At 35.9% G+C, this 133,119-nt stretch overlaps 26 protein-coding genes, 2 long non-coding RNA genes, 2 other non-coding genes and 3 pseudogenes across 63 annotated transcripts; 16 read left to right on the top strand and 17 right to left on the bottom strand.

Annotated features, from left to right (window-relative positions):
• Positions 1-1,656: 1,656 nt before the first annotated feature.
• Positions 1,657-3,266, bottom strand: LOC110415980 (uncharacterized). Its single transcript, XM_021427794.2, has 2 exons — positions 3,055-3,266; positions 1,657-2,614 (listed from the first exon to the last, which is right to left on the bottom strand). The coding sequence occupies exons 1-2, from the start codon at positions 3,122-3,124 to the stop codon at positions 1,923-1,925; spliced, it is 762 nt and encodes a 253-aa protein (XP_021283469.1). The 5' UTR covers positions 3,125-3,266; the 3' UTR covers positions 1,657-1,922.
• Positions 3,267-3,499: 233 nt separating this feature from the next.
• LOC110415967 (uncharacterized) lies at positions 3,500-6,566 on the bottom strand (annotated as a pseudogene). The gene is made up of 3 exons (XR_016351125.1): positions 6,009-6,566; positions 4,100-5,912; positions 3,500-3,987 (listed from the first exon to the last, which is right to left on the bottom strand). The product of XR_016351125.1 is annotated as an uncharacterized LOC110415967 (transcript).
• A 676-nt stretch (positions 6,567-7,242) lies between these two features.
• LON1 (lon protease 1) lies at positions 7,243-15,853 on the top strand. Its single transcript, XM_021427759.2, has 20 exons — positions 7,243-7,709; positions 8,136-8,201; positions 8,641-8,826; positions 8,962-9,027; positions 9,168-9,209; positions 9,335-9,457; positions 9,765-9,863; positions 10,096-10,161; positions 10,261-10,347; positions 10,537-10,576; positions 10,835-11,006; positions 11,218-11,342; positions 12,254-12,384; positions 12,477-12,581; positions 12,765-12,878; positions 13,004-13,171; positions 13,714-13,815; positions 14,013-14,246; positions 14,583-15,101; positions 15,340-15,853. The coding sequence occupies exons 1-20, from the start codon at positions 7,389-7,391 to the stop codon at positions 15,526-15,528; spliced, it is 2,955 nt and encodes a 984-aa protein (XP_021283434.1). The 5' UTR covers positions 7,243-7,388; the 3' UTR covers positions 15,529-15,853.
• Positions 15,854-24,015: 8,162 nt separating this feature from the next.
• On the top strand, positions 24,016-27,584 carry LOC110415970 (uncharacterized). 6 transcript variants are annotated; one of them, XM_021427779.1, is made up of 7 exons: positions 24,016-24,449; positions 25,171-25,218; positions 25,401-25,643; positions 25,747-25,920; positions 26,023-26,129; positions 26,290-26,603; positions 26,716-27,584. In XM_021427779.1, exons 1-7 carry the CDS (start codon positions 24,336-24,338, stop codon positions 27,375-27,377), a joined length of 1,662 nt encoding a protein of 553 aa, XP_021283454.1. In that variant the 5' UTR covers positions 24,016-24,335; the 3' UTR covers positions 27,378-27,584. The 6 variants fall into 6 exon arrangements, with proteins under 6 accessions (XP_021283454.1, XP_021283455.1, XP_021283453.1 ...); XM_021427780.1 differs by having other exon boundaries at positions 25,389-25,643; positions 26,737-27,584; XM_021427778.1 differs by having other exon boundaries at positions 25,389-25,643.
• A 774-nt stretch (positions 27,585-28,358) lies between these two features.
• Positions 28,359-30,396, bottom strand: LOC110415984 (antigenic heat-stable protein). Its single transcript, XM_021427799.1, has 3 exons — positions 30,079-30,396; positions 29,309-29,424; positions 28,359-29,078 (listed from the first exon to the last, which is right to left on the bottom strand). The coding sequence occupies exons 1-3, from the start codon at positions 30,184-30,186 to the stop codon at positions 28,739-28,741; spliced, it is 564 nt and encodes a 187-aa protein (XP_021283474.1). The 5' UTR covers positions 30,187-30,396; the 3' UTR covers positions 28,359-28,738.
• A 664-nt stretch (positions 30,397-31,060) lies between these two features.
• On the bottom strand, positions 31,061-34,546 carry LOC110415974 (Peptide chain release factor 2). Its single transcript, XM_021427789.2, has 7 exons — positions 33,959-34,546; positions 33,387-33,599; positions 32,850-32,951; positions 32,505-32,642; positions 31,885-32,189; positions 31,608-31,761; positions 31,061-31,514 (listed from the first exon to the last, which is right to left on the bottom strand). Exons 1-7 carry the CDS (start codon positions 34,400-34,402, stop codon positions 31,380-31,382), a joined length of 1,491 nt encoding a protein of 496 aa, XP_021283464.1. The 5' UTR covers positions 34,403-34,546; the 3' UTR covers positions 31,061-31,379.
• LOC110415979 (Pseudouridine synthase family protein) lies at positions 34,511-36,911 on the top strand. 3 transcript variants are annotated; one of them, XR_002445131.2, is made up of 3 exons: positions 34,511-34,966; positions 35,634-36,374; positions 36,500-36,911. XR_002445131.2 is itself a non-coding variant. In XM_021427793.2 (2 exons), the coding sequence occupies exons 1-2, from the start codon at positions 34,606-34,608 to the stop codon at positions 36,308-36,310; spliced, it is 1,038 nt and encodes a 345-aa protein (XP_021283468.1). In that variant the 5' UTR covers positions 34,511-34,605; the 3' UTR covers positions 36,311-36,911. The 3 variants fall into 3 exon arrangements, 1 of the variants encoding a protein (XP_021283468.1); XR_002445130.2 differs by having other exon boundaries at positions 35,634-36,411; XM_021427793.2 differs by having other exon boundaries at positions 35,634-36,911.
• Positions 36,912-39,461: 2,550 nt separating this feature from the next.
• On the top strand, positions 39,462-43,877 carry LOC110415966 (pyrophosphate-energized vacuolar membrane proton pump-like; annotated as a pseudogene). The gene is made up of 8 exons (XR_016351118.1): positions 39,462-39,964; positions 40,820-41,394; positions 41,736-42,115; positions 42,203-42,289; positions 42,395-42,725; positions 42,802-43,213; positions 43,384-43,443; positions 43,520-43,877. The product of XR_016351118.1 is annotated as a pyrophosphate-energized vacuolar membrane proton pump-like (transcript).
• A 1,369-nt stretch (positions 43,878-45,246) lies between these two features.
• CRT1A (calreticulin 1a) lies at positions 45,247-48,778 on the top strand. The gene is made up of 14 exons (XM_021427791.2): positions 45,247-45,405; positions 46,183-46,290; positions 46,392-46,584; positions 46,679-46,937; positions 47,020-47,076; positions 47,185-47,232; positions 47,324-47,410; positions 47,493-47,550; positions 47,649-47,716; positions 47,814-47,909; positions 47,995-48,042; positions 48,141-48,170; positions 48,256-48,372; positions 48,460-48,778. The coding sequence occupies exons 1-14, from the start codon at positions 45,306-45,308 to the stop codon at positions 48,469-48,471; spliced, it is 1,281 nt and encodes a 426-aa protein (XP_021283466.1). The 5' UTR covers positions 45,247-45,305; the 3' UTR covers positions 48,472-48,778.
• Positions 48,779-48,895: 117 nt separating this feature from the next.
• On the bottom strand, positions 48,896-54,294 carry LOC110415962 (histidine kinase CKI1-like). Of its 2 annotated transcripts, XM_021427758.2 has the most exons (7): positions 53,146-54,294; positions 52,814-53,035; positions 52,075-52,734; positions 51,593-51,968; positions 50,757-51,346; positions 49,451-50,572; positions 48,896-49,369 (listed from the first exon to the last, which is right to left on the bottom strand). In XM_021427758.2, exons 1-7 carry the CDS (start codon positions 53,218-53,220, stop codon positions 49,160-49,162), a joined length of 3,255 nt encoding a protein of 1,084 aa, XP_021283433.1. In that variant the 5' UTR covers positions 53,221-54,294; the 3' UTR covers positions 48,896-49,159. The 2 variants fall into 2 exon arrangements, with proteins under 2 accessions (XP_021283433.1, XP_021283432.1); XM_021427757.2 differs by having other exon boundaries at positions 48,896-50,572.
• LOC110415990 (uncharacterized) lies at positions 49,949-52,203 on the top strand. The gene is made up of 5 exons (XR_002445132.1): positions 49,949-50,064; positions 50,176-50,269; positions 50,359-50,628; positions 51,541-51,735; positions 51,830-52,203. It is a non-coding gene; the product is annotated as an uncharacterized LOC110415990 (long non-coding RNA).
• Positions 54,295-54,459: 165 nt separating the features above from the next.
• Positions 54,460-55,873, bottom strand: LOC110415985 (universal stress protein A-like protein). Of its 2 annotated transcripts, none has more exons than XM_021427800.2 (4): positions 55,323-55,873; positions 55,124-55,233; positions 54,903-55,021; positions 54,460-54,773 (listed from the first exon to the last, which is right to left on the bottom strand). In XM_021427800.2, the coding sequence occupies exons 1-4, from the start codon at positions 55,519-55,521 to the stop codon at positions 54,674-54,676; spliced, it is 528 nt and encodes a 175-aa protein (XP_021283475.1). In that variant the 5' UTR covers positions 55,522-55,873; the 3' UTR covers positions 54,460-54,673. The 2 variants fall into 2 exon arrangements, with proteins under 2 accessions (XP_021283475.1, XP_021283476.1); XM_021427801.2 differs by having other exon boundaries at positions 55,344-55,859.
• A 1,030-nt stretch (positions 55,874-56,903) lies between these two features.
• Positions 56,904-59,093, top strand: LOC110415983 (small COPII coat GTPase SAR1B). The gene is made up of 3 exons (XM_021427798.2): positions 56,904-57,195; positions 57,581-57,712; positions 58,487-59,093. The coding sequence occupies exons 1-3, from the start codon at positions 57,067-57,069 to the stop codon at positions 58,805-58,807; spliced, it is 582 nt and encodes a 193-aa protein (XP_021283473.1). The 5' UTR covers positions 56,904-57,066; the 3' UTR covers positions 58,808-59,093.
• LOC149527322 (small nucleolar RNA snoR83) lies at positions 58,075-58,195 on the top strand. Its single transcript, XR_016351191.1, has one exon. It is a non-coding gene; the product is annotated as a small nucleolar RNA snoR83 (small nucleolar RNA).
• Positions 59,094-59,811: 718 nt separating the features above from the next.
• On the top strand, positions 59,812-59,884 carry TRNAA-AGC (transfer RNA alanine (anticodon AGC)). Its single transcript has one exon. It is a non-coding gene; the product is annotated as a tRNA-Ala (tRNA).
• Positions 59,885-59,983: 99 nt separating this feature from the next.
• On the top strand, positions 59,984-61,451 carry LOC110415981 (uncharacterized). The gene is made up of 5 exons (XM_021427796.1): positions 59,984-60,267; positions 60,352-60,465; positions 60,561-60,628; positions 60,718-60,943; positions 61,167-61,451. The coding sequence occupies exons 1-5, from the start codon at positions 60,138-60,140 to the stop codon at positions 61,286-61,288; spliced, it is 660 nt and encodes a 219-aa protein (XP_021283471.1). The 5' UTR covers positions 59,984-60,137; the 3' UTR covers positions 61,289-61,451.
• Positions 61,452-61,936: 485 nt separating this feature from the next.
• LOC110415988 (uncharacterized) lies at positions 61,937-62,343 on the bottom strand. The gene is made up of 3 exons (XR_016351174.1): positions 62,234-62,343; positions 62,075-62,150; positions 61,937-61,996 (listed from the first exon to the last, which is right to left on the bottom strand). It is a non-coding gene; the product is annotated as an uncharacterized LOC110415988 (long non-coding RNA).
• Positions 62,344-62,589: 246 nt separating this feature from the next.
• On the bottom strand, positions 62,590-65,270 carry LOC110415975 (Tetratricopeptide repeat (TPR)-like superfamily protein). The gene is made up of 2 exons (XM_021427790.1): positions 63,263-65,270; positions 62,590-63,074 (listed from the first exon to the last, which is right to left on the bottom strand). Exon 1 carries the CDS (start codon positions 64,913-64,915, stop codon positions 63,461-63,463), a length of 1,455 nt encoding a protein of 484 aa, XP_021283465.1. The 5' UTR covers positions 64,916-65,270; the 3' UTR covers positions 62,590-63,074; positions 63,263-63,460.
• Positions 65,271-65,425: 155 nt separating this feature from the next.
• LOC110415982 (C2H2 and C2HC zinc fingers superfamily protein) lies at positions 65,426-68,052 on the bottom strand. Its single transcript, XM_021427797.2, has 10 exons — positions 67,876-68,052; positions 67,688-67,768; positions 67,589-67,616; positions 67,417-67,499; positions 67,301-67,333; positions 66,677-66,755; positions 66,512-66,564; positions 66,055-66,115; positions 65,881-65,963; positions 65,426-65,683 (listed from the first exon to the last, which is right to left on the bottom strand). The coding sequence occupies exons 1-10, from the start codon at positions 67,891-67,893 to the stop codon at positions 65,594-65,596; spliced, it is 609 nt and encodes a 202-aa protein (XP_021283472.1). The 5' UTR covers positions 67,894-68,052; the 3' UTR covers positions 65,426-65,593.
• Positions 68,053-70,890: 2,838 nt separating this feature from the next.
• LOC110415978 (stress response NST1-like protein (DUF1645)) lies at positions 70,891-72,381 on the bottom strand. Its single transcript, XM_021427792.2, has one exon. It carries the CDS (start codon positions 72,281-72,283, stop codon positions 71,114-71,116), a length of 1,170 nt encoding a protein of 389 aa, XP_021283467.1. The 5' UTR covers positions 72,284-72,381; the 3' UTR covers positions 70,891-71,113.
• Positions 72,382-74,503: 2,122 nt separating this feature from the next.
• On the bottom strand, positions 74,504-79,540 carry LOC110415964 (uncharacterized). Of its 10 annotated transcripts, none has more exons than XM_021427763.2 (7): positions 78,975-79,540; positions 78,728-78,864; positions 78,435-78,561; positions 78,267-78,322; positions 76,407-78,167; positions 75,612-75,762; positions 74,504-75,283 (listed from the first exon to the last, which is right to left on the bottom strand). In XM_021427763.2, the coding sequence occupies exons 3-7, from the start codon at positions 78,535-78,537 to the stop codon at positions 74,619-74,621; spliced, it is 2,736 nt and encodes a 911-aa protein (XP_021283438.1). In that variant the 5' UTR covers positions 78,538-78,561; positions 78,728-78,864; positions 78,975-79,540; the 3' UTR covers positions 74,504-74,618. The 10 variants fall into 10 exon arrangements, with proteins under 10 accessions (XP_021283438.1, XP_021283436.1, XP_021283440.1 ...); XM_021427761.2 differs by having other exon boundaries at positions 78,435-78,545; XM_021427765.2 differs by having other exon boundaries at positions 78,435-78,545; positions 78,742-78,864.
• A 1,360-nt stretch (positions 79,541-80,900) lies between these two features.
• RECQI1 (RECQ helicase l1) lies at positions 80,901-86,134 on the bottom strand. Its single transcript, XM_021427805.2, is given in 12 exon segments — positions 80,901-81,508; positions 81,592-81,816; positions 82,187-82,540; positions 82,627-82,741; positions 83,250-83,293; positions 83,382-83,437; positions 83,440-83,477; positions 83,595-83,754; positions 84,161-84,446; positions 84,582-84,943; positions 85,160-85,452; positions 86,001-86,134. Coding segments are annotated over 11 exon segments (1,863 nt in total). The 5' UTR covers positions 85,275-85,452; positions 86,001-86,134; the 3' UTR covers positions 80,901-81,400.
• A 16-nt stretch (positions 86,135-86,150) lies between these two features.
• On the top strand, positions 86,151-86,510 carry LOC110415987 (uncharacterized). Its single transcript, XM_021427804.2, has one exon. It carries the CDS (start codon positions 86,151-86,153, stop codon positions 86,508-86,510), a length of 360 nt encoding a protein of 119 aa, XP_021283479.1.
• Positions 86,511-87,222: 712 nt separating this feature from the next.
• Positions 87,223-92,476, bottom strand: LOC110415968 (Polynucleotidyl transferase, ribonuclease H-like superfamily protein). Of its 6 annotated transcripts, none has more exons than XM_021427773.2 (11): positions 92,376-92,476; positions 91,162-91,333; positions 90,324-91,005; positions 90,117-90,201; positions 89,826-89,913; positions 89,280-89,464; positions 88,879-89,011; positions 88,462-88,598; positions 88,279-88,353; positions 88,022-88,152; positions 87,223-87,954 (listed from the first exon to the last, which is right to left on the bottom strand). In XM_021427773.2, exons 2-11 carry the CDS (start codon positions 91,307-91,309, stop codon positions 87,819-87,821), a joined length of 1,800 nt encoding a protein of 599 aa, XP_021283448.1. In that variant the 5' UTR covers positions 91,310-91,333; positions 92,376-92,476; the 3' UTR covers positions 87,223-87,818. The 6 variants fall into 6 exon arrangements, with proteins under 6 accessions (XP_021283448.1, XP_021283451.1, XP_021283446.1 ...); XM_021427776.2 differs by having other exon boundaries at positions 90,324-91,018; positions 92,372-92,471; XM_021427771.2 differs by having other exon boundaries at positions 92,372-92,471.
• A 1,187-nt stretch (positions 92,477-93,663) lies between these two features.
• Positions 93,664-98,006, bottom strand: LOC110415972 (Ppx-GppA phosphatase). 3 transcript variants are annotated; one of them, XM_089783488.1, is made up of 7 exons: positions 96,852-98,006; positions 96,190-96,363; positions 95,906-95,947; positions 95,734-95,814; positions 95,523-95,642; positions 94,484-94,563; positions 93,664-94,345 (listed from the first exon to the last, which is right to left on the bottom strand). In XM_089783488.1, exons 1-7 carry the CDS (start codon positions 97,926-97,928, stop codon positions 94,255-94,257), a joined length of 1,665 nt encoding a protein of 554 aa, XP_089639614.1. In that variant the 5' UTR covers positions 97,929-98,006; the 3' UTR covers positions 93,664-94,254. The 3 variants fall into 3 exon arrangements, with proteins under 3 accessions (XP_089639614.1, XP_021283461.1, XP_021283459.1); XM_021427786.2 differs by having other exon boundaries at positions 93,665-94,345; positions 94,459-94,563; positions 95,523-95,582; XM_021427784.2 differs by having other exon boundaries at positions 93,667-94,345; positions 94,459-94,563.
• Positions 98,007-102,697: 4,691 nt separating this feature from the next.
• On the top strand, positions 102,698-106,454 carry LOC110415969 (calmodulin-binding protein 60 B). The gene is given in 9 exon segments (XM_021427777.2): positions 102,698-103,184; positions 103,281-103,362; positions 103,766-103,818; positions 104,041-104,534; positions 104,641-104,801; positions 104,924-105,136; positions 105,235-105,406; positions 105,556-106,003; positions 106,005-106,454. Coding segments are annotated over 9 exon segments (1,761 nt in total). The 5' UTR covers positions 102,698-103,080; the 3' UTR covers positions 106,039-106,454.
• Positions 106,455-107,871: 1,417 nt separating this feature from the next.
• LOC110415986 (Chaperone DnaJ-domain superfamily protein) lies at positions 107,872-109,359 on the top strand. Its single transcript, XM_021427802.2, has 5 exons — positions 107,872-108,269; positions 108,401-108,488; positions 108,593-108,663; positions 108,862-108,918; positions 109,026-109,359. Exons 1-5 carry the CDS (start codon positions 108,159-108,161, stop codon positions 109,173-109,175), a joined length of 477 nt encoding a protein of 158 aa, XP_021283477.1. The 5' UTR covers positions 107,872-108,158; the 3' UTR covers positions 109,176-109,359.
• A 3,959-nt stretch (positions 109,360-113,318) lies between these two features.
• Positions 113,319-117,789, top strand: LOC110415973 (importin subunit alpha-2-like). Its single transcript, XM_021427788.2, has 11 exons — positions 113,319-113,695; positions 114,453-114,549; positions 114,639-114,730; positions 114,810-114,941; positions 115,078-115,263; positions 115,620-115,783; positions 115,886-115,964; positions 116,211-116,339; positions 116,472-116,599; positions 116,695-117,069; positions 117,233-117,789. Exons 1-10 carry the CDS (start codon positions 113,486-113,488, stop codon positions 117,065-117,067), a joined length of 1,590 nt encoding a protein of 529 aa, XP_021283463.1. The 5' UTR covers positions 113,319-113,485; the 3' UTR covers positions 117,068-117,069; positions 117,233-117,789.
• A 147-nt stretch (positions 117,790-117,936) lies between these two features.
• LOC110415668 (uncharacterized) lies at positions 117,937-119,883 on the bottom strand. Its single transcript, XM_021427362.2, is given in 5 exon segments — positions 117,937-119,004; positions 119,006-119,356; positions 119,358-119,391; positions 119,393-119,516; positions 119,519-119,883. Coding segments are annotated over 5 exon segments (1,164 nt in total). The 5' UTR covers positions 119,793-119,883; the 3' UTR covers positions 117,937-118,623.
• Positions 119,884-120,509: 626 nt separating this feature from the next.
• On the bottom strand, positions 120,510-122,738 carry LOC149527321 (uncharacterized). 5 transcript variants are annotated; one of them, XM_089783375.1, is made up of 3 exons: positions 122,545-122,685; positions 122,128-122,230; positions 120,510-122,022 (listed from the first exon to the last, which is right to left on the bottom strand). In XM_089783375.1, the coding sequence occupies exons 2-3, from the start codon at positions 122,195-122,197 to the stop codon at positions 120,797-120,799; spliced, it is 1,296 nt and encodes a 431-aa protein (XP_089639501.1). In that variant the 5' UTR covers positions 122,198-122,230; positions 122,545-122,685; the 3' UTR covers positions 120,510-120,796. The 5 variants fall into 5 exon arrangements, with proteins under 5 accessions (XP_089639501.1, XP_089639497.1, XP_089639498.1 ...); XM_089783371.1 differs by having other exon boundaries at positions 120,510-122,025; positions 122,128-122,738; XM_089783372.1 differs by having other exon boundaries at positions 122,128-122,738.
• Positions 122,739-123,499: 761 nt separating this feature from the next.
• On the bottom strand, positions 123,500-124,346 carry LOC110415667 (uncharacterized; annotated as a pseudogene).
• A 1,674-nt stretch (positions 124,347-126,020) lies between these two features.
• On the top strand, positions 126,021-127,383 carry LOC110415114 (GATA transcription factor 15-like). The gene is made up of 3 exons (XM_021426616.2): positions 126,021-126,408; positions 126,489-126,596; positions 126,838-127,383. The coding sequence occupies exons 1-3, from the start codon at positions 126,382-126,384 to the stop codon at positions 127,216-127,218; spliced, it is 516 nt and encodes a 171-aa protein (XP_021282291.1). The 5' UTR covers positions 126,021-126,381; the 3' UTR covers positions 127,219-127,383.
• A 2,384-nt stretch (positions 127,384-129,767) lies between these two features.
• On the top strand, positions 129,768-132,703 carry DPD1 (Polynucleotidyl transferase, ribonuclease H-like superfamily protein). Of its 3 annotated transcripts, XM_089783402.1 has the most exons (5): positions 129,768-129,993; positions 130,841-130,909; positions 131,038-131,701; positions 131,959-132,164; positions 132,245-132,702. In XM_089783402.1, the coding sequence occupies exons 3-5, from the start codon at positions 131,112-131,114 to the stop codon at positions 132,457-132,459; spliced, it is 1,011 nt and encodes a 336-aa protein (XP_089639528.1). In that variant the 5' UTR covers positions 129,768-129,993; positions 130,841-130,909; positions 131,038-131,111; the 3' UTR covers positions 132,460-132,702. The 3 variants fall into 3 exon arrangements, with proteins under 3 accessions (XP_089639528.1, XP_021282398.1, XP_089639529.1); XM_021426723.2 differs by lacking the exon at positions 130,841-130,909 and having other exon boundaries at positions 129,769-129,993; positions 132,245-132,701; XM_089783403.1 differs by lacking the exons at positions 129,768-129,993; positions 130,841-130,909 and having other exon boundaries at positions 131,096-131,701; positions 132,245-132,703.
• Positions 132,704-133,119: the final 416 nt, after the last annotated feature.

The following is a 133,119-nucleotide window of genomic DNA, read 5'->3' as shown; positions in this document are numbered from 1 at the left end:
CCTCCAGGCCTAGTGAAGGTGCCATGGCAAAGGCTTTTTCCATTGTTGTATGAACTTTACAAGCTACTGATTCAAACAAGAGATACATGGAAGTTTTCTGTATTAGATACATAAGAGATAGTCTTCATTCTTTTCTATTTATATGATAGTTAGAACCTACAAATGGTCAACTTTCACTGTCATTTATGACCAATAAAACTTGAGATTGTTTAGGAATGAAACAAAGGTTGGGAAGAGAGTTTCATTCCAAATTGAAAAGTGAAAGCACTGAGGCAAGTCATCATCATATATGCTTGAATGTGTAGACATTCATAGCACATCATTGTCATGAGAATGAGAGAATAAAAGAAACCAAATCCAAATGACTGAATTAAGGGCTGCTTTTGAGCAATGTGTTTGATTCTTCTTTAGGCCAATTTGGCCACTTTCAGCCCCAGCAATAGGTCTTCTAGCAGGCTACCGAGACTACTCGACGTCGAAGTTGCTGCACTTTTTCCATAGGGCCTAAGCAACCTTTTTCAGAGGCTGGTAGGGTTGGTTTGTTGACACTCCAACTTCCAGAAATAAGTCTCACCACTTTTTGTTTATTTCATTTTATTTTAAAAGCAAGCTTTCTTGCATAAAAGCTCTCACAACACTCACTGCAATTAATGCGTTTGCTTGGATGTTTTACAAGATAGAAATGGGAACAGAAAGGAAAATATGTGGTGGAGCCAAGCCAATGAAATGTTAGTTGTTGGACCATCAAAGAAGTCAAATAAATTGTGGCCACTTGGGGCCTTGGGTATGAGGAGTCGCCTCATGTTTGTATGGGCCTTTGTGTTTTTTTTTATTTGATTAGACCTCCTCTCCACTCTGCTCCATGCAAACGTTACCCCTTCAGCTGTCATCTAACTGCCATTTGGAATTGGACTGCTGCTTGCCTTCTGCTCCACCCTACATCAATTAGCGTTCTTAGGATTTTGCTTTGATTTTCCATTTTTATTCTTTTGATGATTTATATCTAGTATTTTCTGTAAGAACTTTCACAAAATCCTTAAAGTTTTGGGCCTAAAATATTTGTGTTTCTTCATCCTAATCCAATCACCCTACAAAGCACACGGGAGTCTCTACATGCAATGCTTAGAGAGCTTTCAAGTCCATGACCGATCCAAGCCCAAAGCTAAGAGGTTTTTCTTAGGTCACAGTGAATTGTGCTCAGCATGAACCCCATAAAGCAACATTCTTAATCTTAAATTGACATTATGATTGCGATTAGCAATGAAAAGATTCTGGGAGAAACAATAAGAAAGGGAGAGGGGAGCCTAACCTAGTTCTTGCTGCCTCAATTTAAGTTTATCTCCAGTAATGGAATGAACAGGCTATAACCATGAAATGTTATAGAACGCTTTGGATTTGCAGGAATGGATTGGCATGATCAATCAGAAAACACCCTTTGAGCCTTTGTCATTGTTAGCCAGTATCTGACAGGAGGGAGGGTGGAACTGCAGGCCAAAAGTCGAGGTTTGCGCCAAAATCTCATGGGGAAGGAGCCAAAAGTCAAGTTCAGTGCATGAAATGAAATGAAATCTATCAGGCAGGCATGGTTCTGTCGTTGAATAGCAACACTTTTTCATGTATGCACTACTCATTCATGTAACCAGTACAGCATGGATCTCTAAAAAGAAACTTCATTGATTTCTTGGGGCCAGAAGAAGATCAAATAACCGTGTAACTGAGAGTAAAAGAATCAAACAAGAGTTTCAAAATGATTTAAGAATTACTAACTAATGATAACTTCTCTGTCGAAACAATATAACATGACTTTGTGACAACACTATTGATACATCTATACATGTAATTTGGGCGACTAAACTTCAGTTTATATTGAATCTGCATTCATCTTAATTAAAAAATAACAACAAAATGAACTCAGTATATATTCACCAGAAGCTAGAGCTTTCTTGTGATTCAGAGCTCTCATCAGGTGGAGATTCATAGATATCTGAATTTTCGTAAGCATAGGAATCCTCAGAAACTTCCGATTTTTCATAAATCGGAGCCTCATGATTTTCGCTTTCTTCCATTTGAACAAATTGAAGCAAGTAATGTACTCCATTAACCACATCATAAACCATCAAACCAATCCTACCTCCAACCCAACTCCCCAAATGACTTCCCACAAGATAACCAACCCTCCCGAGCCTTTGCTCACCGAGAAAACCCCCACCATAGGCACCAAATAATGTTCCAGTACCCCTCAGAAATCCCTCGGCAATAGTACCACCATAGTATATAGCTTCAAAAAAATCCCATCCAGAGGAAATAATAGGACCTATAATGCGCTTGGCTTGTCGTGTTGCCAACTTCGCCGCCTTTTTCCCTTCTATTTGGGCTAGTTTAGCCGCATCTTTAGCAGACATTCCTTGTGAGACCGCATCCTCTATTGCCATCTCAATTGCAACATTCCTTGCTCTCTCAACATGAGCGGATCTAATGTTGTAGAAATAAAGCTTCACACCCTCCTTCACTGCACAAGCCACGGAACCAGAGCCCATATCAAAGCAATTTAATATAGTAAATTTCCCACTTTGGGATGATGCCTCCTCCCCAACCAGTTGCCTGCATTTTTCAGCTATAAAATGAAAAAAAGAATCAAATTAAAGAGTCATAAAGTTATACAACTGAGCAAGAAAAATGCATATAAGAGTATTGGAAAAGGCAGATATTGACATACTTTTAGTATAATTCTGAAAAATACATGAAACCCAGAAATGTAAAGAGGGTCATTACCCAGTTTAAAGAACTAACAAATTAGTTCATAGAAGTTAACAAACAAGAGAAAAATTAACATAACTTGAATCAAAGACTCTAAAATTTACTTTCCACAAAGTCAAAAAAAATTATTGCAATAAAGGTCAAATTTTTAACATCAACAAACAAATGCAATCAATTAAATCATTCAAAATATCATTTCTATATCTATTCAAGGCAAAATTTCACCAATATGGAAAGAAATTAAAGCCCAATGAAACATTAATTGCAAATTGGAGGACATTTTTGGGGGGGTTTTACCTGTGATACTGAGGATGATGACTCCAGCGACGAAGAACAAAAGCTGAGATCTTTTCTTTTGGAAATCCATCGGCAACTGTTTCAAAAGAGAGAAATTGGCCAAATTCTTGAAACATATGTCCCTAATTTCCTAATTTCGTTAGCCCTAATTCTGGGTTTAAACAGAGGAGACCATGAGATCAGAGTCAAGACGCAGAGAATCTGTTGCCCGCGTGCAGTGAAAGCTCATAGTTTATCGTGGGCCAGAGGTGGTCCAAGATCTGTTTCAAGCCCACTACAGTAAGCAATTTGAAGGTCAAAATCTCAACTTTTCTTTTATTTTTTTACTTAATTCTACAGATTCTCATTGTTGTCACTATTTAAATTTATATTCTTTATAAAAATTTAGAAATTGAAGATTTGCATTATTATTATTTTTTGTAATAGGGTGAAGAGTATACCAAGCTTTGCTCAGGTGTAATGCCCTTTTCGAATGATCTTAAAGATGCAATCTTTACATGTACTTGATTCATTCAAGATTTCGCCCCTTGAATGCTCTTTACAAAGATCGAAACTTGATTGACAAGGAAAGAAGATATTCATCATGACTACATATTTATAGTTTCTTTTATATCATCCAAACTAGAGTGTCCTATGATTACTTGATCTTTGGGGTCCTTGATCTTTAAGGTGTGGTTACTGATCACAATTGCTTTCAAGTACATGATATCCCCTTCTTTAGTTCTGGACTTGATTGATTTCGATGCCGAAAACAATCATTTGAAGTAACCTGAATATTCCCTCACTACCATTTCCTTTGGCTCATCTCAATGCCTGAATGAGCATGGCGTAGCAGAGTTGAACTGCTGCAATAATGAAAGACTTTGTGCGTGTGGGGCTGTCGGGTTTAAGAACACTTCATTTGCTTAGTAGTTTCACGGATAGGCAGATTTTCTATGAGAAACATGAAAAAATGAAAGTTAAACTAAAGTATCTTTAAACTTAAAGAAGATAGTATGCTTTGACAATTAAATAAACGTTTCAACCAGAAAGTTAGAAACAGTACCTGAATCAGAAACATGTGAGTTCCAAAGACTTGATGAGCGTGTTGCAGTATCCTTTGCAAGATAAGCATATAAATGCATGCTGTAGGGACAGAACCAAGATCATATATGCTGCCAAGGTTGTACAAAACGATTGGAACTATCTTTTATAAACTTTAACATGATGAACTACTTGACATTTTCTCAAATCAAGTGATCAACAAGCCAATAAAATAATTGGCCATGGTGATACCAAATAAGTCTTTCTTTTAAAAGGGTTATCAGCTGGCTGAGATGCTATACAGATGCCCTTCTATGTCTGGAACAAAGCCTTTCTCCACCATTTCCTCTTTAACTATCTCATAAGTTGTTCGATTTGGGATCAAACCCTTCTCTAACATCTCATTGAGAAGTCCATTTGCATCTTCTAGTTTGCCCTTCTTACAAAAACCCTTTATCAGCACATTGTATGTTACAACATTAGCCCGCCTCCCGTCTTTCTCCATTTGTGTTCTAACATTCAAAGCTGCCCTGAGGTTTCCCTCCCTACAATGGCCAAGCATCAAAGTATTATAAGTCACATGATTTGGTCTCAAACCTATCTTAACCATCTCATCCAAGACTCTTGCTGCCTTTCTTGACTCTCCTTCCTTGCAAAATGCATCTATCAGTATATTATATGTTACAACATCAGCTTTCAAACCATTCTTTCTCATTTCATTAATGAGCTTACTAACAACTGGAATGTTTCCCTCTCTACATAAACCAGCAATTAAGCAGTTATAGGTTGCAATATCAGGGAAAATACCTCTATCTACCATAGATTTATGCAGAGCAAATGCATCCTCCATCCTCCCATCCTTACAATACGCATCTATCAGGGTATTATAAGTTATAACAGTGGGGGCAATCCCTTTTTTCACAATATCATCAAACAAGTCAGTAGCTTCCTTCATCTACCCTTCTTACCAAACCCATTTATAAGTACTTATAAATAACAACATTTGGCTTCAAACCTAATCCTACCATTTCATCCTGCAGACCAATAGCTTCATCAAGCCTCCCCTCCAAACACAATCCATTAATCAAATTATTATACGTAACCACAGTAGGTTTCAAACCCAGTGTTCGCATTTCTTCAAACACCCTCATAGCAGCCAATACATTCTCATCCTTACAAAACCCATCAATCAATATATTGAAAGTAATCTCATTAGGTCTAACTTCACTCGCAATCATTTCCTTCAAAATAGCATCTGCTTTGTACATTTTCCCAATCCCACCTTTCTTGCAATAACCATATAAGAGTATTATAGGTAAATACATCTGGCAAAAACCCCACGCCTTCATGTCCTGAATAGCATCTCTTGCTTATTCAATTTCCCAACTTTACACATCCATTAATATATATATAAAACTAATTACATTAACCTCAACCCTCCTTAATCATCTCTATTTATACACATACTCGACATCCCAATCTCATTCTCCTTCACAAAAGCACTCAACAGAGGATACAGGATGTCACTGATAACTTAAAACCCATAGTCACCAGCTCTCTTAAAAGCCTCAAATCCTAAACGGGTTTTCATATTCTCCACATAAGCCAATACCACCATATCAGCAATTATTGACTTAACACAAAAACTATCACCACATATCGAAATAGCATGAAAAACAGAAGGAACTGAAATGGAGTTCTCATTCTTCACAAAACCATGCAAAAAAGATCTAACTTTCGGATACCTTTTAGTATTAGCAAGTGAATGTAACAGCTTACAACTGAGTTCTAATGAGTGGGAGAGATTGAACTCTTTCTCTGACCATCTAAAGTACCTACAATATAGCAACAACAAAACAAATTAGCACCCAAAGAAAAACAAAAAATAAAAAAAAAATCGGGTACCCTTCAAGCTGGGTTCCATAAAGTACCTTAGAGTCAGTTCTGGGTCAGTCTTAGAATCAAGCAGTTGTTGAAGAAGTGTGCTGGGGCTTACGTTTTGCAGATGGGATTTGAGCTTATTCCAGTGTTGTTTTGATAATAGTTCTGTAATGCTTGGTGATGGGATGTTGTCTGAGGAGAATAGCTTAAAGGCATGCTTGTTTCCGGGGAAAATGTTCCCGAGTCTCAACTTGCTATCAAAAAGGATGGATCTTCGATGCATCAAAGAGAGACGCGGCTGAAAGCAGGGTTCTTTTGAGAAGAAACGAAACGAGGAGCATATGTACATCCCAACTCTATTGGTATCAAAGCCCCTTAAGACCTTTATAAGTGAGACCTAAAGAGCCGGGCTTAGCGGACTGTGGGGCCGGGATCCTCTCTCCATACTTCGTGGTGAACCGCACGCGCCTCGTTGCCATCCAACGGGGCTGTCTATGTTGGGGTCTTTCTCCGGTGTTCCCCGTGTGGTAAAAAAACAAACCCCAATGCTCTGCGAGCTAAAGATCCCGAGTGGACTTCTTGGGCCCTCAAGAGGTTTGCCGGCGGGAGCTCGTTACACAGCTGGACGCGTGTACGCCAGAGCTATCCTGTTTCCTCGCCTCTTGGCCACCCCCAACCCTCTTTTTCTTTTTCTTTTGAATTGCTTGACTAAGGGTGACATGCTTGCAAAATGAATATATCCCATAGTTTTATATTCATTTTCATCAGGATATTTTACAAGTTTTGTCCTGATAAAATTAAATTTTGTTAGAAGTGCAACTTTCTTGCTGAATAATAAAAAACATGTTTTTCTGAGATATGTGTTGTCTTTGGTTGGAACGCAAAGGGTAAGGATTTAATGCTTTGGGATTTGTCTTCATGGTTCTACAATCTAGATTGTAAGTTGGTTCTAATAGAAATTGCTAGAAATCTCTAAGAGGCAAGAAGCAAACCAAGTTGGCAAGTAACAATTTGTCTGCCTTACAACACTTCCTAGCAAAAGTTATCCTTGCAAATGACTCTTCCTCCTTGAAATAATGTAAACGAAGCAAGATGCATCAGTGTTGTGTCCTGGTTTCATATCCCAGATGCTAAATGTTTCTTATTTTTAGGAACAAGTCGCCTGTAGTTTTTTACTGAAACAGGGAGTGTAGGACTTCTTTATCAGGACATATTCGTACTTACGATATTCCAAGATAAGGGCAAAACGGTCAACACATCCCATAATCCAAGGGTTTATGAGGGGCTTTAGTAGCTCCAACCTCCAACCTCCAACCTCCCCAAAACCCAAATTTCCCTCTTCAAAACTTACTCCAATGGCGCTTCTGCCGCTGCCAGTTTAACCAAACGCCGCCATATAAGATTCAAGTTCTGTTCCTCTATCCCCACCAATGCTGAAACTGCTATCCTCCTCCTCTTCTCGCGTCCACTGCCTCACCACAGCAACTCCGAGCCTCCGAGTCCAGCCCGATTCCAATTCGGTCTTCCATGCATTGGGTCGACTTACCGGGTTGACTCGGAGGAGCCCCACGAATTCGCTCTTCAGGGCTTTCTTCTGTTCCGATTCCAGCGATGGGTCCGGGTCGAATTCCGGGTCCGAACCAGCGGTTGAGGTCGAGGTAAAGGGAGTCGAGTCTGAGTCCAGTGGGCCTGACTCGAAAGCATCGTCGGCGATCGTGCCCACTTACCCCAGGCCAGAGGATTATTTAACGGTTTGTTTTGGAAATTATGAATCTTTCTGCGGTGGGAGTTTGTTTAGTTGCTGAGAAAATGAAGGAAGATGCTTTTTTGTTATGAATGAAAAAAATCTAGTTTTTATGATCTTTGTTCCTCTTTAAAATTGTTATAATTTGGTCAATGCGTTAATGGTTCTTACTGTTGCAGGCTACTGGTTATGTAAAGTTAGTTTTTTATCATTTCATTTCATTGTTTGAGTTAATGAAATGAGAGTAAATTAGTGAATTTGCAAATCCTTATATTTTTTTGTACTTTGTTACCCTCTAAAACATACAACTTGTGAAGGTGTTTTTTTTCTTGATGGTACTTGTTGAAACTATGAACTGCATTTTCAAATAATGCTCTGTATTTGTTCTGTCCCGCATATGTTTAACGAATTCTTTATCGTATTTTGTTTGCAGGTTTTGGCATTACCTTTGCCACATAGACCTCTTTTCCCAGGTTTCTACATGCCCATTTATGTTAAGGTAAGGCATGCTTTCCACTTAAATGGAGTATGAAATTCTCCCCATGTTCCCTTAGGGTAGTGCATCCTACATTGTTGGACTTTAAGGTGTCTTACGGTTTATAGCTTGGCATGATACAACTTAAGTTGGTTATGCGTGTAGTGTTTAATGATATTAATCCAATGTAAATTTAAAATCTTGTTGCAGTGATTTTTATCAATTTGATTGTAGATCTTATCTGGCCAACTTGTATGTGTGGCATCTTGAAGTAGCACCATATCATAGAGAACCTTTTCTAAAGCAAAACCATGGTTTTATAACTCAATAAAAATGTTCTCACTGTGTGCTGGTATTCTACTACTTAAACGGTGGTGATAATATCTTGTTCAGTTTGTAGCTGGCACTATTATCTAAGACTTCAGGTAAATGTATTCTCTTACCAAGATGCTTTCTTATGCAGGATCCTAAGGTGTTAGCAGCTTTGCAAGAAAGCCGGAAAAGGCAAGCTCCATATGCTGGTGCCTTCCTTCTTAAAGATGAACCAGGGACAGAGTCCAGCCCTAGTTCTGAAACAGAGAAAAGTGTATATGATATTAAAGGAAAGGAGTTATTTAATCGTCTTCATGAAGTTGGCACCCTTGCCCAGGTATCGTCTTTTGTCGCTATTCTTTTAGTAAAATAAAAGCTCCTTCTGTATCTTGATTAGTGTTAAATGCAATAATTTAAACAGCAGTTAAAGATGTATGCAACAATATAACATGTCCATTTTTTAATATTTCAGATTTCAAGTATCCAAGGAGATCAGGTTATCCTTATTGGTCACAGGCGGCTTCGAATAACGGAGATGGTGGGTAGAATGACCCCGAAATATCTGTTTTTAGCCTTTGAAAATTTTCTGTTCGTGTAAAGTTATCTCTGTCCTACCATACTTGGAATCTTTTTTAGATGCAAAACCTTCTGAACTTATATAACATGGTTTCTTTACAGGTCAGTGAAGATCCCCTTACGGTCAAAGTTGATCATCTGAAGGTGTGTTGCCTATATGTTATCATTTCCACAATTTGTTCAAATTTCAAACATATAATTGACAGTTCCAAGTATGCAATCTATAGTTTATTAATATATTGGTTCACTGAGTTGTCTTTGTCCTGCAGGAAAAACCTTATGACAAGGATGATGATGTCATAAAGGCAACATCATTTGAGGTTATATCAACCCTAAGAGATGTTTTGAAGACTAGTTCCCTTTGGAGGGATCATGTTCAAACTTATAGTCAGGTGTGTTCTTTCTTCCAAAAGTTTGATTTGTTTTCGACCCTCAAAGTAGGTGGAGTCTCTGTTGAGTTTCACATTATATGGGTCATCATTTATTTGTCAAGATGCTTCAGCAAATATTCTATGATGAAATTTAATAGTAGAATGAGTTAATATTTATTTTCATGGAAATTGCGTGTCATAGAAATTGTTATATGTGCATCTTATTTCTATATTTTAAAAATGATGAACTAAGTTGTTTTGATCAATCAGCTTCCATGAGTTAATTGTAATATCTTTTTATTTGTGCCTTCTTTATCAATATGTGCAGCATATAGGTGATTTCAATTTTCCAAGGTTAGCAGATTTTGGAGCTGCAATATCTGGTGCAAACAAATTGCAATGCCAACAAGTTCTTGAAGAGTTGGATGTAAGTGGATTGGATATATCTTACTGTTTATTGCTAATCTTTGAGAGCCAGTCTTTGTTTGTTTGCATTTGGGGAATTACAAGTCACACACTTCTACTATTTGAATTATGTGATGCTGCTTCCTACACCTTATGGAATTGCATCGAAACCAATTTGGTTATTTTTATATATTTGGAGACTGGAGTGGTTATTTTCTTCCTTTCTTTAACCCGTGCTATATTGTTCATTTTAGGTGCATAAGCGTTTACAACTTACATTGGAATTAGTGAAAAAGGAAATGGAAATCAGCAAGATTCAGGTACTTCATGCCATTGAATTTCACTGCACATTTATATTTAAATTTTTTCATTGCTGTTTGATTTAGAGCAGGTCTAAATCATTTTGGGGGTTATTTTAGGAATCAATTGCAAAAGCCATAGAGGAAAAGATAAGTGGTGAACAACGGCGATACTTGTTGAATGAGCAGCTTAAGGCTATAAAGAAGGTATTTGGTTACACTGGATTATCATTTACATATTTCTTAGGTGGTACTGCTATTCCCATTTATATTTATAGAGTATAGTCAATGCACCCGCATATAATCTTTCTATTTGCTGCAATTCAAGTCTCTATTCTTTATTCCAACTTTTCTCTTATGTAGAAATTAGAATGAATTTCATTTGTTCTGGTGCAGGAACTTGGGTTGGAAACGGATGACAAAACTGCACTTTCTGGTTAGTTCTTATTTTCATATCCTCCCCTCCCTCCCTCCCTTATTGGGTGCTTTATTCTCCTATGTTTTGCCTTGCCAGTGCTTCAGTTTTTGCTGCATTGCTATATTGATGGGTCCCCTACTATGTCTAATAGGGTTACCACTTCAGTCTTCAGATGGATCAAAGAAGTAGTCGAATTGTTTATTTTTATTATTATTATTATTATTATTTTGAACCATCTGTATGACATTTGCTGTACTCTCTGTTCCTTCATTGCAGCAAAGTTTAGGGAAAGACTCGAACCAAATAAAGAGAAATGCCCACCTCATGTCTTGCAAGTTATAGAAGAGGAGTTAACAAAACTACAACTATTAGAGGCCAGTTCGAGTGAATTTAATGTAACTCGTAACTATCTGGATTGGTTGACAGTACTTCCTTGGGGAAATTACAGGTTTGTTGGCTTCTGCAAGGGAATACATGTTAAGACTTACATTAGGCAATGTCTGAATATGATTTGGGCATTGATATCATTTTTAAATACATTCGTTAAATAAATCCTGATTCTCACTTACAAGTTGTGATGAGAACTAAGGAACAACTCAGCAAGATTTAAGAGTTCCATGTGTATACTTATTTCCAATGTTCTTCATTTCTCTATGCAGTGATGAGAACTTTGATGTCCTTCGGGCGCAAACAATTCTTGATGAAGACCATTATGGATTAACTGATGTTAAGGAAAGAATATTGGAATTTATAGCTGTTGGAAAACTCAGAGGAACTTCACAAGGTTGGTATAGTTTCTTTTCTTTAATAGATCTGTTACACTGATACTTCTCAGTCAGGCATCTGCAACGCCGTATTATTTGAACCATTAGTTTATTCCTCTTTGATTACAATCATAATAACTTCAAAAATGCTTGAGGAAGTGCAAACTTGTTCATGTGAAGTACCCAACTCGGAGAGACGAATTCAAACAAAAAAGGGCCAAGAAATAAATAAAGACAGCTAGTAGACCTTGAGGATGAACCATATATGTGAAAAGTTTGTCCTAAAAGAAATTAGCCATGGTTGACCTTTTCCATTAGTATTCCATGATAGTGAAGTAGCATTTGATCAACCTCCACTTTATACCTGAATATTCTAAACAACAGACTCCAGTGAGAGGAAATCTCAAACTAAGTGGAGCAATATATATATATATATATATATATATATATATATATACATATATATATATGTGGCTGCTCGAAGTATAAAATGTTGCATGGGATAGCTAACCTATTCTTTATAGAGGGTTGCTCAAACCTTTCATATTTCACAGTTAAGAAACTTTTGTCTATTCATACCTCAATAAGAACTGACATGGTTATAGGCCTCTGTATCTTAGCTGATAACTGAATCCAAATCTCAAGAAACTAACTCTTTTATCTTCCTTTCTTCTTTAAGAATACCCTCATGTATGTACTAGTAAGGAAAAGGGTTGATGTACTGGATTCCTACTAGCTTTAGTTTGGTGATTGTCTACTCTATAATGTGGTTTCTTAACGTGGTTTAGTTAAATTAATAAATCTTGTCGAGCCCAATCATCATTAGGCTTCAACATTAATACATGAAGTTGAAGCATATAAACTGGCTATCTGTCTTAAGTTCAAACTAACAGCAAAGGCTGATTCATGATCTTTTGGTAATGTGTCACAGGTAAAATTATCTGTCTCTCAGGCCCACCTGGAGTGGGCAAAACTAGTATCGGTCGTTCCATTGCCCGTGCTTTGAACCGCAAATTCTTTCGGTTCTCTGTTGGAGGACTGTCTGATGTTGCAGAAATCAAGGTAGTTACACACCTTGTGCTCTGATTAACATCAGTGAACATCTTACAGCATCATTTTGTTAATCCTTTTGTTATATCCTAATTTGCATCCAGGGGCATCGTCGAACCTATATTGGTGCTATGCCAGGAAAGATGGTGCAGTGCCTGAAAAATGTGGGCACAGCAAATCCTCTTGTTCTAATTGATGAGATAGACAAGGTAACTTACAAGCTAATGTTTGCAAACTTTGAATTGATTTTGGGTTTCTAGAGTCACTCTTCACTTTCTTCCTTGGGTAGGGGCATTATAGATTAATGTCTTATATAGTAATTAGTTAGTCCTACCATTTACTCTTCTTTAATTTCATAATGGTTGATCAGTTGAATTCTAACATAATGGCAGTTGGGAAGGGGACATGCTGGTGATCCAGCAAGTGCTTTGCTGGAGCTCCTTGATCCTGAGCAAAATGCTAACTTTTTGGACCACTATCTTGATGTTCCAATTGACCTATCAAAGGTATGTTGGTTTATGATTTGGAGGATCTATGTTAGCTTAATTTGCCTTTTGATCATTTTCAAGCATTTGTGTAAGATTTATGAGGGAAACTTGATGCCTCACATGCCTTGAGCATTTGGTTGCAGGTTCTGTTTGTTTGCACAGCAAATGTTGTGGACAACATACCAAATCCCCTCTTGGACAGAATGGAGGTAATTGCTATTGCTGGGTACATCACTGATGAGAAAATGCACATTGCCAGAGACTATCTGGAGAAAACTGCACGAGAAGCATGTGGTATCAAACCTGAACAGGTCTTTTCCCTTCAATGCCTGCTCTCCCTCTTTCCTCTTTTCCCTCAACACACACAAATGCATGCTCGAGCAGTCACAGGATCTTGTAAACATGCAAGCATAAAGATTCAAAATGGAGAATAACTATTTGAAAGTTGTCACTTCCAATCACTAAGGTGGAACAAATATTGAATTTGACTTGAGCCTTTTGTAAAAAACATCCACTTCTCTCATGCATGTAACAGAAGTATGATTGGTAGCTTTGACTCCCTTGTAACCGGTGGATTGTGAACAAGTTATTATAGTTTGTGCTAGTAATATAAGCTAAAATAGCACATTACCTCGTAAGTATATGTGATGTATGGAGAGTTTCCTCTCCTTTTCCCTTTCTTTCCAACCCTTCTTGGGTAAAGAGTACATTAATTGCATATGTTTTCTTTGTTGGCATATTCCTATACGGTTCTTCTTGTTATCAAGTTTATCATGATGATATTTCTGTTTTTATGGAGATATTTAAGAGAAATGGAGAGTATTTTGACTTATTTTCAAACTGTTTCTTCCAGGTTGAGATAACTGATGCAGCTCTTCTTGCCCTAATAGAAAACTACTGCCGAGAAGCAGGGGTTCGAAACCTTCAAAAGCACATAGAAAAGATCTATCGTAAGGTTTGCTCAATTACCTATCTTAAGATGATGAAGAAAAACTTAAATGTTGCAATAAAAGGGGGTTTCAATCATATAGCATTACAGTTAACAGTCACTTGGGTTCACTTGCACATACACTCTCTTTCTCTCCCGTCAGATATCTCTCGAAATTGTGTGGAATCTAGGACATGAATTAAAACTATGTTGATGTATGGCAGATTGCTCTTCGACTTGTGCGAGAAGGATCATCAAATGAATCTGCTATTGGTGGAGAGGTGGTCCAACCTGCTGAAGCCACAGCAGAAGTTGTTGATGAATCTGATCAGCATGCAGCTGCAAATAAGACTGGTGTTGAAGTTGAATCAGTAGGGGACAACAGTCATGAACATACCTCTGAAACCTTTGTTCAGGTTGACACAGTTCAGACAAGTGATCTGCCTAAGGATTCAAAGGTAATTAAAACTTATACACTTGAAGAACTTATTGAATGTTTTTCCTGAAAGAGATTATCAAGTTAACCATGCCCGATGCTAATCTTTGATCTTTTGCAATTTTTGTCCTTCTAAAGTAGAGTACAGGAACATATGACTTTTAACATTTGTAGCAATGATAACAAAGTTGATGCACCTTCAGCAGGTTGTGCTAATTGTTAGGAATATTATGCCAATCTTGCTTCAGTCCCGCTTTACCCTTCCTTTTAGTCGCCCGTATGGGTTAGTTCTGTTCAAGACATGTAGTCAAATTGCTTATTCTTATAATTTCTCATTCAAGGTGTTTTTTTCCTGCAGGATGCAACGGATGCAGAGAAACTTCAGGAAGCTGAAGTAACTAAGGCAGTTGAGAAAGTGTTGGTGGATAATTCAAACCTAGCCGATTTTGTTGGGAAACCAGTTTTCCATGCAGAGCGCATCTATGATCAGACTCCAGTTGGAGTTGTGATGGGCCTAGCTTGGACTGCCATGGGTGGTTCCACCTTGTACATTGAAACAACTCAGGTTGAGCAAGGAGAGGGGAAAGGGGCCCTTCATAGCACTGGTCAACTTGGAGATGTTATGAAAGAAAGTGCACAAATTGCTCACACACTTGCTAGATCCATTTTACAGGAGAAAGAACCAGATAACCCCTTCTTTGCCAATTCCAAACTTCATCTCCATGTTCCTGCTGGGGCCACCCCAAAGGATGGGCCCAGTGCTGGTTGCACCATGATCACTTCCATGCTATCTCTTGCCATGAAGAAGCCTGTTAGGAAGGATCTAGCAATGACTGGGGAAGTGACTCTAACAGGGAGGATTCTTCCAATTGGAGGGGTAAGCTAAGCAGACCTTTCAGGTTACATGTAATATCTTCATTGTTATTATTACTATGTCAGATTCCTTTCTCCAATTCCTCTTAGGTCTCTGCTTGACATAGAGTTTTATGATTATCTATCTTTTCAATTGATAGTGAATCGTGAGAAACTATGCTGTCCTCTTCCTGTCCCACTTTTTATCGTATACTTGTTCTCCTTCATTCATCTTTAAACTTAAGAAATTTTGTAATCATCAGGTGAAGGAGAAAACAATAGCAGCAAGGAGGAGCGAAGTGAAGACCATCATATTCCCGTCTGCTAACAGACGGGATTATGATGAGCTTGCACCCAACGTTAAAGAAGGTCTTGATGTTCACTTTGTAGATGACTACAGTCAGATATTCAAATTGGCACTCGAATATGATAATAGTGATACAGGAAATTAGGTTCTTATTGCCAGCCAATGGTTTCGATATACCATTTTCCTGGGTTTCTTCCTGATTATTCTTTGTAATTCATCCCGGAAACCAAAACCCAGTTTTGTATTTGTCTTAAATTAAAAATTTTCAATCAGGAAAATATCAAAGTAGAGCACAAATTTGTGATCATTGTTCCTCAACAAAGTCTGGGTTTCCGACAAACACAGGAAACAACAAAAGACAAAAATTTGTTGTTAATCAGAATATATGTGACAAGCATTTTCTTATTATAGATATGTCAATAAAGCTGATGAATCTAATAAATCTGGAAATGAATTTCATGGTGGATTCGTGGCATTTCAATAGTGAAGAGGGATATTTGGATTTATTTTCTGTTCTTTTTTAATCTTAACTTTAGTTTCAAGTTGGCATAATGACCTGGGAGACTGATCAAGACTCATCAATCCTCACTAAGGTGAGCTTGACGTAGGACTTGGAAGGAAGGAAGGAAAACTCATGCTTTGGCTCCTTAGGCTTGGGAAGGAAGCAATGACAATGCCTTCCATCTTCGGTTCTGAAGCTTTCAGACAAGATTCTGGTAATGCGATTTTCTACAGTAAAATACAAAGGTACAGACAGCAGAATGTAACACCGTCAATGCAATGACAACTTGGCCAGCCAGTATGGATAATGACTTGGCATAGAGCAGAAACCCAGATCACTTGCAACAGTTTTAAAACTCCCACAACGATGCACGAACGACAAGCAGTCTGGCATTGTAGAACCATGAAGACATATCCCAAGCATTAAACTTTTACCCCTTCCGTTCCTACCAATGACAACACGTATCTCAGAAAAAGAAAAAGAGGCGTTGGGTGGCCAAGAGGCGAGGAAACAGGATAGCTCGGGCTTACACGCGTCCAACTGTGAACCGAGCTCCCACCTACAAACCTCTCGAGGGATCTACATGTCCACTGGGGACCCAGCTCATAGGGCATCGGGGTATCCTTTTTTGACCACACGGGGGAAACACCCGGACAAAGACCCCCAACAAGGACAGCCCCGTTCAATGGCAATGAGACAGAATGGGTTCAGTAGTAGGTACCGAGACCAGAACCCCGGCCCCACACCCCGTAGAAGGTTTGGTTTCTTAGGCCCCACTTGTAAAGGTCTTAAGGAGACTTGCTGCTTACCGGCGTGGGAGTACGTTACCAATGCAGTTGCGATGTACATATACTCCACGTTTCGTTTCTTCTCAAAAGAACCCTGCTTTCAGCCGCGTCTCTCTCTCTCTGACGCGCCCAAGATCCATCCGTTTTGATGGCAAGTTTAGACTTGGGAACATTTTCCCTGGAAACAAGCATGCCTGTAGGCTATTCTCCTCAGACAACATCCCAGCATCAAGCATTACAGAACTCTTATCAAAACAACGCTGGAATAATCACAAATCCCATCTGCAAACGTAAGCCATAGCACACTTCTTCAACAACTGCTTGATTCTAAGACTGACCCAGACCTCACTCCTAGGTGCTTAAGTACCACCTGTTAGTGTGATTTATAATTAAAAAATGAAAGTAGAAATGCATATGCAACCTTTTTTTTCATAATTAAAAAATGAAAAAAATGAAAAGGTAAATTATATTTGTGTTAGAATTCCAAATCATGGTGAATAATATTTAACAGATTTTTTTTATAATTATATATATATATTTCAAATTAGCTTTATGAAATTACAGATTTGTTTTCGATATGGGGTATTTTGTAACTTCTAAGGTTTTAATTTGAAAAGTTATCAAATTAGGATTTTTTATTTTATGTTAGACTCGACGAGAATCAAGAAAGGAAACTGCTAAGGACCTAATGTTACATCACCGCTGCTATTGTTTCATTATTGTGGAGAGGAGGAAGCATTCAATATTGTGTTCCTGACTAGACCTTCCGGAGATAGTAAATTCTTGTACATATTAACACAACAAATTGATAACAACAAAAAAAAATACCAAATTTTTATTGCAATTAACCAACTAATCTTGATTAATTAAAACAAATTTTTGTTAGAATGCTAACCTTTATGCGTCGAATGCTTCCTCTTCTCCACAATAAAGAAACAGTGGCGGTACTGATATAACATTAGATCCTAAGCAGTTCTCTTTCCCAATACTTTTCAAGTCTCTAGGATAGAACAAAAAGTCCAAGTCTAGATGCTTTTCAAGTAAAACCTTAAGAGTCCGTTTGGTATCAGGGATGTAAAGCACATTACCTGTAATGTGACTTATTAAATTACATTACAGTGTTTGTTTTGTAACAGATCACTGCAATGTAAGATTGCAATGCAATCACATTACAGCCAATGGATGTAATGTGATTACAGTCCAAAACCAATGCAATCACATTATATTGCACTCTGCAATGTTCTTAAAGATAATTTTACCCTTCAATTTTATTACCTTACTAAAAATATTTTATAATATTATAATTAAAATAAAAATATTAAAATAAAATATATAATATAAGAATAAAAATTAAAATAAAATCAAATATAAAAATTAACATTTATATAATATAGGTAAAACAAATTAAAATAAAATATATAATATAAAAATATATTAAAAATGAAAATAAAATATATAAAATTATAATAATAAATAAAAATAAATATGACATTAAAATATATTTAAAATATGATATTATATAAAAATTAATAATATAAATATAAATATATTAAAAATAAATATAAAATATTATTATAATAAATAAAAATAAAATATATGACATTAAAAATATATTTAAGAAATGATATTATATAAAAATTAATAATAAAAATATAAATATATTAAAAATAAAATATAAAATATTATAATAATAAATAAAAATAAAATATATGACATTAAAAATATATTTAAGAAATGATATTATATAAAAATTAATAATATAAATATAAATATATTAAAAATAAAATATAAAATATTATAATAATAAATAAAAATAAAATATATGATATTAAAAATATGATATTATATAAAAATTAATAATAAAAAATATAAATATATAAAACTTATATTTTAATAATTAGGGGTAATTTTGACCATTAACATTACATTCCCACTAAAGTACTTGTAAACCAAATACTGCAATATTATCTTCTCTGCATTTTAATTATTATTTTGCTTACATACCAAACACTGTAATGTTATTTTCCCTATAATCATATTGCTTGCAATCACATTACTTGCAATCACATTACCTGTAATCACATTGCATTGTAATGTACCAAACGCCACCTAAAAGTTACAAAATGCCCCATATCATGAATAAATCTCTAGTTTCATAAAGCTCGCTTTGCTTCTCCATATAAACCTCACCCTTTGACAATCACTAGTCGAAGTTCTATACTCGGTTTTCCTTTTTCAATTATGTCTTTTGTAATACTTAAACTCTTCCAATATTGTAAATCATGGTGAATTTGGATAAATTTCGATCGACGATTCATCAAGCTTAAAAGTTGATGGGTAATTATTTGGGCATTTTTGCCACAAACTTGAATCAGAGCTATTTAGAAGATATTCAATTCTTGGATGGTGCTTTTTAGTACTAATTCATTATAATCTGATATCACTTGATCATGAGTTCATATTTCTAATCAAAAAACATATTTATTAAATAGAGGAAGATTTTACTTAAGGCTCATCACGTCTCTTACTGAGATCTGTGATACTAAATCTTAATAAAATATGTATCCAACACTCAACATAATAGATATTTTTCCTTTTAAAATTTTGAAACTGAGACAAAGCTAAATGCCCCAACTAGAAAAAAAAAAGGGAGGGAAACTACACTCATTTTGGTATTATTTATTTATTTATTTATAAAAAGAAAGTCATACTTTCTAATTGTAGATTAATATTAACTCTTAGAGGATCTAGAGACGTATCTAATTGCAAATATAAATATCAAAAAAATTTCGATAAACAAATTTATTTTTCATTCTATATTCATCTCTTGATTTTTATTTTAAAATTTTTCCAATGAACAATTTTTATCTTAATATATAAAGATTAATTAGCACTAGGCATCATATATTGAATTAAATCTAGGTTAAAGAAAGACAAATAATTGCAAAGGCTTTGTATTTGTCCTACTGGTATAAGTAAAAAGAGTCTTGTTACAATTATCAGGCACATAATGAAATGTTCTCCAAATGCTATAGAAAAGGATGTGCAAAGACACTGAAAAGGTGATCGCCATTGTTGCAGTTAAGCACAGGAGGTTCAATTGCTCTCGAATCTCATCGAAATGAGAATAACAATGTACATATGATCATATGTGAGAGAAGGACAAGTTTATCATGACTTGGATGCTTTTCCTTCTCACACCCCAATCAATTCTCTGCAACACATACCCAGAATCCAGATTAAGGCATGATCTTATACTATTATCTTGCTTTCTTTCCATTTTGTGTTTCGCTTCACTAATTATATTCAAAAATATACAATAGTAAACTAAATAAATTTCATATTTTGTTTAATACAAAAGATTGGCTTGACTTCATAAAGAAATTAGTAGCATGAAATAGTTGGCATGCTTATGACTGATCTTTAATGATTAATCTGATTTTACTATCACATCAGCAACATGCCTATCTACTCTTCACTTTTCTTGTTTGGTGGCTTCTATCAAGGAATGATTTTGTTAAATGTTGAAAATTAAGAAACCAAAAGCATGGTCATCCCCTTGGGCCAGATCATTGGATGCAAAGAGATAGCTAGGTGAATCTCCAAAGATACAATGCATGCACCTTGAACCAAGGATTGTAACAACCCACCCAAGACTTCACAGCTTGCTTTTACCTTTTCAATATTTAATTTCTTTCTCACTTGGAAATGAAAATCCCCATGTGATTAAATTTCCATGTAAATCACCCAAATACCAAGAACTATAGCAACATGACACTATGGTAATCCAAAAGGGATGATCAGTAAAGCACCATGCATCAGCATTGTTGGAGGTAATCAATAAGAAAGAAGAGAGAGGCCTTGGGGACCATGTTTGGTCATACTTCCACCAAAGAGGAGTTGCTTTCCAAGCCATCAAGACTACTCCTTGGAGATGACCACCACTTCACTATCAAACTTGTGCTTCTCAATTCTCATAAAAAGGTATGTACTACCATGTAAAAGCGGTCCCTTTTCTCTTTTCCTTTCTTTTGGTTTTCCTCCCTTTTTCTACCCCATAGAATCATAGCAATGTGTGAAGTGAGCAAAGCAGTGTGTAATAAGCTCCTTTTTCAGCTTATCAGGCTACCTAACTAACATTATCCACTGCTTCTAGATAGGGAATTTTTGCAGCCGACTCCCCATGCACTTGATAGTGCCACAAGGGTCACAAAGAGAGAAAAGACCTTTTGACAAGCATATAATCTTCTTTGGCTTCTAGCCTTTCAAGTTTGGGCAAGGACTCAATCCAGGATTACAGGGTACTTTCCATTCTAAGAAAATACATGCTTCACTATATAGTGATAATAATAATAATAATATATGGAAGAATGATGGAACATATCTAAGCTCTTTAGAACTTTTTTTTTTCAATTAATTTTGCATAATGCTTTGTACACTTTTCATAGAAACTTAGTGAAGCTTTTAATTTTTTCCAAATGGAAAATTCTAGCATCATATATATATTTTTTTCTCATATAAAGAATTAATTTAATTTCCCATATCTAATCCATTTAAATACTAAATTTCACCTCTAAACTGATAAATAATAGTACACATTTCCCTACTAAACGACCCAAAATTGGTATCTGATTATTAAAAATTACATAAAAAGGTAAAAGCAATAATTATGGTAGAGATAAATGAATGCCCAAATAGTAAAAGCAGAATATATAATCAATGATAAATGACCTTAAATTAGTGGCTTCTCTCTTTATTCTATTTTATTTTATTATTTTTGTGAATGATGAATTTCATGATGGTACTGATTAGACAGTTTGTTTACAAGTGAGATTAACCCCTTGTTTTGGTCAAAAGATTAGCCTAGTTATTGCTTGAATTACTGTGTAAATGGTGAAATTAATTACTTAAGTGTAAAATATTATATTGCTTAACTTTTTTTTTTAAAGCTTTTATTGTACTAGTCTGTCTTCAAAAATTATATTCTATCAAAATTAATATATTAATTATGTAATTGTTAAAAATGACTAATCGTTTGACACGTGAATTGATTTTAATCACATGAAATATGTATATCAATTGACTTCGATCACATTGACATGAATACATCAAGTGACCGAAATCAATTGACATGTTAGATAGTGTTAACTTTAAGCATTAATTTCAATAAACATTTGACGATAGAAAACCTAATTTTTCAAAAGTAAATGACAAAAACAAAAGTTAAGTAGCCAAAATTTCAATCAAATTGACAATTTTGGCTGCTATATATATTCTAACAAAACATATTTGCCCTCCACTCAAATATGCAATCATTTTGGTTAAATATCAACAAGAGTCAACTCAAGTCTTTGCCCTTCAATTTGTTCATGTCATTATATTTGCAGTTGCATATACAGATATGATGAAGACCTACCCAATAATCATTCCACCTCTTACTCCACTTTGGCAAAATCTTATGTAATCATTCTTCTTTCAAAAAAAAAGTTTTAAGTCATACAATCTGATATGAACTTCCTAGTTTGTCCTTTTGTATATATAAACCAGTTGAGATCACCATATTCATCCCTTGATGTCACCAAACCCACTCAAAGGCTATACTGGTGACATGACATTGCCTTAGCATGCAATGAACTTTTGGTAGCAAATAAAGAAAAAGGAAATCAACTCACTTGGAATTTCAAAAGCCCAAATTCTCATCATTAGATGGTAACAACTAAGATAAAAGAATATGATTGGTGTGATATCATATCTCTTTTATACAAATGAATCTTGCTCATTAGCTAGTGCTTGGGATTGTGCTAATAATTAATCAACTTTGACAATCGTGTGGAATACATGTCATTTCTTTTGGATTAGATCCTCATCACCAAATTATCTTCAACTGTTTGAAGAATTAACTTAGAAATTATCCCAACTCTATTGTGGAAAACAACAAGTTTTTAATTATGTATTCATGATTAAAGTACGAGGATTACTATTAAAAGGTAGTTAAATTTATTGTGCACGAGTAAATACGCGTCCGTACTCTTGTTTACTAAAAATATTTGTCGGAATGTTTAAAGATTCTTATCTTATTAATATCTATGATTACAATAAATATTTATCGAAATTTTTATAGATTTTCGTTCACATGAAACACGATTTTGTTAGAGAATTTTGAAACATTTCAATCTATTCAAACGCATTCGTTCATACCAAAAATAATGAACACGTGTATATATATATATGGAAAAAAAGGTCTAATTCGTGTATTAAAACGTCATAAAATCGAAATTTTTTTTCTTAAAAATCATATATACTTATTGTATTTCATTTTTAGATTAAAAAGAGATAAAGCAAGAGGAAAAGGATTGAATAGTTGAAATGTGATGATTAGGCCTTAAGCATTATCCAAATTCTTAATTTTTTTTTAATTTTCTAATTCTTAATTACTACCTTTCTAAGGCTAGAAAGTGTCTCTGGCGTCCGCAAGCGACGGCTGTGTATGGAATACTACAATACCACTGCTTGCTTTCTTCTAAAGAATGCCTGCAAACCCCCAATTTTTTTTTATTTTTTTGTTTAATTAATTAAACTAGAAGCATTGAGCCATTTTGCTCTTTGTGTTTTATTTAATTAGTGAAAATGGGGAGTAAACACTCAGAATCTGAATTAAAAAGGTCAGCAAATCTGGGGTTTACTCATTTATGGGTCTTACATATTTAATGCCCTCAGTAAATAATTGTTGGACATATCCTCTTCTCAGATTCTATACCTCTTTTTTTTTTTTTTCAATTACTTTGAATTTTTCCATGTAAAAATTTGTTATTAATTACTAAGTGTAAAGGTATCTCTTCGGAGTTATTACTGATGCAAATTTGCATTAATGGCTTGTTGTCTCTAGCTTATTCTCAGATAACCCTAAAAAAGCTGAATGAGAAAATGGAAAAAAAAAATTGGGTTCATTGAATAAAACCCAAAAAATACGTATTAAAATTTTTATTTGATTAATGTCCTCTTTTATATATAAAAAAATAAAAAACGAATATAATATTAACCAGATTAATACTTTTTGAGACATAACTAATAACAAATTATTAACTAACTTAAGAAGTTGATTTAGACCCAATCTTTCTTCTTCTTTTTTTTTTAAATTTTTTTTACCATGAATTGAATATAATAAAAAAAATCCCTTTAGTAGTGAAAAATATATATTATGAAAAGAAAGAAAAAAAATAAAAAAGGGAAGTCCACGTGTAATGAACTATGAAGTCATCTAGTTTTACGTCGAGGAGGAATCCTTTCTACATATAAAACCGGCTTCCGCTTCTCAACGAAATCCTCTCAACAGCCGTCTCCTTCTCCTTCTCCTTCTATCTCTCTCTCTCTCTTTCTTCTCTGTTTCTGTTTCCTCTCATTTCGGTACCCTGTTTTGTTCTTTCTGCTTTCTTCAGTCCTTTCTCAAACAGGGTCAAACTTAATTTATTCACCTTCTTCTGCTTCTGCTGCTGCTGCTGCTGCTGCTGTACATATAGAAGGATATAAATTTTTGACAAGATCATTAAACCAATCCGTTTCTTTGATGCATACATATATCTGTTCATATAAAATCTGGGTTTTTGTTAAAGATTTTGTTTGTTTTTCTTAGAACAGAAAAGAGCAAGAGTTTGTTTGAGGATTATGGCGCATGGGATTCTGGTTTTTGATGAAGACATGGAGGATCAAAGGTCTTTGATGAGTTTTTCTCACAGCTTTGATTATCTTTCTGGGAGCTGGACACAGTCAACTCCACAGGTTTCTTTTCCTCTCTTATCTTTATTTTTCTAAGAATTTATCAGCCTGTTTCTTTTCTCTTTTTTTTTTTTTTAATTTCTTTCATTTTTGAGAGGCTGCTACATTGAGTGCTGTTTTTTTTTTGTTCTCTCTTTTGGCTTACTGGGATTTCTGTTGTTCATATGCGTGAGGCTAATCTTGTGTCTCAAAAGATTTAAGATGAGGTTTTGGTCCTTTTGGAGATGCTGCATGTAGTGCTTTTCAATGGCAAACATATGGTTTTTATCATGCATGTTATTTTCAAGGTTTATAAAAATTATTAATGATATTTTTTCTGACAGAAAATGATTAGAAAAACTGTCTTTTGATCCTTCTAATAAATTATTTTCCTTGGGAATGTAGTTTTTCTTTAAATCTATATATATATATATATATATGTATATATATGTTGTTCATTGATGAGTTTATTTTTTGCATGGGACTTCCATGTCTATCTTTGTTTGCTTTCCCTTTCTCTTCTTTTACTTTGGGGTTCATTTAAGATCATCTCTTTCTATGCTTTTTTTTTTTTTCTTTTCTTTTCCGAAAGAACTTTAAAAACAAGCATGGGTTTAAATATTTCACCATTTATCCAAAAATTATTTCTTTCACAATTTTTGTTTGATAATACTTTTTTTTTTTTTGAAAAGCATTGTTTGATGATCCTGATGTGCTACTGCATGTTTTGGCCAAGTTTTGACAGTCATGCATTGGCTTTTTGGATTATCCTTCAAATCTGTCAATGGAAGAGGTCAGATATATTGGTTTTCACTTGTTTTTTTTTTTGCACTAACTTTGATCCATTTCCTCCTCTTCCTTTTTATATGTAAATGCAGTTAGTTTCTCTACTGTTATGATTCTACAAGCAATAAATACTTAATATATTTAAAATGCAGGCATGGTAAAATTAATTATCTTCAGTCTTCGTTGCAGGTTAACTTGATTCAGGCTTTTCAGACACTACCTGCTCTTGGCTTGAAACTTTCTAGAACATCCTCTTTCCTAGACAGGCTAGACCAGATGGTCCAAGAACAGAACTCCAATGGTGAAAATCAAGCAAACTCTAATTCTGTTTATGCTGCAGCTAAAGTAAAGGCAAAAGAAGCTTTACAGCAAGCAAATAAGTTGAAGGCTGAAAACTTCCCAATTGCTTTGCTTAGAGTCGGCTCATGGCAGGTGAAACCAATTATCTGCTTACTTTATGCAAACTGCGCGTATATACAGAAACATGAAGAACATTTCCACATTCTAATAAATGGTTGATTAATGTCTCTTGCAGAGGGTATCCAGAAATGAAGGTGACTTGGTAGCAAAGTGCTATTTTGCTAAGAGAAAGTTGGTTTGGGAGTTTTTGGAACATGGTTTGAAAAGTAAGATCGAAATCCAGTGGTCTGATATCTTGTCCTTGAAGGCTGTCATTCAGGAAGATAAGCCTGGAATTCTTGAAATTGAGGTAAAAATATTTTTCAAGCTGTTCCACAGTTAAGATTCAATGGGGTCTGTTGCTTGTTTTGATTTGGATTTCTTCTGTAATAATGTGGTGAGATTTGTGCAGTTAAACCAGCCTCCTTCCTTCCACCATGAGATTGATCCACAACCAAGGAAGCACACTCAATGGAGAATGGTGTCAGACTTCACTGGAGGACAAGCTCCTACGTTCAGGTTTGCATCACTTCTGTTTTGAATTTTTTTTTATATTTAATTGTTTCTTTTCCTAGCAATTGATCACCATCTCATCATCTGGTATCAACCTTGTCTTCTTCTTACTTAATTTCTTCATTTTCCAACATACAATTTTGTGGTTATTGTGTCGTATTCTTAGGAGGCACTACCTAGAATTTCCTCCCGGAGCCCTTGACAGGCCCATCGAGAAGCTCTTTAGATGCGACAACCGGTTGTTTCAGTTGAGCCGGCAAGGTTACCCAACTCTAGAGTCTCCATACTTTCAGAAATATACATATGGGATTGATTTGTCTTTTGACTTTGGTGGCCAAGGGGCTCATGTCAATCCTGATCACCAGCAGCAGTTTTCATTTTCAAATGCCCCTTCACATTTTCTTTCTCAACGCTTTCAAACATATGAGCAGACAGCACAAAAATCTGTCAGTACCAAGGATTCAGATTCACCCATATCAGGTATTTCACTGCTTTCAATCCCAACTTTTCGGTTTAGGCTCTAGTTAAAGTTGCAAACTAACACTTGTCTTCTTTTTCTTCCCTTCCCTTCCATTGTGTTACTATAATATAGTTATGGATTTTTCACATATAGATGAGCATATCAGCAACCACATGCCAGTCTGGGGTCAAGGGACGAACAATGTGAGAGATAGTTTGAACGCAAACCAAGTGGGAGGAATGGCTTTCACTGCTGCTCCGGGCACCCAGGTGAATCCAACTATCTGTCTTCAAAACAACCATATGCCAGCTTATGTCCAAGAAGCTCAGAGATATCAACTTGGAGGACTAGTACCTGCACCTTCAACCGCCCAGGTGCATAATCCAACGCTAGTATCTCTTCAAGAAGCTGAAAGGCACCAACCAAGGTTTCAAAGGCTAAATGACCTCCAAAACATGCTGTTGAGCAACTCGCCAACCGGCTTCTCCGATGTGGTAGCAGAGGGCAATCTATTCAGAGAAGGAAATCCTGCAAACTACACTAGTAATGTGACTGCATTCTATGGACAGGATATGGTCGATAATCCTGCAGTTATTATGAGCAACAATCTGTCAAACAGTAACGGCAGGCTAATCTCTCCCCATGCTGCTTGCAGGCCGCAGCCTCTGGTTCCTAATTCGAATATGAATCTGCAGCCTGGGAACAACTCATTTTATTCACCTGTTGTTCCTGATCTAGCTGTGCAATACTTTTCCAATCCTCATGCCTCCAATGAGTTCAATGACTGGGCCTAGAAGTCTGGACAGTACGTGGAGAATTTTGTTAGGATAATCATGAGATTTTGTTACAAATCTCATCTTTTTCACATTTTCATTCTTTTAGGCCCAGAAGATAGGAAGTAGATAAACCTTAAGTAGCTACAGAAACAGTTGCCAGAACTTATCATTTCTTTTTTCTTACAGCGTGCAACTTATAATGTAAGTAGTTTAGTTATTTAGAAAGTTTTCTTACTGCATACGAGGATTCTTTGAATCCATTTTGCTTCTTCGACCATTTCTTTATTTATTAATTTCTTCACTCTAAAAATCCTTCAGAAAAAGAAAAACCTCCACTCAAGTTAGAAGTTTCTGTACCAAAATCCCCGTACGCTTAAGCAACCCCAGATTCCAATCAGGGAGTCCAACAAAAGCAAGGCAAAAAACTAGGGAGTTTAGCAAGAAATAGCTAAGCAAGATTACTTGTTTTGCCATCAAGAATTAAAAAAATGACTCCGGAATGTAAGGGTCAATGAAAAGCCCTGAAACTATGATGATAACAGGACAGCAGGTTTGTTGAGATAAACAAGAAACCGTGTAAATCAGAAGTCCTTCCTGGCTGCTTTTCATGAGAAACTGCAAATATATATATATATATATATATTTCTCTTCAAATCAGATAAAGACTTTGGTACACACTTCATTTTATCTTGAAGGCGTCATCATCCCTGTCAAAGATGAATGCCTAACCGATCAATAAGCATGGAGAACACATGCTTTCTCGCAACAAAGTTGGCATGGACTGAAAATCAAACTTTCGGATAAAATACACTACCTGCTGTACAGTTTCACAATTGAAATTATCTCCATAGCAGCAAAGGCAAACTGGTCCCTCCAGATTCATTCTTGGGGGTTCAAGAAATTATTAAAAAAGACAATTTAAGAAGTCAAGGGTTAGAAGGCACATGAAAAGAACAAACATGTTTCTACAACATTCTCAAAGAATCAACTCGTACTGTGTAAAAACATCTAAAAGGGACTTCTATTGTGCAAGAGTCAGCAACCGGGAGATAAAATATGCTCAAAAACAAGCATGCTTTCATCTACTTTGAATATAGGCAAAGCCAGAAGAAACAGCCCTCAAACTATTCACAGAATTAACTATAGTAAATAAACTTCATGATGAGGATACAGCTTGTGGTCATATGAGAACTCCATGGTTCATACTACAATAAACACATTCACTTCTGCTCTGTTCTAGGCAAACCTAAACAATATTGTGTTGTTGTAACAAATGGAATGAATTGAAGGGAGTTTTCTCTTCCAGTCAAAAGATCACCAGATTTGCAACAATAGTTTCTGTTGACACAGCAACACATCTTCACACTAGGGATGGGAGATTAAGTTGCATCATCAGGTGCAGCTGGAGTATCGCTAGATTTGCCAGCAACTTCAGTGGCACTTCCCTCAGCATTCATTTCACTGAAATTTCGTTTCTTTGATTTAGAGTTTGAATTCTCCTTTTCATTTTCATTCTCCTTTTCTTTCCCTTTTCCTTTCTCATCCTCAGCTTCTTTTTCAGGCTGGCTTTCATCATTTGGATGAGGAAATAGTGGAGGTTCCCTGCCACTTAATTTACAAAAGACTCTTTCCACAGTTTCACTTATTTCCTTCCCTAGCCCATTTGTGTCCAAAATCAAATCCCAAACTGATTTTGACGCCCTCTCAAGGACTGGGGTTCTGCCCAATAATAAGAACAATCATTAGTTCCACCCTACATTTAATGCCCTTTCAATTTTAAATCAGGAGCACATAGCATATCATGCACAATGGCATTGAAAGTTTTACAAATTATGACAAAGATCAGGTAGGCTGGGAGTGTAAAAACATGAAAGAAGTACATGAAACCATCTAGGCATTATTGAACTTTAGCTGTTAAGGAAACAATGAACAACAGCAATAACACTCACTCAAGTTCCTGCCTAAGTGCATCAAACAATTCTCTTTTGGTCTGTTTCTCTGCCCCAGGGGTGTTAAGGACCTTACTCTGCTCTGCCATTCTGATTGTTGTATTCTTCAGCTCCTCCTATAACAAAGGCAAAGTACGGATATCATACCACATCCAAAGCAATGTAGGTTTTTTAACCCATGTTATGTCAGCAAAGCACACACAACAAATATCAGCGAGTTACAACAATAAATATAATAAACAAGTCACCACAATATCCAAAATTCAGTAAAATTACTCCCCAATCCAAATTCAATTCCTTCATCATGTAGAGAACTCAATATCCGTTGGAAAGAGGAGTAACACTTTTATAGAATTTACACTAAATATATAACTTCATATCCAGTGCCCACAAAAAGAAGAAACTTTTCTCCTCTTAGTAAAAATAAGGAACCATCATCAGCAAAGTAAAAGACCATGACTCAATGGACTTAAATGGATTTACAAGGGGACTCCAAAATCTATGTATACCCAAAGAGTTCACTCAGATAAATAATAATTGCATTCAAGGAAAGAACAAAAATTTGACATTAACACTCAAACAAGCGCAAAGAGCAATCACTGAATTTGCAAAATCTTAATGATAAATCACAAATTTGGATGACATTGTCCCAGGAAATTATTCAATGAACAATTTTTGCATCGAAACAAATACACCCAGATAAAATATTCAGCAACTTGTATGCTTATGTACCAAAATACAGACATAAGAGATGAAAGAAAGAGACTAACATTGGCCTTAAGCTGATTGATAATCTTCAACCTGAGAGCATCAATAGTTCCATCATTCATCAAAGACTCCAACACATCTTCTGGGGTTATTACTGATGATGACCCCATCTTTTAATTTGCACCAAAAACAAAAATTAACAGATTCAATTCCTTCAATTTCTATGCCTGAAGCAAAAAAAGGGGAAAAATCCAATCTTTTTAGCTCTTCAAGCTTCGTTATAGGAAAAAGTTGGGTACTTCGAAAGAGAAGAGAGCTAACAGAACATTAGAAAGAAGAAGATGAAGATTAGATACGGCTAGAGAAATTAGCGTACCTTGTCGTCTCTTCCATTAAAGGAACCAAATAAAAGTAATATAAAAGACTTTGGGCAGACTCCATCTTGGCGGAAACGACGTCGTTCGGCATTTATTCCTGTTTGTTTTTTTTTTATTTCTTTTATGTTAAACAATTTGTTAAAACTTTAAGGAAATAATAATAAGTGTGGAGTTAATATTAAAATATGTCATTTTATATTTCAACTATTTTACTTTTATTACATAAAATATATATATAAGCATGACGGTAATTATAAGATTTGTTTCATTAAATGAAAAACCATCTTATTTTATTAATTTTTAATTATGTGTTTATCATTGACTTGTTATGTAAATTTTTTTTTGGTGTTAAATTTGAATAAGTAATTATAAGTCTATAATGCTTTAAGGTCTCGATCTTTAATTGAATCAAAGTCTTATGGACATCAATAAATGTTATTATGTAACATGAAGTATTGAAACAAATCAAATGGCTCGATACGCTTGATCTTAACAATTAATACTCAATTTTTTATTGAAATAAGACCTCATACGAAGATTGAGATAAACCCAAATCAAGGTGAGTCTCTCCCTTTTATAAGTGAGAGACTCGAAACATTGTATAATTAGATGAGATAAAATATCATAAAAATTAAATGAGATAAAATGTCATAGATTTCAAGTCAGTATTTAAAGATGAGATAAATTTGAAGGAGCTGGTGCACATATTCTCTTAGTTGAACCATATGGACAACAAAGATTTTAAGACAAAAAATTGAACTACATAGATCATTCCACAAAAGAAGCAATGCAAGAACAGACAATGAAGAACAATTGTATGGTTTCATCACAAGTTAGCATTCTCTAATCCTTGTTAAGTACTAATATATATACAAATGCTCTGATATATCATATCCCGGAGCTGACAATGCAAAGCTCATGCATGATATCCAGATGGCTCCATTATTGATCTTCATGTTTCAACAAAATCTTTAGCCGCTGCAATCTTATCGTTCACCTTCATCTTTGTCCAATGAAGAAGACAAATAGTTCAAGATGAAGCCGTCTAGATCTCCTTCCAGCACAGAGTCAGGATCAGAGACCTCATAATTGGTCCGGAGATCCTTCACCATTCGATAAGGCTGCATCAAAAAGAGAGCATGTCAAAATGTGACCCAAAATGTCAATGGTCCAAAAAGCAATTAGTGTAAGCTTCAATGCGAGAGAGGCTGTACATGAAGAACGTAAGTACGTATCTGGTTGCCCCAACTTATCTCGGTAAGAGATTGTGTATGCTGAGCATTCATCTGTGCCTGACGAGCCATCTCAAGCTGGTCTAATCGAGACTGAAGCACAGCCATTGCTGAGGCCTTATTCTGATGCTGCGATCTGTGTTTCCAAGGAAATTATGAGCTTGGGTTAGAGAGAAAACAACAGTACATATGGCCCCATTTTTAGCACAAACAAAGCTAGGAAACTGCAGTGGTTTTGACAATCAGCACACTTCAACACCTTTCATTTTGACAAGTAGCAGTTACTCCCGTGGGAATGTGGACAATCCTCACAGCACTCTCGGTTGTGTTAACATGTTGACCGCCAGCTCCCCCAGCACGAAACCGTTCAACGCGGAGATCAGATTCATTAATTTGTACATGAGTAGATCCATCACCTAGGATAGGAATTACAGCAACTGCAGCAAATGAAGTATGCCGCCGCTTTCCACTGTCAAAAGGGGAGATACGGACTAACCTATGAACTCCTACTTCTGCTTTCGCATATCCAAAAGCATATTCACCATCAACTTTGATTGTTGCTCGCTGAAAGAATAGTCTCATCTAAGGTTAGAAAACAATAATCTCCGTCCAAGTAATTCTTTGAAATGGGCCAAAAAATTCTCAATTAAAAGCTAAAAGTAGACAGTTCAATGGACTTCATGTTTAGCACCCAACTAGAATCTAACATTCACAAAGAAAAAATGACAATAGCTTTTCATCTCAAAAGAATTCCCAGTTATCGTTAAGTTTAGGCATGCATGCCTAATTACCCTCTATACTGGATTAGGTAATAAAACAGATATGTGCAATCATGTGTCATTTAAAAGAAGGACAAGTAGAGGAGGCAAGAAGATTAACCTTGATTCCTGCAATCTCACCCGGCATTTCATCCATTACTGTTACTCCATAGCCATGCCGTCGGGCCCAGGTTTTATACATTTGCATAACCATTGCTGCCCAATCCATGCTCTCAGTGCCCCCAGCTCCAGCTTGTACCTACATTATAAACCAAAAGATCAAGGTCGACATCAGCAGAATATAAAGCGGCAGATTTTCATTATCCATTGGGACAATGGCAAATAAGAAAAAGAACCATTAAACTGTAAGGCAATCACATTGTTTTCAAGAATAGGCATCTTAATAAAACTAAAGGATAAAAGTATACTGCACTGAACAACAGTCAAAACACTACATAAATTAAACCTCTATATAACAAGAGCAAGAGTCATGCTCCCCAGCTAACAAAGCTTCAAGCTCCTTGTCTTTTGAATCTCTTCTCATCCTTAGCAATGCTTTCATCGATTCCTGCAGAGGAATATTTTATAGAGTTAAAACTGGCTGTTTGGTGTATAAAGAAAGATGCCTAGTAAAAATACAAGTGATGTTTTTCATAGATTCACAAGAAGATATTATGTAACAGCATATCTTAGAAGAGACAGTCAACTACCACAACCCAGTGAGTGCCTTTTTGTCAAAATATTGCTAAATCACCTTTTGCGCATGAAACTAAATCACTCCTGTTTCTATTGTTAACTAATGTTATCTTTCAAGGTAGAAACATTCCTGATTTTGTGTAACAGAAAATACAGCTACTCCATAATATGCAACAATGATATATAGAATTAACCTAAAAAAAATCCAAAAAATAATAATTACCATATCATAACCAAATGAATGAGAAATAAGCCCTTAATTGTAAAGAATAATTAATACATGCCTAGATAAGAAGTGAGAGCCCACCGATTCCAACTCAGTGTCATTCTCTTCCCTTGCAAGCTTTATCATATCTATATGTTCAAGCAGTTCTTGCTCAAATGCCTTCACTTCTTTCATTTTACCCATTAGTGAGCCGTGCTCACGGCTTATCTTACTAGCATGGACAGGATCATTCCAAAGGTTAGGCTTGTTCAGCTCTGCTGATAACAAATCCAACCTAGCCATCAATTTCTTCCACTGCATTCACAGACAACAAAGAGCTTAACAAGCATGTTCTCAATACATATGCGACAGTCCACTAATAGGAAGATTATACTTGAAACTGAATCAAGTTACATAAAGCAGAAAGACAACAGCAGAAATTCATTAATCATTTCCTGTACATAGATAAATTCCAACATAAACTGTTAAAGAGATGTAAAAAATACCGAAACTCCAATATTAGTAGTACTACTCCAATCTCAAAACTTAATCTAATAAGATTACTAGGACCAAATTTTTAGTTACAACTGCCAAAAATTAAACCAGAAATGTTCAACATAAATTTATCTCGCATTGGATGCAAATATTGACCAAAATGCCAATAAAACTAATACCTGAAGGCGCTTCTTGATAACTTGAATGGACTGAGCAATTGCAGCAGCATGACTCTTCCAATCACTCTCACTCTCCACAACGATCATCCACTTACTGCCAACAATTCCATCAACTGTGAGCCCATCAGACGTACAAAGTTCAACAGCAGCCTGTGTTCCAAATTCTCTTGCAAAAATCCCGCCTTTTGGATTTAAATGCAAGAAATATAGATTTTGTAACCTCAAAAGACTTGAATTTGCCAGAGTACAAAAAGACCCAGATCGGTTTTTCATTGACTTTTTCAAAATTGATGACAACCCAGAACCCAAAACCTCGTGGTTTTGATTTGAATCTAGGAAATTGGGAACCAGCTGTGAGGAGCATACGTTTCTAGTTTTTGTTCTATGGTATTGAAATATAAGCAAGGATCCTTTATTTGATCTCTTCAGTATAAAAGGTGGCATCTTTATTGAAGGAAACAGAGAAAAAAGACTGATCGTTTCCTCCAAGGATTGGTCCTTGCAGCTCTGGGTTTTGGGGTTTGGGGGATATATCAGATCATAATGCTCAGAGAAGGGTTTATGAGAGTGCAAAAAACGGCACCGTTTTTGCACCCAGAGCAGGATAAAATGAGAGACCCAACTACCAACGGTAGAAACTGATACAAATGCCCTTCTTTTCCCTCCCCCAACAAAGCTTCTTCCTTTGTAGTCCAAAACCCTTGTCCAAATTCCCCAAAACCCTGCTCTTTCTCTGCCCTAAAATGTCTACAAACCCCAATTCCCACCAAAATTACCCAACACCTCTATCACCTCCCTTGCCATCAATCTCAAAAGACATCGAGCTTGCCAGAGCCATGACAGCTTCTTCAAAATCAAGCCTTTTTGAACTCTCAAGAAGTGATATTCTATATGAAGATGAGTGGCTCATTGCTGTCAACAAGCCTCAAGGGATTTATTGTGACAGCGTTCTGGCGTCTGTTCCTCGGTTTCTTTCTGACTCGACCGAGTTGGATCCACTCAGTGAAGGTCTGTCTATTCAGCCTTTTTTGTATTATGACTAATTGTAAAATATTGGTTTCTGGGTTGACTTGGATATGCTTAGAAGCAAAGTGTTCAATTTTTTTCAAGTAAAGTTATTCTCTAAGCTGAATTTAGCTATATAAGATATGCTTGCCAGAAACTTGTACTTTTCTTTTAAATGAACGCAGAAACTTGTACTTGGTTGTTGAAAGCTTCAATTTGTTCAAAACAGTTTATTTTTTGCAGTAAATGAAATATTAAGTTTGAAAATGTTGCTAGCTAATTTCTTTTTCAGTAGTCTTGTACAAAGCTCCTTTGCCACTGGATAAAGTCTAAAAAATGACCTTGTTGAACTATATAGTTAGATTGGACTGTTTAGGAGGAATATTGTTTCCTTATTCTATGGATGATGCCATGACAGTGGATTATCTATAGATTTCTTCTATGTGGAATAGAAAATTACATGGGCTTCACTTTATTTTATCATAAACGGATTTTCAGTTAGCTTGTGGAGTGGAAAAGCGCCATATTACAGACTATTATTGACTTTTGATAGTTCTTTGCACCTCTTAAGGAAGCCGTAATAACCAATATCAGAAGAAGCTTCCTTTTGATCTGCTTGAATCTTTTTCGTAACAAATGTTGACATATGTTCATATATTTCGCATTCCAGGGAACCAGGCCAGCCCATTTGAGCTCCATCTGGCCAATCGACTTGATCGTGACACAAGTGGTATCATGGTTATAACCAAGTCACACAAAGTAGCTGCTGCGCTTGTCAAAGCATTTACTAATCACATGGTTCGTAAAACATATGTTGCTTTCTGCATTGGTTCAGCTCCAAAATCAGAAAGAATTACAGTCAAATCAGGTCATGGTCGATCAAAGTTTGGAGCATGGCGTGTGTATGCTGCAGGAGACATAGGCCGAAAACTACCAGGTGGGTCCATAGTAAGGCACATGGAAACTACATTTGAAGTATTATCAATCAATGGACAGTGGAGCTACAAGGACCCATCTGAATCTGTGAAAGATGAAGAAACTAGTATTATAGTTGAAGAAAAAGCTGTTATAGATGTTGATACAAAGAAAGATGAGATTTTGGTCAGAGCATTTCCTCAAAGTGGAAGAACGCATCAAATTCGATTGCATTGCCAATATCTGGGGATTCCTATTAGAGGTGATGTGAAATACGAGGGTGTCTATGAGTGGAAAGGGAGAAGATATGATGCCCATGAGCTTCATGCAGAGAGCTTATCCTTTCAGCATCCAGTTACTGGTTTCCCTGTCTTGATTCAAGCACCTCTGCCTTTGTGGGCTAGCCAAGCACTGCAGCCTTTAACAGATTAAACGGCATCCTCTGTATTCATTCTGGAAATTTTGTTCTTTTGAAGATCCCCAAGAATGCGATAAGGTGCTCTGAGGATATTGACATATCATGCATTTTGCATGTAAGAACTGTTATAATAATGTTTATGGGGCACATCATTGTAGCTGATTCATTCCATATGGGCATTAACTCTACTTTTGCATTGCTAGGTTGTGCTATTTGTAGGGTTCTGCAATTCAACATGATTGCCAATTTGCCAAGCATTGTACGCCTCAATTTTGAGCAAAACCTCCGCCAGCTGTTTTTTCAGCCTTTGCCTCAACTCAGCTTCCTGACTGTACTGTTATGTGTATTCAAGACGTCATTATTTAAAGTTGGTATTTATTATTATCAACTCTAGTTTCTGTTTTTTTTTTTTTTTTTGAGAAATAATATTGCTGGAAAGCCAATTGGCTTCATTTACTTGTAAAGATCCAAATCCTGTGGATGATTTTGGAGGCAGCAAAACCTGAATTTATGTATGGTGACTCTCATAAACCTCTAGAATGTTGGTAATGGCTGAATTTAAATATGTTTTTCTAACAAATGGAAACACTATTAATTTGTGTAATTGCTATGCTTCTTTTCGTTTCTTTTCTATGTCGTTTTATTCACTGTGATGAACCAGAAACTAGTGTTGAGCTTTGTTGTAGCTGTAGCAAACATTTCTTCAGGAAACGCTTGATATGACTGCTACAGCCAACATATATAGAAGTTGCAGGTTCTGTAAAATTTCTTATCTTAAATACATGAAGGATGAAGATGGTTGATCAACTCAATAAAGAAACAGAGGGAAAGAGAAAAGAAAGGAAGGAAAGAAAAAAGGAAAAATTAACTAACTGGCGTGCAGATTTGTAATAAAGACGTGGTCAATATGGTAAAGAAACTTCTTGTGTGATATATGGTTTATTTTTCTCAAATATTCCTTCCTTGTTATTCTTATTATTGTTTGACAGTGATCTCAGAACAGCCTGATTGGACATACAGCATGGTTTACCTTGGTTGGTGTTAAGAATCTGCAATTTTTAATACTAGTTTGTTTACCATGTCTTTGTCAGAACCGTAAGATCTCAATTGAAGTAACCAATTGAACTGTGTAAAACCATGGACTTTCCCATGCTGTGTTGATATTCAAGGGACTTTCCCTGAAGATGAAAAACAGGTAAAGATTGTAGCTAGTCATCATCTGGAAAGCATGAAAGGAAGTGGTATTTGCATGGACCAATATTTATACTTGAAAATGATGGAAAAGATTCCAGGGTAAATAGATCTGCCCATGGTATTATCTTGTCTTGTAAGCAAGCACTGTCAAGCAAACAACTTCCCTGGGGAAAAAAAACAAAGCCACTTGTGTCATGTTACATGGCTTTTATCTGTGAAAAAAGGAACTCAGCAAAGAAAAAAGATTGGTTTGGTTATCTTGAAGAGTTGGGAACTCCAGAAACTCTATAGATTTCTACCAGAAATTTCGAGTACATGAAATATGTTCAGGTTTTGACATTGAATTTGATTCTACATGGCTTGTCTATTTCAAGGATTTGACCCTGCCTTGATCTTCAATGTGACTCGTTCTTTGTTTTTACTTTCCTGATTGTCAAATCAGTGGGTTAGGCTGTTGAACTTTCAAGCGCAGTCCCTAGGCGTGGCAGGTTTATCCACTGAAAATATTTTTTATATAATGCTTACATCGAATGGTGGCAACCAACTTTTCTAGTAATCAACCAGGACTTCCGATGATGGTCGGTGAGTTAAATTATAAACAAATCCAGCATGTTTCTTATAAAATTCACAGGGAAATCAGAATTCTCCCCACCTTGCAATACTCATTGGGATTAATTCTGACGACTTTTCAGCCTCTTTCTATGTTTATATAATTAAATAAAATTCTCGTGTTGAACTTCGGAGTTAAAACTTAGACGGAGAATATTGCAGTTTGAATTCCCAAATGAATAACAGCTAAAAAGGATGACTAAGCTCAAGCAATGTGAAGCTTCATGGAAAAGGAAAGGGGAAAGTCTGCATAAGAAAATTCTTAATTAGTCTTCTTCATGTGGGTTCGACTTGCATTGTTATCATCCAATTTTACAGTAAAGTAGGATGGGAGGAATGCAGCATGTGTGAACCTTCATGGTTAAGCAGTGGAAAGGTTTCGGAAGAAAATACATATTTTTTCTTCTCTCTCTCTCTCTCTAGTTCCTTAATGAACATTGCTTGTCAAAGACTTAACACAACTCAAAATGTCTAGAAACTCTCTTAAGATATAACTTTTGACACATGAAATATCATAATGGGTACAAACACTTGGTCAGAACAAACTTGGAATCCATTGATTTCCAGGTGGTTTCTCAAATTCAATTCAAAAATTAGAGTGATAATGACTCAAAGTGCAATGACATTGGCATACATTTGTTCGCAGCAGACTGATTGAGTTAAAATAATCAGAAGGAAGAGGCTAAAAGAGAGAAAAATTTCCCAGGTTTAAGCCGTCTATTTTGACCATCTAACTAAATATATATGTATTCAAAAGGTAGTAGATATTACTACATTTTTTGGTGGTTCTGGTTTATAGTAATGTGGACAAGTCAGAATAGACTTTGAATCCATCAAACCCCTCATTGATTCAATTCTTGGAAAGTGCCCGTTTCAATCCAAGTTTTTGTTCTGATGTACACCTCATAATTAATAAAATAATTAAAAAAAAGTTATGGTTGAAACCATTTAATACCATGTTGTATGAATTATAGAAGAGATAATAATAAGGATAATGATTTATTTTGATATCATGTTGAATTTTTAAGAAAAATATTTAGCTTAAAACATAAATAATGGATGAAGAACTTTTTATTATATTTATATGCTTATGTGTTCAATTTAAGAGATGATCACCACTTTAATATCCATCGATTAAAGCTTGCAATTCTACCCATAATGTTTTAAGAATGAGTCCAAAAAGAATAATCCATGAAGTCAATTAATGAATAATGAATTAAAAAATTGATTTACACTGGCATAGGATGAGGTGAATGTTATTAATTTGATCTTATCTTCTCACATTGTAAATGCTGGGTTTTTATCCAACTCTATCTATAAAGCCTGACAGAAACTTTACAACATAACCTCATGTAAATGGAGCACATTGGATAAAGACAGTGACAAAACTGATACCTGCTAATCAAAACAACTGGTAAAACACAATCCAAGGTTTAGAAGAATCTAAAGTTTGTCCCATCTGTCGTTCAAAACAACCAGTTTGCATATTTCAATAGCCATGCAGGGCCCCTAAGATCACTTTCAGCTTTTTGAGTCTGTACGCCAAACATCAGTTACCATCAAAGCACTTGCTATATTTTGCTAGCAGAAGCCAAGAAAATCAAAGTACTGAGGTTGTTGAGAGTTTGTGGAAATGAGTGCCATGGGTGAGGGTCTTACCCAGATACTGATACCTGTAGCTGCCCTGGTGGGCATTGGTTTTGCTTTGCTTCAATGGTTTTTGGTCTCCAGGGTGAAGGTCTCATCAAATGATTCCAGCAATGGATATAAAGAAAAGCTAATTGAAGCTGATGAAGAAGAAGAGGGTATCGACAATCTTGAGGTTTCCATCAAGTGTGCTGAGATTCAGCATGCAATTTCTGTTGGTGAGCTCTCTTTTCCTCTATTTCTCTCACTTCCATGTTGGTGCTTGAGCTTTCTGGGTTTTCCTTGTTGATGGTTAAGCGTATATTTTTATTGTCTTTTCTTCTACCTCTTATCCTTTCTGATATCCATGAGATGAATATAACTTATTAAGATAAGTCCAATGATATTATGTCATAAAGCCTGATGATCATGATTCATGGTGTCAGCAAAAAAAGAGAAAAATATGTATATTGATCATAATGCTATTTTATAATCTTGACTAGGCTATTTTGTAGTTTCTATCTTATTGTCGTTTCTGATGGTTCTTGGTGTTCAGATTCTTATTTCGGATAGAAATTTTTAGCTGTTTACTTTAGACCTAATGCTTTCTTCTTGTGCCCCTGCAATTGACAGATCAAGTTTTTCAGCAAATTCTGCCTAGTTTTGTTTTGTTCCTCAGTTTTGTTCCTTGTTTGATCCTTTCTCATCTTCTTTTTCAGATTCCTTAAGTATAACTTTGGGTTCTTCTCTCTGTTTGTCACTTATTGTTCTGGACTTTGATTTCCAATTTCTACAAGCAAGTCCTTTTTACCTTTTTCATTGGAGAATTCAGGTTCCCTCGTTGGTTATCTTAGGAATTCTGAAAACTTTTTATCAAAGTTAGCTTATCATCTTCTAGAGGGTTGTATGTTACATTTCTTGGACTGATCATTCTGATCAAGCAAATTTACTGTTCCTACACCTTGTACCATGATTATGGTAAAAAAATTTTATGCATCATTCATTGAAGTGTTTCAAACATAGAGTTTGGTTCATATTTTCTGCTGTTTTGTATTAACAACTGAGTTTTTTATGAATCTGTACCATGTTTCCAGGTGCAACCTCTTTCCTCTTTACTGAGTACAAGTACCTCGGTATCTTCATGGGTGTATTTGGTGCCATCATCTTCCTCTTCCTTGGTTCAGTTAGGAGCTTCAGCACCAAAAGTGAACCCTGCACATACAACCAGGGCAACACCTGCAAACCAGCCCTGGCAAATGCCTTCTTTAGCACGATTGCTTTCTTACTGGGGGCGCTAACCTCTGTCCTCTCAGGTTTTCTAGGGATGAAAATTGCAACTTATGCCAATGCTAGAACAACTCTAGAAGCAAGGAAAGGTGTTGGGAAGGCATTTATAACAGCTTTTCGCTCTGGCTCAGTCATGGGTTTCCTTCTTGCTGCCAATGGCCTTTTTGTGCTCTATGTATCCATCAATTTGTTTAAGCTGTACTATGGTGATGACTGGGAGGGACTTTATGAATCTATTACTGGTTATGGTCTCGGTGGTTCTTCTATGGCCCTCTTTGGAAGAGTTGGGGGAGGAATATACACTAAAGCAGCTGATGTTGGTGCTGATCTTGTTGGTAAAGTGGAACGAAATATCCCTGAAGATGATCCACGAAATCCAGCTGTAAGTTCCCACAATTCCTCCTCCACTTTGCTGGACCTATTTGCTTTGACTAAGTTCTGTTTCATTATTTAGATTCTTTCCATTTACAACCAGAAGAGCAGTAACTGAGCTTTGCAGAATTGTTTTAGTTCTAGAATTTGTTGAAATTTGACTGCGAATCCAAAAGCAAATGCTTCTTCATTCCTCTATGCATCACTTTCTACCCACTTAAGCAACAACCTCTCCTCATTTGTCTCAGCATTTTAAACCGAGCTAGATAGTTCTCAAGTTACTAATGCCACTTAGATTGTGAAGGATTAACATTTTTTTTCTTACACCTAACTTTGTGGCACTTATTACAGGTCATTGCTGATAATGTGGGTGACAATGTAGGAGATATTGCTGGCATGGGTTCTGATCTATTCGGGTCTTATGCTGAATCATCATGTGCAGCTCTTTTTGTTGCATCTATATCATCCTTCGGGATCGGTCATGACTTTACAGCAATGTCTTATCCCTTGATCATAAGCTCAATGGGAATTGTGGTTTGCTTGATAACTACACTCTTTGCAACTGATCTGTTCGAGATTAAGAATGTGAGTGAAATTGAACCATCCTTGAAACGGCAACTCCTTATCTCCACTGTTCTGATGACTGCTGGGATCGCTGTGGTGAGCTTCTTTGCATTGCCATCAGAATTCACTCTCTATAATTTTGGAACCGAAAAGGAAGTGAAGAATTGGTATGCAACTAGTAAACTGTTATCTCTTTGTTTGAAGGTTTCATGCCCTTTTCTTTGTATAAGGATTATCGATTATGTTTAATGCAGGCACCTTTTCTTCTGTGTTGCTATTGGCTTGTGGGCTGGACTTGTCATTGGGTATACTACAGAATATTACACAAGCAATGCTTATAGGTTAGTATCTTTGCATGCGTATTGCCAGGAGAGCTCTTCCTTCTTCATGTTGGTTGTTAATTGGAAGACTAGAATCGAAATAAATAACTCTTGGAATACTTGCAGTCCGGTGCAGGATGTGGCAGATTCTTGCAGAACAGGCGCTGCAACAAATGTGATTTTTGGGTTGGCTCTGGGATACAAATCTGTCATCATTCCCATATTTGCCATTGCCATTGCTATCTATGTGAGCTTTAGCCTGGCTGCGATGTATGGGATTGCTGTGGCCGCTTTGGGAATGCTCAGTACTATAGCCACCGGTCTCGCAATCGATGCTTATGGTCCCATAAGTGACAATGCTGGTGGTATTGCAGAAATGGCTGGAATGAGTCACAAGATACGTGAGAGAACAGATGCTCTAGATGCAGCAGGAAACACCACTGCTGCTATTGGCAAGGTGAGGTTTATGTTGATTCCACGTGATCTTTTACAATTCAAATTCATTGTCTTATGTTCTGCTATTTTCATTTCAGGGTTTTGCAATTGGGTCAGCAGCACTCGTTTCTCTTGCTTTGTTCGGTGCCTATGTTAGCAGAGCAGGCATCAAGTCAGTCGATGTACTGACACCAAAGGTTTTCATTGGGCTGATAGTCGGAGCCATGCTCCCTACTGGTTTTCAGCCATGACGATGAAGAGCGGTGGGAAGTGCAGCTCTCAAAATGGTTGAAGAGGTTCGTCGGCAATTCAACACGATGCCAGGACTAATGGAAGGCAGGACGAAACCAGACTATGCAAACTGTGTCAAGATTTCAACCGATGCCTCACTCAAGGAAATGATCCCACCCGGTGCTCTTGTCATGCTTACTCTCACTCATTGCTGGAACCTTCTTTGGAGTCGAAACTCTTGCTGGTGTTCTTGCTGGCTCACTTGTTTCTGGTGTCCAGGTACCCTGTTACCAATACTTTTCGATACTTTCACAAGTATTTGTCCGGACTTCATTGATTTCTCCACGCAAAGCATTGTTTCTGCTACACAAAAATTTTGTCGCAGGCTTGTGTCTGAACGTGTCAGGATCACCTATTCACATCAACATTGTTTTGTTTTTCTTCCTTAGGTTGCCATCTCAGCTTCCAACACAGGAGGAGCATGGGATAATGCCAAGAAATACATTGAGGTAAAACTAACATTATATCCATATCTGTTTCTGTCCCCATTTTCTCCATGCTTTAATGTTGACTTTCTGCATGCAGGCCGGTGCTAGCGAGCACGCCAAGTCGTTGGGTCCAAAGGGTTCGGATTGCCACAAGGCTGCAGTGATTGGTGACACAATTGGAGATCCCCTCAAGGACACTTCCGGACCATCACTCAACATTCTGATCAAGCTCATGGCAGTCGAGTCATTGGTGTTTGCTCCTTTCTTTGCCGCTCATGGAGGCTTGCTCTTCAAATTGCTCTGAGTTTTTAAGTCCCGGTACATATATGTTCAGCAGAGAAATGGAACTTTTCTGTAACTTAGTAGTTCCAATATGTAAAGGAAAATTCAAGCTTGTGTTTGGTGCTGTCAGTTACCTAATTTTAATATCAATATGATAAGTTTAATTAATATCATATTTTTCTATTACAAAATTATGCAATCTTTAGTTTTGTTAATTTGGTTCACATAACACCCGAAATATTTGTTTAATAGCTAATGTATAAATCTAATTTTATATGGTTAGAAATTTAAAATTTTTTTGAATCGATGATATTGTTATGAGTTCATATTTTCAAATTGATATAGAAATTTATAATATTTTTTTTATTTAATTGTACAACATTTTCATTGCATTAATTTTTTTATCCATAAAAAAAGTTTATGTCTAATATCTTTTATAAAATATCTCACATCAATAAAGAGTTGATAATATCTCAAAAACCCTAATTCTTAAACCAAAAAAATATAAAGCATGTTGATTTTGCTCGATGCCAACGGCAAAAGACCATGATAAATTTGCTGAGAACAAGTCACGTTGTGCAATGAGTTTTGAGTGGCTTCCAATCCAAGCATAAAATACAAATATAAATAGAGAAGCAAAAACAAGTGCCGGCCTTGGCCCACTTTAGAAGAATTTTGGATAGAGTACTCATGGCCTACCAACATTATCTTATTTGATGGACTTACCTCTCTAATTAAACACCGACCCAAAAAATTGCGATAGAATTAAAGAATAATCCTAATGTGTTTATTAATCTAAAGATAAATTTTGATAAAAATGTTGATATATTTCTAATTTTTTTCATTTTATCACAAAAAAGATGACTGTCTTATTTATCCAGAAAATCTCTTTTAATGTGGTTGTAATTGTTGGTATGTTAATGACTTAGATAATAATAATAATAATAATAATAATAATAAACTTTGAATTAATCCATTTATACAACTAAGTTTTCTAATTTTTTATTGAATAAATTTTTATTTTTTATTTTGTACCGGTATAAGTCTTTAATTTAAAAAATAAATAAATAATATTTAGAACTAATATTAGTTAACATTTGATGTGATCATGCGACTCATTCCAATGTGGATGGATTTATCTAGAAGATAATGTTCTAATCTAAGGGCGAATAAGTAATTAATTACAATAATTAAATCCTACTCCTAAATAGGAAATTAAAATAATCCACGGGCACAAAATAACTTCATGGGTGGGGCCCTCTCTATGAACCACTGCCTCCTTGCCACGTGTATCGGATTCCAACTAAACCTGATACGTACCCATGAAACTCGTAGCAAAAGAGGTCAAAACTCCTCCTGCGTGTCACGTGAAATTCCTGGCCAATAATTTGTTTCCACGTCAGTATAATGACACTTAGGAATGACGTGTAGCCCGACCATTCGTTCTCGTCATTTATTTCAGTCCACGTCAGAAATAACCGAGAGTAAATCCTCATTTTTAACTGGACTGTAGAAACCGGAGAAATCAACGACTATATAAAGGGTACCCGTCACTCTCTCTCAGAGTGCAGCTCAACTTTTCTCTTCGCTGAAGCTCAACCATGGCTATTCGCGAACGAAACCCTAGTGTTCTCTGTCTAATCCTTGTCTCTCTCATCGCCGTCGCCTCTGCTAAAGTGTTCTTCGAAGAACGCTTCGAAGGTAGAACTCTTTCTTGTTCATTTCCTCCGCTTTCTCTTACTAAATCTGTGCGTTGTATCTGAAACTCTAGATCGGCTTGTTTTTGGCACTCGAATCTGTTTTCTAGAGATTTAAGCTTTCAATTTGATCGAATTTGGAAGGATCGATGGTTTTCATGTGTTAAGTTGTCGATCTGGTTGTTCTCGATTGGTTCCTTAGTCAAATGCTTAATTACGTTTGAAATTGCGGTTAATTCAAGTAGATCTGCAGATAATCTGATTTCATTGTTCGGTTCTAGGTTTTTTTTTAAAAAATAGCATTAGAATGTAGTAGTTTAATTTAAGGTAAGAAATGACGGTGAATGTTATAGTGTGTAGTGTTGCAATTGATCTGTAAATGTAGCAGATAATAAAATGGAATGAAGATTAATATTATTATTCTGCGCTTATTTATATTATTTTTTATTTGATTGATAATTGTGAGGTGAGTATTTGTTTCTGCAAGAACGTAGATTAAGGGAATGAAAGCAGTAGATTTTAGCAATGTGAGAAGGAATAATTAAAAGTTATTGTCCTTTTTTAGCATAATTGATATCAGACTCTTGTAGAAAGTGTATTGACCTTTTAGGTGCTATGCCTAAGATTCTGCATTCTTTTTAACAAATAAAAAAGAATTTATGAAAACAAAGCTGCTTCTGCTTTAACTGTACTTTTTTATAAAGTATGTTTTACTGTTTCTAAGTGGCACAATTTCGCTTTTTTATGCTGATTTTACTTTTCTGTTGTTGTGAAACTGAAGTTGGATGGGAGAACCAGTGGGTAAAATCTGACTGGAAGAAAGATGAGAAAATGGCTGGTGAATGGAACTTCACTTCTGGAAAATGGAATGGAGACCCTAATGACAAAGGTAAGTTTCTGGAATTACTCATAGATTGGTATTCATAAGGTAGCTTTCAACTCAGATCCTCTTTTTCAAGTTAGTTACTAATTGCTTTGCCTTTTGTTCAGGTATTCAAACTAGTGAAGACTACAGGTTCTATGCTATTTCGGCTGAGTTCCCAGAAGTTAACAACAAGGACAAGACTCTTGTTTTCCAATTTTCTGTCAAGCATGAGCAGAAGCTTGACTGTGGTGGTGGCTACATGAAGTTGCTTAGCGGTGATGTTGACCAGAAGAAATTTGGTGGTGACACCCCATACAGGTTATTTAGTCCCCTACGATCTAACCTGTTCGTATCTCTAAAAGATATTATTTTTATAGATTTACTGATATTTTGTTATGTTGGTGGGTTGCAGCATTATGTTTGGACCAGATATCTGTGGTTACAGCACCAAGAAAGTACATGCTATTCTTACCTACAACGAGACAAACCACTTGATCAAGAAGGAAGTTCCTTGTGAGACTGACCAACTCACTCACGTTTATACATTCATTCTCCGCCCAGATGCTACCTACAGCATCCTTATCGATAATGTTGAGAAACAAACTGGTAGCTTGTACACTGATTGGGATCTTCTCCCACCAAAGCAAATCAAGGATCCTGAGGCCAAGAAGGTAATCACTCACACCTAATCTCAATTGATGTCGTCTTTTTTTGAATTTTGAGTACAATCTAAGTTCTTTGCATGATGGGTAGCCTGAAGATTGGGATGAAAAAGAATACATCCCTGATCCTGAAGACAAGAAGCCTGAGGTAATAAGCTCCTCACTTTTCCCCTTCCTCCATTCTCTTATTCTAAATTTATATATACTGCTTGAATATGCCTAGGCAAGCTGACCTCTAGTGTTTTGGTTCCTATAGGGTTATGATGACATCCCTAAAGAGATCCCTGACACTGATGCTAAGAAGGTATTCACTTAATTCTTTCTGGAATGCTTTTGTTATGAAATTCAGTGCCTTGTTTGAAACAAAGATTAATGCTTAACGTCATTTACACCAGCCTGAAGATTGGGATGATGAAGAAGATGGTGAATGGACAGCCCCAACAATTGCCAACCCTGAGTACAAGGGCCCATGGAAGCCTAAGGTTTGTGAAATCCTGATCTAAGGCAGCGTTTAATAGGATTTTAAATTAGTTATGTGCATAACCATTCCTCCTTTATCTACAGAAAATTAAGAACCCCAACTACAAGGGCAAGTGGAAGGCACCGCTCATTGACAACCCAGGTTTATTGCTATTTCTTTTCTATCTTGCCATTTCCTTTTTATTGTCATCAACAGATTTTAGGTTACTTATTATTGTGTGTTTTCTATGGCCCACCTAGACTTCAAGGATGATCCTGATCTCTATGTTTTCCCCAAGTTGAAGTATGTTGGTATTGAATTGTGGCAGGTATTCTTTTGCCTCTTTTTTTTTTTTTTTTACTCCTATGCTATTATGATTCCATGCCTTTCAGAACTATAACAAGGTAGATGTTTGTTTTTGTCAGGTGAAATCAGGGACATTGTTTGATAATGTCTTAGTCGCTGATGATCCAGAGTATGCCAAGACACTAGCCGAAGAAACATGGGGCAAGCAGAAGGATGTATGTGCTTCTCTGTATTTCAATTTTTTATTTTTTTCCTTTAAGTTCTTTTTGTCATATTTGGCTGATGTTATTGTTTTTGCAGGCTGAGAAGGCAGCATTTGAGGAGGCAGAGAAGAAGAGAGAGGAGGAGGTATTTTCTTGACTAGAATTGTCTGAGTTCTGTCTTATGTGCATTTTTTTTAACACTCATTCCATTTCCGTTCTAACTAATGTAAACATGATCTTCAGGAATCAAAGGATGACCCAGTTGATTCTGATGTAAGCCTACAACAAGCTTTCTTAAGAATATGATTGATCTGTTTGCTATCATTCTGGTTTTCATTTTGTTTTACTGACTTTCCAGGTTGAGGATGAAGATGACACTGATGATGCTGAAGGAAATGAGACTGACTCCGACACCAAAACCGATGCAAGCAAAGACAGTGAGGAGATCAAGGAAGAGACCGAGGAAGATGTACATGTAAGTACTTGAAACTTTCCCTACCTCGCAATTCAATTTTATCAGTTGCAATGTTAAATTGATGGATAAATTGTATTTGGAATGCAGGACGAGCTGTAAGGCAAGAGCACTGCAGTATTTTGCTGACAATTCGGTTTGGAGATAAACGCGCCACACAAAAGTGCTCCAAAATTATTTTTTTTTCCAGTTAGCTCTTTTTTTAAATTTGTAGCTGTAGGAGTTTTCTGTTAGAGGGGAAAACAAATTGAAAGGCTGCACGCAAACTGAACTGTGGGTGATTTGTCTTTTTATAAATCTGATTTTAATTGTGGGCCTTTTACAACAAAGAGGATGATGTGTTTTTTCATTTGATGATCAGATTTGTGAAATACTTTGAACAATTCAGGTCATTTACATGTTTGACGCCTCTGCCTTTTCCTTTAATTTCTCTGCAAATATTAGTATTTTCTGGTATGATAAGTACTTATTTAAAGATGAATTCATAGATTTACATGTAAAATATCAAAAATCAAATCAATAAGTTTTATTTATTTTTTTAGCAAATATTTATATTTTTAGCATGATATATGTAATTATCAGATATGAATTCGAAATTGAATTCGTTACTTTACTTATAAATTTGAAAATGAATTCATCGGGATTGTTGGGCCTGATAGAGAAACAATGCAACTGCCAACACGAACTTCATTGAAATTTAATTTCCAGCTAAAAAATCTGTTTCCAATTCAGGAAAGAAAAGGATGCCCTACTCTGCAAAAACTACTCTGTTTTTCTTCCTCCTTTTTGTTCATTTACTATCGATCCTTTGAATAACCTCTAGCAATTTATCCACTTGCAATGGTTTAGTCAAATGGAAATCCATCCCAGCGCCAATAGTCCTGTTTGCTTCCTCTGGCATAGCATGTGCTGTTACCGCTATGATGGGGACATGGACACCATACCTCTCCTCCTCCATTCGTATCAGTCTCGTTGCTTCGTACCCGTCCATCACCGGCATCTGCAAAAAGAAACAGAGCAATGACATGTTTTCATACTTCTTAGAACTTCCATGTTGAAACCCAGAAGTTAGTAAAAGTACCTCGCAGTCCATGATGATGTAATCCTGGCGGACACCCTGGGAGGAGTTCCCTTCCTTTTTCTCTCTCAAATTCTTGCAGATTTCATCCAAGGCCTCTTTCCCATTTATACAGACTTCAACTTCTGCTCCCAGTTTCTCAAGACTGGTGACTGTCAACCTGCGCAACAGCTTATCATCTTCCACCACCAGAAACTTCTTCCCTTTTAAGGGTTTCCCCATTCTTTTCCCGTCAGTTTTCTGTATCACCATCTTCTGCAGTGAGGGCCCGGACTCAGTCTCCTTTGAACGGTTCGTGTTAGCAGAATGCATGGCTTCCAGGGTTGCTGTCTGGTTTGTTAACTTGGGGAAGTTGCAATGAGATGGGCCTTTGCGTTCAGGAAGCAGATGGAGAACTTGGGTCAAGCGTGATCCGTGGAAAGGTTTATATATGAGGTGATCGCATGGAGGGATTAGCCTGGCATCCTGCTCGTCTCTCAGAAGTGTACGAGTGACAGGGTTATCTAACCAAACAACCTTACACAAGGAATCGGGAATGTCTGTCCTGAAGCTGGCAACAGCAGAGCACAATTCGGAGAAATTACCAGCACTGGAATCGATTACAACTACCGTGAAAGGTACACCACTTCTAGAGTTGCTCTTTATGAATTGTGGCAAAACACTGTCACTTCCTTCCTTGATGCCAAAATGTGGATCACTTGCTCCTGAATCAGAACTGTTTGATGCAGATTTGGTGAGGTAGTCGATTAATCTCAAATCGGGCTTCCCAGAATGATTGCAGTGAGAAAAATCCAACTTGCGCTTTATCTTTTCAAGCTCTTGGTGAAGACTCTTCCCTTGTTTTACTAATGTCACTTTTATGTATAAGTTCTCTATGTATCTCTTTAAAACTCTCTTCCTTTCCTCCCCAGTTATGCAGAGAATCACATGGGAATGGGATCCCTCTGATCTAGCTGCAGGGTTCCTGATAAATGAAAAATGTGGATGAAATCCATTCGGAGAGTCTTCTAAAGGTTCAGCCACCTCAGGTTGACATGCGGTAAGCAGAACAGTGAACCTGAAACAAGTGCCTCTTTCACCAGGCTCTTTCTCAACAATTCCTATTTCTCCATCCATCAGGCGCACCTACAAACAAAGACAATGAATCTTTCAGTTCCTGTCCGATCTGACTACAATGACATGTATGATCATAAACTTACTGATCTTGTTAATACCGCAAAGCAGAAATAACTACACTGCTTTCCTTAGAGAAAGAGCAATCAATTATATATTAACCAACTTTTACTTTCAACAAGTTTCAATCACTTACAATAGATTGGACAATGCCAAGTCCCAGACCACAACCTTCTTCTTCAAGACCCCGGCCACCGGCAAGAGCTGTTTCCTTAACCTGAAAAAACTCTTCATAAATAGATGCTTGCTTGTCTTTGGGAATTCCCTTGCCTGTATCATCCACCTCAAATTCAAACTCCATTTTGTTGAGATTCTGTTCAGCTCTATGAAGGGCATCTATATCCTCATAGTCTTCTGTCTTGCAGAACAACTGCGATAGGCACTTCAATACTGCATTGCCATTAGAAGCAATGATTTTTTTCTCAAAGCTTCTCTTCTTGACGACTGCACGAACTGAGACATGACCTTCTGATGTATACTTGATAGCATTGCTGAGTAAGTTACATAGAATTTGTTTGAGCTTAACTCTGTCGCCTCTCACCAGAGATAATTTCCCAATGGAACCATCACAAGGATCAAGCACAACATCTATGCCCTTCTTGATACCTAAAGGATAGAACATATCAACAACATCCTCAAGGAGTTGAGCCAAGTTGAATTCTTCTTCTTCAAGATCCATTTTCCCAGCTTCAATTTTACTCATCTTCAGAACAGAATTTAATATGCCTGAATGATTTATCAGAACAAGCACAAAGCATTAATGTAGTGAATAATTCATAGATTCTTTGTTTCAGCTTTGCGGTAGTAAATTAATGGAAAATATTTTATTCTATGATGCAACTGCAGCCAACATGTAAACCTCAAGTATATGTCAATATATGTATAAATAAGAAAAGGAATCTCATTTGTTATCGGGTCAGGGTTTGGACAGCAATGGGAAGTAACAGAGACAAAAGGAGGTAGCAAACTCACCTAGGAGGTCCTTTGCACAAGTCTTTGTTTGAGCCAAATTTTCAGCTAACTCGGAGGCAGGATTGACTTCATCATGACAAAGATCCAGCAAAGTTGTGATTGCTGCCAAGGAAGATCGGATGTCATGGTTTGCCCTCAAATAGGTTTGAGTTTTGAACATGCTCTTGCGCTCTGCTTGTTGAGTTGAATTCATTTGCTTCACTAAAGCAGCACATAAGAACATTTCTCTTTTTGCAGCTCTGATGGTGAAGAAAATGAAGATGCTGACTGCCACAACTATGGATATAAACATGAGCTTGAGAAGCATCAATGATAGCTTGCTGTTCTTTTGGATTTGGCCTACCAGCTTATTGCTGGGATAAGCTAACACATATACCTGAAAATTCAAGTTGTATGAGTTTTGATCAGCTTAATTAACAAAATATTTAGCTTGCATTCTGAAACTCTGACCAAAGGCCTTCCATTGATGCAGAAAGACTTACAGAAGGAACTCCAGCAATCTCAATGGTGGAGCAATAAAATGTGTACTTCTCTCCCATGATTCTGCCATTAAAGGATCCTAATTTCCCATCAGCAGATACACATGAAACATTACCTACACCACGTATTTGGTGACCACGAGGTCTCAGTGATTGAACAGACACTGTGCTATTCTGTACTACTATCTCAGTATTTGGAAGCCTTGTTTGCACAATCACATCTCCTTCAGCAGTAGCCAGGTGAAAATCCCCTCCGTTAAAATCTAATGCAGCGAAATGATCGATAACCACTTTAGCAGGAAATCCAACAGATACAACACCCCTTCCATCCATAGCAACAGTGGTAAAAAATAGGCTATCTTGAGCATTGTTCCATCCTTTGCCTAGTGAACAGTACCCATTCGTCCGATTCAAGGATTCCTGAAACCAGCTTTCGTTCATGCTAACCACAGCTTTCGAAGCAACAGCCTCCCCATATAACATCCCAGTATCACGGTTCACTGGCATACTATACCAATTCGAAGAAAAGGAAGTGTTGGAAAACACTGCTACCTTCTGGTCCTTGTCATTGTAATATGAAAAAATTAGTCCATTCAATCCAATGTAGGAAATCTGTGCTAGATGTGGAATCGTTGAGAGGGCAACAAACAATACTGGCGCAATCTGAAATAGAACAAAAACACTAGTAAACAATACCTTTGTCGGATGAATTATTAACGCGACAACTTCATTAGACATGTACCTTTGTTTGAATTGCAACAAATGGTAGTTCAGTTCCATTTAGAATTGAACTCAGTGATCTTGCTAAATTCAATGCTGATGTGTTTAGAGGAAGTAGCAATCTCGAAGTTGCTTCAATACCCAAAAATGATTTCTCGCCTTGTACATATGAATCCGACATGACACTGTTTCTAGTTTGTTTGGTCAGCATGCACAACTTTAAGGTTAAATATCCACATACGCCCTGCCATCAAGTCAAGATGGGGTAAATACATGCTTCAGCTGAGAAAAAGAAGAAATAAAATATTTAAGAAGAAGGAAGAATTGGAGATAAATTATGAAGGTGAGAATTACTAATATGAGAATGGAACAAGCTGGCCGGAAAATTATTTTGGGGCAATGCTTCTGCATATTGAGCTTGGATTTCATGGCTTAGGCCCTGTGCCTGGCAGCTTCATCTCTGCTTCCTCAAAATTTTGAGTGGTTGTTTGTCAGAATAGATAGTGTCTGCTAATTCAATGCAATGCAATGCAGACACTTTCTTTTAACTTCATATCGTTAGCCATGGCAAGAATGGGCAATCAGGACAAGGCGAGTGGCCAATGATGAAAACATTCACCAGGTTACAGTATTTAAATTCAAAGATACGACAATCAAGGAAACTGATAAACAGTCTTTTTTGAAAAAAGTATTTGAATCAAAGCTGTTGCCTGCAATTGAATCTTGGCTTTCTCATTGCTTGAATTTGAATATAATGCATACTCCTATCCTGGTAGGACTCTTGGTAAAGCAAGAAGTAGAAGAAGTACAAGAGAAAGAGAATGACCAATCTCAAACAAAGAAATGACAGGAAAAATGATGACAGCAGATAAAATTCATTTCCATTTCCTGTTCAGAAATCAGGGAAAAAGTCTTCAGAAAAAATACTGAAAAGATAATTGACGGACAGCTCACCATCATCATGCATGACAATGACAGTGTTGTGACAGGAGAAAGACATGACATTTCTTAATTGGGATGAGATGCTTGCAACAGAAGGGAATAAAAAAGGAAACAACTTCTTATCCAACTTAAGAGAATTAAAGAGAGAGAGGTTCAAGCAAAATATCTGCTAGAGGGTTGAACTGAAAGAGAAATAATAGGAGTTTGAGGAAAATCTGGGAGAAATCCTGTGCAAACAGATTCCAAGATAATTGCCAAGTGGTAGCTCAAACAAATGTCAAAACTGGGGGCACTGAGCAGAATTTTGAAGTCCCATGGAGGATGGAGCTATTAGACTATCAGGCTATCCGAACAACTTATGTTCATATGAGCCATTGAATTTTAAACCCCTTAAAATGAGGGTGGAAAAATATTGAATTGATTCTTGCAAAATGGAGATAAAAAGATTTTAAATTCGAATTTTACTGCATTTCTCTCTGCAATCGTAAATTGTTAATGTATATTGAGATTAATTATAGCATGAAAAAGCTTACGGATGTCATGTTTCCCAACTTCTTTCCCATTTTTCAGAAAATTTTTCTTTTTCTTGTCACTTTCAATTCTCCTGCAACATTCAGGAACTTCCAGTTCCAATCTTGTGTTGGCCAAATATTAGAGTTCTGATTAAAGAAAACACTGTAAAGCAGAGTAACATGACAGCAAATCGATTCCAAGTATGGAAGTATGGAACTAAATCATCGAGAAGGAACTCTATAGTCTATATTTTACATACAAGGGGAGGTCCGGCAATTTACATGAAACCTGAAACAACTGACAGAAATTAGGAAAGGACCAAACAAGCAGACAAAAAGATTGTGAAATGAAGCGGACGACAGAATTCTAAACAATGGACCAAACAAGGAGCTGAATTTCAGACATGGAAGAATCTTTGTATCCCCAATCATTTGGTTCCTGAAGAGGAACATTTAGGCTTCTTGACAATCAGCACAGGGCACTTCACATTCTGTGCACAGTGATTGCTGACACTCCCCAAGAAAGCCCTGCAATTTCCATAGTTAAATTGAAATCTGTTAGATTCAAAGCCAAAACCATTGGAAACCAACATTGTTAACATGCAATCATGTGGTGATACTGCCACAACTGTTACTATGTTGAAAGGAAGCGGGTACCTCTTGATCAGGCCATAGCCATGGCTTCCCATGACTAACACGTCAACATTGATCTTCTCAGCAACCTGGCAAATCACGTCCCTTGGATCACCACTCTCTACTCTCGCCTCCACCTTAACCTGACCCAAAAAGGGCATTCAAGTCAAATCCAACACTACCATTTTTCAAAAGACAATTTCGACTCTCGAAATTATTGCAATTACTAGAACAGTAGAACCCACCTCATTGGCTTGCTCCCTGCACATCCTCTTAGCCTTGTCGATGACAGAAGCCGCCACATCGTTGCTGTACTTGTCCATGGTGGCCAAAATATCAGCAGAAAACAGGTATCCTGAAACGAGAACACAATTACAAAAACATCATCAGATCAGCTCGTCGCTTCCTGCCACCAAAAATGCCTGAAAGACTCACACAAAATACCTTGAAGGTGCGATCTCCTACCTGTGCCATCTAGCGCAGAGTACACTGCACGTGGAGGTTTAGCGTAAAGGAGGATAAGGGTATCTTTAGAATTTTCAGAAATCACGTTCTTGAGGCACCATGAGAGAGCGTACATGCTCTCCTCGCCTTCATCGATGGCCACCAGGATCTTCCGCTCTTTGGGTACAACATCAGCCATTGATTATTCTTGATATCAGACAGTTGGAGACTCTGGAAATGAACAGTTGAAAGTATAACTTTTTGATGGATTGTTGAGAGGGTGTGAAATGACAGTGTTGTATTTATAAGGAGGAGTGTTTCGGGAGGGAAAATCTGTGGGTTCTGCGAGTTTTGGGCTTTGGGGTCGTCAGGTTGCTGGTTTTGTAAGACAGTAGATGGTTTTGGTCTGTTCAACCTATCTATATCTTGTCTGGTTTTTGTATGCGGTCATGGTGTTTGTTTTGTTCTGTCTATCTGGTTGTGGCAACCGAGTCTAACCGTGTTGGCCAATGCTTCATTTGACACAACCTTCCCACCTGCCTACCAACACTTGGATTCACCATCACGACTGATTCTTTTAACATCAATAACAACTGTGTTCTCTCTTCTCGATTAAACCCATTCTCAATATATATTTTCCATAAGATTTCAGGTTCAAATCCGAACCCATTTCTCATTTTCTCCTCCTAAAATGGTTTCATATAAGGCAAAGCAAAATCTTCATTGTTTCACATACAAGTAAGAGGTAATGTGTGTCAAACGTCAACGAATCCTTGAAGAAAGAAAAAGAGAAATGGAGGATTAATGTGAGATTGTAGGGTTAAGATGAGGCTCAAGCCCTTTGGTTAATTTTATGTTATGATGATTCTATTCTTGACCCCGAGAAGGTACTTTCAGACAATGGTTCCCTTGGAATCAAGTCCTAGTGCATATACATACATATATATATATATATATATACATAAAATAAAACAATTCAATTCATAGATCCTCTCTAGGAAAATTTCTACTTTACTAGAGTAACTTTGGAATTTCAGATATTATACTTTAAGTGGATTGAATGCATGGACACGCAGTAATGTGAATTTTCAGTCAAATTTTTATATAAAATAATCAAAATCCATGATATATTAATTATGTATAAACATGTGTCTAATATGAATATTTAATGCATGTAGCCCATTTAGCCATCTTGTTGCAAAAAGGAAAGCCCAAAGTATCCGAGTTGGGCCCAAGGTTCTAGAAGATTCTTGATCAAATCATCGAATTTTGATTATTCTTCTAAGTGGTGGCTTTGCTTTTATTTTAAAAAACAAAAAATTGCTGGCTATAAAATACAAATTCCATCACCAAAACCGGCGCCGTTTAGTAGGATGCCCAGCGAAGACCGAGGCCCGATATGTCACTTTCTCCCACTGGAAGGTAGATGCGAAAGATCAATTGATTTCACAACGAACGGCCCAGATTGACCCATCATCGCCAACTACCCCCTAGTCAAAGCACCTGATTGGTCCGAACAACTCGCCCAGTCAAACTTCGCCAACTCACCCTCCGTTATATACCCACCAACACACTCACTCCCTCTCCAACCAAATTTTGACTCTTTGTCTCTCTAGATTTTTTTTTTTGGGGGGTTTTGACCTTTGAACGATTTTTAATAAGAAAGATTCAATTTTTTGTTTTGGGAATTTTTTTTTCTTATAGGGTAATTTTTTAAAAAAAATTTTAGTGAAGGAATTAAACCATGTTTTTCCTGGATTGGTTCTACGGAGTCCTTGCTTCCCTTGGTTTATGGCAAAAAGAGGCCAAGATCTTGTTTTTGGGGCTTGATAATGCCGGCAAAACGACGCTGCTTCACATGCTCAAAGATGAGGTATTTTCTATAATTTGCACCCCATTAATTATTATTTTGAATTTATTTTTTATATGGTTCCCGAAATGAATTTCGCTGTACTCAAATCAGTTTGCAATTTTAGGAATTAGATTTGTGATTTAACAATGAATTTTGTAATAAAGTTGTAATATTTCCGAGTTAACCATGATTTTAATGCTAATAAACCTTTAATTAAAGGTAATTAAGGTTATGAAAACTTGTTTTACTCTTGTACTATTGATGGGATTTGGTAAAGATTAAGTCTTTTGACTGAAATTGTTGTTTAGCAAAAGAAGGGGATAAGAAGGGTTTGATTGATTTCTTTAATGGTAAAGTGATTGAAAGTTGGGTTTTTTATTGGATGTTGGTAATGAGATTTTTGCAGAGATTAGTTCAGCATCAGCCAACACAGCATCCCACATCAGAGGAATTGAGTATTGGGCAAATCAAGTTTAAAGCTTTTGATTTAGGAGGTCATCAGATCGCTCGAAGAGTGTGGAAAGATTACTACGCCAAGGTATATTTCTTCCCCCGCAAATTCCAATATGATTATATTCTGTTTGTAGACAAAAACTTTGCACTTCTCTTGCAATTTTTAAATGCTATTTGATCTTTTTTTTTGTTTTTACCTAAAGTATTCTTTCATGATGTGGAGATAGATTTCATTATTTATAAATGTTAGCTCTTTATGATTTGAATATTAGGTGATAAATAGTAGCGCATTAGCTATTGTTCAATTATGGTCAAATATGGTAAAAGTTTGTTGCATGAACAGGGATTTGAAAATTTAGGTCTGGTTTTCTTCTTTGCTATTCCACTTGAGCATCTGTATGATTGCAAGAGTGTTTTGTCATGGAATTTTTGGAATTTGCCTCTATAATCCCTGATCATGATTCCAGGGATTATCTGATCATGAGGGGCAAAGAATAAAGATGGAGAGTTCGCTGATAGCCCTTTAATTTTGTAAAAAGGTGTTTTGAGGGTACCTCACCACACATGATATTTATTTGCACCCTCTGGTAATGAAGTAACAATATTAAGTTTACATCGTAGGAAGAAATAAATTATAATTTTCTGTTGTAAAACAGAAGTTTCTCATTAAGTTTACACACTGATTCTTCTTCCCTTGGCATGGTTTTATGTCTGGTCTGGGCCTTCTTGCGCAATAGCTTCCTGCAAGTCTTGGCTCTGTTATTACTGGTGTCTTTATGATGGAGAGCATGATTACTAGACAGTTTTTTCTTTCCCTTTGTGCAGAGCATAAGTAAACTGATATGAAATTTGTTTGTAGGTGGATGCAGTCGTTTACCTGGTGGATGCTTATGACAAGGAGAGGTTTGCTGAGTCAAAGAGGGAGTTGGATGCTCTCCTTTCCGATGAAGCCTTGGCTAATGTTCCATTCCTCATTTTGGGCAACAAGATTGATATACCATATGCTGCCTCAGAAGATGAGTTGCGTTGTCACCTTGGTCTGACCAATTTCACCACAGGCAAGGGTAAGGTCAACTTAGGAGACTCGAGTGTTCGTCCCCTTGAGGTATTCATGTGTAGCATTGTTCGTAAAATGGGTTATGGAGATGGTTTCAAGTGGCTTTCTCAGTACATTAAGTAGGTAGTTGCTACAGGAAATTTAGACATGCTTTCTTTCTTAAATGTTATTTTATAGGGAGTTGAGTTGGATGGAACACCTTCGGAAATCAGTGTTGCAGGTGTTTCAAACACCCCCTCCTAGCCCCACCTTTCCCCGCTTCTCTTATCTCGTTCTTTTTTCTTCCATTTTTGTTTGAGTTGGTAAAGCCCCGCTCTACGAGACAATGAGACATACAAGTAATTGATGATTTATTGTGATTGAGATTTGGGCCCCTGATGTTAAATTGGAGGGTGATACTTTTAATCTAGTCATCTCCTCACTGTCCATTGTTGCCTTTATCATACTAATATTTTTATTGTTGTGATTAAACTATGCTCTCTCAAACAGCTGGGACTCAAACCCTCTTTAAGTTTCTGTTTTCTCCAGTTCATATTTAGGACAGAAGTATCTCCCCTAGGCAGGATTGTATATGGAAGCTACAAAAGCTATTCTTTCAAAATTGTCTTTGCCTGCAGTGTATTAGATGCTACAAAAAGCAGCCTTGCAAATGTTGAACAATTCTTTTTATCGCTCCAAGCATGTTTCTGCTTAGTGGCTGTAAAATATATATATATATATATATATATAAGCTAAATTTGAGATTGAAACAATCATGCTTCAAATAACATACGTAGCTATCCAACAGAACTCTTAGCTCATTTGTGATCTTAAGCTCCTGAAATCACAGCAATAGCCATCAGATTATGCTCAGTTTAACCAGTTACCGCTCACAGAAGTGAAGTTTGAAGTGCAATTGTAGTTGGCTCGTGTCTTCAGGCCATCAGACATCTAGTTTTGTCACAGATCTCATTTCATTAAGAAACAGAATGAGTTTTGGGTTTAGGTTTATAAGGATTTTTTACTTTTTGAATTGGAAATATGGATTTATTATAATCATCAATCTCTTAACCAGCAGTAAGAGGAAGGGTGTCATCGGAAGAAGATTTTAACAAACTTTATGAACAGATTGCTCTTTTCCGAGGACTGGGGATGTAGCTCAGATGGTAGAGCGCTCGCTTAGCATGCGAGAGGTACGGGGATCGATACCCCGCATCTCCATTTTTATCTATGTTAATAATTCAGAAGTTTCAAGTTCGTTTTTGTCGTAGTCTTCTTCATCTTTCTCACAGATTCTTTTATATGTAACTATAGGAAAAGGTCAAGCAGTCTCTGTCTGCTTTAGATTTTTTTTTTGTAAGTGACATATAAGAGTTAACCGGATTTGGGTTTGAATATCTGAAGCAAGGGTACTTGACACAAATGACAAACTTTTGCGGTTCCCAGTACTCAACCTTGTCTGCTGAAACACCAAATGTGGCAAACGCAAGTACAGAGTTGGGTGACTTGTTTCCACCTACTGACTCCCCATCTTAGTCCATGTCTAGCCTTTTCTCCTGCCACACCCTCAGCTAGCTACCAACCAGCTCGTTATTCAAATCCAGGTGGTCTAATCTTTTTGTTTTTCCTTTTTGCTCTTTTAGTTACCAATCCTTCTAGTTAATCAAATAAATCCATCCCTTTCCCAGCTATTCTGGTCGCAGTCAGCGTAATGGCAGCAGCTACTTCATCAAAGCTGAAGTGTTTCTCCTGCTTCTTCAACTTGATTTTTGTTGCCATATTCTTCCCCAACGTGAACTCAGGTTTTTTGCTCTATCCTTCTAATCACCCCATAATCATCTTCCTTGTTCCTTTTCACTTTATTTTGACCCCATTTCCATTGGGCATGATCAAACAGGAAATGCACAGAACCTCCTCCCTGCACGATCCTTCGCAAAAGCTTTCTTTTGTTTCAACAACAGATATGTAAGAATATTAACATCCTGATGATGTATTATTCTGAGAGTTCCTTTTCAGAGAAATCCTTTTCATTCGGTAGCATTTCATGCATACAGATTTATACTGGATGCGACGAGGCTTTTAGACTGAATGAGAGTGGTAACCTGAACGTACCTCGTGAAGCTACCAACATCTTCTGCACCGGACCTTGCTTAGCTGAGACACAGTTGGTGCTTCAATGCGTTGACAACGTTTTATCAGACTTCACGTTTTATAACCAGTCCACTGTTCGAGATATCAGAGATGTACTCCGTGCTGGTTGCAGCTACACCAGCAGAAGAGGTATAGGAAGAACTTTTCTTTTACTCATACAATAAGGGATAATACTGTACTCTACCCGAACCCAAAACGGATAATAAACTTTTTATTCAAACCCGAATATACGGTACTCGAAAATCGCTACATATGCTTTATATTCCTTCATTTTTCTAAGCTTTTTTGATGTCTAATCTTTGGTCTTAAGTGTCAGGAACTTGTCATTTAACATGAGTTACCCTTTGGTCAGGGAATTTCGATGTGGAGAATTATTTCCAGGGTGAAATAAGCAAGGCACCTGGATTGTGCGAGTTCATGATCAGCTTGTCTGCATTAACGTCGATCATTGGGTTTCATATTCTGATGATATAGCAGCTCTATGGCTATAGGAAAAAACAATATGTATTCTTCTGATGGTGTTCAAATCCATCTTCAAATTTTACCTTGACAGAATGATGCTTGCTCTGTTTTAAGTTACACAAACAACAAAATAGATTCATGATTTTAGCAGCTATGACTGCTTCAATATGTACAATTAAAATCCAATTTCCATAGCTTAAGCATCACTCCTGGTTTGCAAGTTGGTACATGATTATTATATGCTTTCCTCGTTTTACTTTTCCGAAAGAAATAAATCAAGAGAGAAAGAGAGTATAAATTTAACATGTTCATTTGAAAAGGTAAAAGTCGATAATAAATTATAAAAAACCAATAATTTGTAAGCTCATCAAAACACCAGAAAAAGGATCTTGTAACAGCCCATCAATGGAAACTCTTTGTATTTATTGGAGATCCCTAGTGCTGCCTTACTTTGCTTGCAGGTTAAGATAACTAAGAGAGCATTATTACTAGTACTTTTTCAAACTTTTGGCAAACCCCATCGAGGAATAATTCATCTGAACCCTTTAGGAAGTCTGGGACTGAAGTAGTCCTCCGGACGGCGGCATGATGGTGCTGCTGATGGCCATGCCTCTGCTCTCCTCCCCGTCTTATGTATGGCCTTCACCACAGCTTTACGGTCTACATACCCTAACACTGTGATCTTACTCGACATCATGTCTATCTCCACACATTTTACGCCTGTAACATCAAACTGTCAGGTCTTCTCCTCGTATAAAAAATGGTAATTCAGGATCTTCTATTGCTAGATATTTATACCATTGATCTTGAGCAAGGATTTGCGGACAGCTTTCTCACAGGCTTTGCAGTGCAAACGTACCTTGAATTCAACAACCTGAGACATCAAAATCAGAATACATGAAAGTGAATCAACGAGAAGAAAACTAGATTGGGAAAGTACATAGGAAATGGGAAGACCTCCATGGTGTTATGATATTGTTTTTACAGGGTGAGATAAGCTGGTGATGTTTATATATAATCGGATGGGTTTTTTCTGGTTATAAAAGTACAAGTCTTGGATCAAAAAGGTAGGGCAGGCGTGGGAAATGATTGCTCGTTTCCTTTCATCATTGCTGATTGTTGCAGAAGTAACATGAGTTCGTGGACAATGGTCCTAATTGCAGCAGCAAGAGTTCAAAAAAATTAAAATAAGTGAGATCATTTGATTGTATATCATTCCTTGTTTCGTTGTGCTATTTTTGTGTTTTACTTTATAATATTGAAATCATTGAATAACAATCCAGTGATACGTACGTTTAATGAAGTTACTGATACATTCACAGAAACAATTTCAGATCTCTTACCCTCCAACTTTGCAGAAACAAACATTAACAGGTTTTTAAATAATGAATTTGGAACACAAAGAGCGAGAGAGAGAGAGAGATTAAACTAAAATTGCTATTTATTGTCTGAGGGGTATTTGTTAGACCTATAAAATCATATGTAATGAACCCCCCACCACCCCAGAATCCAGTTTCCAGACTTAATTTTGACTAGTTACATGCATCACTACCAAACTTGGCCTTAACAAGCTCTTTCTCTTCAACCTTTGGAGGTTTCACCACGGTAGCAGGAACAGCAGCCTGAACATTTCCCTTGGGGATTTCTGGTTTCACATCTTCCTCCTCCTTCAGAGTCACCACAGCAGGTTCCTTCTTTGTTGTCGAGACACATGATCTGGACACATAGCTACTTCCGCAGCATCTCTTCCTTTCCATCCTTTCTGATATTTGCCCTTCTTCGACTGCAAGCTTGAGGACTGGAATGAAAAAAGAAAAAGGGCTAAATAGGAAATTGTTGAAAGGCTAGGATGCAGGGGAGATAGGAAGATTACTAATTTATAGAAGCAGAAGAGACTAGTAATATTCCTTCTCGTTTTCATAATCTTTGGTCCATGAAATAAAATTTCCTCAAAGCTTGTGTCCCATTCAAATGAATGCAGTGTACCTTGCAAATTTCCAAGTGAAGTAATTAATCTGAAGATGATTCAGCTCCCCTTTATTAATGAATCAGGATTAGACCAATCCTTCCTGGGAATTCTGACTTTTCTGGTGCCTACCGAGATTGTAAAGTTTACAAAGAGGGAAAGGAAGACAGATTCAGATTTTATAATTCTCACAACCATAGTCTACAAAGATGGTATAATCACCCTGTTGCGCTTTGTCCCATTGCTTTCTTGACACTTTTTTCCCTCATCAGTACTCTTAGCTTCTCTACTTCATCCCATCTCCCTTCCTCTGCATAAATATTTGACAACAATACATAATTACCCGAATTCCATGGTTCAAGATTGATAAGCTCTTTAACAGCAAGTTCTGCAAGCTGTGATTCACCATGAGTACGACAAGCACTGAGCAAAGCACCCCATAAAGTAGCATTTGGTGCAATATGCATGCTTGTAATCAGGTCATAAGCCATTCTCACACATCCGCTGCGTGCAAGGAGGTCAACCATGCATCCATAATGCTCAAGTTTAGGATCATTGTAGTAAATTTTGCTCATTGAAGCAAACAACTCTTGCCCTTTTTCAACCAACCCCGCATGAGCACAGCATGCTAGCGCCCCTGTAAAAGTCGCATCATTAGGCCTCTCACCTTTGTTCATCATCTCCTCAAACAACTTCACCCCAAGCTCCCCCTTCCCATTAAAAGCCAGACCAGAGATCATCGCATTCCAAGACACAACGTTTTTACAAGGCATATCATTGAAAATCCAAAGGGCAGTTTCCAAATTTCCACATTTACTATAAAAATCCACCAATGCATTTCCCACAGAAACCACATTTTGATAAAGCCTACTTGATTCAGCATAAGAATGAATCCATTCCCCAACATCGGCAGCCCCTAAATGAGCACAAATAGGCAACACAATAACCACAGTAGCCTCATCAGGTTGGAACCCCAGCCCCCTCATTTCCTGAAAAAGTGCCAAAGCTTCACTCTGCCTCCCACTCTGCGCCAAGCAAGAAATCATTGAATTCCATGAAACAACACTCCTTTCACTCATCTGCCTAAATAAATTTAACCCCATATCAACATCACCTCTCTTACAAAACCCACGGATCATCAAATTCCAAACTATCACATCCCTTTGACACATTCCATCGAACACCTTCTTTGCTTCGTCCATTCTTCCGCTAGAACTGTATAATTCCACAACCCCAATCTGAACCGAGCCAAAACGCTCGAACCCAGATTTAATAACTTGCCCATGTGTGCATTCCCCGATTCTTACATCACCAAGACCCGAACACGCCTTGAGCAATGGCGGAAACGTGTATTCATCAGGCCAAATCCCGCGAGTTTTAAGTAAAGAAAACAAGGCAATAGCTTCTTCAAAGGGACCGTTAAGAGAGTACCCTTTGATCATAGAGTTAAAGAGCAAAATATTGGGGTTGTGGGTCTGCAAAAACACAAGATTCGCATAGTCCATTTTGTTGAGGTGACCGCAAACAGAGACAAAGTGGGAAAGGATTTGGTTAGATTGGTGAAGGCATTGACGAAGGAAATGGGCATGGATTTCGCAGATGTTTTTTCGGGTTTTCTGGCCGTGGAGGAGGCGGAGGATCTTTCGCTCCAGCTCCAGGGAAGCTCTGCTCATTCTGTCTCTGTTCCCGTATCCTAAGAGCTTACTGAAATTTCAAGAGGTTTGATGGAGTGGTGTGGCGGGAACTAGGGGCTACTGCCTTTTAAAAGTTAATGGATACTAGTTACTTTGCTTTAATCTTCGAAAATTGTAGACTTTGATGTAATTGTGTTTCATGTACTAATCGTGCAACCGAAATAACAACACTTCATTTATTTCACTCTTTCGATTTGGAGATGACTCCATGGAGAAGCTGAAATGCTGAATCTCTTTATGGCTACCTCCCCAGAGAAGAGGAGGTAAGGAAGTAAGGACACAGGTTGAAATGGAACAGGATGGGAAGGGGAAGTGGCAGAGCAGGGACATATCATGAATGAATGTCATTAGATATCAGACAAAACTGCAGTCTCCTCATCAAACACTGCTTGAAAGCTCAAGCTGATGAAGATTACACTCAAGGCATTGAATTGAAACAGGAACATCTGATCTTAAACATTTGTTAGAGCTTTAAAGAAGACCATGACATAACAAATTATATCGTCACATTAATCATGAATGAAGCATGTCAAAGTAATTTTTACTTTTCTTTACTTTTTCAATTATCAATACATAACATTGGAAAAACTTACATGTCAATTTCCAAAAGGCTGTCTATCATTCAAAGAAGGTAATGCTACAAAAAAAAAACCATGATCATTTTTTGGATGAACGGAAACCCCCGAATCCCATCATAGCTGCCACATCAGGATCAATTTCAGGCTCCTCTTCTGCTGCTTTCTCTTTCTGAACCCAGACAAATCAACAATCAATTGTGACTTCGAGAAGTGAAATAAAAATTATAACCATAAGGGAACAATAATAAGGAAGTTAAAAAAAAGGCCTCTAGAAAACAGCTTAGAGCTCAAAAGCGTCTCCAATACGAAAAGCAATTACCCAACGGTGAAACGACCACTGACTACTTAGAAAATCCGACTACTGACCTTTTTCTCTTTCTTTCTTTCTCGTCGTTGTCGCTTTCGCTCTTCCTCTTCTTCCTGCTGTTTGATGATCCGTTCATCAAGATCTACAGAAAAGAATAAAGATTTGAGACATCAATCATCTAGAACACAGCTATAATCAAATTCCAACAAGTTGGCCACCAAGGCAAGACTTACCTTGTTCTGAGAAACTGTCAGGAGCTTTTCGCTTTTTTAATTGTTCAAATCGCTCCTGAACCTACATCCACCAAGCAAAGGAAATTAATAAGAAATTGACTATGCACAAGGTAACAGATCTTCTTTTGACCTCTACAAGTCATATGCCACAGATTCTATTTTTGACTATCTTCAAGTAAATATAACCACGTTTCTTGCCTGGAAAATTCATCCTTTTTGTCTCAGAAAATGACATACAGCTTTTTCCTCCATTTATAGGTTTAATAGAAGCTCCAATATTAAAAGGATGTACATGTTTATTAGATTGCCTTTTCTACTCATTACTAATTTACTTCTAATATTAAAATCTTAAAATAAAGAATACATGGCTTTTGTTAGCTAACAAGGTTCTAAATTCTACAACTTCAACCAATTAAGTGCTTTAAAAGTGCACATCAAAAACTCTCCAACTGAGCACCTGTTGAAGGGTTGCCCGTTCTACCCGCATGGACATACCCAAAGCTCTTTGATCTGAAAAAGTGAGGCAGGGGGGGCATTAGATTAGTAAAAAACTAATAAGAGTGTCTTTATTTGTCAATACATCCATAAGATGATAAACAAGAATCTCTAGAAAACAACATACGTTTCTTCCCATTGATGTGATCCAAGTAGTTTGCAGAATCTTTTACTACACACTCGCAAACTGAGCAATAGTATCCAGCCTGCAAAGAACCAATTTAATCAACATACACCTTATCACCATAATAAATAAATTTTCATAAAAAACAGAGATCAATAAAAATTGGAAAGCATGATACTTTTGCCACTAGGCTACTAAATTCTGTCATTTGTTCAAAACTAAATAAATCAAGCATTCATCGATGTGGAACAACATTCCCTACTAAACAATCAACATTCATTCATATAGCAATGCAAACATACAAGTGTTTCTTCAGTACCCTCCTAAAGCCTTATTGCATAAGTTACCTCCTAAAGGAGTAACACATCCAACAGGTCGAAATCAAGTTAAGTCTATGGAATCTTAACAATCATGCAGCATATAAAATTTTGATTTAAGAAAACCACAATGCTTCAGAGATCAAACGCTGTATATAGAATACCCTTTGAGCCAAAACGCATCCATGAACATCAACCAGCTAAGCTGTTCTTCAAGAAATGCAACTTGCAATGAACAATGAACATCACACGCCTCAAGAATACAGTCATAACATAAGTTTACGCGAGGAAGGAAATGATAAGAAATTACCTGCTGACTTAAAGGTGCTATTGGAGTAACAACCTGCAAAATGTAGATGCTTAAACAAGACGGTTCAATATAAACGCGAATTAAGATTAACTCTAGTGCCAAGCAATTATACAAACCTGAGTTTTACCCAAACGAGACTCGAGATCAACTTCATAATCCCTATGCTTCAAGGGTTTCCTTTGCACTGGGGGACCTTTTGCTGCACATGTATTCAACTTTTACTATACAAAATTCAATTGCTTAAAATTCAAACAAAAATACTAAAAATTATAATAAGAAAAAACTCACCTTTGGATTTACTTCGCCCTTCAGATTCCTGAATCACAACCAAATTTTTTTATAATATTCAAAAAAAAAGCCGAAAAGGGAGAGACTTTGATAAGAAACCTGTTTGTCACGCTCTCGAGCGCGTTGTAAGTATTCTTCTCGATCGAATTTCTTTCTGAAGGTATTATCAACACCAAGAGCCTGCAACAAAATATAATCAAAACAAATTCCATAGCTAAAATGTAAAAATTCAAAGCAGAAAAAGGAATAAAAAAAGAATATATTTTGGAGAGAAATTTGGGTCTTACATTATTGCTGGAAGCCATTGATTACACAAAGAAATTGGATTAGCTTACTTCGAAATTGTTGTGAGAGAGGAATTTCCAGTGATCAAATCAAAACCCTAAAGAGTGGGAATTTGGGTTCTGTTCTTTCTTGCCTTTGCTTCAAACTAATTTCCATATTCCAAGAAGAAACCAAGGCCCAACAAGTAATTTTGTTGGTGCAAATGGTTTTAGGCCCAAAGCAAAAACAGACCCCAATGCCCATTAATAAATATATGAGAAGTTACAATATCCACTGCATTTATACCACATATTTTCAGGAATGCAAACTATAGGATTCACTGATTTACGCCATTTACTTGGAACTGTATTTTTTTTTTTGTTGATTGAAATGTCATATGCTTTTTGTTCTGTATGGATTCCATTGTGCCAGGTTTTCCCTTGTTTTACTGACCATTGGAGGGCCAATGGGGATTCATTTTCATATGGACATGTTTCTTTTTTTTATATTTTTTTCCTGCAATCAATCTGACATGAAACTAAGATTTATCATCTGAAAGTCATGAAAATGTCTGACTGAAGTTCGATCTATGCTCTTTTAGAAAGTAGCTGATCAGCATGATCAATTAACAGGTTTCTTCTAACTGCTGCATTTATCATCTTTTATGTTGGTTGTCAGAATTGAAGTGTTTAGGTTCCATCGACTGTAGGTTTTTCCTTACCAGTATCACTTCCCCGAGATTGACTTAAACCTGAGTATTCTTCATTGTTTTTTAACCAAGTTAAGGCAGATGAATTCATTCTCAAAGAAGAAAAATCTTATCTATCTTTGCTTGGTTGTTAGTAACTGGATCCTTTCCTAGGACATTGGTCTCCCATGGAAGAAGGTAGAGCATTCGCTTTTCCCTTGGAAACCATACGATTAAAGTCTTGTTTGCTGTACGGGGTTGGGCCATTTCCAAGACTTCCTAGCTCAGGCTCAACAAGCTGGAATCGTGCTGATAACGCTTTTATTCTGGATTTTAGCTGCTAGTTACGTCAGGGCCCAGGCTAGTTATTTTGGATTTGATCAGTGATCTTCCTTGATCAGCCCTCCCCCAACCCCCATCAAAAGGGAAAAAAAATACTGCATTAGGGACTGGTAATTAGTGTGCAGTCAATTTTAAGAACCTGGTTATTCAAGGAGCAGTAGATATGACAGACAGAAGACCGAGTCATCCGGGAATTCTGATGGAAATTTCGAGTGAAGGGTTGTCAGAAGGGAGTAATGAAGTTCCCAGAGGACGAGTTTGTGTGGGTGGAAAAACAAAGTCCTTGGGGCAAACCCTGGGAGCTTTTTGGCCCACGTCCCAGGCCACTGGCTCCTAGGCCACCACCCAGTCTTGGTAATTCATGTGAAGTATCATTATTCTGTTCCAGTAACAGACAAATGGGTGCTCCTTCAATACCCACACTTGGTTTTTTGTGAGGATAAGCTGTAGACTATTTCCTCGGGCCGATTTCCTTGTCCAGGGAATTTTCTTTCCCCCATTTTACCTTAAAAACATCTTCTAAATCAGTTTCCTAAGTGCTGCAGTTCTTCAGGTATTTTTTCGGAAAGAGGAAAATGTAACGTAATTTGCAAGGTAACTTGGAGTTAGAGATGGGGCCGACCATGGAATTCCTGAAATGGCCTTCCTGGTACAAACCCCATAGCTCTTGTCATCAAAATGATTCTAGGGATAACTTCAGAAACTGCATAAAAAGGGCCGTCCACCAATAATGTAAGCCTGGGGCCTGAGATAGACCATGTTGATGTGATTTTGCCACTATTTGCTCCCAGGCTAAAATTATAATGCTCCCCACACAGATTGCTGGAAGTTGGGACCTGATTAGCTTCTCATGTGATATTTTTCCTTGAGCTAATAATTCTGATCTTTCTCTTCCTTCTGTTTCCAACCATAGATTGGGGTTTTTGTGGTCTGAAATTACCGGTTAACAACCAAGCTTATCTTCAAAACAATTATATGAGTAATGATGAGGGACATGGTGTTGGATATTGGAAAAGGCAGAGTTGCTCTAGTTCATGTGTTTCTTTTTTGGAGCGACATGAGGATGATCATTGATCACAAAGAAAAGAAAGGGGGGAAAGAAAACCCAGATAGAAGCCGCCAAAAAGAGATTAATCAAAGTTGTTTGGAAATGGAAACACTATCAAAATCAAGTCAATGTCGCATAATCTCAAACTGCTTTATGTCCATGTCTCATGATCCCCTTTTTTGTCAATGTCTACTAGACGCCAAGGGCCCCCAATTTAATCAAAGCTTGCAAACTTTTCTATCCATTGCTTTTCGTTTAATCTTTAGCTCTTCTTCTTAACTTCCAAGTGCATGTATGGCCCCTAAATCAATCATCCTCAGATTCTGAAACTTTTAACATATGAGGAAATTGATGTCAATTCATATCTTTCCCATATCCCAACCAACCCAACTCATGCAATATATCATGTGCATGTGCATCACAACAATTGAACCCCAAGAAGAAACAAACAAAAACTTCCAGAGTTTTCTTTTGGAACTGTTGGTACAGGTCATATAGGGGTGGGGGGCATCCTCATGTGCTAGTGCTACTTGGGCATCTGCCACCAAATTCTGTAACGGGAAAGTTGAGAGTGAGAGAGCCCGAAACATTTTTTTGTGAATAATATTGCTTCAATAATCCAACAGGAACAGTGCTCTATAATGATGGAAACATTGATATTGCTTAGGTGTTAGGCCCCCCAAAACAAAGAAAGATGCAACATGGAATTGCAATAAGAACCTGAAACCCATTTCTCCTTTCACAAAACTCACTTTCAAAGGTTACAAGTGCATCAGTAATGGCAGAAGATACCCATTGTTTTCATAAGTTTTCATTTTATTTCACAATGGGTTTCGATTGATAAACAAATTACAGATATTTGTAAAATTTCTTCACAGAAGAAGGGCCAAGTTTGAAGTAAGAAACCACAAGGAGTGGATGAATATGGAAAATAGAGAGTAGGCCGTGTTACACCAGCACTGCAGAACACATGGATATATTGGATATATATTGTTTTACATGTTATACAAGGGAACTGGGTCTAGACTAATTAGCCCTCATAATTTCAACATGTTCTCTTTTTAAAACAAAAGAGAAGATCTAACTGTAAAATACATTTATGATTCATAAAAATTCTTAATTGGAAAAGCTAAGGTAAAAAAAAATTCTATACAATTTCTTTCGTACCCCTAATTAGCTGGATTTACCTGGAGGAAACAGGATTCAAAGCTCTAGCTAAGCCATTCATGGCACCATAACCTTTTGAACTAAAACCCAAGCACCCAAGCAGGCCTTGTCTGTAAGGCAAAAAGGTCTTCTTCCTCATTTCTTCAGCTTGTGCTCTGTTTGCTGTGTAATGCAACTCATGTGGTGATGGTGGAACCCTCCTCTTCCCTATCCCATTGACAGGCTTATTCTTATGGCTTCTTTGATTCTCTGATCCCCCACTTGACGCATTGCTTAGCTTCTCTTTAGACTCCAGAACCACACTGCTGCTTGTGCTCCCAGGCTTCTTTTCTTTTGCTGGAGAGAATGAAATAGTTGACCAGAACTTATTGTTGCTTCTCCCTTCACTTTTGCTCCTCAGAAAATCTTTCAGGAAAACCCATCTCTTTGAGCTTCTTCCAGCTGAAGATGACCTGGAAGAAGAAGCGGACATCGAAGCACTCGTTTCATTATACATCTCCTCATCGTTCTTGCCGTCAGCTTTCTTGCCTAAATCTTTATCCAAGCACAGGCTTTGGTCATCAATGTTGAGAGCAAAACTAGCATTTCTTAAAGGGGACATGGATCTTGTTCTCCTACGTAAAGACTTATCCCTCAGCCTCAGATCTCTGCCTCTTACTTTGCCATCAACATTATCTTCATTCTCTTCATCCTCATGTTCAAGATCCAGCAAAGGAGCCAAAACCTGAGGCCTTTCCAAATGGGTGGACAGCTTCATAGGCCTGATCTGTCCATTCAAGAAAAGTTCATCCGCCGAGCTCATGGACCCCGTTTGACCTGACCCTGAAGACCCAAATCTCGCAGAGAACTCAAACTCAAAACCAAGAGGCACTGAGTTATCAGGAGAAGATGGTTGGGTCGATGACACCATGGAAGCCACCGAGGTCATTGCAAAGTGCATAGGGCTAGCCGGTGCACTGTAAAAGAACCCACCATTGATGGATCCTGGTCCGGGTCCAGGCGCTCTGCCAGGGCTTGAAGGAGCGCTGACATAAGGTGTGGAGCAGGTGCTGTCATAGTCTTCAGGGAAAACTTGGGGCTCATGGGGGTCTTGAACTTGCCCATCGAGGCTCCTTTCTAGTTCTGTTTCCAAGTCTGAGATTGGGTGTTGGTTTAGCTCATTGTTGTCTGAAATTTGGAACTCCATTGTCTTGTGTGACCAAGTTGAGTAGTGATTGGTGAGAGAGAAACTCGAGGAAGAACTTTCTTGTGCATGTAAAATTATGAAAGGGCGGAAAATGGATGTGTGTTTTCAGGTTATCCTCACCAATCTGTGCCTTTATAATTAGTCAAATAGTACCCAAAATGTCAAATTGGGCTTCCCTTTTGTCCGTACTAAATATGAATAAAAATTGAAGTCAATTTTTTTTTATTAATTTTCCCACAAATTAGCCCTAGATCCCATCTAATTAATGAATTGATGCCTTTCAATTTCATTTCTTTGGGGCTATAATTTGATTCATAAGGTTGCCCAAATAAATTCCTCCCTTGTCACATTCTTTACTCAAAAAGATGACATCTCTTTCATTCTCAAATGTTTTAACTCTTATTATATGTTATTTTCATGTCCCACTACAACATCAAACCATCTGTATGAAAACCATATTTTTTTAGAAATTCAAATCATAAAAATGTAAATATCGATACTTTTTTCATTTTTAAATGTTTTTTTTCGATCGCTTTTTATCTATAATATAGAAAAAAAACAAGAGTATTACGTGCCTAAAAAGAAAAAACAGACTTCATTTCTAAACATCCCAAAAAGAAAATTATTGAATAAAGAAAAAAGATTGGAAAAAATAAGATTAAATAATAAAGAAAGCAATAGAGAAGTGGATAATTGGGTCATTTCCATTCTTACACTCTTCAAGATGCAACAACCTATCAATCTTGGATTCTAGACCACTGATTAAGGAGATATTTAATTAAATATCTAAGAAAATTTGAGCATTAATCCAATATATGAAGTGGAATGAAACCCTAATTCCCAATTTTAATATGGCAATTCTCACCCAAAGCTCAAAAGTCAATGGGTGCCAACTCAAATTAAACACCCTGCTTATGAGGGTGAATGGGAGCTCAATGTCTCTGCTTGTTAGCATATGAAATAAATAACAAAATAAATAAAGCATTGGTGCAACATGAAAAGAATTAAAAAGGGTAAGCATTGAGAGAAGAGTAGGGATCCATGTGGGGAAATGGGAAAGGACCCAATGGACAAAAATACATAATTAAATCTCCCAAAATAATATATATAAAAACCCTAAATTAGTACATTATTAAAGTCTTAAAAAAAAAAAAGAAGGCTCCCATGTTATGTCACCCCACCTTTCTTCTCTTGCAGACCCCATCTGGTGTCACATGTTCTTGCTTCACTCCTCCATCCCCTTTTGCTTATTCTCTCCACACAATCATCAAGTGTGAAATCTTAGACCAAAAAAAAATGTCATTCAAAGGTATTTTTCTTAATTGTATGTTTCACCTTTAGCAGCAATAAATAAAATGTAATCATGTTTGCAATCTCAACGATCATATTTCTTTCAAAATATTATCAGAAATTTATACATCGTACACAAAATATAATTAAAAATTAAATTTATTGTAAAATCATTTAATAATAAGAATTTAAAATTTAGGATTTAGGATTGCGTAGTCTTAAAAGTTAGTACCCGACAACGAGCCGTTGAGCATATAAAATATAAGACATCTTTTGATGTGGGCAGAGGTAAACCACGGAAGAACAAAACTACAACCCCTCTTCATAGGATCCTAATTTTTGGGTAGACTGCCCCCCTTAATTAAATGAATTAATCATTGTTAGAATAATGCTGTTGATTTAATTTAATCAGGATTACTACATGCTAATCTGTAAACCTCTTACAGAATTCAGTCTCTTTCCTCTGTACCAAGAAAGAAGAATATCGGTAGTAGTTTTGTAGCCAGCCATGGGAGGAAGAAAAATGGAAGCAACCCAATCAAGCCTTGACACGTGCTTCTGTTTTTTTTTTGTTTATTATATGATTAAAGGTTTCTTTTTTATTAAATTGTTATGGATTCAATTAACCCGTACTTTCCAGATTTTGATTTGATAGAGATTTTGGGAAAATTAAAAAGGAATTAAAAACTTGGAAGCGTGAGAAAATAATAAGGAAACCATGTGGTGTGTTCTTCATATTAGGTTTTGGTTTTATATTTTATAATATTTATGTATAATATAAAACATTGGAAAAAAAAAGTAATAAAATCGGTTGAATATAAATTAATTTTGATTATTTAGGTTTTAAGGTATAATTCGATCGGTTTGATTGTTTTCGATTAATTAGGTTTTCGAATTCTTAAAACCGATCGAACTGAACACGAAAACCAACCTAAAGGATCAAAATCTGCTTTAACAGATTGCTCTTTGGTCATGGATGCAGAGTTAAACAATTTAGAATTATATAGCATACAAGATCCATCAGGTGGAATAATTTAAAAGAGACTTAAAGCAAGAAATCAGAGACTAAATCATCAACTAAAGAAGAGTATATACTTTCCTCAATCTCTACACCTTCTTCAAACGCTTCCAAGTCAAATCCAAGCCATCTCCCATGCTGAGTGCTCATGTCCTTGTCTACAAGGTCATCCACCATTGTCTCCCCCATGCTTTTCCAACCCCAAATCTCTTTGTACAACTCTTGGGCCAACCACCCCCTTTTCCGGATCAATTTTCCCCACTTAACCCATCCTTTGCAGGTTCCGACAAAGAGTTGCTTACACCTCGACGCCAGGCATTCACTCACACAATCGAGCAAAAGCTTTTGGTGAAGCTTGTCGTGATCTTCTCCGTTTCTCTCTGTTTCGATACGATGCTCGAGCTGGTTGAAAGCATTCAGGGTCATTACCTTTTCAGTCTGACCCAATGCATATTCTGTGAACATTAGCTCAGAATCTTTTAGCACCATTTTCACATAATCGAGTTCCCAATTTGTTGACTCTTTTAAATCTCTCGAACTTGATGTACTAGTTAGAGGCTTTTTGCCCATTTCTCCCACAGATGTAGAAAATGCCGAGTCAGATAACTCTGTACCAAATTCTGTCAGAGACTCACTTCCAGGGGTCCAACTTGACGCTCCTTGATCTTGAGCCAACATGAATTGCTTCATGCCTGCAAGTGTGTAGTGTATTTGTTGGTCAGAGGAACGATAACAAAATTCCTTTATCTCGTTAAATCGGGTTTTAGCTTACACAGTAGTCACTGCAGTAACATGATTACTGAGTTTACCCATCTATGCAAAAATTTCAGTATCATGCAATATTCATAAACTAATACAAACAGCTCTGAAATGATGCGCTATTCCACAACTAAAGATTGCTTTGCCTCTAAGACAAAAAATTAATTATTCTCCAGAAATTCTCCCAAAATGTAACTGACAACTATCTTCCTAGTAAATTAATATCAAGAAGAATATAAGAATAGAAAGAGTACAGCTTACCTTCGGTACCGTTTCTGCTATCTGAGCTGTTCCTACTCGTGACAGCAGGTTCAAAAATTGAAGGTGGGATAGGATGTCTATGATCTAATCCTATGCCAATCTCACTGCTGCTGCTGCTGCAAGCATTTTGCTCTTCAGTTTCTTCTGAAAGCTGCAATCATTCAATAAATTGAAGCTACATGTCATCATTATGTAAGATTGAAAAATAGGAATACAATTTCTGTATTGAAATTAGAGATGTAATAGACAATTAAAATGAAAAAAATCATTTTAGATATATCTTATAGAACATCGAAATCAATCAAGCTTGTGAACAACTGGTTTGTGTATATGGTGAAATGCAAGAGTACAAATAGATAAATATTTATACTTTCGAATGGAATCAAAGGATGTAGGTGTCAGGCATTCTGATGACAGAAAAGGCAGTAGAATTGAAAGTGCAAGTTATTTGGGCACTAGATCAATTTAACCAATCAAACAGACTTCAACTTGGTAGGAACTGAAATCATGGAAAATAAAAGGGGAAAGTTCTCCATCAGCTACTAACTTCTCTTTGTGATCACTATTCACAGCTATGTTGGCTCTGCTTTTAACTCATAGAACTAAAGTTTCTATACATAGTGATTATTCAGTACAATTACTATTATTATTATTATTATTATTATTTTGGTTGAGGTAAAACACCATCTGGAATACAAGCACTGGATTCTATATTTTGGAAAAACCTTTAGCAGTGTGTGACATAACCAAGACCTGCAATAAAAATAATGGTAGCAGCAACTGAGTAAAACAAACCTGCCACCTCTTTCTCCAATCAAGCCCCAGATTGTCAATTGAAGAGTGATCAAAGTCACCTGAGCTATATGAAATATCTTTATCTAGATCCACCTGAAGCCCTTTGTGATGTCCCCCCAATGTTGTGGGCACCGTACCAGATGAGGACACTGAATTTTGCAAACTGGATGTCGGACTAGCAGAAGTCCCATCTACAATGATATTGCAGTTGGATGAGTCAACTCCACAAGTCAATTCCTGAAGCTTTTTTTCCAAAAGAACACTCAGAGAATCTCCACCAATTATATTAAATCCAGGAGAAGAAAATGCTGAGCTCTTCAAATATAGCAGGTAATTGTCACCAGAAGGATCACTATCAAAGCTGCTGCTCTTTTCCGCAACTCGACTAATTGGGGATGTAAATGTAAATGAAACAACATCCATGCTCGTTTTCATTTTTTCTGCATCCCGATTCAAGTGCCCATCAGTTGCAATATTACATTTTATGGACTTTTCATTGTAATTTATTGATGAAGTGTCAGAAGAAGTTTCTCCAGACGCAAGATCTTCATTTACAGGCCATTTCTTTTTAGGCAAATTCTTTCTTCTAGACATTGGAAGCTCCTTTGCAGCATCATTTGCCACTGAGCCTATCTTCCTGGACTGAGGTTCAGAGTTTATGGTCACCTTATTTATAGTCCTATTCAGCCCAATTGTACCATTCATGGACCTAGCCCTTCTACTTTGCTGGTCCATGGTTGAAGTCTTTGATGTTGAATAATCTCTGGTGGATATGCAGTTCTGCTTCTGATTATTCGGCCTCAGCACATTGTTAGTCCGGTTTGCAGAAGTTCCTTTCTCCACAGTCCTTTGCATATCTGCCTGGCTCCTAGAAAACTGTTTTCGTTTAGCATCATTCCTTTCCTTCTTGCTTGCAGAACTCCCATTACTACTTGACAGTGAGCCATCTCTCCTCTGAACATTAACCCTTGCTTGTTCTGCGAGTGAGACTGATTTCCCCTTATTCCTCAAACTGTTAGAACTAACTTTTTCTGAATCCTTCGGAATCCTGAGTGTTGGTGTATAATCTGATTTATTGTGACTCTTGTCCTTATGCTGTCCTTTCAAAGGCTTTGTCGCACTCACACTAGGCTCATCAGGTCTTTGAGGCCTGGATGCTTTATGTGCAGCTTCAATTTTCCCTTTCAAATCCCGGATTCTCAAAGGAACAGAAGAGGACCCCAATGACGGCACTTTACCTTTGGAAGTTGTCTGAGGACTAGCCTCAATAATCTTTGCAGCTGCCTCTATTATATAAGCTGCATTTTTTGTTGGGATGAACCCTGGACTCCTGATAGGAGACAAAAGCTTATGGTGAGTAATTGGAATTGGCTTTGCTGATTTTGGAGGCAATATTTCAGTCTGAAATCTCTCGATTGGTCGATTCTGCACCTTATGAAACCTTGGTTCAATGGGATTTGAAGACAACCTGTTGAGCTTGTTAGAGATGTTGGTGTAGTCTGTGGGTTGATATTCATTCCACAAATTAGGAGTACTTCTTTCATAATGAGATGCTCTAAGAGAGCAAGACCCTGAATATGGGGCAGAAGAGGGCTCAGGGACATTCAGTGTTGGCAATGAGTCCAGACCCATAAGCCTAGCAACAACTCCGGGTGCTCTAGATCCATATCCTTCATCACTAGTCACTGAGGAAGCAGAAGAAAAATCATCACTGCGTCTGCTACTTGAAGTGGCATTGTACTCAGTCCCCTCCGTCTGGTACTGCAAAAAAGTGGAACAATATAATCAGAAACTAATATTTTACCAGAATAACAGTAGAGCGAAAGAAGATTAAATTGGAAAAGGGAGGAAATTTCCCACCGTATGAGGCAGTGACTTCACTAGATTTTCCACAGGTGTTCCTCTCCTTGATTCTTCTACAGCAAATTGAGAATGAGTTACAAACATACTCACAATAAAGAAAAAAGGAAGACTAAACACACAAAAATAATACACGCGTATTTATATAAATGAAGAACAGAAATGTACCTGATAATTCAGAATTGTTTGAGAACAATTTCTTCCGAGATTTGCCATTCCAATCAAATAACTGAAAAAACCCTCCCTTTGTTCGTTTCCTTTCGACCTCCATTATCTCATCTATGTATTAACATTACTTAAAGATTTAAACCCAAAAAGCAAAAAAGTTGAATTATCAAACAAGACCTAGAAGTCAGTCTAAAACAAGCATTATCACACCTTAACAATGTGCAAAAATTTGCAATCGGTGAACATAATCAATAGCTGACAAAAAGGAAGAAACTGTAATTTCAAAACCATACCTGATTTTGCTTACATTGATCATTCAGCTAACAGACAAAGAGAGACAATGCCTCATCTTCAAGCAAGCAATGGAGGAGAGAGAAATATAGCGTTTTCTGAACATGAATGTGTGAATCAGATATCCACAATCCAATATCTAAGAAAAACACCAATTATGGAGATGCAAACAATCCTCCGAAAGGGAAAACAAAGATGTAACTGAGCAAACCAAAGAACTTCATAATATGAATGAAAGAAAAATCTCACCTTGAATTCTTCAAAAGTAACAAAAGCCCATGATCCAGGTATAAAGTTCCTTCCTTGTCACAATGGGGCTACATAAAAACGGCTAAATCTAACTGGGTATTCTTTAAATTGAACAAAGAAACTACAAACTTCAAATCATCCCAATCAATCTCCCCATACACTCATTACAACAAAACTCCAAGCACCATTTTTTTTCTTCCAAGTATTGTAAGGTTTTCTTTTATTTTCTTTTGACTGGAACTAAACTAATATTAATGCACGTAATAAAAAATGATAAAAAATGGAATTTGGTTTCAAGTAAAATGGACCAAGAAAGGACACAAAAAAAAATCCATCACAGGAAAATATTTTAGTGACATTACCAGAGATACTGGGAGAGAGAGACTTGGTTGATACCAGATAAGAAAGAGAGAGTCAAACTTAAAAAAAAAAAAGTAGAAACAAAAACTGTGAAAACAATCAGAGAGTGTAAAAGGGTAAGAAGTGTCTGGTGTGATTTTGAGCATTAAATCTTGGAGAAGAAGTGACATATCACAAGCCAACTCTGCCGTTGAAAATTAGGAACCCAAGGCTCTCCCTTGTGAAAACAAATGAATTAAAAAGTCCCATTCCTGCCTTGGTCTTGTAATTTTCCAGCCTTGTAACCAATGCCATGCCACGTGGGGCATTTCTACCATGGGCTTGGGGACCGTCACCGCTACCTGGGCTCCACTTTAGTACACCACTTTCCAACTTATTTGTCTCCTCTCAAAAAAACTTTAAATCTCATTTCAATTCAATTTTAAATTTCACTTTGCCATCAAGTCTTAAATCCTTTTTCTTGAAAAGGGTGAATTGGGTTGTTAATGTCTTAAATGTACTCAAAAACTGAGCAAATAAATAAATGTAATAGGCATTGTCAATTTGTCATGTTGTTGAAGATATAGCAGTAGTTCAAACATTTCAATTTGTAAACTACTCCATAAGAGACATAATTTTTTCCTGAAAGTGTCAACAAACTTAATTAAAACCACTAGCAATCTGTGTATCATTGTATTAATTAAAGATTTGAAGTTGAATCTCAGTCAGTGTGAAAGGTTAAGTAGTTTATAAGGTAATGCAACATAATTTATGGGATTTTAATAGATAAATTATTACAATTTTAAAGTAAGTTGAAGCACGCAATTGCAAATGCAAAGTTCAGTTTCTTATGTTGTCCTGTCAAGATTTCTATAGCATAATCGTTTCATAAGTTTTCTCTACCCTGTTTGTCTGGTTTCTCCGACAACCCAAACCAAGCCATCAATTAAGTCTACCCGTAATCTTGGTAATTAATCAAAGGACAAAACCCAACAAAATCTTATCAAAAAGTTTGGATTATAAAGAAGTTTTTCACTACTTTAAGCAAAGTTTGGATTTTAGAGTGTTAGGCGCATGATTATATTATTGGGTGGTTGACATGTCAATGTCAATTATATATTTTATATTAAAATTTTAATTTTTTATAATTTAAATATTTATTTTTAGATGTCTTGGAAAAAAATAAAGAAAGAATATAAGACAGAGGAGGGTATTAAATTTAATGACATTAATATGGCATGATTGTTGCATGTGCTATTTGTCAAATTATTCTTCGAAAGTCTTCATGAGTCATATGGCTACAGATCTTAGATTTATTTTTGATCAATAGTCAAAGGCAATGTGATTCACAAAGGGTTTGATCAATAGTAAAGGCAATGTGATTCACAAAGGGTTGGCAAATTGATAGTTATTTAAATATGCTTACATTCAATACATTTTTGGGCAAATTAATTATCAAAATATAGTATGCTTCTTGATATTTGTTTTTTTTTTTGCATTTTTTTATCAATCTTTCATAAGTTAAAAATAATAATAATAATAATAATAACTTAACAATTTGACGATTAAAATTTAATCAATCAAAGCTAACAAAACTCCGATTATTATTTTATACCTCGACAGTAGATTATAATATTTTCTCAAAACATTATCATGCTTTGATTTTAATATCACAAATCAAAACAAGTTCATACACAAACAGATCACCTCTTCAACAAAATTATATTAAAATTAGAGAAACTGAAAGGGAAAGAAAGAAATAATGGGAACAGAAAATTACCTTCCTCCTCTCCTATCTCCACCACCATGCCCTACATCATTAGATTTTGATTCAATATATAGCTTACTTGCAATGTACACAAACATGCATATGCTCATTAGGAAGTCCTCAGACAATTATCACAAGGATTTGAACAATATTTACAGGCTTTTTCTGTCAAAAGACTCTCCAAAGTGTTCAAGTAAGATTTGCCCCCGGCATTCGTCCTGGAAAGAAGACTTTCAGCATAAGCAATAAGTTCTTACATAACTCCCCCACCCCTTACCCCCAGGCTTAGTTGCAATGTGTACAAACATGTCTATGCTGATTAGGAAGTCTTGAGACAATTATCACAAGGATTTGAACCATGTTTACAGTCTTTTCTGTCGAAAGACTCTCCAAAGTGTTCAAGTAGCATTTGCCTCCGGCATTCATCCTGGAAAAGAAGACTTCCAGCAAAAAAATAAGTTCTTACATTAACGTCCCCCAAGAGAGAAAAAGGAATGGGCACTGACAAACCTTAAGTTCACAGTATTGTTGCATTTTCTGAGCTTGAGCCATGGCTGTTTTAAAGCTTTTGCTTTTAGAACCTTGCCCATTTCGTAACATGCATACAACCCGACTGAAATCCTTCTTCCGGTATAAGGCAATGCATACAGCGGGGCAATTATCTCTTCCAGCCCTTCCAGACTCTTGATAATAGCTTTCAATTGATTTGGACATGGTGTTGTGGATAACAAAACGCTGAAAACGAAATAAAAAGAAAGGAATTAGTCAAGTTCTCTAGAATAATGGAGCAAAAAGAACAAGATTTTGAACCCACCATATCAGCTATTACTCAGTGGTAAACACACCAAAATACTATTTACAATTAAATCTTATGGTGTTATTTTTACTTTAAAAATCCACTATTCCGATTGATGAAAGTAGGAACATTTGTGATTGTCTCAAACAAAAGTAACTTTTCCATATGAAAAAATCACCATAAAAGAACTTTTTGTTCATGATGCAGTGTCTAGCGTGCTCTAATCACACAAGTGGAAAATGTGCACAGCCTAGTTTTTAAAATCTATAGACATGATAGGGAGAAACTGTAGATCTTATCTGGACTTACAACATCTGGTTTGTCAATTCCCATCCCAAAAGCAATAGTTGCACATACAATTTGGACCTCTCCTTCATACCATTTCTTCTGAACAGTCACTCTTTGTCGAGCTGCTAAACCAGCATGGTAATATACTGTCCTAATCTTGCATTTCTCATTCAGAAAATTTGAAACCTCAGCACATTCATTTTTTGAAAGGCAGTATACAATTCCACACTGATTCTTAAAACGATCTTGCAGAAGCTGACCAAGTTGCGCTAATGAATCCTTAGCCTTCCCAATTACCTCATACTTCAAGTTGGGTCTATCAAAGCTGGTCTTAAGGACTAGAGCATGGGGAATTCTCAAAGCATTTAGAATGTCCTGCAAAGCACCAATTGAGACAAAAAGACTTACTGTTTATACAACAAAACATGAAAAAAAAAGGGTTCAACTTCAAGTCTTATTACCTCACGAACTGAGTGGGTGGCTGTGGCAGTCAATGCCATCACTGGAACATTTGGAAAATGCTGCTTAAGACATCCTAGACCTCTGTAGTCTGGACGAAAATCATGTCCCCACTGGCTGGGAAGAATTTAAGAGCAAGGATTTTCTTGTTATAACCAATTAATGTAACAAATTACATAGATCAATCATTTATGTTCATTGGAATCATTGCCATGGCACCTAATATTTATCTCCGAGGGGATATGGTTAGCAGGATGTATTGCTTACTGCAGGTTAACCTGATGCTAGCCTTAGCAAGCTTCATAGAATGTAGGCTGGCTATTCTCAAAAAAAAAAAAAAGAAACAGGGAATCCCGTTTGTCCATTCAAAAAAAAGAGAGCAAATAGATGAAATAATAAGGTTTTTTTCCTTATTGATAGGAAACACTGGTAACTTGTGAACAAAAATAAATGTATATAAGATCTCAACAAAAGGCTTCTACTAGTAGCAGTCAAAAACACAGATGCTATGTAATTATTTTCATGCTTACATTCCAAATATTCTAAGAATATAATCCGTATATGCCAATCATAACCATAAATAATGACCAAAATTTCCATAACATATACCAAGAAAAGGGCATACCTAACACAATGTGCTTCATCAACAACAAAACCTGCCAATTGTCCCTACATGAGAGCAGAAATTACATTAGCAACTGAAATTTTCAAAAGCTTAACATGCTTCAATGGTCAGTAAGAACTCAGGTAAAATCACCTTTCTATGCAGACATTTCAACACCTCAAGAAATGATTGGTTTCCAACAACCCTTCTGGAGTCACATACAAAAGCTTGCATGATGGATTATCTTTCCTACAAGCATGAAAAGAAAACATAAATAGGAAAGCAAATATATATCCAAAAAAGTTTTGACAGTAACCAAGTATCTAAAAGTTAAAAATGATCTTTTCCTGCCAAATATTAACTTGCCTTAGTTCTTGCAGGACAGCTGCTGCTTGGGAAGCAGTTTGTTGAGAATTCAAAAATGTAGCTGGTACTCCAAACTTAAGGTTCAGCGTAATTATCTGATCCTGAATTAAAGATATAAGGAGAGATGACCCTGTAACACCAGGTTTCAAAGTCGCTGGAGCTGTTCCAAGCATAAGATACATCACATTGTTGTAAACAAAGAGAAAATAAGTCTACTACACCATCACATCCAAACCCAAAAGACCACAAAATTCAAAAAAAAAACTTAAAAGAGCAGAACTAAAAGAGATTAGAAAACACCATGCACCAACCCCGCAAACACCCACCCAGACCAACACCCCCCCCCCGCCCTCCCAAAAAAAAAAAAAAAGGGAAAACAGGTATACCACATTGAAGTATCCAAACAAAATCCCAACAGTATCAAAGTGTACATTCTTCCATATTCATTTCCACTTGTAAGATTTAAGAGTCAAAATAAGTGCAATATTCAATTTTTAACTGTAAAAGCCAGGTCTTTAATATATTCAGTTCTGAATTTTTGGCAAATTTAGTAGAACCTACTTGACAAATATCATCAGTAAAGAGGATGACCTGATAACATAGACTTTTACCACCCCCAGTAGGCATGAGAATGAAGCAATCTCGCTTCACCAGAGATGCTTTACAAGCCTGATGCTGCAACGGTCGAAATGATCTGTTACCAAAGATAACAACATTTGCTAATTCAAAATCATCCAAAGCCTGTAATTCTTCATAACTTAGAGTCCCATGTCCACCCATTGATGTGCTGGCGAAGTGCTTTTTACCAGAAATTGATGAAACTGAGCCTCGAGTCACACTACTCTTGGAACCCTTCAAAATCAAAACCAACTAATTCAATATCTTTAAGCGCCTTAACTCTTAATATAAAACAAATGAAATGTTCTGCTACAAAACTATAATGATACCCCTAATACTAAAAAGGTTCTAGTGAAAAAATCTTCTTACCGTGCAACTGCTTCGATCCAGACGAGAACAAAGGGTCGAACCGCCACCCTTTTTCTTTGAAATCCTTAAGTCCAAGACCTCATCATCACTAGAAGAATCCAACTCCATGAAATTTGTTTGTTTCTTTCGTTCAGGCGAATCATCGATGATGTTAATATAGATTCTCTCGTTCCTATTGCCATCGATTTCACCATTGCAAAGGGCATTTTTTTCAAACATATTGTTCAAAGCTCCACAAGCTTCTGATTCCACAGCCCGTAAATCATCATCCCAATCCTCGCTGTCTTGCATTGTCTCAGCCAACGCCGCAAGAAAATCATCGCCACAATACTCCACCGTAACAAAATCCCGGCCGTCATCACCTTCACAAATTCAAACAATTTTCAATCTCGTACATATTTAATTTCTCTTCTTTCAAAATTTGATCCATGATTTTATTAGTCAATTTTCCAAAAGAATCAATTTTTTTTCCACCGAAAGAAAAAAAACCGAAAAAAATAAAAAAAAATAAAAAAAATAGTTCAAATGTAACAAAATAAAAAGAGCACCAAAAATCAAAGGGAAATGGCGAGGAGAACCGTAGAGAGAGATCAAACGATCTAAGCTCTTCTTCGCTGATTGCTCGTCGAAGCCGAACTCGAGAGCCAAGCTCAGTAACCGTGCTTTCTCCAGCTCGAAATCGTGACCGTTCATCTCTGCTCCGACGACGACGATTAATTTTGTGAGATTTTTTTTAAAAAAAAAAAAATTGAGCAAGGTGAAACTGAAATCTCCCGCGCTATTTGTGCATCCGGCGCGTTATCGGTTGGAACTTTATATCGAGGTTGAGGCCAGTAAAACGACGCCGTCTCCCAGCTCTCATGTACCAGCCCTTGATTGGTTTTAAAATGTTTTGTATTAATAATGCAAAAATTATTATAAATAGAGAAATAAGAAATTCAATTCATTCTTTTTAAAATTCATAAAAGCTTGACTTGAATCCTTATTCTTTTGCAAAATACATAGATTTATATATAGAAAAAGGACAAGAATTTTTACACTTTTATCTCAAGTTTTAAATTTTTTCAAAATTTAAAATTCATGAGTAGTATAATTATTAAATAAATTTATACATACAATCAGATACAAAATGGATCAGATTTTTTTCTCATTTCACATTAATTATCATATATTCACGCCATCAAATCACATAAATTTAATATCAATTGAATTTTTTTAATTAATATTTTCTGTCTAACTATGAAAGTCATAAAATGAAATAATTCAAGAAATTTTTTTAACATTTAAATCAAAAAATATATTGATTATCAAATTTTTCATTACCTTAAAATCAATATTGACCATTAACTTAAAGGGTAGCCCAAATGGGTTGGTCTAAGCTAAATCACTTCAAACACCTGTTCAAAACCAAAAACCAACCTTTCATATCTCCACCTCTCTTTCCCGTAATGAATGGATTTGCATTCTTATTCTCTTCATCTCTCTCTCCCTCTCTCTTTCTCTCTCTCTCTCTCAGCGAAAAGAAGAAAAGAGAGAGAGAGAGAGAGAGGGAGGGAGGGACATCGATAGATGGAAGATTACTTCCGGCGGCCCACCTATCGGCCTGCAGCCGCAGGAGTCGGCGGCAGGAACCCTGAGATCACCGATGCAAACATGTTAAAATACGTGAACAAAGTTTACTTCGGCCGGTCATCTCAGCCACCAGCCTTGGGTCCATCTCCGTTCGATCGAAAACAAAATGCTAAGAAGAAGAGGATGGAAGAGTCTTGTACGACAAGCAAGTCATGGTGGAACGAACCCAAGATGAAGAGGAAGAGGAGGCTTGCCAAGTACAAGATGTTTGCCCTAGAAGGGAAACTCAAAGAGTCCCTAAAGAAAGGGAGCAGATGGATCAAGAAGAAGTATTGTAAGATTGTGCATGGCTACTAATTGGAAGGCAGTTAATAACTATAGTACATCTTAAAATGTGAGTTCTTTTATTCTTCATGTTTTTCTTCTTGTAATCTCCCTTTGATGTGCACTTCATTTTATTTATGGTCTTTTCTGGAACAAGAAAGTTCTTTTTTTTTTTTTTTTGGTTTTTAAGGTAAATAACAGAACAACCATTTTTGCAGGTGAATCATTATTTTTTTATCAAAGAATTTTTTTAAATTTTTAAAATTTTTTTTTACCTACACAAATTCACAATCTATATGAAAATTAGACCTAATATCAATTAACATTTGATATCCAATTTGTATGTGATGTGATGCAGATGAAATTTGATTAGATGACAGTTAAAGTGAATTTTTACCTTTTCCACGCCTATTATGTAAAATTTACATAATTTGATAACGTAATAACCTAATAACCTCAATTGTAATGTAATTTTGTCATCAAACTATATGGATTAAAAATTTTAATTGATTCCAAGTCTAATGATTGATAAATTTTTTATTACGGATTAAAGACTTGTGTAAGCAAACGATAAAAAAATAAAATACAAATCAAAGGAAAAGGATTTTTTTAAAAAAAATATAATAAAAAAATAAAAATTCAAAAGTGTAAACCGGCATAATTCAGGGACCTTTTTGTTACCTTTTTCTTAGGTCACTTGTAAAGGAAATTTCTCTGTTTTTTACTCGTCTTTTTTCTTCAGGTACGTGAGGAAATTGTAACATATTGTGTGTTGAAGAGATATCCATTTAACCAACCTGAATTTCTACCATAGCAATTGCTAAGCTTCAGAAAGTGAAGCCTGAAATAAGAGATGCCAGCTATTCTACTCTATCTTGCCCATTTTAACTACTTTTATTGTTCTTTCTTCCTCCCTTTGTGATCACAACTCATAACAAAACCAAATTTAAGTCCTTGAGTAGATTTTGAGTACCTGTACCGAGCACCGGGATTTTGCTGGTTTTTGCTCCGGATCTCTGATTGCAGGCAGAACCTGGGTAATAATAAACTTGACAAGATTCTATGAACATCAAATTAGTCCTCAATTACAAATCTTTGCTCCTAAATAAATTGTCATCAATGTACAATCATTGTTATTATTGAGTTTAAGACCTAGCTCACTTGAGCAGGATGAATATTTACAAGGAACAAAAAGAAGATGAACAAGACCAGCAGGGGAAAAGATTTAAAAAATGGAAAAATGGAAGAGAGCAAGGTGAGAGAAGAATAAGGTGCCAAAGGTTGAGCAGACTACCATAGGGATGGATAGCAGATCAACTGATTGCGATGACAATCATAACCTCAATGAATTAGTACTACCTTGGTGTAATGTGGTTGGGACGAAAACTTATTCTCATGGCTCATTGTCCTCAACTTCCAACTCTTTTCTAACGTTAGATTCCTTATTGGACTTCTTTGGGTTATCAATGAGAGAAACCTGCAAAATAATCCTACAATAAGATGCAGCTTGCTATCCATATGCCCCTTAAATGTAGAAGCATTACCATGTCCTTACAATGTGGGATTTCCACTCAATTTTGTCATGCCCCTCTGATACATCGGCGGGATGAGAATGATCACGAACATGGAAGAATATTTGAATAAGAACAGCAGCATCCAGAGCAGCATACTCAAGCTGAGCAAAGATTCAAGAAAATGTTGAAATGTAAACACTGAGAGTACAACAAAAAGAAACATGATAACAGTCCTTCAAGTAACAGAGATGGGAAGGATGAAGGAACAATCATAAAAATACATATACCTGATTCTGAGTCAATGGTCTTTGTTCCCAGTCACTATTCCGTCTTGTTTTATTCAAGCCTGCTCCCAATATTTTCTGAGAAGGAATTTGCGAGCAATGAAATCATAAATGGAAACCAAGTTATACATGACAAAGAATTTGGAAGGACAGAAGGCATAAATACCAACTCCATGTTCAGCTTACCTCTGCAAGACCAGAGAGGCCACCTCGGGGATCTTTGAACACATTCTGAATGTCCAGTAACATATTATAGGACTTGAAACACTCTAAATCTCCATATGATTGAGCTAGTTGCTTTACATCACATTGAAAATTATAACCTACAATGCATGCAGCATGTTTATAAAATGTTAGTATTATTAGAATAATCATGAGATGTTTTAGTTTAAGACAACATGCCTTCCTTTTCATACCAGCCAATTATATAGAAATATGTAACACTACAATTGGGAATTTTTTATGCATAGTAAATTAAGTGTGTATAAACCAGCATAGTTTCAGATATATCAAACAAGACAACTTGACAACTGAGATCCTTGTATAAATTGTACCAAACTGAGGACAGAATTTCCCCTTCTTCAAAAAGACAGATGTTCATACCGAGTTTTAGAATTCTAGGAGACTTCAAGATGCGAGATAGGCATTTGTCTAACACATCAGGCACATCCTTATATAACTTTATCAAGTCAAAGATGAAAACCATCTTATCTGAAGCTATTTGCATGATAGAAACCTGAAACATTGAAAACTCCATTTTAATGTCTAAGGACAATTAGAGCAGTCATAACGTAATGGATAGACAAAAAATGTCAAATTGTTCATTCACTGAGGATTTGCCAATGCAAACCCAAACAAGCCTGTCACTAATTCCATAATGACTTATATTACAAAATAGAAGATATTTATCGTTCAATCCATAAATAAACACTTTAGGGATTGTACATTGATGACAATTTATTTTGAGTTTTCCACGAAATGGAAGAAGATGATTCAATGCTTACCTTGTTTGGTTTGCTACCCTTTACATAATTGGGTTTCCATTCACAGTCAAGGCCCACAACTTTGGATCGCTCGATGTTGCATGTTGCTTTACAAAGACCATCAACTTCATCAACCCAAATTATGTCTTCTACAACCAATTCATTGAGATTTAAAAAGCGACGATGCAGAAAACTAGCTTCAAGTTCTGAACAAAAGCATAACCAGCAGCATGAGAGTCTGCCTTCAGCCAAATTATAAGTCTAAAAAATCTACTTATATCTACCAGTAGTGCACCAAGACGCACCAGCACTTGTTAGTAGTCATATTTAACAGCATCAAAGAGAAGCAATATAAATATTAAACAATGTAAAACACCACCCTGGAAACAGCAAGAAGGTATACAAATTTCAGAATTCATGTTGTTCTATATGCCTTTATTATACAGTCTTGAGTGTAGCTTCCTATGCGAACCAAAGCACATCACCATAAGTTTTGGTCCACATTCATAGTCTATATATCATTTTTCTTTATTTCCAAAAACAGGCCCTATTAATTAATGAACATACCTTTTGCTTTCAAAAAACCTTCAAGGGAGTAACGATTGCACAGTTCATCAACCTTCTCTGAATAACCAGCTTCCATGGCCAGATAAACCTAACATCCAGAAATTATATTTTTTAACATGCGTAGGAAGTAGTCAAAATCAACAAGCCATGGAAACATACAAACAGATCAGAAACTTGACAAACCATGAGTTGGCAAAAAATAGCATATTCAGGCAAAAACTCCGAAGCTCCATTTCATCTTAGAAAGACTTACTTGTGAAAATGATATCATCCATGTAAGAAGATGCTTACCAGATACTCAACTAATTGTCTGTTACCATTTGTCTTTGCCTCTGCAACATCCCAGCATGCTTTTGCTGCTAGCTTCTTTAATGCACTACAATATTGTAAAATAGTGCTATAATATTATCTGTTTTTAACACCTCTGCTCCCAACCTCTTTCTGGGGTCAGAGGTGGGCAGAGACATATTGCCAGCATGGAGAATAATATCTAGGTACCTTTCTTTGTACTTGTGATGCACATCTGGAAATTCTTGCAGGAGATTGTTCTTCTTTATAATCACGTAAGCATTCTTTAGCATGTTCCGGTCAGCATACTCCTGGACAAGTATGAATAGCATTGGCTTCCCCATAAACATTGCCCACTTCTCTGCTGCTCTGAATTGTTTTTTCTCCATCATTTTGAGAAGAAAAGACTCCCCAGATTGACGGATAGAGAAGTGTTCTAACAGATTGACTGCTGTCATATATGACTGTGATTCTATCAAACCAAATATATACTGCTCAACAAATATCTTTGCACTGTCGAACCTACAGTCATTCTGAACCTTTAATTGGGATACAACTTTCTCAACATCAGTCAACTTGACATCAAAAACTTCAAGTATCTTCACAGCAATCCTCTCATCATGGTCAATGAAACCATCAATAATATAGAGAAATAACCGTGCAGCTAAATCTTTTGCTTCCAAAGAGTCTCCAGTGGTGGCTGCTGTCTTTAGAAAACGATGAAGAGCAGATACGATCAAGTGACTGAAACCTTCACAATATGGCCCAAATATGGGCAGGATATAGAGACAATAAGCAACAAAAGTAGCTGGGCCAGGTTGGGGAGAATTATGTAGAACGTGGCAGACTTGTTGTTGGAGAGCTCGGAACTTTTTAGTTGCCTTCAGGTTTCCTGTCAAAATCATCTATTGAGAATCAGCACAAACAAGAACAAGGCAGGGATAAAATTACTACAACAAAATTAACTGGTGTCTTGCAGCACACTAAACAAGGGAAAACTTTTCCAAGCGAACAACAAGATCAGCAATAAAAGGAAGAAAGACCTTACCATGAAAATAACATTCTTTAAGAAGGTATAAGAACATGACTGGAGGAACATAGGTCAAATCATTAAAAGCATGCACACATATTGTTTCCGTTTGGCAAGTTTTCTCCTTCTTGACCTGCAGCTTTATAGCTTTTTCCTCAAACCCCATACTAGAGATGCACAGCCAAAGTTACTGAAGTGGATATCCCAACAAAAGAAAAAGAAAACAGTTAGCTCGAAAAACTCATATCATTATATGTTATTTTTGATGTATCATTCTGCGTCATTAGCTTCTTTATTGACCAAATCCATAACAGCAACCATAACCATACCACTTGATGCATAATTAATCCAAAAGATCAACCTCCCTATGAAAAAAGAAAGACCTTGCTAAGCTAACACCATTTCAAAGCAAACAAAACTAAACAAATACATTATACAATCAAATTCTAGATCCAGGGAAGCAAACAACAATTCAAGCAAGATTTTCAACACCAATTTCATTCCTATTCTTTTTTTTTTTTTCTTATTTCAACTTTTTCCCTCCACTTTCTCACCAACCAAACTGAAAATTACAAAACTAAATTCTTGATAAAAGCAGAATTGAACAAACTTCAGCGTGCTCATCCAAACAAATACAAACCAATTCAAAGCAAACACAACAAAACATATACATTATACAATCAAGTTCTAAATCCAGGGAAACAAAGAAACAAATTCAAGCAAGCTTGTCAACACCAATTTTATTCCTATTCATTTTCTTTGTTTTCAATTTTTTTCCCTCCATTTTCTAACCAACCAAACAGAAAAGTACAAAACTAAATCTTTTATCAGAAAAGAATTCAACAAACTCCGCCATGTTCATACAAACAAATACAAAGCAATTGACAGTTGACTTATAAACACTCCTAAGAAAGTGAATACAGAATAAAAATCTTTTAACAAATCAATGATTAAGAACTCAAAGCAAAACGACTCGAAGCCAGCAGCTTTGTGAAGTTAATCACAAACTCCGGTTCGGTACAAAGAGAGCAAATGCAGGAAAAATGGAAGAACTCAAAGCTAGAAACCTGAAAAAGCGAAACAAACTAGACAATAAAAAAAATAGGATTCAAGAAATGTATCCTTCTGTTTTCCTTCGTTTTTCCCGCGAACCAAACATGTTTCTAACAGAAAAGAAAAGAAAAAACAAAGAGAATATCCATGGAGGAAAAAACAAAAACAAACTCACTGACTCTTTTTCTTTTTTCTTGAATTTTTGAGAATCTTTTTGGTTCTTTTCCTTTCGCTTTCGTATCTGTGTGAAAAATAAATAAGAACAGTCAGGCTGGTGTGGAGATTTAAACGGGTAGGTGTGTAATACCCCGAATGAAATCACAAAATATTAATAGAACAGTATCTACTAATTACTCGAATTTATTAAATATCAAATTAAATAACTTAAATAATTACAAATTATATAAAAATATTATTTTTATATTTATTAATTATAAAAAATAAATACTTAAATCTCATAAATTATAAATTTTTAAAATTATATATATAATATTAACATATATATAACTGAATTTAAATTTAAAATATCATAAATGTAATATCCAAAATTTATTCAAATTTAAATTTAATATTAAAAATATTGGAATATGAAATACTCGATTCTTATATTATTGAGTTAAGTAACCGAAGATACCATCTACATACTACGAGAGGTTGATGAATATTTATAAGAGAATTAAAAAAATAATTATTATAAAATAAAAGTCAAAAAATCAAGACAATTCAAAAAAATCGAAACAATTGAAATAATTAATAGTTGATTTATAAGCACTCCAAAAAAAGTGAATACAGAAAAAATCTTTTAACACAATTTAAATAATAATTGTAAATTTGTAAGAAAATTTTAAAAAATAATAATTGTAAATTATAAGAGGACTAAAAAAAGACAATAATTATAAAATAAAAGTCGAATAGAAAGCCCAAAATGGCCCACCGGATCTCAGTATTTTGCCTGTCCTTCGAAGATTCAACCGTTTTCTTTTTACGAAATGACCTATAATATTTTTTTTATCAAAATATATTAAATAATTATATTATAAAAAATTCAAAATATAATATTCTCTTCGTCTCTTTATAAAGCAATTCAATCTTGACGATTATTACAAAATTATAAAATTTTTTAAAAATATTTTTTGAAAATTTTAAGTATGTATAATGCTTTAAAAAATTATTATTGAAAATCATCATTAAATTGAAGTCATTTAACCGAAAAATGAAATAAAAACAAACAAAATAAGCCAAAATAGTAATGTTTTAGAATAATTTAAATCTTTTATTATCATCAAAAAGTAAAAAGAATGCAGCTAAATTTAATTTTCACAAATTTACGATACATGAATAATAAATTTGTTCCCCAAAAATAAAAAGAGGCAAGCGTAAAAGTATTTGCTGGTGTAATGCAGGCCCTGTAAGCCTGTGGATAAGGTTGGTTGTTAGTCATAATCAAAATACGCATTGAGATAAATAAATAAATATATATATATATTAAATACATTACATCTTATCATTTTCATCAAAAGTCGTGAATATTGAATTAAAATGAGCTAAGTATTTTTCTAGAATATTATAATTTATCAATATTTGGAGTTGCAACTTGAAGCCTATCAAGCAAGTTGACTCTTTTGGAGTTAACCTCAGAACCTGAATGAGGGGGTATTTTGCTCCTGGGTTAAAGCATTTGAGCAAATATGAGTCTTATGTGTATGAACGATGATTAAAGGTATATTGAAACGTACTTAACAGAAAAAGTAATGGAGGCAAGCCCAATCACAGAGGAAGCTAGTTTTCCTGTTGAAGATCTTGCGGTTTTCCTCGAAATAGTAGGCGATTAGAGGTGCGGTGCAGTGCGGAGAGGCTTTGTGTTCTTAAGCACCCTCGATGGCCTCACATTCACTGGAACTGCCACAGACAGAGGAGGAGGGTGTTCAGTTGGTGGGGTGCCTGTCAGCTATTAGCTCTCAGAGAGAGTTTTGATGCAAGGGCGGAATATCATGGACCCTCTTCATTTCTGAGATAATCCAATAGGAACCACTTTCAGGGTCTGGGATCAATCAAGAACTAACTGGCAGCTTTCTTGTCAGCAACTTTCATTTTCATGGTTAGTTGAAGAGAATGATGGTGTTTGAACAAACAATTCTTGCTTGAAAACCTGAACAAGGACGAAAAGTCGGCGTCAGTGCAAGAAAAAGTTGTTTCTGTTTGTGAACTTAAGAATGAAAAATGTAATATCATAAAAGGCTAGGTAGAACTTAAAGACTTTGCCTTTTTAAAGTATTCCAACTCATGCCTTAGTTCTTTCTCAAATTTATCAGCTGTACGTTGCTCAACACCAGGCAAAAGAGTCTGACCCCTGGCTTCCCCAAGAACCTGTAAAGAAACCAACGAGATCAATTCCAGTGAAGCATTGTAGAATTGATACAACTGAAAGTTATGACAACCTTAATTTCCAGTATTCTGAAGTATATACAAGGAAGAAGCATAGAAGTCAAAAAGATTGGTTTGACACCTTTGTTTGGTATTAATATAACTAATACAAAGCAAAAAGCAGGAGACGCCAAGCAATGAGTGCCAGCAGCTAGGCTGAAGACATGTTAAAATCAAATTTATCAACTCTCCAAATGACTGAGACACCCGGCATGGTGGTTACTCAGTATTATTTCATTTCCGACCTTTTGGCTTTATTTACCTGCCATTAATCATAATGTTACGGAAATGCGAACTTCTGCTCCTTTAAGGCCCCTTAATCCTAAAACAAAAGCCTTATCATGTACCACTCAGTGAAGTTGCTAAGGATATCTAGCATTCCAGCTATATCCACCAGAATCATTTTTCAAGTAGAAGCAATATCATATTCATACTATTTGGGGAAAACTTTTTTTCCCAGAGGAAATAATAAATGAATCTGAATTTAAGTATGCTTGTAAACCTCAAATCTTGAAGAAGTCAGAGAAACTAAAACATTTACCTTTGATAGCATAATGGAAAACTGGACTTTGAAAACCATTTTTGGTATATGCATAATTTGTACAATGTGTTACTGTGATTAGAAAAGCATATGTCAGAGCTATATATGACATAGAAAAGCGTGCTACTGACAAACACTATTTTCCATTTTCCATGATTGCAATGGTACAAAAATGTACTGAACAATGTCACCGCAACTTTATTTTTCCCTGAGAAAATGGGGAATCCTTAATCAACTTATCATGTTATATAGCACTCTAATACCGATTTGAGATATATAAAAAGGAAACAACATGATACATGAACTTTGCAGAAAGTGAAACAGAACATATTTAATGTCAACATCAGATTACTAGACATACCAGCTTGAAACCGTCATGAGAATGTGAAAAGCTCATGTCTTTGTAGCTTATGCATCCATTCTGATGTAATACAACAGATAAACGTATAATTGCACAAAGAACTCCAAATTTCTGCTTTGCCTGAAATAAATATGAAAGATCATCTGTACAAAAAACCAGAGTCTCTTTAAATCACATGACAATCGATTACCATGCATATAGAGTAAGGTACCTCATCTCCAAACTCATTAAATGAAGCATGACCAAACTTAGGTAATTTCTTCCTATGGTGTCTCGTAAGAAGAGCTATTAACTGCAATTTCGCTAACAGCTGATCAGATCAGAGAACATGTTTGAATATCCTGATTAATAACTGAAACAAGATTGATAGGCAGACAGTGTACCTTGACCTCCTCAGCACTATATCCTTGAAGATGATTTCCATTCTATACAATAGATCAAGTATGTCAAAAAGTAGAGAACAAAAAGAATCAACTACCATTTATGCAATGCAAAAAATTTAAAATCTATAGTACTAGCTAATTATCAATGCCATCAAGTTCCTTTTCCTTTTTCAATTTTGCCAAGCAACAGAACTCTTTCTTAGTTCTAAAAAGCTTAGAAAATTTGTCATTTTTGTCATTTTTTTATAGCAAGAGGTAAATTACAAATAGAAAAGAAAACTCACCATGATAATATGATATGACTGCTTGTGGTAACCTTTTTTACCATCAATGAGCCCTATATTGTGAAGTAAACATGCAGCTTCAAGATATTCTAGATCTTTGTCATCTAAAGGAACAGCAAGTTTAACTCCTTCATTATCAAGCTCCTTGCATTTTCCTAAGCCTTCAAAAATCACCTGGAACAACCATTAAGCAAATGCATTGACAAAAAAGATGATCAGTTTCTATACATAAGAGAAACTAAAGCCAGCATATTATTCAGTCCCTCATTCATTCACTTTTGCTTTCTTAATGTTGAAACCAAATCTTTGTCATCTAAAGAAACAGTAAGTTTAACTCCATTGTTATCAAGCTCCGTGCATTTTATTAAGCCTTTTAAAATCTCATGGAACAATCATTAAGTCAAATCCATCCACAAAGAAGATGATTATTTTCTTTACTTAAGAGAAACTAAAGGCAACATATTAAGTCCCCTATTCAATTACTCTTACTTAAAGTTGAAACCAAATCTTAATCATCAAAAACTACCAAGCAAGAAACCATCAAGCTAACATACAATCTAGGAAAGATAAATAGTTTAAATCTTAATCTTTATACTAAAAAATAGCTACTTTACATTAGGAAAAGAATCTTAAAGGTTTAAATCCAAGAGTTTTGCAATCACCCTGGCAATGCTAGCACATTCAGCAGCAGAAGTGATCATCTTTTTGCTATAAATCCCTGTAGTAAGCTGCAAAATGGACCGAAACCGAGCATTTGCATTCAAATCATAATCATCATCAAAAACCTTAGCCAAAGTGTCAGCAATCACACCTTCCCTCAATCCATAACCAGAAACCAACATGTATTCAATCCCAAGCAAATCAAACATCTCTTCAATCAGAATCCCACCAGCAACAATAGACTCTGACCTTTTCTTAAAAAACTTTTCTCTGCTTACTTTCTCCCCTTCTCCTCCATTACACAGCCTCTTAACAACACTCTTTAATTCCTTCCTGGTAATCCTCCAATCCCTTTTACATTCCCTAAGCACAGCCTCATTACCATCAAAACCCAATCCATATCCCTTATGAACTGCTCTTTCAATGGCTCTTATCGTCCCAGATGAGCCCACAGCTACTTCAAAGCCAAAGTTTTTAACTTTCTCAACTAACCCAGATTCCTTAACTACCTTCCTGACATGCTCCCTCATATTGAAAACTCTTTCAGCTTCTTCATCCCCAAAATCCTGTTGAGCCAATGTCACGTGACCAAGCTTCAAAGACAGGCAATAGTCAACCTTTCCACGCGACCCAATAGCGAACTCACTTGACCCACCTCCGATATCCACATTCAAAACGCATTTATCAAAAACCGGCAAAAATTGAAGGGCACCCAGGTAGGAAAACCGGGCTTCTTGTTCACCTGATAAAACTTCAACTTCCAACCCGGTGGTTTCCGCCACTGAGTCGATGAATTGGGCCTTGTTTCGTGCTTCACGGACAGCTGACGTGGCCACGCAGCGAGTGTGGAGAGAAGGGATGCTGTAGGTTTCAAGGATTTTGCTGAATTCTATAAGGGCTTTGAGAGAGTGGTGCTGGGAACTGGCGGAGATTGCCGAAGAAGCCGAGTCACGGCCTAAAACGACGGGTTCTCTGACATTCAAAATAGGGAGGAATTTGCCTGGGGAATAAGCTTGAACAATGAGAAGTTTGAAGGCATTCGTGCCCATGTCAATGGCAGCAAAGAGATTGTTAGCCATGGCGAAGCTTTCTCCTTGTTCTTTACTCCTTTCTTCATCGAGTCTCCTTCTAATAGTCGATCGATTGTTTCCTTCTTGTTTTGGAATTCTGAACTTTGAAGCAGAAGCAATTCCACGGCCGAAACGATCGTGGAGAAGAAACAGGCTTTTGGCCCAAAGAAAGGGGCTTTGTGACCCAACCAAACGGCCTTTGTTCCCCAAATTAATGGGCTTGGGGCTTGGTCTGGATTTAAAGAACCACTGATCCATCTTGGTACTCAAATATTTTTTATTTCTTGAAATTAAATCAGATTTTAATTTTTAGATAAAAAAATTTGTGGATTATTAAAAAAAGATTTTATAAGTTAATTTTATGGATTATTTCAGACGTATTGTGTCACAAACCTCATATCAATAAAAAAATAAAGTGAGTTTTGTCTATATAAATATAACATTTCCACGACTTATTAATAAACATATTTTTTGAGTTGGAAACGTGAGCATGTAATTTATAGACTTACTTAAATTTTATTTTCAGAGTTTAAGATAATACAAGGTTAGGCTCAAGTTTCGATCCATGATATTTGATATCAAAGCAAACTCAGATTTTCACTAATGTGAGACTCTCATGAGAGATATAAGAGTCGAGATAAACTCAAAGTAATGTAAAAGTCATTTTTCTTTACAGATAAATAGTCAATGTAATAGGGGTATTACACAATTGAGTGAGATAAAATATCATGGATCACAATTAAGTGAGGTAAAATGTTATGGATCTCACATCAGTGAAAGATAAACACGAACCTTGCACAATTTATTAGACATGTATTTAGATTTAACTTTCGATTTGTAATATTTGGTATCAAAGCAAACTCGAATTTCCACTGATGTAAGGTTTTTATGAGAAATACAATACTTGAACTAAACTCGGATTAGTATAAGAGTCCATTTCCTCTACAGGTAGGAAGCCAATGCAACGGGGATGGTGCACAATTAAGTGGGATAGTCAGAGATAGGGTGAGTTTTGATATATAAATATAGACTTTCTACCACCTATCATGCATGTATTTTTTGTTGAGAACGTGAGTTTGTAATTTATAGGTTTACTTAAATTCTATTTTCAGAATTTAGTGCCACACAAGATTGAGTTTAAGTTTTAGCCTGTGAGATGTTGCACTCAAAAACTTATTTTTTGTTTATTTTTAAATAAAAATTTATATATAAAATGTAAATATTTATACAATGCAAAGTTAATTGTATGTAATATAAAGACAATTATAATCAAAAGGCAATTACATATAACAAGAAATTAATATTTTAATTATGTATAATTAAAATTTTTTAATATTAAACATGTACATTATTCAAAAATATTAGAACTAAGAAAAAAAATTTAATGAAAATTATTCAATGCAATTATAATCTTTATTTATGAATTGTACAAATCTTATTAATATTTATAATAAAAATATTTTTTAATAAAAGTCATTCTGATACAATTAAAATTTTTATAAATTATACAAATTAAATAAATCTTATTAATCTAAAAAATAATAATTTAAAAATAAAATTATTTTCGTCAATCCAAATTTTTTTTAATATATATACTTTGATACAGATTGTCAATATTGATACAAATATATATATATATATATATATGTGTGTGTATATATAGCAATAATAGTGGTTTCAATCATTGTATGAAAGCTGTGGGGTTTGATCTAGAAAAACTTTGAACACAGCAAAATATAAAAAGACCAAAAGTTTGATTTGACAAAATTATTCCAACAAAATGATTGTTGATTTGGGGATTTCTTTTTCAAAGACTTTTTGTTTGAAAATTAATCTTTTGGTACAAAAAAAAAAGAATATGGTGCTTTTTCTATTTTCTTTTTCGCTTTTTTTAAATATTTTTTATTTTAATCTTTCTCATGCCATATATATTCTGTGTTTTTTTATTTTTCAATCAGTTCCCTTGAATAAGTTCTGTTTTTAAAAAATGTTACATTGTTAATTTCACATAATAAAATTATCAAATTACTCTAAATTCAAAAATGAACTTCTTTGTTCATAATCTAATATATTTTAATAATTTTATTAAAAATTTAATAATATAACTTTTTTAAGAAAATAAAACTTATCCACAGTGATTGATAAAACAAAAACCAGAAAGTCTTATCTAGAAAAAAATTAAAATTATGAATGATTAAAAAATATAATGAATAAATATGATATTTTTGTCAATTGAAAAATTTTTCAATATCTGTATTTGTGTGTGTATATATATATATATATATATATTTATTTATTTATTTATTTATTTATTTAGCCATTAACTTGGACGTTGGTTTATAAGACAAGAATAGTGGTTTGATTCATTGCATGAAAGGTATGGTCTTTGATCTTGAACAAATTGATTGTTGGTCCTTTGGTCAAAAATATATTGCTTTGTCGTATAAAAGAAAATATGTTATTTTTTTGTTACTTTTAAAAAATAAATTTCACGTATGAATTTTATGATTTTAATTTTTCTCACATGACATACTATGTTTTGTTTTTCAATTAACTTCCATAAGTAAATTTTGTTTTCAAAATAAATTACAGAGTTAATTTGAGGTATTTTAATAATTAAAAAAAGTAACAACTTAATTTTTTATGAAAATAAAACTTATCCACAATCGAAAAAATTAAAATTACAAAGAGTGTAGGTAGAATTTTTTTTAGATTATTAATTTGCTTGTAATTACCTTATGTCACTGGTCGGAATTGAAGCCCAACCCCCTCATGGCCTAAATTTTGTAAATAAAATTTAAGTAAGGTTATAAATCATTAGTTCACATTCTCAATCTAAAAAATATGTCTAATAAGTGATGAGAAAGTCATGTTTATATACTCAAAATCCATCTTATCTGTTACAACGCCTTTCTTACACGGACTCTTGACCTATAGAGAAAAGAGATTCTTACACTAGTTTAAGTCTATTTCGATTTTTATATTTCTCATAGGGGCTCCACATCAATGAAGATACATATCTGTTTTAATACCACTTGTCATGAGTCGAAACTTAAACTCAATCTCATGTGATTTTAAGTTTTGAAAATAAAACTTAAATAAATTTATAAATCACAAATTCAAATTATCAATCCAAAAAATATGTTATATATTCTAAATCCATCACACCTCTTAATTGATGTGAAATATGTGATACTTATCTACCAAACACATCATTCAAATTATTACAAACAACTTATTTACGATTAAAAATAAAATTATAATATAAATTTTCTAAAACAAAATGAAAATGTATCTAGAACCAAAAATTGCACATATATATAAAACAAAAATGGGAGATTTGTCGAAAGAATATGCGAGGAATAGACTTCATAAAATAGTTTGATTTTTTGAATTCATAATGACTTGAAAGTTTTCTTTCTGTTCACATATCACTATCCCAAACACTTTAATATTAACAAAAATAAATAAATAAAACAAAATGGGAGCATAAGTTCCAGGAATATTCATGACCATGAAATTTCTGTGAAAATTCCTCGCCATGGAAAATTATGAGAGTGTAAATGCCATGAACTTGCAAAGAATTCAACATGAAATACTCAAAACACCTCTTCCTTCTTTACAGACTTGCAGCCACCGATCTTCACCAAAAGGACAACAGCCATAGACACGTCGGCCGACAGTGAAAGCGACACAGTGAACCAAGTGGGACTTCTTAAAACTTTTCGTTTATTACCAAATAAAAGTTCGAACAACTTGGGATTTTTCATTTTTTGGATTTATTTTATTTTATTTTATTTTTTACATGTCGCTGTTTTTCGGAATTTTCAATCTTTATCGTATTTTGATCAACAGTACTCTCTTCGTCCTTAAATAATTTTATAGAGTCGAGACAAGAAGAGCATTAAACGATAAGGAGTAACGGATTTTCATGGAAACTTAAGGTTTAATCAAGATTATTGATGGTTAGTCAAGCTTAACGATTCTCTCTCTCTCTCTCTCTCTCTCTATATATATATATATATAATATTTTTAATCTTTTTTCTTTTTATCTTTATATATATAAATACAAGTGGGGCTTTGGGAGGTTTTTTATTTTTTATTTATAGTTTTTGATCTCTAGTCAAGGTCAAGTGTGATTGGTAAAAGTCTAAGAAGGGCAAATTTGAATACAGGAAGAACAAAGAATTCGAGTCCTTTGACAATATTCCTTGGCAAAAATAAATTTAGAATCATCGGTAGAGAAAACAATTATTTTTGATAATTAATATTCATATTTTTTTGTCCATTTCTCGTTTTAAGATGTTTTGAAATGAATTATTATTTTTTAATTTTAGACACCGGAGTACAAATAAAGGAATGATTCCGGCAATATTCCTTAAAAAAAAGAAGTAGAATGGTCGTTCATAAACGACAGTTATTTACTATACTCCATGCACGCTTTTGCATTATTGGTTAAAACAATTACATGCGAAATTCTGACAAAAAGAGAGACACTGACTTACTGACTTTGTCCAATCCTGCAAGACAAACGCGGTATCTGTAGAAAAACAGCATAAACAAATCGTTATCTCTTGCGTTAAATTTCGAGTTGCCTTCTAGTTTGAGACACTTCTCTCTCTCTCTCTCTCTCTCTCTCTGCCCTCCATGCGGGCGTTTTAATCCAACCGCGTTTCTGTCACCAATTGTAAGAAGCAAAAGCACATGTGATGTAACCTTTCTGTTTTGTTGGAATACTCGTATTTCTGTCCTTTTTTATACGTACCTTTCAAAGAATCATGATCCCGCGTTAACATGTTCTTGTTCCAGTTCGTTATACCTTGAACAAAACCCAAAGATTTTGTGGTAACTTTTTTTGTTTTTTTTTCTAAGTTTAGTGATGTGTACAAAGTTGTCAATAATTTAATGAAGGTTTAGCAGCAGTTCTTTTTCTATTTGGGTTTTTGCTTGACTTTAGTGACTTAACGTGTTTTAGTAACAGTGTTTTGGGTGAGGTTCCAGGTATCTTCTATGACTTTGTAAGTCAATGAAAGCAATTGCTTATAAGAGTACGGGTGGCGAGAGGTTTCGGTTACTGGCTGCGGTTAAGGCTTTAGATGCTCAAAAGGTTTAGTTTTTTGTCTCTTAACAAGTCATTTTCGAGTTGTCTTCTTTGTTGTTCATGATGTTGCCTATCAAGAGGTCTGCAACTGATGGAGGTGATGAGAGGTTGGGAGTAATGGTTCCTGATCCCAAAAGAAGAGCTACCCTGAAGAGCTCTTGGAGGTGATGAGTGGTTTTGGTTTGTTTCTTTCTCTTCCCAACATCTCAAGCTGATGTTTGCAATGTTTTCTGAATTGGGTTCTTGTTTTTTCCCTGCAGTGGTGCTAGAAACTTAATAGGATTGGGAGGGCTCTCCCTGAAAAGAATTGTGCTCAACCTGGAACCAATGCTTCGATCTTGGGTAAGAAAATCTAAGATGGAATTTGCTGTTCTTTCTTTTGTCTTTCAGGGGCTAGCTGGTATATGGTTTGATCCAGTTCGATCAAGATGTCATTTTGGTTTGCATTAGCTCTCAGTTTATAAATTTCAACACGTTTTTTAAGCAGATTCAAACAGTTGAACAGTAGTTGTTGACTTGTGCTTTTTGGAAAGGGAACACTACTGATACAAAGAATTTCAAAAAGATGAGGCTAGTGATGATTTCAATGAAGATTACAGTAAAATTGGCCAATTTCATCATTCTGCCCAAGCATGCATGATGTTTTAATGTTGATCAATATTTTAGCTGAATGTGTTGTTTATACTTTTAGCTGCATATCTCTGTAGTTTTAATTCTTTTGCATATCGTTGGTGAATATGATCAGGTTCGGGAGGAAGTGGAACGTGGAATTCTATCCTCCTCTCACCCATCTTCAAGGTAAGCTATTGTATATCTATCTTCTTGGAACATGTGTTCAAGGATTTTGACTGTATGAACAGTTAATTTTCATCGGCTAGGATCAGCAAAACTCTCAGAATTTAACTTCAGCTTGCTCTGCTTGTAGTTTTGCTGAAAAGTGGGGGGGTGGGGATTGTAAAGCTCCATTATTTCTCTATGGATCCTTGTCTAAACTTTGGTTTATGGTTTTCTGGTTTTCAGACCCTCGCTCAATCATATTGAGGCATCTAGAGGGAGAAGCTTGCAGTTGCGCTTTGTCGATAAACTGCCCCCTACCATATTTACAGGCGCCAAGGTTGAAGCTGAGGAGGGCAATCCCGTCAGGATTGTCCTAGTTGATGCAACTAGCAATACAATTGTCACATCTGGTCCACTGTCTTCTCTTAAGGTTGAGATTGTGGTCCTCAATGGTGATTTTGGTGCTGATGAGCGGGAAGACTGGACAGAAACTGAATTCAACGCAAGTATTCTTCGCGAAAGGGAAGGTAAAAGGCCATTGTTGACGGGAGATCTCAATGTTACGATGGCAGATGGGGTGGGAACTGTCGAGAATGTGATCTTCACTGACAATTCTAGCTGGATAAGGAGTAGAAAGTTCAGGTTAGGAGCTAGAATTGTGCAAAGGATCTCTGGTGAGGTGACGATCAGAGAGGCTAGAAGTGAAGCATTCGTGGTGAAGGACCATCGTGGGGAGTGTAAGTTCTTCCATTGCTTTTATTTCAACATTCAGTTTCTGTTATTCTATTTGTAAATGAATTTATGAATGATTTTTGAGAATTGACATGGAATTGATTCATGCAGTGTACAAGAAACACCACCCTCCATCCCAGCGTGATGAAGTGTGGCGTCTAGAAAGGATAGCTAAAGATGGTGCCTTCCAGACGCGGCTGGCTTCTAACAATATTCGTACAGTAAAGGATTTCCTGCGGTTGCATGTTACTGATCCATCTGCGCTACGCGATGTAAGTGAATAATTTGCTCATGTCAATCAGAGCACTCGAGCATGTTGTTGTCTTGGTGCATGCTGTTCTCTGTTATCCTTTTTTTCCTGCTGGTCCTAACTGAATTGGTGACATTACTGCAGATACTCGGTGGTGGAATCTCAAATAGGGTGTGGGATACGATCATAGAACATGCTTTGACTTGTGTTCTAGATGATAATGAGTGGTATACCCATACCTACTATGGAGCTCAACAAAGGGTTGGACTCCTGTTAAATTCCATTTTCAAGGTTGTAGCAGCAACATTTGGTGGCCAAAATTACCAGCCTGTGGAAAAATTGACCTTTTCTCAGAAGGTTTGTGTTTCATATCCAGCAAACTGATATAGTTACACAAAAATAGAGATGTGTTCCATCTGAGTTAAGATTGACTGATTCCTCCACTTAATTTGCAGCTTCTGGTGGAAGATGCAAAGCGACAAGCTTACAAGAATGTTGGAGACCTGGTCTTGACTGATCGGCAAGCAATTTTTGGCCCCTCAATGACCCTGACAAATCTACTTCCTGAGCCAGTTAGCATCCCAAATTTACTCCTGCAGCAACCTGATTTCTCAGTTGCCAACCAAGGTATAAGAACTTCTAGTATATTGAATTGTCAGCACATAATGAAATTTGTGGAGATCCGTTTTGCACCCACCTTTCCATAACTTTTCTTGCTCTCAGCCAGATTCTCTTTACTACTATTCTGATTTCATTGATTCATTATATGTATGCAGATCAACCAGACATAGCCCTGGGATTCAACCAATCCACAACATCCTATGCCTATGGAGTGGAAGAAAACAATCAATCACAGGTTTCTCTAGCACAGGATGGACACGGAATTCAGGCATTTAATCCGATGCTAAGAAACAGTTTCAGAATGGAGGGAATCTTCCCTTACCATGGAGACAACAGTTTGTCACTTTTGCCAGACTTTCATTTTGCTACCGAGGATAATCCTCAGGCTCAAATGCAAAGTTGGGCTTCAGTCACTCCAGCATGGGGACAAGGCAGTGGATTTATTTTAACTCCAGACTGCGAATCATCCTTTGGCATCCTTACTTCTTCCCCAAACTTTGATGCACATAGCCGACGCATGGGAAAGGGCAGAGATGTGTGCCCCAAAGCTGGGTGGTTGAAGCTTCGAGCTGTTATCCAGTGGAAGTTAATTACACGTGGAGCTAAGGCTCTGGCTGCCTGAAGGCATATGTATATAAATTACTAGACTGCAGCAATGAAGCATCATCTCAGAATTTTAGGAGCCAAGCTTCTCCAAGATATGTTAGGTTAGCTTTGTAGGTTTTTTCTGCTTTCATCGGTCAAGTTTGTGTAGGATAATTGCTAAATAGCATCTACTCTAGTTTCATGCAATCAGGAGGAAGAAACAATCCCCTAGATGTTTTAGATTAGATTCTGTAGTGTTTTTCCTGTTGAAAAGCTTTGTGTTCTTTTAGTATGTAAGCATATCAGATTAGGAGGCAAGTATTCTCCTTGAGCTGGAAGCTAATCTCTTCCTCACCAAGCTCTCATCCTTGTAAGTTGTAACAAGTACAACAAAAAGGGTCTTTGTAAATAGTGTTTGAAAGTCAAGATCATTAATCTAATAATTAAAATTCTGAGATTTTCACTTTCAGTAGGGTCTATATATTTGATACTATAATATTTTCATTCATGGACTCTCTTAGCAGCAGGGTAACAGGGTTTAGCAGAAAACCCTTCAACTGCAAAAACACCAACAGATTGCTGCATCAAAAATTTTTCCATTCAAGGTAAGTTTCCTGTTTCCCTTCTGCTAGCAAAAATGCTTCTTGCATGCTTCCACCAAATGCTATGGGGACAGTTACAATGTAGCCTTTTGGCCTGGAAATTTCTGCGGTTTGCTCCCAAGCTACCCTTAGCATCTGAACCCAAAAGACCAAACCAGATCTTGATCAAACTAGAAGGGGTAAAGGAGGGGGTTGAAAATAAAACAAGAAAACTAGCAAACTGATAATACTATGACCTGATCTTGATCAAAATTGAACACCCAGTCTCTCTGGCTTTTGCAGATAAAGATCATGGAAGTGAATGCATGATGAGATCTTCCATGGTTGCAATCATGAGTAATAATGAACCTGAGCTTTTTCCTGGAAATGGTAATCAAATCCCAATAATCCAAATAACCATCATAGAAAGTTGAACAACATCCAATCATCTTTGATTGAGCCAGCTGAACTCTTAAATGTCTTTCTTACCAGAGTTTCAATCATCGGTTATGAAACCAGTTTATTCTTAATGTTTCTCTTTCAGGAATCCCAACTCTTCCAGTTTTCAAGCTTGCAATCGTTGCAAACCATCCGATTATGCAAATATCAGAGTGATTTGATCAAGGCAATCACGTGTCAAAAGTGTTGGATTCAGTGTTCTAATCACTCTTGATAGACGGATTGGATGAAAGAGAATCTTTACCTTTTCACATGGCATAAAAGTCAAAATAACAATTATGACAATACAAATCACTTAAGCACCATTTAATTGACATTGGGTTTTCAACCTTTTTTTTTACCTCTCTTTTTTTTTTTGGCTTGAAAATTATATTTATTTACAGCTTAAATAAAAAAATTTTAATTATTTCATTTTACTTTAAAAGAGTTTTTATTTTTTTAAAATCTAAAAAAAATCTTCTTTTTGATTTATATATTGTAAATCTTTAAATTAAAATGACATAATTGTAAATTTTAACAGGTTAAAACGAATAATATCTTAAAATTTAGTGTGAATTGAGATACATTATATGTGATATAGTAATTATTATTTGATCACATTTTATAATTCGTGGATAAAAATAAAATAATTAAAATCTTTTAAAATTTTAAAAAAATTAATAATTTTAATCGTCCAAAATTTAGAAGATTTAGATCCAATATTGGATTACGCAACCAGAAGAGAAACGGAACCGTGACAGCGGGCCAATGGCAAATCCCGTAATTTGGACGCAAGTCCAGCGGCATTTCAAAAACCCGCCATGAAAATATCTAAGCTCGGAGAACTATCTTCAGGCCGAAATCTCTCGAAGTTTCTTTCTTCATATCTTCTCACATTTCACAAAGTTTCCCAAGATATTTTCTCTCTCTCTCGTTCGCTCTGTCCCCAAATACCCCCTTACAAAATCAACAGCGACAAAGCAAAGACTAGTGTTCCAGCTTTGTTTAAGTACATTTGATTTCGTGTTTACCTGTTTCGGTTTCGAAGCTTTAAGCAAGCTATGAGCTTTTTGTAGTTCCGTTTTTCATTTTGGAAGGCGGAGAGAGAGAGAAAGAGAGAGAGAGAGACGCAGGGACGGTTTTGGACGGCTGAGATGGATCGGGAAGGAGGATCCCACGGCGGATCCTGTTATTACTCCGTTCTCGGGATTCGCAAGGACGCCTCCTTCTCTGATATCCGCACTGCGTATCGTAAGCTTGCTATGGTAATCCAAAACCAAAAAAAGAATCTTCTCGTTCTTTTTATTTAATTGGTTTCTAATTTTAGATATTAGGGGGTCCCTTTTGGGAAATCAAAATTTTGAAACTTTCATTTTTTATGTTTTGGTTTATGAAGAAATGGCATCCGGACAGATACGCCAGAAATCCGGGGGTCGCCGGAGAAGCGAAACGCCGGTTTCAGCAAATTCAAGAAGCTTATTCAGGTAACATTCTCAAATCTCTCTCTCTCTATCTCTCTATCATCCCGTCGCCGTTAAATTCCAGTAGCTTATTGTTATTCATTTATTCGGCCGTTAAATATCCACAGTTCTCTCCGACGAGACCAAGAGATCAATGTACGACGCCGGTTTCTACGATCCATTGGAAGAAGAAGACGAAGTACGTAAAAATATCTTCTTCTTTTTTTAATTCTGCCAAGGTTAATCTTTTTCCCGTACAACGCAACTAAAACGGCGTCGGTCCTTACCTCGATTTCGGCGAACTTGATTGCCTTGGCAATATCAATTCTTCTAATTTAATCTTTTCGTTAATAGTAAATTTTTTTTTGTGTTATATTTCCATTTTTACCGCCTGCAGGACTTCTGTGATTTTATGCAAGAGATGATCTCGATGATGAACAACGTGAAAGACGAGGTAGTCTGCTCGTAATTTTCTTCATTTTCTTAAGGTTATATATGTAATTTCACGATTTAACGACTACCGATGGATATTTTTCGATGGGATTTCTTCTTTTAATCTAGGGGGATAGCTTCGAGGATTTGCAAAGGATGTTTGCGGAAATGGTCGGCGGAGATGCCATGAGCTTCGACGTCAACACCGAAACGTCGGAGACGAAGAGGGCACGTGTCTCAAAAGGCAATGCAGCGAAACGGAACGGTTCTCGCTGTTGACCAGTGGCGGCCGCCGTATCATGCAAACTGAACACCCCCACTGCCTCCCTAATCCCACAATTAGTAACTTAATTTTAGGGCTAATTTCCTTAATTAAGGGAAAACGGGGGTGAATTTAGGTTATTCTAGGAAAATTGTTGTGACTTTTTCTTATTGTTAATAATAAAATTTCCTCTTTATTAAATGTTTTAAATGTCTTTCTTTTTTTCTTTATTTTTGGTGTGTGACAAGTGGTATTGGGTTGTTCTTTTTAACAGCACATGGCTGCTAAGGTTCATATTTTGCTTGGTTGCACGAGGAAGGACCATTTGTTACTTGTTTTTCATGAACCAATTTGCTTATATGCAAATTACAAATAAAGCATGCAATTGAATTACACTTATATGTTTTCTCCGAAAAGGGAAAATGGAAAATTGTAGCAAAACATAAGTTGTTCAATTTGTTGATTTTCAATAACGATCCACACTTATAAAATGGCCCAACATCCCATAGTGGAGTCAGGATGAAGGGCTAAAACTTTAGCAATCAATTTGACAAATCCAAGTCGAAATTAATACCGAACTTGGAGGCATAGTAGCTTTTACATTTCCCTTACCCTTGAAGGAGAATCGAAAGAAAAGAGGTGAAATCGTGGGCCTTGCGATGGTGAAAAAGTGCTCGCAAGCTGTGGGTTAGAAAGAAAAAAGCTGAAAGGACTTGTTCATAGGATATGGTCCACACGGCCTATACATATTTAGCTGTTGACAGGAGTCTCTCTCTCTCTCTCTGGTGCTGTTGTCAGTTGTAAGAGGCTTCTGGTTTCTTAGGATAATAAAAGATATTTTGTCTCGTTTTCCCTCGTTTCTTTTCCTTTTGTTTATTCAGGGGGTGGGATTTCTTTTTCTTTATGAATTTCTTCTCTGTTAGGTGTTGATAATGAGTTTTTTGCTGTTAGGCATTGCAAAATTCAAGAAAGGTTGCTGATATTTGCAAGTTGCAGTCACTTGCCTTTTGTTTAAGTTGTACCTGTGGCGGGCAGAAATGGACATGAGATGACACCACCTCAAAGCAAAAAATTCTTCTGCTAAATTTGGCAAATGTTGCTTTCTTTCTTTACTTTTTGTTGTTTATAAAAACCAGTAAATAGGCAGATTGAGTGATTTCACCATCATACTAAAAAATTAAATATGTTTAAAGAATTGATTAAACCCTATCAAACATAAAAAAAAATATCAAACTGATTAAATAAATAATTAATTTGATCAATCTGATTTTGAATTAATAGACTAAAATTTTATTATTTTTAAAAAAATTATAATATTAAAATTTATAAATTTTATTTACAATTATAAAAAATATATATATATATATACAAATTATGTATAAATTAAATATGTGTATATATAATATATTACTTTATTATATATATGAAATTAATGACATCACTTTTATGTTATAATATTTTAGTTTTTATATTGAAGTTTGTATAGATAATAACTAATTATAAATAGTATATTATAAAAATTAAAATAATAACTAATAAAATTATTAAGTGTAACCATACAAATAAAGTCTATTATGAGTTACGGTATTATTTATGTATAAATTAAATATATATAATATATTATTTTATTATATATATGTGAAATTAATACACAACTTATAGATTATAATGTTTTATAAAAAAGTTTGTATAAGTAATAACTAATTATAAAAAATATGTTATAAAAACTTTGATAATAATAATAAGGTTATTAAGTGTAATCATGTAAATAAATATTGTAAGCTATAGTAATACTTATGTACAAATTAAAAGTAGATATATATAATATTTATATATTTATAACATTTTATATTACGAAACACTACTAAGGTGAAATAATTATAACATATTAATATATAGCATACTTACTATAGTATATTATAATATTAATATATAAGTTATATCATTTTAAATAAATAATTTATAATTTTATATTAATACAGATTTATAAATAAATATATATGTAACTAAAATTAAATTACTATCAATTTGATTTGCATACGTACATATAATAAATTAATATATTTTAAATATATTATTAATTAAATTTACTATTAATTCTTCTTAATATATACAAAATATTATATATATTAATATATATAGTTAGTTTGACTTTTTTTGGTAAATCGGTTTAAAAATTTTAAAATCAAAAATCGATAAAAAATAATTAAATCAAATATTTTAAATAAATTAATTTAATAAATTAATTAAACTAAATCATTTTACCCAAATCGTATTTGATATAGGTAAATAGTTAACCTTATTTGATTTTGATCATCTTTATTTTTACAAGCCTTGGGTACAGGGCTAGATGACCAGTTTTGGGTTGGGCCGAAATGACCAGAAATCTGGGTTTTAACTTGCAAATGATTCTGTTTTGTCTTTTGATTTGGGTTGGACTTAGGAAAAAAAATTTATGAGTGATTTGTTTTAGTAACTTTTGATATTATATCCTAACTTAAGGATCAAAACAATCTAATTATGTTTATATTTCTTTTAATTTTATTTATTGCAATATTGAAATATGCAGCTAGCACCAATAAAACTATATCGGGGTACCAATAATTAGGTTAATTCTAAATATGTATAATTTCTTTTGAAATTATGTATATAAATGTGAAAATAAAGATTTGATTATGTTATAGTCATGTATACATATAATCAAGGAAGGGTAATATAATCATTTAGAAATTTATTCCCTTTCAATATTTGATTATAAATTGATTCCTTAAAATAATTTGCAATTATAATTATAATTATAATTTTTTATTTGTACTTGCTTTTGTCGTTTAAAAAGTGCTGCCAAAAGGCCCAAGACAATAAGTTATGGATAAGCTCGATGACTTTTGAAATATTAAATTGAAAATGACTTAAATATTCAATAAAAATTGAATTATATTGATTTTTGCAATTAAACTTTTAATATTTTATTATCAATCTTTTAATCTTAGTGAAAAATTATCAGTTACAATATTAAATATTGACTGCAATTTTTATTTATATGACATATGATATGACCCGTAATATTTGAGGTGATCACATTTCTATTTACTTCATCTTGCCATGACTTGAAAATTTTATTCATTTTAACTATTATCTCGAATAATGACCCTTTATTTGCACGTGGATTAAGAAATAAGCCAACTTTTTTTAAATAAATGAAGAAAAATCACTTGGGCTTCAATTTGATATTGGGCTTGGGCTTTGTTGGCCATTTATTGGGTCCATAAAATGCCCCTAGTTCTCACTTTTCTTTTTTCTTTTTCACCAAATTATATATATACAATTTCATTATTCACAGGGTTGATTTATTCTTTTTTTTAAAAGTTGGTTATTACCATTACTTTTATCCAAAAACATAAAATATGCTAAAAGTTTTAAAACTCAAAAATCTATTTTAAATAATTTCATTTAGAAAAGTAAATCATCGTTAAATCTTCAATTTCTTAAAATTAATGAAAAAAAAGAAACATAATTTATTTTTTTTTCATTTTTATCAAACGTAGTCTATTTGAATTCACATTTTATGATGCGTTTTGAAATCTCCAATTACTTAAGTTAATGAAGAAAAATAAAAACATATATATGGTTTTTTTGAAATTGATCCAATGAAGCTGATTTTATTTTTTACATGTCGATGATATATTTTTAAATATTTAATTTTTTAAGTTAATTAAATAAGAAATGGAAACATATTTGATTTTTTCAAATTGGTAGAGTGAACTTGATTTTATTTTAAAATTATAATTTGAATTTATATTTGATAATATGTTTTTAAAATTTTAGTTCACTAGTAATTTTAATTGATAAATCATAAAATTTATAAAATTATAAAAATATTTTTTTTTCATTTTGATTTTAACAAGTATTTATATCATGTGCTGGCTTGCCTTATAAATAAAGAAATTAACATGTCATAATCCACCGTAAAGTTGCTTATTTCTTTCTTCATTTATAATATATATTTTAATTTCTTTCCCCACCTTCATAATTCAAATAAAAGAAAAGAAGAAAATAATAATGGCAGTAGCGTAAATATAACACGATCCACGACCATTTTACAAAAATCGGTTGCCCAACAATCCTATATAAACCCTCTGCCTCATTTCCTCTCCCTCTCTTCAAATCAATCAAAATCCCCCCAAAATCTTATTATCATTTTCCCTCTAGGGTTTTCAGTCGGAGGAAAATAAGAAGAACAAGAAAAAGAAAAAGAGTTGTTGAGGGCTTTAGTGCGATCACTGTCTTGTTCTCTTTTGGGTTGTGTTTTTTCCGGAATTGAGTGAAGATGTCGTTGAGGCCGACCGCAAGGACGGAGGTTCGGAGGAACAGGTACAAAGTGGCGGTGGACGCCGAGGAAGGGAGGCGGAGGAGGGAGGATAACATGGTGGAGATTAGGAAGAACCGCCGTGAAGAGAGTTTGCAGAAGAAGCGACGTGAAGGACTCCAAGCGCAGCCAATGCCTGCTTCTCTCCACTCCTCTGCTGTTGAAAAAAAGGTCGATTTTTCAATTGTTTTATTTTCTCGTTTAATTCTTCTGTGTTTTATCAGTCGCTGAAGTTGTTAAAGCTTGTTCTATGCTATCTGGTTTGGTAAATTTTGATTAATGTTATGGTAGGTTTTTAAACTTGCGAGTACTTAGTTTGTATCATTTTTTTGAATGTGTTGATGAGGTGATGATTATTATTTTTGGTGCTTTTTCGTTGGTCTGATTGGGAACTCTGGTGTAGTGTAAACATTTTGCTATCTGGTTGAGTCCAAGATTGTTTTTCTTTTATGTTAAGGCAGTAACATCAATTTTCAAATTAGCGATTCAGTTTATTCTTGTATTGTCAGTTCATTTTTTTTTAATTCGTTAAGCTTAACCATTAAGTTGTAGTAATTTATAAATGGTATCAAGTTGTATAAGGGGTTGGTTTTTTAATTGTTAATTTAGTGCTGTTGGCTTTGTGTTTACACTCCTGGTTAGTTGTTGGTAAGTGCATGGAAGCTTTATTTCTGCCCCTATTTATTTTTGGCAAGAAATTGAGCCAGGATTAATTAAAATACAGTTGGGAAAATAGGTTCCTCTTTTTAAATTTCTTTTAAACAGAGTTGTGGTGAATAATTGGCATACTTGTTCCATAAATTCTGTTCTTGCCACAGTTTATATTGTGACAGCTTTTGTTAATTGTTTGATGATATGCTGATTGGTCATGTCTATGACTTGTTTGAGTGTTGGATTCTTCTGATCATGTTCAACTCTTTGACTGCAGTTGGAAAATTTGCCAGCCATGGTTGCTGGTGTTTGGAGTGAGGATAGTAATCTGCAGCTTGAGTCAACCACTCAGTTTAGGAAATTGCTTTCAATTGGTGAGAAATTGATCCTGTAATAGATTTCATTTAAAAAGTCATAAAATGTGTAAATTATATATTTTAATATCTTTTGTTATTTATTACAGAACGCAGCCCTCCTATTGAGGAAGTAATACAAGCTGGTGTTGTTCCTCGCTTTGTTGAGTTCCTTATGAGGGAAGATTTCCCGCAGCTTCAGGTTGGATTTTCTTCAGCTTCAACATTATTTTTTCACTTCATGTTTCTAGATATGTCTTACTGATTTAATATTTCTGTAGTTTGAGGCAGCGTGGGCCCTCACAAATATTGCTTCTGGAACATCTGAGAACACAAAGGTGGTAATTGATCATGGGGCTGTTCCAATATTTGTCAAGTTACTTGGTTCCCCGAGTGATGATGTTCGTGAGCAGGTGTGCATATGAAAGAAATTTTGTGTAATTTTGATCATTGACAGAATTAGGAAGTGAGATAAATTGAATCTTACTTGGAAAAAGCTAGTATGAAATTTTTGATAATCTTCTTTTCCTGTTTCTTTTGAACATTCAGGCTGTGTGGGCATTGGGAAATGTTGCTGGTGATTCTCCTAGATGTCGTGATCTTGTTCTTGGCCATGGTGCTTTGCTTCCTTTGTTGGCACAGTTGAATGAGCATGCAAAACTTTCTATGCTGAGAAATGCTACTTGGACACTCTCAAATTTTTGTCGGGGCAAGCCACAGCCTCCCTTTGATCAGGTCTGGACCCTGTTTCTCCCCATTTGTTGGGGAACTATTTTTGGTTTAACATGATATGGCAAGTTTGTTCATGTTCAATGTTATTGATTTACGATGCAAAATCATTATCCTTTGTCTGTCTTTGGAATCTGAGACTCTTTGTTGGATCATGAAAATTATAGATTGCAATTCACTGCTAACATCAAACCAGAAAGTGAGATGTTGCTAGGAGGCTTATGGATATTGAGTGTTGTTTTGTAGCTATGAATTTTCTATGGCATGATATTCGTGAGTTATGGTTGAGACTTACCATTCTCAGCCGCTGGTGGGGTTGAATTGATTATTATCTAACTAATGATTCTTTAATTATTGTTCAGGTTAAACCTGCACTTCCTGCTTTGGCACGCCTTATTCACTCAAATGATGAAGAAGTCTTAACTGATGCATGTTGGGCGCTCTCATATCTTTCTGATGGTACAAATGACAAAATTCAAGCTGTTATCGAAGCGGGTGTATGTGCGCGTCTTGTGGAACTTTTGCTGTGAGTTAGACTATTTGCTTTTGATTGAATCTTGAAGTCTTGCTATTTCTGTTTATGCATTTTGTGTGCCTGACTTCAATCTGAAATTCTGTGACTTCACAGGCACCCATCTCCTTCAGTGCTCATTCCTGCTCTTCGCACTGTTGGAAATATTGTTACAGGAGATGATCTGCAAACCCAGGTATTTGCCACTTCCTAGGTTTTCTTCTTTTAATTATCTTCTTAAGAATATTGATGTTTCACCATTTATCTTCAATGATTGTGTGAATAACTAGTTCTCGCACTCAAACCAGATTGATTGGCCCCTCTTATGTTGTAAAATTGATGCCAAATTAGTGGGTTTAGTTGTTAAAGAATATCTTTTTGCTTATATTTGTACGAACCATTGTGTCTTTCTTATTTTTGGACAAACCTTGTTGCCGCTCAGTGTATCATCAATCATCAAGCATTGCCATGCCTTTTGAATCTGTTGACAAATAATTTTAAAAAGAGCATCAAGAAGGAAGCTTGTTGGACAATTTCAAATATCACAGCTGGAAATAAGGAGCAGATACAGGTAACATGTGGATCTGTATCACTTTTTTCTTGTTGCCTTGATATTTCACTCGGTTTTATCACTTTTGGATGTATGATTTTGTTTGCATTCCTTTTTACCTTGAAACTATGTATAATCGTATTAATTTTACAGGCTGTGATTGAAGCTAATATTATTGCTCCACTGGTTCATCTGCTTCAAAATGCTGAATTTGATATTAAGAAAGAAGCTGCGTGGGCCATCTCAAATGCTACATCAGGTGGAACTCATGATCAAATCAAGTATGAAAATTGTTTCCTCATCTTAGTTTGGAATAATGTCTTGGCAAATTATTGACAATATACTGGTTCTCATCGGGGCATATCATATATTTCAGGTTCCTTGTAAGTCAAGGTTGTATCAAGCCATTATGTGATCTTCTTAACTGCCCTGATCCAAGGATAGTTACAGTTTGTTTAGAAGGGCTTGAAAATATTTTGAAGGTAGGAGAAGCTGATAAGAATCAGGGCAATACTGGAGGTGTGAATCTCTATGCACAAATGATTGATGATGCAGAGGGTTTAGAGAAGATTGAGAATTTACAGTCTCATGATAACACTGAGATCTATGAAAAGGCTGTGAAAGTTCTTGAGACATATTGGTTGGAGGAGGAGGATGAGACAATGCCACCAGGTGATGCCTCTCAAACAGGGTTTCAGTTTGGACCTGGTGAGGTTCATGTTCCGTCAGGGGGATTCAATTTCAGCTAGAGGTATGTGGTACTGCTGTTGTATTCATTTATCTATTAGTGTTTTACATTAATGGAAGCCCTTTATGTTTATTTAGATAGGGTAGATGGTGCTCAATTCATGCATATCTGATTATTAGTTGTATCTGCTATGCGTTTTAAAAGCTGTTTGCAATTACCATTTCAGGAATTATATCTGGTCCTGTATAAGTCCTTATGGATATGGTGGAACAATAGTTGGGTTCCAGGTCAGGCGTCTTGTTGTCATGTTTGGGTCCTGTCCAGGGTCGGGTGTGGTGTCGAGGGTGCTGGGCTGGCTTGGGTTAAGAACACACAGCCAGGTTCATATTATGCAAGAAAGGAAATGGAGGGAAGATGAGCTTGGTGATCTGCTACAATAAATTGAGGAATCAGAGTGTTTATTTTGGGTGCTCGTGAAACAAATATTGGGGTCTGTCTCAATTTGTAGTTGTCATGGTTAGTGGTGATGTCTTTGCAATAGCATTGCTGGGTGATTTTGGCAATTCCCAAAACAGTTACACCTTGTTATGAGTAACATGGGAATATTCTTTTGCTTCTACGTAATTGGAGTGTTGTGTTGTCATTTCATGCATCAAAATATGCCTCTTTTAGATAGTCTTATATTTTTTGTGTAGTGTATACAATGCCTTGTTGGAAGGTTTGTCAAAACATCATTTGAAGGGGAAATAGAGTTACTACTACTGTAATTGGTGGTTTGGTTTTCTTTCTTCTCACTTGGCTGTTTTCATTTGACCTTGATCACTGGTTATTTTTTGCTGCCTCCCATATCCTCTTTAAGCCTGGGAGAGACATTGATTCTGGAGATTACTTCTAGTCAATATGAGAGGGAGAGTCCAAAAAGCCGATGCCTAGGGCCGCCTGGAATTTCTATCAGAGAGCCAACAGGTAACAAGTTTGGGAAATTTCAGAAATGTGGAGATGTTGATTGAAGTCGTTTTTTGCATGGCTTCTGCTTGAACAGAGTGATCAGCAAGAAACAGAACGAAACCGATATCAAGGGCCTCTAAAGGAGGGTTCTAATTTCTAATAATAGTTTAGGGTTGGTGAAAGACGATCTGTTGGGTTACTGCTCCAGGAGCCGATGTTTGGACTCTAGCCCAATTAAGATTGATAAAAAAGCCGAGAAATTGGTACATTCACAATGATTTCATATGAACCAATTAATATTGGAAACAAGCTGGTATGAATCCACCATTGTTCCCGGTATGTCAAGTAGGGTAAAGAGCATGAAACAAATAGTATTAGGAATAAGGCCCCTCTTTATATTTTCTGCAAATGAAAATTGCTTACCACCATAACCTAGAAGCACAACCAAAACAAATAGAGTAGAGGTGACGAACATTGCCTTCTTCCTCAATTTCAAGAAAACTGATTTCAGGAGAACTTAATTAGGGCTACAATATTTCTTTGCAGCATAGAAAAACTTTCAGAGCAGAATCTTTGTTTGATGGATAACAAGTCATTTCATGTGGACGTATTGATCTATCCTCAGACTTTCTAAGAAGCAGCTCAAGAATAGATTTCATCACCTCCATTTCAACACAATACATCCACTACCATTGTTGCCGTCGAAGAATCTGCAGAAAATCCTTTACCAACCATCTCATGTAAAACTTGCACTGCCCTTGACACATCGTTGTTTTGGAAAAATCCTTTGATCATTGTGTTGTAAGAACAACTATCTTGTGAGCAACCATTCAGCTCCATGTTCCTGAACAAATCATATGCTTCATTTGGTAACCCTTCTTTACAAAGTCCTTTGATCACGATATTATAATGGACTATGTCAGCTTCTATCCCATTGCTCTGCATAACATGAAAAAGTTCCACTGCCTCAGGAACATGACCGTGCTTGCATAAGCCACGTAACGAAGTAGAGTAAGTCACCGTGTTTGGAACGAGGCCGCGAGCACTCAATTTCTTTGTAAAGTTCCCGTGCTACCCCAAGTCTCCCTACTTGGCACATGCCATTTATAAAAGCAGTGTAAGTAACACTGTTTGGGATTACTCCATTTCGAGACATCTCATGAAAGAGTTCCTTGGCCTCATCAATCTTTTGCAATTTACAAAATCCATTCACCATGATGCTGTAACCATAAACGTTAGGTACACAACCCTTAGTAATCATCAAATTAAGAACCTTTCTAGCCTCTTCCATTTTGCCTCGCAAACAATATCCATCAATCAATGCATTAGATGTAATAGTATTAGGATCAACACCTTGTTGAATCATTCCTTCGCCAATATCACGAGCCTCTGAAACCCTCCCCTTCTTTACAAAATGCATCAACCAATACACTATAAGAGAACATTTAGTTTGCAATTGTTAGCAACCATTTCTGTCAATAATCTCTCAACTCCCTTCCGTTGGCCTAAATTACACATGGCATGAATTAAACAATTATAAGTCAACATCTGAGAAAATGCCTTTTACCTGTCATTTCAGACAAAAGGTTTAAAGCCTCAGCTACAAGCTTTCCCTTACAAAGACTGTCAATTCTTGTGTTGTATGTCACAATGTCAGGTATACAGCCACTTTGTTCCATGTTCCTTAACAATCCAATAGCCCCAATATTGTAGCCTACTTTACAAAGACCATTTATTATGTTATTATAAGTAATCAAATCAGGTTGGTAACCGTTCCTCACAATTTCATCAAACAACATCACTGCTTCAGCTGTTTTACCTTCAAAAACACAACCCATTGACCAGGGTGGTAAATGTGATAATATTAGGTTGAATACCCAGTTTCAACATTTTTCCTAAAAGCGAAAACCCAAAATCCGTACGATGCAAGGGGGAAAAACAATTAAGCAAAATGTTGAAAGTATAAACATTAGGTCTGATTCCAAATAAATCCATTTGTCTCGACAAAGAACTAGCAGTTTCATAATGCTTACTTGAGTTAATTCAACAATACAAGGGCGGGGATGGGTAAGAAGCATATGATTGAACAAATCCAAGGCATCATCAATTTTGTGAAACACATACTTGGATTTGTTGAAACGGGGGGAAGAGGTAGAGAAAAATGGGTATTGGAAAGAAGAAACGAAAATAGGAGTTACCGAGTAGAAGGAGACGCAATTGCAAAGTAAAAAAAATTGTATATCTGATTATTACATAGGGAAGACGATGCTCCGATTTTGCATATCTGATTATTAGTTGTATCTGCTATGCGTTTTAAAAGCTGTTTGCATATCTGATTATTATGTCTGGTCCTGTATAAGTCCTTATGGATACGGTGGCACAATAGTTGGGTTCCAGGTCAGGCGTCTTGTTGTCATGTTTGGGTCCTGTCCAGGGTGCTGGGCTGGCTTGGGTTAACAACACACCCTGTCTCATATCATGCAAGGAAGGAAATGGATGGAAGATGAGCTTGGTGATCTGCTACAATAAATTGAGGAATCCGAGGCTTTATTTTGGATGCTCGTGAAACAAACATTGGGTTCTGTCTCAATTTGTAGTTGTCATGGTTAGTGGTGATGTCTTTGCAATAGCATTGCTGGGTGATTTTGGCAAATTCCCAAAGCAAAGGCCTGATTACCACTACAACCTAGCAACAGAACCAGAACAAATAATGGTGACAAACATTGCCTGATTCCTCAATTTCAAGAAAACTGATATGAGGAAAACTTAATTATGGTTACAAAGAATTCTTTGCAGCAAAGAAAAACTTTTAGGATAGAATTTTTGTCTGATGGATAACAAGTCATTTCATGTTGACATTTTGATCATCTGCAGAGTTTCTAACAAGCAGCTCAAGAATAGATTGATCTCCTCCATTTTTACACAATAAATCCACTACCATTGTTGCTGTTGAAGAATCTGCAGAAAATCCTTTATCAACCATCTCATGTAAAATTTGCACTGCCCTTGACACATCATTGTTTTGGAAAAATCCTTTGATCATTGTATTGTAAGAACAACTATCTTGCAAGCAGCCATTCACTTCCATTTTCCTAAACAAATCATATGCTTCATTTGGTAGCCCCCCTTTACAAAGTCCTTTGATCATGATATTACAAGTATAAACATTAGGGTGCAACCCTTTGACTGGGAGTGCACAAAATAATTTTCTTGCAACATTAAGTTGCCCAACTTGACATAAGCCATCAATTATGATACTGTAATGAACTATGTCAGCTTCTATCCCATTGCTCTGCATAACGTGAAAAAGTTCCATTGCCTCATCAACATGACCATGGGTGCATAAGCCATGTAACAAAATAGAGTAAGTCATCATGTCTGGAACAAGGCCACAAGTACTCATTTCTTTGAAAAGTTCTAGTGCTGCCGAAAGCCTCCCTAGATGGCACATTCCTTTTATAAGAGTATTGTAAGTAACAGTGTTATGGACTAATCCATTTCGAGACATTTCGTGAAAAAGTTCCATGGCCTCATCTATCTTTTGAAATTTACAATATCCATTGATCATGATGCTGTAACTATAAATATTAGGTACACAACCCTTGGTAATCATCAAATTAAGAACCTTTCTAGCCTCTTCCATTTTGCCTTGCAAACAATATCCACCCATCAATGCAGTATATGTAATAGTATTAGGATCAACATCTTGTTGAATCATTACTTCGATAGTGTCACAAGCCTCTGAAACCCTTCCTTCTCTACAAAATGCATCAACCAATATACTATAGGAGACAATGTTTGGCTTGCAATTATTGGCAACCATTTCTGTCAATAATCTCATAACTTCATTCCACTGGCCCAAACTACACATAGCATGAATGAAAGAATTATAAGTCACAACATCCGGCGGAATACCTTTACCTCTCATTTCAGACAAAAGGTTTGAAGCCTCAGGTACAAGCTTATCCTTACAAAGACAGTCGATGATTGTGTTGTATGTCACGATGTCAGGCACACAGCCACTTTGTTCCATGTTCCTTAACAATTTAGTAGCTCCACTAGTGTAGCCTACTTTACAAAGACCATTTATTATGGTATTATAAGTAATCAAATCAGGTTGGTAACCATTCCTGACAATCTCATCAAACAATATCACTGCTTCAGCTATTTTACCTTCAAAACAGAACCCATTGACCAGGGTGTTAAATGTGGTAGTATCAGGTTGAATACCCAGCTTCAACATTTTTCCCAAAAGCGAAAACCCAAAATCCGAACACTGCAAGTGGCAAAAGCAATTAACCAAAACGCTGAGAGTATAAACATCATGTCTGATTCCAAGTAAATCCATTTGTCTGAACAGAGAAATAGCAGTTTCATAATGCTTCATTCTAACAATCGCACCTAGTAATCTAGTAAACTCAACAATAGAAGGGCGGGGGTAGGTATGAAGCATGTGATTGAACAAATCCAAGGCATCATCAATTTTGTGAAACACATACTTGGATTTCTTGAACCGGGTGGAAGAGGTAGAGAGAAATGGGTATTTGAAAGAAGAAACGAAAATAGGAGGAGAAAGAGAGAAGGAGTTACCAAGTAGAAGGAGACGCAATTGAAAAGCAGAAGAAGAAGAAGTGCGTCTCCAGGCCCTCATCTTCGTCTTCTTTTCTTCTCTGTCAAACTTGAGCAGAATGGCTAAGAGCAGGAACCAGATGTCCAGGGCGTCGAAACGAGGGGAACCATCGGGTACAACAAGGTTCCAATTTCTCTGGATTGGGCGTCGGTTAAAAGTTACAAAACTAGTTGTTTCGGCCACCGCTCGAAGAGCCCATGTGTAGCCGTTGCCAAAGCTTTACAATTACAAGACCAATAGAAAAAGCCCAGTTCAGATGGTGAAACCACGCCTTTTTCCCTGTTTTGTTTTGGTGTAAATAGTCAAAAAGTTCATATATAGTATGATCACTTCTTTATTTAATTAACTTTCTCATTTTTTGTTATGTTAAACAAATCTGTCAATTTTGATTGTATTTAAGTAAATCTGTAATTCCTATTGAAAGTAATTGTCATCAGATTCAAGATTGGTTAGAATTTTATGAACATCAGATATATAATTGATTAATTGACGTAATTAAAATACTAGTTAATGTGGTTATATTTGACAGATGATATGATCAAATGCACGTATCTATCTCACATGTCAAGTGTCACGACACACAAAATATTAATTAGTGTATTTTTGGGTACTAAAATTTGAAGATAACATCAGTTGAAATATATTAAATATTTTATGAAATAACATTTTAATTGCCTTGATCATTGGTAGGGGAGGCGAGTAAGTGAATAACATAGACACAAACCGCTTTGACATGATTTTATGATACCGAGAAATTACACAGCTATTTTTTTGTCTTCTTAAAATAAATACTCATGTCTTCTATGGAGGTGACAAACATTGCCTTCTTCCTCAATTTCAGGAAAACTGATTTGAGGAGAAGTTAATTATGGTCACAAGAATTCTTTGCAGCATAGAAGATTGATGGATAACAAGTCATTTCATGTTCACATTTTGATCATCTTCAGAGTTTCTAAGAAGCAGCTCAAGAATAGATTGATCTCCTCCATTTTTACACAATAAATCCATTACCATTGTTGCAGTTGAAGAATCTGCAGAAAATCCTTTATCGACCATCTCATGTAAAATTGGCACTGCCCTTGACACATCATTGTTTTGGAAAAAACCTTTGATCATTGTATTGTAAGAACAACTATCTTGCAAACAACCATTCAGTTCCATTTTCCTGAACAAATCATATGCTTCGTTTGGTAGCCCTTCTTCACAAAGTCCTTTGATCATGATATTGCAAGTATAAACATTAGGGTGTAACCCTTTGCCTGGGAGTGAATGAAATAATTTCCTTGCAACATTAAGTTGCCCATCAATTAAGATACTATAGTGGACAATGTTAGTTTCTATCCCATTGCTCTGCATAATATGAAAAAGATCCACTGCCTCATGAACATGACCATGCTTACTAAGCCACGTAACAAAGTGGAGTAAGTCATCGAGTCTGGAACGAGGCCGCGAGCACTCATTTCTTTGTAAAGTTCCCGTGCTGCCCCAAGTCTCCCTACTTGGCACATGCCATTTATAAGAGCAGTGTAAGTAACAGTGTTAGGGACTACTCCATTTCGAGACATTTCATCAAAGAGTTCCTTGGCCTCATCAATCTTTTGCAATTTACAAAATCCATTCACCATGATGCTGTAACCATAAACGTTAGGTAATCATCAAATTAAGAATCTTTCTAGCCTCATCCATTTTGCCTTGCAGACAATATCCATCCATCAATGCCATTATACGTAATAGTATTAGGATCAACACCTTGTTGAATCATTCCTTCAACAATATCACAAGGGCGGCGATGGGTACGAAGCATGTGATCGAACAAAACCAAAGGCATCATCAATTTTGTGAAACGCATACCGGGATTTGTTGAAACGGGGGGAAGAGGTAGAAGAAAAGAAAAGCGTAGGCGAAAGAGAAAAGGAGTTACCAAGGAGGAGGAGACGCAATTGCAAAGCAGAAGAGGAAGTGCACTTCCAGACCCTCATCACTTCATCACTGTGAAACTTGACAAAAAGAAGGAATCAGATGCAAAGGGCGTCCAAACCAGGAGGTAAACTCTAAACTATTGCTCCAAGAGCCTACGCTTGAACTCTTTTAACTCATATTGCAAGATTGATGAAAAGCTAAATAGGGAGCAGGTTGGGCTCAACAAGGTTCTAATTTTCTATGGATTTAGGGTCTCAGTTGTTCGGTTTAGCCCTTTCCAAAGCTTTTACAATTACAAGACAAATAGAAAAGCCCAGTTCAAACGGTGAAACCATACTGTTTTATCTGTTTTGTTTACGTTTCAAGGCTTCTAAGTTTTTATTGTTTCAATATCGGTTAATATTTTATGATCAAATGATACATAATTTTATGGTACCGAGAAATTACACAGCCTTTTTTTTTCTCCTCTAAGAACACATACTGTCTTCTATATATATATATATATAGAGAGAGAGAGAGAGAGAGAGAGAGAGAGCTCAGCTTTTGATGGAAAGTCACTTAAATGTTGTGTGAAAGCATGGGGAAGTTAAAAGCCAACAATGCAATCAAACCTTGATTATTTCCATTGGAGACACAGCCTTCAGCACCACACCTTCCCAGGCCTTTCTGCAACACATTGGTTTGTTTCCTCACCAGCCATGGCACCAATAAAGAATTTGTTTTTTCTCTGTACAAATGGATGAAAGTTCATTTACAACTTTCTCTTTCATTGACATGCCATATTAACAATTTTGTACATGGTAATTTATGATGGAATTCGTAACGGATATTAAAAAACATAAGATATTTGATTATGTAGTATTTATTTATTTTTCTTTGTTTAATTAACTTTCATTTTCACTAACTTACCATATTATCATTCTTATAAAAGGTGAACTTACCGTAATGTTACTCATTTTGTTATAAAATACTTTTATTTTATTTAATCGAATCGAATAATATAAAATATTGGATTATAATCAATGTTTATTGATATTCTTGGTGTAATTTACTTTCAATATTCTGTTATAGTTTCGTGGGATATTTGATAAAAATGGTAACTTTAACAAAAAAAATGCAAATCAAAATCATGTCTTTTTTACTTACTTGGGTAAATAAATTTATAAAAATAAATTATTTTTTATTTGAATTTATCATTATATAAGAAAAATCATTTCATAAATTAAAAAAAAATGAAGTAGGCATTTTTCCCAAAAAAGAAAAATATTTGATGCCAAAAAGCCAAAAAAATAACCTTTAGCAAAAAAGAAAAAAGAAATTGACAGCTGAGCATCTGAAAATTCACCCCCTCGTGCATGTTGCCACGTGGACAACACCCATCTCAAAAAATTGGCGGGTGTTCCTCTCCCGACAACCCCCCTCCCCAAAAAAGAAAAAAAACCTACACATTTTTTCAAGAACAGAGGAGCGGCGCTCTGCTGTCATCAGGGGTATTAGCGTCTTTTTAATGCCCCTCTGTCTAGGGTTTTTGTGTGTATCCCCTGTCCACCCTTCTCATTCCCTGTCGGTTCTCTTCTCTTTCTCTTTTATCCTTTTCGGCGTCACTTTTCCTCATTTTCATTAGCAAATTTTTAGCGTTTTCTCTTCCTTTTGGGGTTCTGGGTTTTGTTCTCTGAGAGATAAAAGCTCACTCTCTTTTCTCCCTGTTTCTCTCTGTTTCATTTCGTCTCCTCTGTTTGTTTCTTTTCAAGGAAATGATAAAGCTTTCTTCTGATAGTTGCAAACTTGGTATTTCAATATCCATCAAGCCGCTCTAGCTTTTTTTTTCTTATTCTTTACCATTCTGTTTTGATCAAAGATCTTTGAAGAGTTGCTTCATGGGTGTAATGGATCTGAGAGAAAAGGTGAGTCAAGAAATCACCTTTAAATTCAAAGCTTGGTTTTTTTATATATGTACTGATTTCATTTCTTTTTGATGATTCAGAAATCATTGAGCGAAGCTGTGATGATGAGTGAGAACAACAAGAAGTTTTGTACTGATTGCAAAACCACAAAGACCCCTCTTTGGAGGGGTGGCCCTGCTGGCCCCAAGGTATTTTCACTTTCCGTTTTCATCATAATCTTGAAGTTTGAGTTTGTTCCTTTTTTTTTTCTTTAACAATCATTTTCATGGGCTCTTCTCTGCTAAAACTGAGTCTTTGTCTCATTTGATTGCTTATAGACTTACAGTAATCCTTTGTATTTTGGTTGTTAATCATCACCAATCTATAAAATTTTCTACTTTTGATTTGAATGATTCTGGATTATGATCTAATGTGTTTTGGTAATTTCAGTCACTGTGCAATGCATGTGGGATCAGATACAGGAAAAAGAGAAGAGCAATGTTGGGTTTGAACAAAGGAGCAGAGAAGAAGAAAGAGAGATCACAGTCTTCACACGGCAGCTCCACCACCACCGGCACAACCAGCTCTGCTTCTGTTGCTACAACAAATGTTGGTGATAAGAAACCCAGTCGGCAATTGAATGGGTTGAGTGAGTCTGTGAAGATGAGATTATACGCCTTGGGCAGTGAAGTTTTGTTGCAAAGATCATCATCATCATTATTATCTGGGGTGGTGAAGAAGCAGAGGTGCCAAAGGAGAAGGAAGCTGGGAGAGGAAGAACAAGCTGCTTTTTCTTTGATGGCATTGTCCTGTGGCTCTGTTTTTGCTTGAAAATGGAAGAGACAAGACAAAAAACCAAAAATGGGGGTTACCAAAAAAAAACCCAACCCACATAACATCTTTTACATTTTTTTTTTCACAATGTCTTTTTTTTTTGTCTTCTTAGTTTAGCCCTTTGTTTCTTAGTGAAATGAAAATACCCTTTGATTTTGGCTATTGTTCTTTGGAGAATTGAGGGGAAGTCAAAGGAGAAAAAATACTAATGTTTTTGAGGTTGGTCAGATGATGGCTCAATCATAATGTAAATAGTAAATTTTGGAATCAATGAACAATGATTTTTACCTTTTTTTTGAAGTAGACAGCCATTGCATATCTGCTATCATCCAAGCAATTCCACTGTATTTGTTTATGATTCAGGCAAAGGAAAATGCTTAAAGACCTAAACAAATATGGCATTTGCTCATATAAGTGGTAAGGGAATGGATTCATAGAGTTCAAAGTGCCCAATTCATAAAGCTCAAGCAAATATGTTTCATCACTGATTTTACATCAATAAAACTTATAAATAAATATTTTTAGATATAATTTTTGAATTAAAAATATAAATTTATGACAAATAATATTATAGTTACTCAACTTTTTCATTAAGCGGAATCTTTCATCAAGGGGTTTTTTTTAAGTTATAAAAATCTTTCTCCACCTAATAAATATATCTTTTAAAATAAAAAAGATAGGCATAGTGTCATAGGGTTATTATCCTCTCTCCAAAAAATATATTTATTGGGATGTACAGTACACCCGCTTATAAAGAGCTCAGGACTTTCCGTTCTTCTCCGATGTGGGATAAAAGTGCTATTTGTGACACTCAGTACTTTCCGTTCTTCTCCGATGTGGGATAGAGGTACCATTTGTGACACTCTCTCACTCGATTTCGGCAATGCTCTCGTTGCCGTCGGACACCCTGCCTACCTGGTCCTTTGAGGTGCTTACCGTGAGTCGGATGAAGTCCGATCTGCTCTGATAACACTTGTCATCCGTTCTGCTCTGATAACAGAGCCACACCTGTTTATTAATGAGTCCATGACTTTCCCGTTCCTATCCAATGATAACACTTATCACGGGATCATTATCCTCTTTCCAGAAAACTTGCTTACTGGGGTAAACAGCACACCTGTTTATAATGAGTCCATGACTTTCCGTTCCTATCCAATATGGGATAGAGACATTGTTGTAACACTCTCTCCCACTCGATTCAACAAGGTCCTCGTTGTCGTCGGCCCCCTGCCTACCTCGGTTCGTTAGGACGTTTGGCTTGAGTTGGATGAGGTCCGATTGGCTCTGATATCACTTGTCACTGAGTCATTACCCTCTTCCCAGAAAACGCGCTTACTGGAGTGTGCAGTACACCCGCTTATAAGGAGCCTAAGACTTTTCATTCCTGTCTGATGTGGGTAGAGGTACCCTTTGTGACACTCTCTCTCACTCGATTTCGGCAATGCCCTCGTTGCTGTCAGTCACCTTGCCTACCTCGATCTGTTGGGGTGCTTGGAGTGAGTCAGATGAGGTTCGATTTGCTCTGATATCACTTATCATGGGATCATTACTCTTTCTCTAGAAAATATTGAAGTGTGCAGCATAGCCGCTTATAAGGAACCCAAGACCTTCCGTCCGTGTCCTATGTGGGATAGAGTCACCTTTTGTGACAATAGCACATGTTTTAAATAATTTATTGAATATTTTTTTAGAGGATAGAAATGATTTAATTTAAATTAAAAACACAAACATGAGCAGTCCAAACTTATGTTTGGGCCCTTAAAGCCTAAAACTAAAACCAGAGCAGCCTACCAGGAGCAGGCCTAGAAGTCAGTTCAACTCCCCTCAAACAATATTGTTTGATGTCAACGAGTGTGGTTACGGCAGCCAAACCATTTACTTGCCCTATTGTCTCAAGCTAAATATTTAGTCAAGATTTAGACATGATCCTTTCTTTAAGGATTCCATTTTTTTTAATGTTCCCAAGTTGACCTCAACTTCACCTACTAATCAATCACCCAATGCTTTATTTTTTATATAAAAAAATTTTATATTTTAAAAAAACTAATTAATAAAGTTAATTTTTTAAAAATTAAATTAATCAAATTTTTATAAAAAAACAAATAAAATTGACCGAATTATAATAATAAGTCAAAAATAATTGGTTCTATATGTTATTTCGATTTCAATAAAGGCATTTTTGAAGTATATTTTAAAGATATTTATATATAACATATTTAAATGATTTATATGATTAAATGATCGGTTTTTATTAGTTCGACTGTAAATTTAAACATACAAAATTATTTGAAATAATCGAATAAATTACTTCTTCTAATCTATAATTATCGAAATTGAGAAAATTGATGTAAATATTGAAAGTTGTAGAGTACTATTTGTATATATAAAAATTAGTCAAAAAAAACAAAATATTGTCGCCTAGTCAGTGATTATTATTATTATTATTTTATTGAATAATATTAATGTTTTATAAAATAATATGCCATTTTATCCTATTTATTTATACCCAAACTGGGAAAAAAATAAATTGTCAAATGATGACCCGAGACGTACGGATCGGGCGAGGCACTGAATCCGAGTCTGGTGGTCGTTAACTGAAACCCCACTCCACCGTTCCACATGCTTCAATCTCTTTCCTTTGCTTTCTCTCTCAGAAAAGAAACTGAAATTCTCTCTCTCTCTCTCTCTATAAATACACATACTTGCTTTGGAACCTTTTCACAAACACGTAAATGCGGTTTTCTGCACGTTTGGAATCACTGCTAACACAAGGCACGTCTCTCTTTCTCTCCCCACTGTGTTTGGTTTCTGGGAATTTGAAAGAAAATTGGAGAAAGCTTTTGGAATGGTTATGTTTTATGTTCGTATTAAGGATTTCAAAGTGGAAAGAGATTGTAAAAGAAAAGTAGAACCGAAGTAGGCAATCAAAAAAAGTTGGTTTTGTTCAAACTTGCTTTTGGGTGGATAGAAAGGAGAAAATTCTTTCTATTTTGAATTCAAATTTTACGTTTGGTATTGGGTTTCTTTCATTGTATTTGAAACAAAATGGAGCATTAAATTGGGTCTTTTGCTAATTTATTAAAGTTTCATTCTTTGTTTAAGAACTGTTAGATCGAATGTGGATTCAATGAGCTTGATTTTTTGTTTCAGATCATCGAAGCTAGCTTTGAAATTTCATTCTGTGCTAGAAAGAAATGCTGATTCTATTACATTGAGTTTTTTTGATTAATTAAGTAGTCTTTATTTTGTTGAATAAGTTATCAAGTTTGCTATTAATTGTGATATTGATGTCAAATAAACCAACTGTCATTGATTTTTCCATCATTTTGGATCAGTTTTTGGTGTAAAAGTTGACTTAAAAGATGCAACTTGTAAGTTTATAGTGATTAGTTTGGTTCAATATTAGGATTAAAGTTCACTCCTTGATGGCTTTCTCTATAGTTTTCTATGATGCGAGATCTGTAAACTTCTCTGATTCAGACTTGCTTGAGTTTTTCTTCATCTCCTTTATTCTAGTTTCTGTGGGTTCTAGTTTATCTGACCTGTTCCAGGGTCATACTGCTACTTGGTATTTCATATTTTGGCTCTTCCTGAGAGTAGTAGGATTTTTAATTTGCAGTTCGTGTTCTAGGCATTACCATGTGCAAGAATGGGAAAAAAACATGGAAAGCAATCCCCAGTGTAGGCTGTAGGTTTTATTCTCTTCTCTAAGGAAGAATGTGCCACATTCATGAAATGAAATCTCTTTGTGGTTTTCTTGGAGGTTTGATTTCTCGTTTTTTTATGTAAACTAATTTGTTCGTTCTTCATTTTTAGGCTAAAGCCAATTGTTTGTCTGATGTGGGATAGATTAATAGTTGGAAGCTTGCCCTGTTATAGTTCAAATTCAGATGAGATCTGTTGCCATTTGCCTTTCAATGTTGCAAGCCCCCAGAGGTGGAATCCATGGCTTAGCTAATTTTTGTTGGGAAAGCTTCCACAGTTTAAGTGGACGTCGTGTAAACAGTTCAAGCTTCAAGCTGCTTGCTTCGAAAACCTATGGGCTTGAAGGAGGTTACAGTAGGAGATGGATTAGAAGGCCTGTGACAACAAAAATAGACGGAAGAAGCAAGACTAACCGGAACACTAAACCTAGTAACCTTGTGCATGAAATTTTAGATGAAAAAGTTTCAACAAGCAGCTCTACATTGAATTTAAACAAAACAGAAGTAAGTGAAAGTCAACAGCTTCAGTACAGTGGTATTCAACAGATGATTGCAGAGAACAAAGACTTAGCCAGCCTTGTGACATTTATCATTTACGATACCGAGACTTCAGGTCTTAGCAGAAAAGAAGACCGAATTATTGAGATAGCTCTTCAAGATCTGTCAGGAGGCGAAAACAGTACATTCCAGACATTGGTTAATCCTGGACGCTATGTTCCTAATTCTCATGTTCATGGCATCACAACCAACATGGTCTGCAGACCTGATGTCCCAAGGTACAATATTTCCATTATTTTCTTGAGTTTCTTCCACCATTACAAGATCAAAACAAGAAATTCAGTTTAATAGGTGGTGTCAGTGGTTAAATTTGAAAATTTTCCCCCATTTATTGCTGGAAAATATCACTGGCCAGCTACTTCTTTCTTTTAATGTTAAATTATTAGATTTATTCTTAAGTTCTCCCCTTTTTGATGACAAAATAGCATTACCTGGATATGTTGTGCTTATAGATTACTGTATGGACCTTGTGTAGGATGGAGGAACTAATACCAATCTTGCTGCAGTTTGTTAAAAGCCGTCAGAAGCCTGGGGGTTATGTGTTGTGGGCTGCTCACAATAGTTTTGCTTTCGATTTACCCTTTCTGATCAATGAATTTAGCCGTTGCTCTTATGAGATTCCTTCAAATTGGTTGTTTATGGACACCCTTTCTCTGGCACGTGAATTGATTAAGTCTGGAGGTAGAGCTCTCTCTCTTTCCCTCACCCTCTTATCGACATAGTTTAGTCGTACGAAGGTTTGACATTTGATTTATCCACAGGATCCAACCTCCCATCAGGAACATCCCTACAAGCACTTCGTGAGCACTACAAAATTCCATTAGTTGGTTCAGCTCACAGAGCCATGTCTGATGTAAGGACCTTATCAATGGTTCTACAGATGTTGACATTTGACTTGAAACTCTCACCGTCAAACCTCGTGACAAGATCTTCCACAGCCTTGGAATATATCAACAATAAAAGGAAAAAGAATTAAGGCTAGTTTCAAGTTGTTCTTTTATATACTGTATTTAATTATTTACTGTAATTCTTAACCCATTCTTACCAATAAAATGCTAAGCTGCATTTGTCCATTCAATCACTATGTGTCTCGGTGTATCAATAACTTTCCCTGAAGAATGAAAACATCTTTTGTTTTCTGGAACTTAGCAATCATTATAGGCTGATATATTTCAGTGGTGTAAGGATATTAGTTTCTATTCTCTGTAACAGCAAGCACCATAGAAAGGTTTGATTTGTTTTGTTGACAAGGGAAAGTCATTGTACAGTGCTGTAAGAGAGCATTGTCTCAATTGTCACTGCACGGATTTCCACAGAATTGACAACCTTTTTCCATTGCAGTCTCCATGATAATCAAAAACAAGAGAGAAGGTTTGATAGATTCTGAAATAAGAGGACAAAGGAGGATTCCAATCATAGGGGTATGTCACGAGTAAAATGCCTCTATCTTATATTGGACAGAAATAGGAGGTCTTTGGCTCTTTATAAGTAGGTATGCTACACACCCCATTAAGCGCGTTTGCTGGGGAAAAGGTAATGACTCCCATGGACCACGCCAAGCGCCAGGCTGAGTGACCCCAACGGATCGGGGTAGGCAAGGGTGGCCAACGGCAACGGGATGTTGTCGGAAGGTTGT

The sequence above is a fragment of the Theobroma umbraticum genome, unplaced genomic scaffold (genome assembly GCF_002168275.2).
Source record: "Theobroma umbraticum cultivar Fairchild unplaced genomic scaffold, ASM216827v3 scaffold_147.0, whole genome shotgun sequence".
NCBI lineage: Eukaryota > Viridiplantae > Streptophyta > Magnoliopsida > Malvales > Malvaceae > Theobroma > Theobroma umbraticum.
This window is presented reverse-complemented; position numbering and strand designations above follow the sequence as displayed.

Coding starts and splice junctions, on each gene's coding strand:
- LOC110415980 (XM_021427794.2), bottom strand. CDS start 3,124: ATGGATTTCCAAAAGAAAAGATCTCAGCTTTTGTTCTTCGTCGCTGGA. Junction 2,615..3,054: donor CATCATCCTCAGTATCACAG/GTAAAACCCCCC, acceptor TTCATTTTATAG/CTGAAAAATGCAGGCAACTG.
- LON1 (XM_021427759.2), top strand. CDS start 7,389: ATGCTGAAACTGCTATCCTCCTCCTCTTCTCGCGTCCACTGCCTCACC. Junction 8,202..8,640: donor ACATGCCCATTTATGTTAAG/GTAAGGCATGCT, acceptor TTTCTTATGCAG/GATCCTAAGGTGTTAGCAGC. Junction 13,172..13,713: donor GTGGTATCAAACCTGAACAG/GTCTTTTCCCTT, acceptor TGTTTCTTCCAG/GTTGAGATAACTGATGCAGC.
- LOC110415970 (XM_021427778.1), top strand. CDS start 24,336: ATGGCGCATGGGATTCTGGTTTTTGATGAAGACATGGAGGATCAAAGG. Junction 25,219..25,388: donor CAAATCTGTCAATGGAAGAG/GTCAGATATATT, acceptor AATTATCTTCAG/TCTTCGTTGCAGGTTAACTT. Junction 26,604..26,715: donor TTCAGATTCACCCATATCAG/GTATTTCACTGC, acceptor ACTATAATATAG/TTATGGATTTTTCACATATA.
- LOC110415984 (XM_021427799.1), bottom strand. CDS start 30,186: ATGGGGTCATCATCAGTAATAACCCCAGAAGATGTGTTGGAGTCTTTG. Junction 29,425..30,078: donor TCAATCAGCTTAAGGCCAAT/GTTAGTCTCTTT, acceptor CCTTTGTTATAG/GAGGAGCTGAAGAATACAAC. Junction 29,079..29,308: donor GCACTTAGGCAGGAACTTGA/GTGAGTGTTATT, acceptor ATTATTGGGCAG/AACCCCAGTCCTTGAGAGGG.
- LOC110415974 (XM_021427789.2), bottom strand. CDS start 34,402: ATGCCACCTTTTATACTGAAGAGATCAAATAAAGGATCCTTGCTTATA. Junction 32,643..32,849: donor CTTGCTCTTGTTATATAGAG/GTTTAATTTATG, acceptor TTTATAATGTAG/GTACAAGCTGGAGCTGGGGG. Junction 32,190..32,504: donor GTGAGATTGCAGGAATCAAG/GTTAATCTTCTT, acceptor CTATTCTTTCAG/CGAGCAACAATCAAAGTTGA.
- LOC110415979 (XM_021427793.2), top strand. CDS start 34,606: ATGCCCTTCTTTTCCCTCCCCCAACAAAGCTTCTTCCTTTGTAGTCCA. Junction 34,967..35,633: donor GTTGGATCCACTCAGTGAAG/GTCTGTCTATTC, acceptor TTCGCATTCCAG/GGAACCAGGCCAGCCCATTT.
- CRT1A (XM_021427791.2), top strand. CDS start 45,306: ATGGCTATTCGCGAACGAAACCCTAGTGTTCTCTGTCTAATCCTTGTC. Junction 46,291..46,391: donor TGGAGACCCTAATGACAAAG/GTAAGTTTCTGG, acceptor CCTTTTGTTCAG/GTATTCAAACTAGTGAAGAC. Junction 47,910..47,994: donor CATGGGGCAAGCAGAAGGAT/GTATGTGCTTCT, acceptor TTGTTTTTGCAG/GCTGAGAAGGCAGCATTTGA.
- LOC110415962 (XM_021427757.2), bottom strand. CDS start 53,220: ATGAAATCCAAGCTCAATATGCAGAAGCATTGCCCCAAAATAATTTTC. Junction 52,735..52,813: donor TTGTTGCAATTCAAACAAAG/GTACATGTCTAA, acceptor GTTCTATTTCAG/ATTGCGCCAGTATTGTTTGT. Junction 51,347..51,592: donor TTGTGCAAAGGACCTCCTAG/GTGAGTTTGCTA, acceptor TAAATCATTCAG/GCATATTAAATTCTGTTCTG.
- LOC110415985 (XM_021427800.2), bottom strand. CDS start 55,521: ATGGCTGATGTTGTACCCAAAGAGCGGAAGATCCTGGTGGCCATCGAT. Junction 55,022..55,123: donor GCAGGGAGCAAGCCAATGAG/GTGGGTTCTACT, acceptor TTTTTGGGTCAG/GTTAAGGTGGAGGCGAGAGT. Junction 54,774..54,902: donor GGCTATGGCCTGATCAAGAG/GTACCCGCTTCC, acceptor TGGAAATTGCAG/GGCTTTCTTGGGGAGTGTCA.
- LOC110415983 (XM_021427798.2), top strand. CDS start 57,067: ATGTTTTTCCTGGATTGGTTCTACGGAGTCCTTGCTTCCCTTGGTTTA. Junction 57,196..57,580: donor TTCACATGCTCAAAGATGAG/GTATTTTCTATA, acceptor AGATTTTTGCAG/AGATTAGTTCAGCATCAGCC. Junction 57,713..58,486: donor GGAAAGATTACTACGCCAAG/GTATATTTCTTC, acceptor ATTTGTTTGTAG/GTGGATGCAGTCGTTTACCT.
- LOC110415981 (XM_021427796.1), top strand. CDS start 60,138: ATGTGGCAAACGCAAGTACAGAGTTGGGTGACTTGTTTCCACCTACTG. Junction 60,268..60,351: donor AGCTCGTTATTCAAATCCAG/GTGGTCTAATCT, acceptor TCCCTTTCCCAG/CTATTCTGGTCGCAGTCAGC. Junction 60,629..60,717: donor TTTGTTTCAACAACAGATAT/GTAAGAATATTA, acceptor TCATGCATACAG/ATTTATACTGGATGCGACGA.
- LOC110415975 (XM_021427790.1), bottom strand. CDS start 64,915: ATGAGCAGAGCTTCCCTGGAGCTGGAGCGAAAGATCCTCCGCCTCCTC.
- LOC110415982 (XM_021427797.2), bottom strand. Junction 67,500..67,588: donor AGGGCGAAGTAAATCCAAAG/GTGAGTTTTTTC, acceptor ATACATGTGCAG/CAAAAGGTCCCCCAGTGCAA. Junction 67,334..67,416: donor CTCGTTTGGGTAAAACTCAG/GTTTGTATAATT, acceptor TACATTTTGCAG/GTTGTTACTCCAATAGCACC.
- LOC110415978 (XM_021427792.2), bottom strand. CDS start 72,283: ATGGAGTTCCAAATTTCAGACAACAATGAGCTAAACCAACACCCAATC.
- LOC110415964 (XM_021427763.2), bottom strand. CDS start 78,537: ATGGAGGTCGAAAGGAAACGAACAAAGGGAGGGTTTTTTCAGTTATTT. Junction 78,323..78,434: donor AAACAATTCTGAATTATCAG/GTACATTTCTGT, acceptor AATTTGCTGTAG/AAGAATCAAGGAGAGGAACA. Junction 75,284..75,611: donor TAGCAGAAACGGTACCGAAG/GTAAGCTGTACT, acceptor ACACACTTGCAG/GCATGAAGCAATTCATGTTG.
- LOC110415987 (XM_021427804.2), top strand. CDS start 86,151: ATGGAAGATTACTTCCGGCGGCCCACCTATCGGCCTGCAGCCGCAGGA.
- LOC110415968 (XM_021427773.2), bottom strand. CDS start 91,309: ATGGGGTTTGAGGAAAAAGCTATAAAGCTGCAGGTCAAGAAGGAGAAA. Junction 89,012..89,279: donor AGGGTAGCAAACCAAACAAG/GTAAGCATTGAA, acceptor TCAATGTTTCAG/GTTTCTATCATGCAAATAGC. Junction 88,153..88,278: donor GACCATTGACTCAGAATCAG/GTATATGTATTT, acceptor ATCTTTGCTCAG/CTTGAGTATGCTGCTCTGGA.
- LOC110415972 (XM_021427784.2), bottom strand. CDS start 97,928: ATGGCTAACAATCTCTTTGCTGCCATTGACATGGGCACGAATGCCTTC. Junction 94,564..95,522: donor CTCATGACGGTTTCAAGCTG/GTATGTCTAGTA, acceptor GTTTCTTTACAG/GTTCTTGGGGAAGCCAGGGG. Junction 94,346..94,458: donor AGTTGGAATACTTTAAAAAG/GCAAAGTCTTTA, acceptor GTCCTTGTTCAG/GTTTTCAAGCAAGAATTGTT.
- LOC110415986 (XM_021427802.2), top strand. CDS start 108,159: ATGGATCGGGAAGGAGGATCCCACGGCGGATCCTGTTATTACTCCGTT. Junction 108,489..108,592: donor AATTCAAGAAGCTTATTCAG/GTAACATTCTCA, acceptor AAATATCCACAG/TTCTCTCCGACGAGACCAAG. Junction 108,664..108,861: donor CATTGGAAGAAGAAGACGAA/GTACGTAAAAAT, acceptor TACCGCCTGCAG/GACTTCTGTGATTTTATGCA.
- LOC110415973 (XM_021427788.2), top strand. CDS start 113,486: ATGTCGTTGAGGCCGACCGCAAGGACGGAGGTTCGGAGGAACAGGTAC. Junction 114,731..114,809: donor AAGATTTCCCGCAGCTTCAG/GTTGGATTTTCT, acceptor ATATTTCTGTAG/TTTGAGGCAGCGTGGGCCCT. Junction 115,965..116,210: donor GAGATGATCTGCAAACCCAG/GTATTTGCCACT, acceptor GTTGCCGCTCAG/TGTATCATCAATCATCAAGC.
- LOC149527321 (XM_089783371.1), bottom strand. CDS start 122,605: ATGAGGGCCTGGAGACGCACTTCTTCTTCTTCTGCTTTTCAATTGCGT. Junction 122,026..122,127: donor CAATGGGTTCTGTTTTGAAG/GTAAAATAGCTG, acceptor GTCTTTGTAAAG/TAGGCTACACTAGTGGAGCT.
- LOC110415114 (XM_021426616.2), top strand. CDS start 126,382: ATGGGTGTAATGGATCTGAGAGAAAAG. Junction 126,409..126,488: donor TAATGGATCTGAGAGAAAAG/GTGAGTCAAGAA, acceptor TTGATGATTCAG/AAATCATTGAGCGAAGCTGT. Junction 126,597..126,837: donor GTGGCCCTGCTGGCCCCAAG/GTATTTTCACTT, acceptor TGGTAATTTCAG/TCACTGTGCAATGCATGTGG.
- DPD1 (XM_089783403.1), top strand. CDS start 131,112: ATGAGATCTGTTGCCATTTGCCTTTCAATGTTGCAAGCCCCCAGAGGT. Junction 131,702..131,958: donor TGCAGACCTGATGTCCCAAG/GTACAATATTTC, acceptor GACCTTGTGTAG/GATGGAGGAACTAATACCAA. Junction 132,165..132,244: donor TGAATTGATTAAGTCTGGAG/GTAGAGCTCTCT, acceptor ATTTATCCACAG/GATCCAACCTCCCATCAGGA.